The following is a 130,063-nucleotide window of genomic DNA, read 5'->3' as shown; positions in this document are numbered from 1 at the left end:
TGACTAGGTCCCGTCCTATGGGTGTGGGGCAGTCCGGGTGCCCACTCACTTGTGGGACATCTGTGTGGTTTCCGGTTGGGGGCTATCACATCCGTGCACCGGTCTTTGTACGGACACGCGCCTTCTTCTCTGTCGGGTAAACACCTGGGAGTAGAACGACCAGATCATAGGACTAGACGTGATGTGTGCTCACCTCTGAAAACGCTTGCTAAACTGTTTTCCAAAGTGGTCGTGTCACCCGCGTGGGGAGCTCTGTTCAGCGCACGCCTACGTTGATCTTGCGTCTCGGAAAGTGCGCTAATATTAGTTCTAGTGGCTTTTTTCTTGCAGATTACATAGAATTTTCTACATAGATGATCATGTCATTTACAAATCAAGGCCATTTTACTTATTTCTTTCCAATCCGTACTGGCTCGAACCTCCAGGTACAACGTAGAATAGAGGAGTGGAAAGAGCAAACCCACCGCCTTGCTCCGATTTTAGAGCGAGCTTTAGCGTTAGTCTTTAATAATTAAGTGTGAGGTCAACAGCAATGTTTCTTCAGACCGGAGAAGCCTTCTCCAGGGTTAGTTTGCTGAGAGTTTTTTTCCATCGGGAACAGGTATTAGATTCTGTCCATTGCTTTTTCCATATCTATCGGGATAATCTTGCGGCTTTTCTTTCAGTTCATATGGTAAATTACACTAACGGATTTTCAAATGTGAATTTGCATCCCTGGGCTCAACCCCACCTGATCACCATATGTTATCCCTTTTCATACTTGCTGCTTTCGTGGAATGAGTTGGGAGGTGTTTCCTTCTCTTCCCTTTTCTGGTAGCATTTTTGTAAAATGGGTTTTGTTTCCTCCCCAAATGTTTGTTTGTTTTTCTTTTTGTTTGTTTGTTTCTTTGTTTGTTTTTAGGAATCTCTACACCCAATGTGGGGCTCGAACTCACCACCCTGAGATCAGGAGTCACACGCTCCACTGACTGAGGCAGCAAGGCTCCCCCTTCCCTAAATGTTTTGTAGAATTTCTCAGTGAAGTCCTCTGGGTGTGATGTTTTCTTTGTGGGAAGGTTTTTAACTATAAGTTCAAATTATTTAATAGATATATTCAGGCTCCCTATCTCTTGTAGAATGAGCTCTGGCAGTTTTTAATATTCAGTGAGTTTTTCCATTTCATCTAATGTGTCGAATATGTTGGTGTGAAGTTATTAATAATATTTCCTGTTTTTATATTAACATGTGTTAGACCCATAGTGGTGTAGCCTCTCTCATTCCTGATATCAATTCCTGTTTCATTTCTCTTTAACTCCAGATCCATCTGTAAGAGAGTTATTGATTTTACTGATTTTCTTAAAAAAACAGCTTTTGGTTTCATTATTTTTCTCTTTTTTCTATTTCATTGATTTCTTTTTTTTTTTTAATTTTTTTTCAACATTTATTTATTTTTGGGACAGAGAGAGACAGAGCATGAACGGGGGAGGGGCAGAGAGAGAGGGAGACACAGAATCGGAAACAGGCTCCAGGCTCTGAGCCACCAGCCCAGAGCCCGACGCGGGGCTCGAACTCACGGACCGCGAGATCGTGACCTGGCTGAAGTCGGACGCTTAACCGACTGCGCCACCCAGGCGCCCCTATTTCATTGATTTCTAATGTGACCTTTATTATTTCTTCTTCTGTCTACTTTGGGTTTCATCTGTTCTCATGATGGACGCTAAGGTCAATGAATCATGTCTTCTCTAAAATACATGTGTAGTGGTATACATTTCCCTAAGTACTGCTTTAACTGCATTCCACAGGTTTTTTTTTACATGTTGTCTTTTCATTTCCATTTTGTTCAAAATAACTTTTTAAGTTGCATTTTCCTGTTCTCTTTTGTGGAAAAATAACTTTTTAAGTTTATTTACTTATTTTGAGAGAAAGGGAGCGAGCACAAGCTGGGTGAAGGGTCAGAGGAAAAGAGAATTCCATGCAGGATCCACGCTCCGCATGGAGCCCAATGTGGGGCTTGATCCCATGACCCTGGGATCATGACCTGAGCCAAAACCAAGAGTCGGTTGACCAACTGACTGAGCCACCCAGGTGCCCCATAGTTTGAAATAATTTTTAATTTTCATTTTGTTTTTTCTTCAATACATGGGAAATTAAGAAGCAGATTATTTGGTTTGCAAATATTTGAGAATTTTCCAGACAGCTTTCTGTTAGTGATTTCTAATATAATTGTAGTGTGGTCAGAGAGCATTCTTTTAATGACTTGAATTATTTTATATATGTTGAGACCTGGGCCCAGAAAATGAAAGACTCTCCTATAAATATTAATTAGGCCAAGTTAGGTGGCAGTGTTTTTCAAGTCTTCTATGTCCCTAATTATTTTGTGCCCACTTGTGGAATCTAATATTGGGAGAAGAGAGTGGAACTCTGTGTATAATTGTGGATTTGCCCATTTCCCCCATCAGTTTTTCCTTCATGGACTTTTATCATCTGTCATTAGGTTCATGCACATTTAGGGTTGTTATGTCCTTTTGATGATGTTATCAGTTTGTTATCGCAAAATGAACCTATTTATCCCCGGTGATACTCTCACTGTGGGTTTTCTTTCTTTTGATGAGCGTCAGCATAGGATAACTTTCCCCATGCTTTTACTTTCCCCGATTTGTGTCTGTGAAGTGTGTTTACATAGGTAGCACCGAGTTGAATCTTGCTATTTTACCCAATCTGGCAACCTCTGCTTTTTAATTGGGATATTTAGGCCATTTACATTTAGTGTGATTATTGATGTGGTTGGGTTTAATCTATCATCATGCTATTTATCTTTTATTTGTCTTGTATATTGTTTTCCCCACTTTTCCTACTTTCTGTCTTAAAAAAAAAAAACAACTCATTCTGGGGAGCCTGGGTAGCTCAGTCGGTTAAGTGTCTGACTTCAGCTCAGGTCACAATCTCTCTCTCAAAAGTAAACAAACAAACAAACAAACAAACAAACAAACAATAAAACCCTCATTCAATCTGTCTCCTTTGTTGCTTAAAAATTTTTTTTTAATGTTTATTTATTTTTGAGAGAAAGAGACAGAGCATGAGCGGCGAAGGGGCAGAGAGAGGGAGACACAGAATCCAAAGCAGGCTCCAGGCTCTGAGCTGTCAGCACAGAGCCCGATGCGAGGCCCAAACCCACGAACCGCAAGATCATGACCCAAGCCGAAGTCGCACGCTTAACCAACTGAGCCACCCAGGCACCCCTCCTTTGTTGCTTTATTAGGTGCAACTATTTTAGTGACTGCTTTGGGATTTATACCACATGTTTTTAACTTGGCAATGTCTCCTGTCAATGATATGATACCGTCTCTATGTAGTAAAAGAGCCCTGTTACACTGTATTTTCACTTTTTCCTCCCAGACTTTGTGCTTTTGTGGTCATATATTTTACTTTTTCATATGATACAAGCCCCACAATACACTGTTGTTTTTGCTTTAAACAGCTGATTCTCACGGTGTCTGGTTGGCTCAGTCAGTAGAGCACGTGACTGTTCATATCAGCGTCTTGAGTTCAAGCCCCACACTGGATGTGGAGCCTACAAAAACAATAAATAGCTAATTGTCTTTTAAAGAGATTTAAATAATAAGAAAAACATTTCTTATTATTACTCATGAAGCTACCATCTCGGGTGCTCTTTATTATTATTAATAGTGTGTGTGTGTGTGTGTGTGTGTGTGCGCGCACGCGCGCATGCACATGTGTGTCCGTGTGCATGTGCGTGCATGTGTGCGTGTGTGTGTTCAGGTTTCCATCCGGTGCCACCTTCCTGCTGCTCAGAGGATGTCCTTTAACAGTTCTTCTAGTATAGATTTGCTGGTAAGTAATTCTTCCAGCTCCTTATGTCTGAAAAAGTCCTCATTTCATCTTTGTTCCCAAATGACATTATCGACAGTAAAGAATGAAGGTTGGCAGGTTTTTTTTTTCGGTATTGTAAAGATCTTGCGCCACTGTCTTCCTGCACGCACTGTGTTCACCCAACAGGACATCAACAAAACATCCTTTTCTTTGCTCCTGTATATAAAAAATTTCCCCTGGATACCTTTTTTAAAATAAGATTTATTTATTTATTTATTTACATCCACGTTAGCATATAGTGTAACAATGCTTTCAAGAGTAGATTCCAGAAATTCATGCCCTATGTATAACACCCAGTGCTCATCCCAACAAGTGCCCTCCTTAATGCCCCTTACCCGTTTGGCCATCCCCCACCCACGACACCTCCAGTAACCCTCAGTTTGTTCTCCATATTTATGAGTCTCTTCTGTTTTGTCCCCCTCCCTGTTTTTATGTTATTTTTGCTCCCCTTCCCTTATGTTCATCTGTTTTGTCTCCTTAAGTCCTCATATGAGTGAAGTCATATGATTTTTGTCTTTCTCTGACTAATTTCACTAGCATAATACCCTCCAGTTCCATCCACGTAGTTGCAAACGGCAAGATTTCATTCTTTTTGATTGCTGAGTAATACTCCATTGTATATATATACACCACATTTTCTTTATCCATTCATCCATCGATCAACATTTGGGCTCTTTCCATACTTTGGCTATTGTCAATAGTGCTGCTATAAACATGGGGGTGCATGTGCCCCTTCGAAACGGCACACCTGTATCCCTTGGATAAATGCCTAGTAGTGCAATTGCTGGGTCGTCGGGTAGTTCTATTTTTAGTTTTTTGAGGACCCTCCATACTGTTTTCCAGAGTGGCTGCACCAGCTTGCATTCCCACCAACAATGCAATAGAGATCCTCTTTCTCCGCATCCTCGCCAACATCTGTTGTTGCCTGAGTTGTGAATGTTAGCCATTCTGACAGGTGTGAGGTGCTATCTCATTGTGGTTTCGATTTGTATTTCCCTGATGATGAGTGATGTTGAGCATCTTTTCATGTGTCTGTTGGCCATCTGGATGTCTTCTGGAGAAGTGTGTTCGTGTCTTCTGCCCATTTCTTCACTGGGTTATTTGTTTTTTGGGTGTTGAGTTTGATAAGTTCTTTGTAGATTTTGGATCCTAACCATTTATCTGATATGCTATTTGCAAATATCTTCTCCCATTCTGTCAGTTGCATTTTAGTTTTGCTGATTGTTTCCTTCGCTGTGCAGAAGCTTTTTATCTTGAGGAGGTCTCAATAGTTCATTTTTGCTTTTGTTTCCCTTGCCTCTGGAGATGTATTGAGTAAGAAGTTGCTGTGACTGAGGTCGAAGAGGTTGTTGCCTGCTTTCTCCTCGAGGATTTTGATGGCTTCCTGTCTTACGTTTAGGTCTTTCATCCATTTTGAGTTTCTTTTTGTGTCTGGTGTAAGAAAGTGGTCCAGGTTCATTCTTCTGCATGTCGCTGTCCAGTTTTCTCAGCACCACTTGCTGAAGAGACTGTCTTGATTCCATTGGATGTTCTTTCCTGCTTTGTCAAAGAGTAGTTGGCCGTACGTTTGTGGGTCCATTTCTGGGTTCTCTCTTCTGTTCCATTAATCTGTTTTTGTGCCAGTACCATCCTGTCTTGATGCTTACAACTTTGTAACACAGCTTGAAGTCCGGGATTGTGATGCCTCCAGCTTTGGTTTTCTTTTCCAAGATTGTTCTGGCTCCCCTGGATACTTTTACGCTATTCTCTTTTTAACTATTCTTTAGCATTTTGAGAATGATGTACCAGCTTTAATGTCGTTTTCTTCATGTTTCTTGTATTTAAGTTTTGTTGAGCTTTGGGAACTGTGGGCTTATGTTTTTCATTACATTTGTAAAAAAAAAAAAAACAAAAAAACAAACCTGGCCATTTTCTTAAAATGTATTTTCTTTTCTGTTTCCACCTCCTGTCTTCTGAGACTCCAACTCCACCGGTAGCTCACCTTTGTGGAGTTGCCCAGTGGCTCACTGACCATTAGTTCATTTTCCTTTTCAGTCACTTTTCTCTTGGTGTTTCATTTGGATGGTCTTTATTGCTATGACTTCAAGCTCCCAATTTTTTTCTTGTGCAAGATTCTATTAATCCCATTCAACGTATTCTTTATCTCAGACCTTGTAATTTTCACTTCCAGAAGTTCAATTTGAGGCTTTAAAAAAATCATCCATATCTGTCCTTAACATATTCAGGCTTCCCTCCAGCATCTCGAACATGTGGAATATGGTCACGGGGAGCGTAAAGGATGTTCTCGCCTAACAATTCTATCATCTCTGTCACATTCGAGTTAGTTTTGATTGATTTTCTCCCTCATTATGGGTTATAATTTCTTGCCTCTTTTCATGCCTAATTATTGTTGGTTGCATGTCAAATACTGTGTATTCTACCTTTTCGGGTGCTGGATAGTTTTATATTTCTGTAAGTGTCCTTATGTTTGTTTCTGGGATGCAGTTAGGTTACTTGGAGCTTGTGTGACCCTTTTGGGTTTTGTCTTTGAGCTCTGTTGGGCAGGACCAGAACTATATGTAGTCTAAGGTTGATTTTTCTCTGCTACCGAAGCAAAACCCTTCTTTCTACTTTAACTGATGCCCCTTAAATTAGGAGGTTCCCAACTCTGGCTGTCAGACACAGACACTATTCCCACCATCTATGGGCTTGCCTCCTTCTGGATGGTTCTTCCTCTAAGTTGGGTGGGTTTTTTCCTTCTAATTCTTGTACCAGCCTGCAGCCAGCTGAAGCCAGGAGGCTGACCCTCTGTGCATCTCTGGGGGATCTCTCCCTCTCTGCACAGCTGTTTCCTCTCCAGGACTCTGCCCTGTGAACTCTGGTCGTCTTGTCCTCCCGGGACTCCCCACTCCATGCCCTCAACTGAGGGAGACCTCGGGGCTCTGCCTGGGTCCCCACTGCCTACACTGAACCCTGGAAACTGTCTCCAAGCAGGGGAGCAGGGATGGTTGCAGTCTTTCTCACTTGTGTCCCATCTCTCAAGGATCATTATCCTTTGCTGTGTGATGCTCTGTGTTTTGGGTGCTATTTTTCACATATATTTATTTCTGTCTTTTTTTTTTTTTTTTTTTTTTTTTTGCTGTTTCGGGCAAGAGCATGTGAATCTGGCCCCTGTTACTTCATCTGGAGCAGAAGCAGAAGCCTGCACATCAGCTGGTTTCAATTCCCTGCCAAGCGCTTTCCACCATCTGACGCACTTCTCAGTCCTTACACCTGCTGTTACGATGCCGTGTGTGTGAGGGCTGAGGCCTCATCCTCCTGGCAAAACCCCACATCTCTAGTCCCCTGACGGAACCTGGCACAGGGCCAGGGCTCATTGTGTCATGCTTGAATGATACTATGAAGAACAACATATTTTGGGGGGTTCACCTGTGCCAGGCAGGTGAGAGACAGAAACTCCGCCACTCTGTGTGACCAGATGGTAGATGGGGGGACCGAGACAGAGAGGTTAGCCAGTTGCCCTAAGTCTCAGTCTTAAAGGGGGAGGATTTAAACAGGTTTGGTGTTTCAGGGCAGCTGTCAGGAAGGGGCAGTGGGAGCTTGGCGGCGGGAGGGCTTCCTGGAGGAAGTGGCCTGGGCTGGGCATTCAGGCAGCCCTGGCTCCTGCCTGGGGAGCCCCGAAAGGTGGGCCTGGGGGTGCGGAAGTGGCGAGGCTGGGAAGGAGACCTGGGCACTCTTTAGTGGGGGCCACCATGTTCTGTGCCCCCGCCAGGGGGCAGCGTTTCCCTGCACAGGGCCGCGGGATGAACCCCAGAGCAGCTCTCTGGGGCCCTACCAGTACCCACTGGGCGGCCACACCTCCTCGCCCACCTGCCTGGACTGCCGCCCCACCCGGGGCTGCTCATCGGCCTGTAACCCCTCCCGGCATCCACCTTGGCCCTCACACCCGCACTGACTGCGGCGCCTTCAGCCTACTTCCTTGTGTGTGACCTCCCCCGACGTCACAGCCACCTTTCCACACACCTGCCTTTGGTGGCCTACACGCCTGTCGGAGCTTTCACGCTCTGGTTGTGTCTCCTCACAGACCTGTTCCTGAAGTCCAGGGCAGCCTTTGCAGTAGCCGAGAACCCCTCCGCCCGCCTGCCCATCTTGTCCGGGAACGCCTGTCTGTACCCCCAGTGCCAGCCCCCCGCCCACTCCCTCCTTCTCAGGCGGGCTGGAACCAGCTCTCCGTGCTCCCTCCCCCACCTGCGGGGCCTGAGGCCAAGTGCCGGAAGCCTACTCAGGTCTGCCCTTGAGGCCTTCCCTCAGGGCGCACGTGGGACAGGGTTGGGCTGGGCTCACCTCCACCCACTCACGAAGTGCCTACCTGGTCTGGAGACAGGATTTGGGAACCTGCCTTCTCACTCGCTTGGGAAGGGTGGGCAGTGTGGGCCTTGATAGCTCCAAACCCTGGCTGCTGGCACTCCCTCACCCAGCTCTCCTCTGCTTTGGGGATGTTGGTTTCCAAGCCCTCTGCTGTTGCAATCTTTTCTGGAAGGCTTCCTGGAAGAGGGGACTCCTTCGAGGATAGAGGTTGCTTTAGTCAGGGTTCCTGATGCAACAGCATGGACGGAAGTCCAGAGGAGACCGAGAGGCTGCTGTGGAGCACCACCGTGACCGTGATTTTTCAGGACGCCTGGGTAGCTCAGTCGGCTGATCTCAGGCTGTGATCTCACTGCTCACGAGTTCGAGCCCTGTGTTGGGTGAGCTCAAGTCCACTCCGGGCTCGGCATTCTCTCTCCCTGTCTCTGTGCCCCTCACTCGCTCGTGCTCTCTCTCTCTCTCTCTCTCTCTCACTCAGAAATAAACGAATAAATTTTAAAAAATTTATAGAAAAATGGTGATTTCTCCATTCAAGCGAAGTGACAGTGGGGCAGAGGCTCAGTCACAGGCCAGAGACGGTGTGCAGAAGGGTCAGAGAGACGTGCTGGGTGCAGGCAGGGGAGGCGTGGCGGTCAGAGCGCGCAGGGTGCGGCGTAGGGCCAGGCAGGGGCGGGGGGACAGGGTGCAGAAAGAACCCCAGGGAAGCTGGACTCCACAGCACGTGGTTCCGGTCCTGGACGCGCCAACTGCTGGTTGGGAAATCTCGGATAAATTACCTGCCTTCTCTGTGCGGGCGTTTCTTCCTCTGCTTCAGGTGACAGCAGACCCCTGCCTGGTCTGGGGGTCGTGCGCTGTTCTCTATCGTTCTTGTTAATGTCCTTGTTGCCATCACAGTGGGTGACAGGCCTGAAGCCCCCGGGTGGGTGGCAGGAACATACCTGCCTTCGCTCACGGCCGCTGGGTAAGCTGAACCTCGAAGCTCCACATCCCCCAGACCTGTGCCCCCCCTCCCAGAGCCGCGTGGGGTCAGAGCCGGGTCTCGAATCTCTCAGAGAGCCCCGCGGCCGTCCGGTTCGCGCCTCCTGGGGTCAGGGTTGGCCGCGGGCCCCACCAGGGCACCGGCAGTGGGCGTCTGACGCAGGCACGGTTGGGTGCAGGTAAGGGGTGGGCGCCGCGGCGGGACAGGGCGGGGAGCTGCCGGCCGGGGCGGGGTGGCAGGGGCCAGGCCGGGGCGGTGGAGACGCGCGGGGCGTGGGGGGGCGTGGCGTGGCTGGGGCGGGGGCGGGACGATGGCGGGGTTGGGGGGGGCTGGGCGGAGTCGGGCCGGCAGGGGGCGGGCGGAGGGCTCGGGCTGGGGGCGGGGCCGCGCCCCGGGGAGCCCGCCCCGCCCGCAGGCCGCCCGCACCGCGAGGGTTAAGGTCGCGAGCCCGGCGGGCGGGGCGCGCGCGCGCGGATTGGGGGAAAGTTTGGGCGCGGGGCGGGCGCGGGGCGGGCGCGGGGCGAGCCGGGGCGCGCCGATTGGACGGAAGTTGTGTCGGGGCGGGGCGCGCGGCGGGCTCGGCGCTCGCTCCGGGAGAGTTGACAAAGCCCCGCAGGGAAGGACGCCTCGCGGCGCGGCGCCCCGGGCCCCTCGCCCCGCCGCCCCGGGACCCCGGCCCCGGCCTCCGGCCCCTGGACCCCACCCCCGCGCCCGCGCTGTCCCCGGCCCCCGGCCCCCGGCCCCGGCCCCGGCCCCGGCCCGAGCCGCCCCGCGCCCAGGTAGCGCCGCCCCGTCCCGAGGCCGGGCCCGGGGGGCGCGGGGCGCCGGGGGTGCGGCGCCCGGGGCGGCGATGACCGCGCAGCGCGTCCCGCGGGCCCGGCCCTGAGCCCCGCTGCCCGCCCGCCCCCGCCGAGGTGAGCCTCTGCGCGCGCCCGTGACCCCCGGGGGGCCGACTGGGAGGGCCGACTGGGGAGCACTGGGGTCCGGGGTCCCCGATCCGGCCCGGGGCTGGGGGGTGGGGGGAGTGCCGGACGCCCGGGTGCGAGGCCGCGGGGCACCGGCACGCGCCGCCGCCGCCCCTGCGGGGCCAGTGGTCCTGTCCGCGCCCCGCCCCCGCCCCTGCACCCCACGTGGGCCCCCCCCCCCCAGCGCAAATTTGTCCGCTAATGGCGCAGGCGATTATCTGCGCGGCCGCCGGTGTTGTGTGTCCCGCGGGCAGGGCCCGAGTTACAAGCGCCAGGAATCCAGACGGTGTTTGGAGACGGGGGGCGGCGGGGGAGGCCGGTAATTAGTGTAAACCCTTTGTCTGCCTTTGATACCCACGGAGCTCCCCGCCGCTGCTTCCTCCGCCCGGGGCGCTGGCAGGGAGGGCGGGGCGGCCCGCACCCCGAACCCGCGGCCCAGGACCGGGGTGCCGGCGGCCCCGGGGCCCTAGTCTAGAGGGGGGCGACCCCTACCCCGCCTGCCAGTGACTGACCCCCGACACCCCCAGGTCCGCACAGGCCAAGATGACGCCCAGCCCCACGTTGTTGCTCCTGCTGCCGCCGCTGCTGCTGGGGGCCCTCCCGCCGGCCGCCGCCGCCCGAGGTGAGTCCTGGCGCCCAGCCCGGCGCCCCGGCCTGCGCCAGCGCCGCCCCTTTCCCTCCCGGCCCTGAACCCTGCCACAGTGCCCGGCTGGCGCGCGTGCCTGCGCCCCGCCCCTACTGGCCCAGAGCTTGGCGGGTCTCCTGACCCACAGGGTCCCCCACCCAACACTGCCCATGGGGCGCCCCCAGCTCACCCACAGGGCATCCCCGGCTCACCATGCCCGCCCCCCCACCCCGCAGCTCATCTGTAGGGTCCCCCAGTTCCCCCTCAGATCCCCCCCCCCCCCCCCCCGCTCACCCTTGGGGCTGCATGCTAACCCACACGGCACCCCCAGCTCACCTGTGGGGCCCCACACCGATTGGCTGAGTAGGCTCTGGCCTCAGTCCCCCTCAGGGCACACACACACACCCATCTGTGTCCCTGAAGTTGAGGGCAGCTGGTTACTCTGGGGACTTTTGTGGAGCAGGCTCTTTGGCCACAGCGGAATCTGCAGAGACCCCCGTAGTGGCCAGGGTGCGGTTTGGGAGCAGAGGCGACCTTGTTGGTGTCTGGGACTTGTGACCCAGCCCTGTGCCCCGAGCTTGCCCACCCCAGGAAGGTGCGGGGTGTGGGCCGGCCGGGGGGGGGGGGGCGCTGAGTCTCTGGAGCTTGGAGGTGCGGCATGGTGTGGGGGGTGGGGGCCTGTCTCAAGGCAGGCCCGGAGGACCCGCTGCTTCAGGCCGCACACTGTCTTTCGGCGTGTGCCGTGCCAGGACTTAGATGCGCACTCACACACCTGACGCCCAAGAAGGCAGGCCTGGAATGTCTCCCGAGGGACCTTTGCCCCCGCACCCAACCGCTCAGCAAGGGACATCCTTGGCTGTTGGATGATGGGAGATACGTGTTCACGGACTCCTGCCCGCCATGTTCCGCACCGGCCTCCCCTCAGCTAGGCGGGACCTTGGGCCAGGCCAGCCCTTTGGGTGTGTTGACCACTCAGGATTGTCCCTGCCCTGTCCACCAGTCCTCTGAGGCTTCGCACCCCTCCCCCCGCCACCCAGCGGGTACACCGAGCCCAACCCGGCCTTATATGGGCACGTTTGGGTGTTGGGTGGCAGGCGGCAGCCCAGGTGGGCCTAATGCCACAGCACCCCCCCGCCTGCCCGGCCGGGGACTGGCCGGCTGGCTTGAGGGTGGGGGCTGCTCAGGCGTGGCTGGGCCCGCCAGCGTCCTGGCCACCGCGGGCACTCGGGTCATGCCCGGCAAGGCCCCCCCACCCCCCACGGTGGCCGGCGGCCTGGACTCTGATTCCTCTTTTATCTGCGTGGCCTCCCCTTGTTCCCACACCTGCCTGTCCTCTGGCTACAGAGCCGGGGAGCCCTGGAGCCCGCTGGCCTGGGCTGGCCATTGGCCGGAGCCCGAGGCGGAGTGGTGGATGGTGGGCAGCAGTGGGCAGCGGGGCCTGCCTCAGTGCCGAGGGGCCCTTGGAGGGGCCACACCCGGCTCTGTTCCCCTGAGCCTTGGCCTTGGGGCTGCGCCTGGGATCCAGCCCTGGCCCTAGCCCTGTCCGGGAGCGGCCGGGGCCCAGGCAGCAGCAGGGGCTGAGCGCCACTCTCCAAGGGCAGGGTCCTCTGTGGCATCGGGGGCAGGGTGCTGGGGAGAGCCCCTTTCCCTGAACCGTGCTGGCCTCTCCTCCAGACCTGGACTTGAGGGGCAAGGTCACCCCGGGCGCTTCCTCCTTTGCGGTTAAGCAGGCCGCGCGGCGGACCTTCAGGCCGGCCGAACAGCACAGAGGGAGCCCGGCCGCTCCTGAAAGCCGTTCTCCCCGTGCGTCACGCTTTCTGGAGTCACTGTGTCTCTAGACTCAGCTCGTGTTTTTAAAGTTTCCTTTTCTGAAAGTTTCACAATCCTGGTGGGTCTGTCTCAAACAGCTTTTTCCAAATTCAAGGAAAGATAGGATTTGGGTTTCTCACAGCGGGACCTTGAGAGGCTCAGAACCAAGTGCCTTTTCACAAACGGCGCTGGAAGAAACCGTTTAAGGGTGGCCGCGTTTGAGCTTTTCCAAGGATGAGGCAGCCAGCCCTCGAGGTCACTCCCCATCCTCTGGACCTTGCTGCTGTGCCCTGGGTGAGCTGAGTGCTGACCCCAGGGCCTGGGTGCCCGCCGGCCGGTGCAGCTCTCCGCGAGGACAGTGCCCTCTTATCCTCAGGGCTGTTTGGGGAAGGGTCCGCCAGTGTGTGGTTCAGCGGGATGGCGTGCGGGCCTCGGGATGGCTGTGGTGGCGTGCGTGTGCACCGGCTGACCTTGGCCTCCGGCCAGGCCGCAGGGGGCCTCCCCCCCCCCCCCCCCGCCCCTCCAGGCAGCGGCTGGCCAGTGTGCAGCCCCAGCTGAGGTAGATGTACGGGAGCGGGGCCCAGGCTCTGTGAGGGGGGATGTCGGCCAGCCGCCCCATTTATGTCTCGGGCCCCACTCCTGGAAGAGAAAATAAATCACTGTCCCCTCTGGGGGGAGGAGGGAGCTGCGAACAAAGTCGCCTTTAGCTGGGCCTGGAAACTCCTACCGCGGGCTCCTTCTTCATTGTGCGGGAATCAATGGGCCTTCAGCCCCCGCCCAGTGCCATGGGGAAATGTTGGTTTTTCCCGGCAGTGGCCTCAGCCTCTGGCTTGGGGTTCCGGCACTGCTTACGGTGCGGGGGGGGGGGGGGTGGCAGGCGGTGGCCCTGCAGGCCCGGACCCTTGCTGCTGACCTGCTAGCCTTCTGTGCCTTCCCAGTGACTACAGCCCTGGCAGGGCCAGCACGTGGAGAGCAGGGTGTGCCCAGACCCCAGAGATGCCCCATCCGGTGCTGCCGGCCCACCCTGCCTGCCATCTGCTTTTCCTCGTGGTGGTCACTGGGTGCTCCTGCACAAGCCCCACAGGTGTCCAGCAGGGCTCCTCCTGGGGCCCAAGAGAGCAGGGGCCACTGTCCTGGGCAGCCGGGAGTCCACAGTCCAGGAAGGCCGGGAGGAGGTTGGGGGAGGCGGATGGGGTGAGGCACAGGCACCACGGCCTGGAAGGAGAGGTGGGCACTGGCCGGGTGAGGAGGGGGAAGGCCTGCAGGGGTGTGGTGTGGGCAGAGGTGGGCAGGTCACGTGGGCTGGGGTGGACGTCTTGGGGCCGCGGGTGCGTTGGCGCAGCTGGGTTGGGGGCATCTGTCGGGATAGGCCAGGAACCGGGGGAGCAGCTGGGGGTGGCCTGGGGGCTCTCCCACCTGGGCAGGGCGCTGGCCTTCCTGCCCCCAGTGGGGAGTCCTGGGGTCTCCACACTCCGTGTCTCCACTGAGTGGCCGGGGGGCAGGCCTGGGGGCTGGCAGGCCTTTGCCCCACAAGGACCGGCCCCCTTGGGGAGAGCCCGCGTGGGGTAGGGGCTTCTGGGAGCTGTCCCCGCAATGTCAGAGGCAGCTGTGACGAGGAGGGCGCCTCATCCTCAGGCCTCTGACACCCAGGGCTTGCCATCTCGGCAGGAAACAATCGCTCTCTTCCTGCCCCAGTTTGTTAGAGATTCACACAAGCCCCGCACTGTGGGAAAAATAATGGTGCCTGGGGCAGACTGTGGCCTGGGACCCCACGGGGCAGTGATGCCCTCTGGCCCCCACAGGGCTGAGCCCCAGGAGAGGGGGCCACTGGCCAGGGACTCTGGGCCCCCCTCTGTGCTGCTGCAGTGGCCCGCCCACTCCCACAGGGACTTTGGGGTTCACTCTGGGACCCGGCGCCGGGTGCTGTGTGCTCCTTGAGAGGTGGGTGGCCCACCCTGCGGCCTGCAGGGACTCTAGGGGTCCCACCGTGCCCAAGCTTCATGCCCTCTGGCCTGTCCTCAAGAAGAGGGCTGCGGGCTGTGGGCAGGGGGAGGGGGCAGTGCGGGTGTGGAGGGCAGCGTGGGGCTCTCTGGCTGGGGCTGGCCCAGGCTGTTGGGTGGGTGGGGCTCTCTAATGCCTGAGCCCTCACAGTAGGTGGAGCGTTGCTTCTGCCCAGAGGCCAACCTCTGGCCCACGGGAGACATCCTGTCACTCTTCCGAGGCCGTGCGGGTCGGGGCCCACGGGGCAGGGCCCCTTGGGTGGTCTGGGCCTCTGGTCCTGTCACCCTGTCCTGTGGGTCCAGTGCCAGCATGTGAGGGAGGCGCGGCGGACAAGGTCCTTCTTGGTTCCTTGGCAGCTGGGAGTGGGGCCGGGCCCCTCTGGGGAGGTGGTGATGCCGTACGGGTTCTCGGTGAGTGATGTTTTTGTGAGAGGGGATGGGTGGTGGGTTCGGGCAGGGGTCGGCTTGGAGTCTGGGCGGCGGGCTTGGCGAGATCTGGACACAGCCACCGGGGTGTCCGGCTGGGCCCCCGCGGTGGGCTCTGTGGCAGCGGGTCTGGGCACTGGATCGGTCGCCGCCAGCTGTTGGCGGTTCACGCGGGTTTCCCCCGGGGGCAGCGGGACTGTCAGGGTGATGCTCTGTGGCCCTTGTGTGTGCCCCGGGCGTGGCAAAGAGGAGGAGCCCTGGAACCGGGGGTCTGCCGGAGGCCCCCCCGGGGGGATTCCAGGGAAGGGAACAGACCCGGTGGGCCCCATCCAGCCTGTCACCTTAGTTCGTGCTCCTGGTGGGGTGGACTGGACACCCCCGCCATCTTCCTTGCTCGGTGGGTCAGTCTGTCCCTTTGCTGCACCCAGAATGGCCTGGTTTCTGGGGCAACCACCTGTCCTTCGGGTCCTACCGGTTCCAGCACAGACCCTGTGGGTCCAGCCCCCAGGGGCCGCCCTGGGGCCTGTGTGTGCGTGTGCACGTGTGTGTGTGTGTGTGTGTGTGTGTGCCCGAGTGGCTCGGAGCCAGGGCAGAGGCTGGCCCCTGCCTCTCATCTCCACCGTGTGGTGGTCCTCACCTGTGGCCCCTCCTGTTGGTATCCTCCTTGGGGAGGGCACTGGCCCCAGGGCCACCGAGTCCGGGCCCTCCCAGCCACCCCCCTGCCGGTGCTTGCTCCCCATGGGAGAACGGCACAGGTGCCCCTGTCTCGCAGAGAGTGCCCACCTGGCCTGCCTGGTGTCGGGTGTCCAGACAGGCTGGGCAGGACCTGCCTCCCTTCCCTGCCCTCCCTCTGGGGCCGCCTGACCTCTCCAGGAGGGAGGCCTCCGGGGGCCGCTGGCAGCTGCCCGAAGTCACTTCGCAGCCAGTGCCAGTGTGGTCAGCCTGACGACCACCTACCCCCCAGCCAGAGAATTACCTGCCGGCTGGAAATTTCTGGGGCTTCTCAGGGGCTACCAGGAGTGGAGCTGGCCGTGGCGTGCCGGCCAAGTGGTTCTGGCACACCCTCACTGCCACTGCGTCCGTGGCCGCGGGGTTGGGGGCTGCGATGATGTGAGGCTCCCTGGCATGTGGGCCCTGGGAGGGGCGGCGTCTGGCCCGGCTCCTGACGGAGGGGGCTCGGGGTCAGCAGATCACAAGCACTGTGGGCAGCGGGGAGAGGCAGAGGCTCTAGAGGCCCCAAACGGACCTGAACAGAGGAGGGGGCTTGGGGGTGGTACAGGTGGAGTGGCCAGGGCGGGCCACCCCGAAAGGGGCATGGCAGGTCCCGCGGGAGGGCAGGGTGGGGGGGGTGTTGGGAAGGTGTATCGGCTCGTAGAATCTTCTGCACGCGTGTGCTTTTTCAAAACACTAACTGCACTACATCGGTATTTGACATTCCGGGGCTCGATTGGGAAGGTGTAACAGGAGGGCAGGCAGCGCACAGGCCGTGAGGGTTAGGGGGGTGTGCGTGCTGAGTTTCAGGCGGCCCCCGAGGGCCTGTGAAAACGGTCGGGGTCTGTCCCTGTCTCTCGGTTCCCCCCAGCGTCCCTACCCTTTGGCCCTGCCGGGGCCCACGGGATGGGAGAGGCGTCGTCTGGGTGATAGCGGGACCTCCTTGTGCTATAGCTGGGGGAGCGGTGCTCCTAGCCGGATGGGGTAAGGGGGTGTGGGCTTCGGGGTGTGTGCGCAGTGCTCCAAGGTGTGCTGCATCCTGGGGTGAGGGGTCTGCGTCCACTGTAGGAGTGTGTCTGGTTGTGTGTGTGTGTACTTGGGGGACTGTCTGCGGGGAGAGTGTGTGCATCTTGGGGGGCAGCACCTGAGGGATGTTGCTTCTGGGGGACGGCATGTGTGGGGGGACAGCGTCTGGGGGACAGCCTGTGTGTCTGGGGGACAGCACCTGGGAGGACAGCCTGTGTATCTGAGGGACAGTGTCTGGGGACAGCCTGTACGTCTGGGGACAGCCTGTACATCTGGGGACAGCCTGTGTGTCTGGGGGACAGTGTCCGGGGGACAGTCTGTGCATCTGGAGACAGTCTGTGCGTCTGGGGGACAGCCTGTGCATCTGGGGGACAGTGTCTGGGGGACAGCCTGTGTGTCTGGGGGACAGCACCTGGGGGGACGGCCTGTGTATCTGAGGGACAGTGTCTGGGGACAGCCTGTACATCTGGGGACAGCCTGTGTGTCTGGGGGACAGTGTCCGGGGACAGCCTGTACATCTGGGGACAGCCTGTGTGTCTAGGGGACAGTGTCCGGGGACAGCCTGTACATCTGGGGACAGCCTGTGTGTCTGGGGGACAGTGTCCGGGGACAGCCTGTACATCTGGGGACAGCCTGTGTGTCTAGGGGACAGTGTCCGGGGGACAGCCTGTGTGTCTGGGGGACAGTGTCCGGGGACAGCCTGTACATCTGGGGACAGCCTGTGTGTCTAGGGGACAGTGTCCGGGGGACAGCCTGTACATCTGGGGACAGCCTGTGTGTCTGGGGGACAGTGTCCGGGGACAGCCTGTACATCTGGGGACAGCCTGTGTGTCTAGGGGACAGTGTCCGGGGGACAGCCTGTGTGTCTGGGGGACAGTGTCCGGGGACAGCCTGTACATCTGGGGACAGCCTGTGTGTCTGGGGGACAGTGTCCGGGGACAGCCTGTGTGTCTAGGGGACAGTGTCCGGGGGACAGCCTGTGTGTCTGGGGGACAGTGTCCGGGGACAGCCTGTACATCTGGGGACAGCCTGTGTGTCTGAGGGACAGTGTCCGGGGACAGCCTGTACATCTGGGGACAGCCTGTGTGTCTAGGGGACAGTGTCCGGGGGACAGCCTGTGTGTCTGGGGGACAGTGTCCGGGGACAGCCTGTACATCTGGGGACAGCCTGTGTGTCTGAGGGACAGTGCCCGGGGGACAGCCTGTACATCTGGGGACAGCCTGTGTGTCTAGGGGACAGTGTCCGGGGGACAGCCTGTGTGTCTAGGGGACAGTGTCCGGGGGACAGCCTGTGCGTCTGGGGACAGCCTGTGTGTCTAGGGGACAGTGTCCGGGGGACAGCCTGTACATCTGGGGACAGCCTGTGTGTCTGAGGGACAGTGTCCGGGGGACAGCCTGTACATCTGGGGACAGCCTGTGTGTCTAGGGGACAGTGTCCGGGGACAGCCTGTACATCTGGGGACAGCCTGTGTGTCTGGGGGACAGTGTCCGGGGGACAGCCTGTACATCTGGGGACAGCCTGTGTGTCTGAGGGACAGTGTCCGGGGGACAGCCTGTACATCTGGGGACAGCCTGTGTGTCTAGGGGACAGTGTCCGGGGGACAGCCTGTACATCTGGGGACAGCCTGTGTGTCTAGGGGACAGTGTCCGGGGGACAGCCTGTACATCTGGGGACAGCCTGTGTGTCTAGGGGACAGTGTCCGGGGGACAGCCTGTACATCTGGGGACAGCCTGTGTGTCTGGGGGACAGTGTCCGGGGACAGCCTGTACATCTGGGGACAGCCTGTGTGTCTGAGGGACAGTGTCCGGGGACAGCCTGTACATCTGGGGACAGCCTGTGTGTCTGAGGGACAGTGTCCGGGGGACAGCCTGTACATCTGGGGACAGCCTGTGTGTCTGAGGGACAGTGTCCGGGGACAGCCTGTACATCTGGGGACAGCCTGTGTGTCTAGGGGACAGTGTCCGGGGGACAGCCTGTGCGTCTAGGGGACAGTGTCCGGGGACAGCCTGTACATCTGGGGACAGCCTGTGTGTCTAGGGGACAGTGTCCGGGGGACAGCCTGTACATCTGGGGACAGCCTGTGTGTCTGGGGGACAGTGTCCGGGGACAGCCTGTACATCTGGGGACAGCCTGTGTGTCTGAGGGACAGTGTCCGGGGGACAGCCTGTACATCTGGGGACAGCCTGTGTGTCTAGGGGACAGTGTCCGGGGGACAGCCTGTGCGTCTGGGGACAGCCTGTGTGTCTGGGGGACAGTGTCCGGGGACAGCCTGTACATCTGGGGACAGCCTGTGTGTCTGGGGGACAGTGTCCGGGGACAGCCTGTACATCTGGGGACAGCCTGTGTGTCTAGGGGACAGTGTCCGGGGGACAGCCTGTGTGTCTGGGGGACAGTGTCCGGGGACAGCCTGTACATCTGGGGACAGCCTGTGTGTCTAGGGGACAGTGTCCGGGGGACAGCCTGTACATCTGGGGACAGCCTGTGTGTCTGGGGGACAGTGTCCGGGGACAGCCTGTACATCTGGGGACAGCCTGTGTGTCTGAGGGACAGTGTCCGGGGGACAGCCTGTACATCTGGGGACAGCCTGTGCGTCTGGGGGACAGTGTCCGGGGGACAGCCTGTACATCTGGGGACAGCCTGTGTGTCTGGGGGACAGTGTCCGGGGACAGCCTGTACATCTGGGGACAGCCTGTGTGTCTAGGGGACAGTGTCCGGGGACAGCCTGTACATCTGGGGACAGCCTGTGTGTCTGGGGGACAGTGTCCGGGGACAGCCTGTACATCTGGGGACAGCCTGTGTGTCTGGGGGACAGTGTCCGGGGACAGCCTGTACATCTGGGGACAGCCTGTGTGTCTGAGGGACAGTGTCCGGGGGACAGCCTGTACATCTGGGGACAGCCTGTGTGTCTAGGGGACAGTGTCCGGGGGACAGCCTGTGCGTCTGGGGACAGCCTGTGTGTCTAGGGGACAGTGTCCGGGGACAGCCTGTGCATCCGGGGGACAGCCTGTGCATCTTGAGGGATGGCGTGTCGGGGAGATGGTGTGAAGGGATGTGCCCTTGACACCTGAGTTCTGGACGGCAGCTAGGAAGCCTGGATGTGTGGGGCCGTCCAGGTTGCCGCACCCTGGCCTCTCCGGGCACCCCTGTTCCTGCCATGTTTTCACGGCTGTGGTGGAGGAGGGCAGGGAGGATGGAGGGAGGAAGGGGGATGTGGTGACCCTGTCTACCGCCTTGATGTTCAGCCCCCTTGAGGGGTGAGACCCAGCCCCAGCCTCTTCTTACCCCCGCGTCCGCCCCCCCGTGTGACCGTCTACATCCTCCCCATGCTCCAGACTTCCCAGGGCTGTGGCTGGGGCCGTGTGCAGGGATGGGCCTTCTGGCGGTGGTGCTCATGGGAGGAGGGGCTGACGCTGGCTGGAAGGACCCCAGAGGAGACCAGGGCCTCGGTGCCAGGGCCCCCAGGCTGCCCTGGAGCTGTCAGGCTTTCCTCCTGGGAGGGGACGGGAAACCGGCTGCCTCCCCCACCCGCATGCCCTCCAGGCGCCCATCTCTCTCAGCTCTTGCCTCAGTTTCCCCCTGGCTGAGTGGGTTGGACACCCTGACCAGGTGGAACAATGGGGGCTTGTGTTTCCCAGGCTAAATATAGAGCTGTGGCCGTGGTGCTGGCGGCCAAAATTCCCAGGAATCTGGGGGGGGGGGGCGGGCCTCCCTCCTGTGAGCCTGCTGGGGTCTCCGCAAAGGCAGGGCTTGGAGGGGGCAGGGCAGGCCTGGCCTGGGGTCCAGTAGAGCTCAGGTGGGGGTGGGGCAGGGCTGGCCCGGGGGAGGGGAAGGGGGCTGTTTGCTTTAGGATAAGGCTGGCTCCAGCTGGGGCCTCTGGCTGCCGGCCTGCCTGTCCCCTGTCCTGCTTGCGGGCCGGCCCTCGGGGCCACACTTCCGGTCCGTCTGGCAGTTGGCTCTGTCCTCCTCCCTCTCCACGGTTTCCAAGGGGGCCCGTGGCCTCTGAGGCCCAGTGGATGCCTGGTCCCTCAACTCGTCAGACTCCTGCCTGGTGCAGAGGGGGCTGGGCTGGAGGTGGACCCCCCCCCCAACCCCCTCAACCGCTGTCAGATGGGTCCTTTCTCTGTCACTGAGGCAGGTTCCTCCCAGGGCGGGAGGTGTCGGGCCAGCCCCGTGTCGTGCGCCCAGGATGGGGTTGGACAGGCAGAGGTGGAGAGGGACACTGCCCCTCAGGCCAGGCAGTGTTCTGTCCCCCTGCACTTTCCAGGCAGTTCGTGCGTCTGTGTGTGCACACGTCTGTGTGCCCAGGTGTCAGCTTGGGAGGCCCAGGGCACGGGGGGGCTGGGGGGTGGGGGTGGGGGTGCCCTCTTTGTCCTGCGGCCTGGGAGGCCCCTTTGAATAGTGACAGGTGTCGGACAGGGCCTGCCTGGGAACGAGGCCGGGACCCTGGGCGGTTGGGGGGCCCCGCAGACGGTTGAGAAATCAGGGGGCGGCAGGTCTCCGCGGCCCTCCCTGTTCTTCCCGCCCTTTCCAGGGATACTGGGGTTCTGGTGAGGAGGGGGCTGGCTGGGAGTGCTGAGATGGCCTGGGGCCCACGGTGCACGGTTAGGGGCCCCACGGCAGGAGCAGGGGGACCCCAGTGGAGGCAGAATATGGGTGCAGGGAAGAAGTGTTGCTGCAAGTCTGGGTGTGGGCTTGGTGGGTGGGGTGTGGCAGCAGGCGTGGGCGAGATTGTGGGTGGGGGCTGGGTAGGCCGCTGCCCACAACCTCTAGCCCCCTTTCTGTTTGGAGTCGTAGAGGGAATGGCCCAGTGTTGCTGTGTCCCCCACTTCCCCCGTCCCCCCGGCAAAGCTGGAGTCGGAGCTCAGGACCCCTCCCCGCCCGGACCCTGGTCTGTCCACATGGGGACCAGCCCCCCCCGCCCCCCCGCACCTGCAGACCAGTGGTGAGGGGCTGTGCTCTGCAAGGGTCCCCTGGGGGTGGGAGGTGACAGACAGGAAGCCGCCGCTTGAGCCTCCAAAGAGCCCGCGGAAGCACTTTGGGTCCTGGACGCAAAGGCCGCTAAGGTAGCCAGCTGGTAATTGCGTGTTGAAGGAATACCAGCTGCTTATTAAAAACACATGCTGCCCTCGGGCCCCGTGGCGATAGCCTCTCGGAGCAGCGGCCGCCTCCTGGCACCTCCGTGAGGCCGGGATGGGATGCCGGCCCTCCCGGCCCGAGTGGCCACAGTGTGGGGTGAATGCCCCTTGCCCACAGCTGGAGGGTGGGGTCTCCGGAGCTGGGAAGGGCAGCCGGGTGCCCGTGGCTGCCTCTCCTGGTCTGGGGGGGGGGGCGGGTACAGTGGGTGGGGTGACTGTCGGAGCCCGGCACCCCTGCGGCTGCAGACTGGCCCAGGCTCGAGGCACAGGCATGGGACAGGGGACCTGAGGGTTGGCCAGGAGACGGCCCTGCTTCTTTCGGACACCCGCAGCGTCCTTCCCCCCGTCCTGGTCACCCCCACCATCCCTGCACTTGGGCACAGAGGTGCTGAAGCTGGCCCGAGACTCACAGGCGAGGGTGGCCTTCTCGTTGCTCGGGGGCCCCCGTGGCCTCAGCCCACAGCTCGGGCTTCTCCCGTTGGGGCGCAGTGGGCAGTGGCTGCCACCAGACGGGAACCTTGCACTTAGGCCTGGCACCTTGCTCCTCGCCCTCTGACCCCAGGGCCTTGGGGTCCTGCTTCCCCCCCCCCCCCCCGCCCCCGCCCAGGGATGAGCCACCCGGTGTGGTGTGACTGGGAACAGCAGAGCCTTCGGCCCTGCAGGCGGACCCGGGCGGATGGGGCCCACGCACACACGGGCGCAACGTGGGCCACCGGCCACGGCTGTTCGTGCCGCGTGGACTCGCTCACAGGCAGGCCGCACGCGCGGACACTCGCTGTGTATGGGAGGCGGTGAGGGGCCGCTCTGGCTCGCCTGCGGGCATGCACCCTGGGTGACCCGCCCCAGCCAACCTGTATCTTGACTACAACGTACGTGACGGGTGCTGGGGGGGGGCGTGAGCCAGAGCCTGGCTCGCCGTGGGAGCTCCGTGGGCGTGGGCTTGGCGTGCGGTGGGTCCAGGGTGAACGCCAGCTGCTGTGGCCTGGGAGCAGGGCCCCGGGCTTCGGGCCCCCCCACCCCCACCCCGCCGCCCCGGTCTGTTCCAGGCAGGTGTATCTGTGTGGAGTCCTGGGTGGGGACCCGACGGGGACGGCCCCCTTCCCCTGGCTCCCAGCAGCCCTGCCTGCCTGGACCCCTGACTGCCTGCCAGCCCCCTCCTCTCTGACTGAGCCCTCTGGCCCGCCCGCAGGCCCCCCGAGGATGGCGGACAAGGTGGTTTCGAGGCAGGTGGCCCGTCTGGGCCGCACCGTGCGGCTGCAGTGCCCCGTGGAGGGGGACCCGCCACCGCTCACCATGTGGACCAAGGATGGCCGCACAATCCACGGCGGCTGGAGCCGCTTCCGCGTGCTGCCCCAGGGCCTGAAGGTGAAGGAGGTCGAGCGAGACGATGCTGGCGCCTACGTGTGCAAGGCCACCAACGGCTTCGGCAGCCTCAGCGTCAACTATACCCTCATCGTGATGGGTCAGTGGTGGCCGTGCCGGGGCGCGTGGGGGCGGGCCGGGCCGGGGCTGCGCCCTGTGAGCCCTGAGTCAGCACCACCCCGGCTCCCCCCCCCCCCACCCCCGCCCCACCCTGCCCCATCCCTGCCTGAGCTCAGCCCCCTGCCTCCCAGGATGAGACCCGTCCCTGCCTGCCTCCTCCGGGCCCAGGACGGGGGCTTGATCTCTGTCGTCACCCCCGGCCCCGGGGCCCCTGCTCCTTCTCAGGCCTGTACCTCGGGGTCCCCCTCCTCCCAAAGGTTCTGCTGACCGGGAGACTGAGGCTGGCTAGGGGGCGGCAGGAGTGGGCGTGGGGGAGCCCCAGGGTGGTGGTCCCACTGAAGGGCGGGCTGGGCGGGCTGACGGCCCTGGGTGTCGGCTCTCACTTTGAGGCTCAGATTTCAGAGTTCAGAGGGGCCGCCGAGGGCCTTCTGTTCTCTTTTGCCTCTGGGGCCCTGGCTTGGGGACTGGCGGGGTCCCCGGCGACACACCCTCTGGTACACATGTACCAGGCGCGTGGCTGGCCCTCCCCCCACGGGCCCCGGGGGTGGGGCTCCCCGGGGCTGGGGCTCCCCGGGGCAGGCTCCCTCCGAGCCGTGGCGGCCGTCTCACAAAGGGGGAGCCTGACCTGTGCCACCCCCTCACTGGGTCCCGGGCTGGGTGGAGGCGGCTGTCACGGGAGGGGCATTCCTCAGCCTGCCCCACCCCCGCGGGGCCCCTGCTCCGGACTGTGGAATGGGAACCCTGTGCGTGTCCCCCCCCACTGTCCTCTGAACGGGGAGGACGACTAGGTGGTATGTGAGCCATGTCAGCTCACCAAGGCCTCGGCGCCTTGATGTGGGCTAGGGTTACTGCAGCTGCCGGCGGGGCTGGCCCCCTCCTCCCACTGGCCTTGCAGACCCCCCGGAGCCGGAGGGGGGGGGGCGGGCGGCCAGCTCTGTTGGGGTCACCTGCACCCAGGGGGTAGGCTGGGCGGGCCGCTCTTCCCAGCTGTCTCTGGGATTCTGAGATGTGGGTGTGCTCCCAAGGGCTCCCAGTTGTGTTTCTAGAACTTTCCCAGCCGGGCCCAAGGCCGGGGCCCTTCTCACGTGCCCTCGTCTCTGCAGATGACACTGGCCCGGCAAGGGAGCGTCTGGGGCACGACGGCCCTTCTGGGGGCCAGGAGGACCCGGCCGGCAAGCAGTGGGGTGAGATGGGGCCGGCGTCTCCCTTCCCCTCCGGCGCGGGCGGGGGGCTGGCCCGCCCGGTGCCTTGCTGACCTCGGTGCCGCCCCGTCCCGCAGCACGGCCCCGCTTCACACAGCCCTCCAAGATGAGGCGCCGGGTGATCGCGCGGCCGGTGGGCAGCTCCGTGCGGCTCAAGTGCGTGGCCAGTGGGCACCCACGGCCCGACATCATGTGGATGAAGGATGACCAGGCCTTGACGGGCTCGGAGGCCGGCGAGCACAGGAAGAAGTGGACGCTGAGCCTGAAAAACCTGCGTCCCGAGGACAGCGGCAAGTACACGTGTCGCGTGTCGAACCGGGCGGGCGCCATCAACGCAACCTACAAGGTGGACGTGATCCGTGAGTGCCAGGCCCGGGGGGGCGGGGAGCTGGCGGTGCCCGGGGCGAGTGCCGACGCGCTGCGTCCTCGCGCAGAGCGGACGCGCTCCAAGCCTGTCCTCACGGGCACGCACCCCGTGAACACGACGGTGGACTTCGGGGGCACCACGTCCTTCCAGTGCAAAGTGCGCAGCGACGTGAAGCCGGTGATCCAGTGGCTGAAGCGCGTGGAGTACGGCACCGAGGGCCGCTACAACTCCACCATCGATGTGGGCGGCCAGAAGTTCGTGGTGCTGCCCACGGGCGACGTGTGGTCGCGGCCCGACGGCTCCTACCTCAACAAGCTGCTCATCACCCGCGCCCGCCAGGACGACGCGGGCATGTACATCTGCCTGGGCGCCAACACCATGGGCTACAGCTTCCGCAGCGCCTTCCTCACCGTGCTGCCAGGTGCGTGCGCCTGCTCCCGGCCCCGGGGCCCCTCCGTGCCGCGGGCCGGCCTCTCGTCGCTGGGACCCGTGGCGCCGTTCCCCTCCCCACCCCGCTCCTCGGTCCCTCTTGCAGACCCCAAGCCACCAGGGCCGCCCGTGGCCCCCTCGTCCTCGACCGCTAGCTTGCCGTGGCCCGTGGTTATCGGCATCCCGGCCGGCGCCGTCTTCATCCTGGGCACCGTGCTCCTGTGGCTCTGCCAGGCCAAGAAGAAGCCGTGTGCGCCCGTGCCTGCCCCTCCTCTGCCCGCACACCGTCTGCCCGCGACTGCCCGCGACCGTGGTGGGGACAAGGACCTTCCTGTGCCCTCCGCCCTCGGCACCGCCCCCGGTGTGGGGCCGTGTGAGGAGCTGGGGCCTCCGGCGGGGCCCCAACACCTGCTGGGCCCCGGCCCGTCTGCCGGTCCCAGACTCTACCCCAAGCTCTACACGGACGTGCACACGCACACGCACACGCACACGCACTCTCACGTGGAGGGCAAGGTTCACCAGCACCAGCACATCCACTACCAGTGCTAGACGGCGACACCTCTGGGGCGCCGGCCCGCGGCGGCTCTCGGTGCCGTGGGGGTGGGCACGTGGAGGTCAAGGTGGGCAGGCTGGGGGAGAGGGCCACCGAGGGAGACGGACCACAGGCAGGAGGCGCGGCCAGCACCCCGGGTGCCCGGTGTGTAGGACACACACACACGTATGACCTGGCTCTGGACACACACACACACACACACACACACACACACCCTCAGACCGAGACGCTTTGGGGAAGGCCCGTGTTTGTAACTTTGCAGTGTGCATGTAGCAGCGTGCTCGTTGATGAAGGAATCCCTTGGCTCCTGTGAGGATTTCACAGGGACCACGGTCAAGCCACCCCTCCCCGCGCCTGGCAGGAGATCTGAGAGGCACCCTGGCTTCGCGAACCGAGACTTCCCGCCCCCTGCCCTGTGCCTGCCGCCTGCATCCCCAGGCCTCCGCGGGGGGCGGGGGGGGGGGCGGCTATTTCTGCCACCACGCGTCTGGGTGTCCGGGAGTCCCCCCTCCCCACCCCCCCACCCCGGGGACCCTGGGCCAGGAGGTCAGGCACAGCGGTCCCCGCCGCGTCCCGAGAGGCCGGAGCCCGGCCCCGGGGTGACCCTGCCCCCCCCGGCCTCACACTGCCAGAGATAAGGGCCCTCGATATTTATATTTAAGAAATTAAGATAATAATATTAATGCTGGAAGGAAGGTGGCGCCACAGACCCGGCCCGTCCCTGGGCCGGGATGCACCTGGCCTGATGGCCAACCCAATGGCCCGACCTCGGGGGGCCACACACCCATGTCCCACTGCCGGTGGCAGCCCCAGACCTCTGTAATTTTATATAGATTTTGAGCTGAAGCTTCGTATATTTAATTTATTTTGTTAAACAAGAAAAGGTGCATCCTTTCCCCTAAGCTGGCGTTTCTGTCCTTGGCATGTGTGTGTCTGCACGTCTGTGGGCCTGAGCACGTGTGCAGGTGTGTGTCTGAGTGTGTGCAGCTGTGTGTAGGTCTGCGTCTCTGTGCACGTGCGTCCGCGTTCACGCACGTGTGTCTGTGCACCAGGCTTGGGCCGCAGAAGCAGGAGCAAAGAAGGTTCTCGGGAGTCCCCGAGTTGGCCTGAGGCTCTGGGGCCGACACTGTGGGGTCCCTGGGGCCTCTCACCAGCTCCCCCGACAGGAACTCTGGCTGCGTGTCTGCAGCGTTGACTGCCTCACGCCTGCAGGTGCCTCCTTGGGGAGCTGGAGTCCTGCATTCCTGGCCCGGGGAGCATCCCCTCTGCCAGTGTGGCCCCTGTGGCCCTCTGGCTTATGCTCTGGGGGCTCAGCTGGTGGCCTTGGGGGGCCGGGGCCTCGTCACCTCCGTCTGGGTGCCCGCTGCCTATCGGGCACGGTCCCGCGTCCGCCAGCCACCGCCAGGTTGTGAACAATGGTCTCGTTCTCCAGATGGGGAAACTGAGGCTGGGACTCGCTGCCTCTGGCCCAGGGCTTCTGTACCTTCTCAGGAAAAGGCACCCGTGTCAGGTGCTTTGTGCTCCTCGGAAGGTGTGGCAGGAGGAACGAGGCCTCGCCGGTGTCCAAGGTGCTACAGAGAGCAAAGAGCAAACTCTGCCCTGCCCTGCGGGCCGGGCACCTGCCACCCCGCCCAGGTACCGCCGGCTCCCTGCGGCCGGACCCCCCCGAAGTCAGGGCCAAGCCTGCCCCATCTCCCCTCCCCCTTCCCCAGCCAAAGGCGGTTCTGGGGCCCCTCTTCTCTAGCATCCCAGGGCTAGGCCCCATCCTCTGGCCCTTCTCCACTAGGACCCCAACAGTGCAGGATGGGGCCTCCTGCCCTCGATGTCACCCAGTCCCTTGGCCTCCCGAGGATGGACCCCACTCCTTCTGTCCCCAAGGGGGCCTAGCCCTGAAGGAAGACCCACTGGGCTGATCCTGATTCACAGGCAGTGATGGAGGCTGGGGCAGGACTAGTGGCCTCTGGGTGACCGAGGAAAGCCAGCTGTGGGAGCCCAGCTGTAACAACCAGAGGGGAACCGTGGGGGCTTCGGACAACCACAGCTGGTGACAACAGATGTTCCCCTGATGGGGGGGGCAGTGGGGGCCGTCACCTGGGTGGGTTTCGGGGCGGGGGGGCAGGGGAGGCATGGAAAGAGTGGACCCTGGGCGGTGGGGAGAACTCAGGCTACGGGACACCCACAGGCCCTGGGGGTGAGTAGTCCCACCCTGGCACCAGTGAGGGTGCAACCCCCAGGACCGCCAAAAGTGTCCATGTGCTTCCCAGCCTGGGGCTCCCAGAGGAACTGCCCTTGTCATCTGCTCCAGGGAGTTCTGGGGGCTACCTACCTGCCTGACCCTGCTGTCCCCTCGCACGGGGACCAGCAGCCCCGGGCTCCCCAAGCCCAAGGGCCCTTTCGGGGCTTCCGAGGCCAGGCAGGCACTGATGGGCTGCTCGCTCTGTGACACGTGGGGAGGCTGGGCTGGGCAGGGGATCCCGCCCTGTCAACCCAAAGCCCGCCCGTGTCCACTTCTGTGCGCCGTGGCCTGGGGCCTTTCAGTTGCCTGCTCTTGAGGCAACCGTGTGGCTCCAGACCCCCCCTCCATGCCTTTCTCGGGGGCCACCTCGCCCACCCCCAGCCCCCGCCATGGGCGCCCCTCCCCTGCCCCGGGGCCGCCTCCAGCTCTATGTCGCACCACTCCTGGGAGGACATCAGTGCCCACCTGGATGCCCCTTGACCCCGGCTACTGTCCCCTCCATTTGGTGTCCTCTCCCATGCAGGGACAGCCGATGGGACAGCAGTGGGGATAGACCGGTAGGTCAAGGGTGGGGGGGGGGGGGCTGGGGACAGTAGGCACTGGTCCCGGGTGCGGGGGCTGTGGCTTGCAGAGCGTGTGAAAGACAGGGCGCAGCCTCACAAGCCCGGGGGTCCCAGGGCCGGGCCTCATCAAGCAGACGTTTGCTGACTGGCCAGCAGTGGGCTTCTCTGGGAGCCTGGCCGTTCCGCCCCCCTCCCCTTACAGCCGAGCCCACACCTGTGTCTCTGCAGGTGTCCTATGGCCCTCTGGGGACTCCCAAGCCTGATGCAGACGGAGGAGACTCGGTTGGTGCTAAGGATGGGGTCCCCCACCCAGGATGGGGCCCTGGGAACAGAGAGAAGGGGTGGGTGCGGAAGCGGGCTTCCCCCGCCCCTTCTGCCCACCCCTGCACGGCCAGAAAGGCAGTGGGCAACTGCCAAAGCCATGGGGACCACTACAAGAACACGATGCCTGGTGCCCCCAGCTCTGTGGGGCTCTCCGGGGCCCCGTCTGCAGGCAGGCGCACCCTCAGAGTGACCCCCGGCCGAGCCAGGCTGGATGAGGACTTCTGACGGGCCATTTCGGGAGGACGCTCCCGGCATCCTGGGTGGGGGTGCCGGTGTACTGGGTAGGCGGGGCCTGAGTACTGAGCCGGGCCAGCACCCTTCCCTCTGATCCGTTCCTGTGTGGTGATAAGCCGGTTCCCGTGAAGCCAGAGACCTTGAAAGGGCAGCTCGCGCTCTAACACTTTGGGTGTGACCCCCCCCCCCCCCCCCCGCCGCATGCTTCCCGCCATTCTGGCTTCAAAGGGGAGTCTCATCCCACAGCTGTCCAGAGTGGGGGCCTCAGGCTGACAAGGATGGGTCGGGAGGGCCTGGCAGGAGATCAGAGCCTTGTCCTGGGGTCAGGCCAGGGGACCGGGGACAGGAATGCAGGATCCGGGACGCAGGAGAGGCGTCGGGAACATGGGGATATACAGTCAGGACACAGGATGGGGACAGACCAGCCTTGGCCTGGGACTCAGGGCTCAGGGTTAGGGGCCCACAGGTGACGGCCAGGCTGCCGGCCTCTGAGGCTGAGCTGTGTAGGGCTTCTGAGGTCGCGGACCCGCTGCCGGGGCCGGCCTCACCAGGGGCTGCATGTCGGCCCAGGCCCAGGGCACAAGGCCAGGCCACCCAGGGACAGGCCGGCCTGTGGGGCAGGGGCGGCTGTGAGGTGAGGTACAGACAGGGCCAAGACTGTTCAGGGAGCTGGGTCCCCCAGCTGGGCTGGGGGGAGGGGAGCAGACCCTGCCCCACACCCGGCACCAGCACAGGGCGTGAGAACCTCCTGGGAGTCCTAGGAGACCAGGGCCGGGTGGGGGGGGGGGGGGGCAGGCTGCTCATCACGAGGGGGAGCTGGCCCTGGGGGCGGGACGGGGGTGGGACCTGTTGGGCAGGGGCGGGGCCTGGGGCGGGGGTGGGGCCTGTTGGGCAGGGGCACCCTCTGTGCCCTGTGCTGACCTCAGCATGTGCCCAGCTGGACACGGCCACCCAGGCCTGGGGGAACCCGGGGCCTAGAAACTCTCCTGGGGGGGCCTGGGTGATGTACGGTCCTCGGGTCCAAGGTTTATCTTTAGGCCTCATGAGGTGTCTCTGAGGAAATATTTGCTTCAGGGGTACTGGTCCTGCCCAGGGCGGTGGCTGGGGTGCTGATGGGGGGCCCTATCCCCACTGTCGCCGGTGGCCAGCCCTGGTGGGCAGGCAGGACCCAGGGAGGACCCCGCTCGCTGCCGGACCTCCAACCCCCACCCTGGGCTCCCGGTGGGCGTGGCCTCTGGAACAGGGGGCGGGTCCGAGTGCTCCCTGGGGTGGAGCAGGGCCGGTTTGCCGCAGAAGTGAAGGAGGGACAGACCTGGTCTGCAGGCGGCCGCACCCCCCCCCCCACCTGGTGGAGGCAGGGCCACCCCCTGGGGAAAGGCCCGTCCCCCTGGGCGTCTGGGGGCCTAGCAGGACTGCCGTGCATGTGCAAGGCCTCCGGGCCACAGGCTCCGCACCGAGCCCTCGTGCTGTCTGGCTCCCTCGCAGGTGGGTGTGGTCACCATGACACGGACGACGCTCACGAGGCCTGGTGGGGGCTTCTGGGCCAGCCCCTCACCGTGGCCCCTGGTGCAGTCCCTCAGGTGTCCGCTCCCCAGCCTGGGCCTGACCCATGGGCGGCCCCAGCCTCCCGCACTGATGGCCCAGCTCTGCCTGCTGGACCTTGTGAAGGTCTGTTCTGTCCTTCCTGAGGCCCCACCCAGGGCACACTCCGCCCCCCGGCCCATGTCTGCCCTGCTGAGCTCTCCACAGATCCGCTGCAGCCGCACAGCCCCACCTCTCTGACCCCCGAGCGCGGCTGCCTGCACATGAGACTCAGCACCCCCCCACCCTGCACAGGCCCATGTGCTTTGGGACCCTGGGGAGGAGCTGGTGCCCGCCCCCGGGCCCAAGGGGGTCTGGAGTACTGAACCTGCCTCCCACCTGGGCTCCTCCTGTGGAGACCGCCCAGGGCCAGCCCCCACGGAGCCACTCCTGACGGCTTGTCCCGGCCTCACAGACCCAGTCCTCTGCACTTCCCGGGGTCGGGGTCGGCCTGGGGTCCCGCCCGGTGGGCTCAGGAGCTCACCCCCAAAACTGCCTCTGCAGGGCAGCAGCCTGGCCCAGATGCTGTGGCCGCTGAGGCCTGGCCGGCTGCTCGTGTCCCAGCACCGCTGCTTTGCGGGCGGGAGCCGCTGAGCCAGGACGTGCACTAGCCCCCGCCCGTCTACCACGTGTCCCCTGCCAGCCAGGCTTCCTGTGCCCCCACCCTGGGAATCTCGGTCAGCTCAGGGCGTGGGTGGGTGGGGACTCAGCACAAATTCAGCATCAGCTTGGGGTCAGGGGCCCCTCCGCACACGTCTGCCCCTCAGGGTGCCGCCTGGTTCCTCTCGGGGGGATCTTGAGTCTGCCGTTCGTCTGGGAGGACAAGGCAGCGTGTTTGGGTCGGGCCCTGTGGCCCGCACAGGGGCCCGAGGCTTGCTGGGAGCCGGAACCCCGAAGCCGAGGTTCTGCGCCGGGCACACGCATCACCTCTCGCTCCCACTCGGGCTGGGTCCAGCTGGCCGTGCCTGCTGGCTGGAGACTTGCTCCCTCCTCTGGCCGGGGAGGGCTCACCCCCAGAGGCTGCAGTGACCCCTGCCCGCAGTGTACCTTTGGGGTTCCGGGAAAGGCCGAGGGGAGAGCCAAGCCCCGGGGAGGAGTGCACTGGCCTGGCGGGCATCTCAAAGGGGGATCAGTGTGCTGTGGAGGGATCTGGGCGGGGGTGGGGGGTGGGGGGTGACTCTAGGGAGGGGACCGGACCGGGCCAGATGTCTATCCCCCACAGTGGCTGAGCTGAAACGCACAATCCCAGGCGGGGCTCGGGGACCCCCGAAGGGTCTGCACTAACCCCAGGTAAGGGAGTGGTGGGGCCTGAGGCTCCCACACCCCCAGACAGCTGTGTGCCCACTCCCACTGCCTGCGACAGCCGGGAGCGGGGGGCATCTGGCCCTCGGCCGGCAGGTGGTGACAGCTGCCAACAGCTGGCCGGAGGGGCGGGCGCCGGCCTTTTCCTGAATCGCAGGGGCGGGGGTGGGGTGGGTGGTGGGTTTTGCTGGGCCCTCAGGGAGCCGGGCCGTGTCGCCGTGGAAGGGGGTTGCGCGGTCCTAGAGAAGGCCGAGCTGCTGTGCTCCCGCCTAGCCGGGCCCCGGGCTCCGGAAGGGGAGCCGGAAGGGGTGTCTCGGCCCGTGCGCATGGGCTGAGGACTCCAGGAGGTTCCATCTGCCTCTTGCGGGGGCGCAGGGTCTGGGGGCTTCCTGAAGGGAGGGGCAAGGGTGGCAGAGCAGGGGAGGTGAGGGAATGGAGGAGGCTGGGCAGTGGGCAGATGTCTTTGCTGGAAGGCAGTGTCCCCCCACCCACCCCACCCCCCCCCCCCCGGAGGGAGACAGAGAAGGTGAGCTACTGGGGGGAGGGGGAGGCCCTGGCAAGAGAGGAAGCCCGACTCCGGCTCTGGGCGCCCAGCTCCCCAAGCTTGAGATAAGGGGGTGGGGGCAGCGGGTCCTACCCAGATTCTCGACCTTCCTGGAAAACCATGAGCCTCTGCCGGTTCCTGGAGACCCGTGTGACTCTTCCCTGGGATGACTGTCCCTGTCCCCCCAGACCCTTCCCAGCATCAACCCAGCAGCCTCCCAGGAAGACCCCCAACTGGGGCGGCACCAGGGCTGCTGCGACTGCCTGGCCCGGACCGTCCTCTGGGCCATGCCCCGGGGCCCTGGTTTGGGGGGGGGGTCACCCCGGAACTTGGGGACCACCTAACTTTGGGCAGGCCCCCGGGGGCACGGGGCAACGGGCTCTGGGGGTCGCGAGCCCCTGCCCTCTCGGAGCCTCTCTGTGAGCCGGTGTCTGGCTCTGACCCTCTGACGTGTGGGCAGGAAGGTGGGAGTCCCGGGTCACAACCCCACCCCCGCGTGGCCCCGGGGAAGCACCGCCCACCACCCCGCGCCTGGCCGCTACCCCAGGGCTCTGACTCAGCCTTGGGCACGGAGGGGGGCGGGATGGGCAGGGCTCCGCAGAGGCGAATTCCTTATTCCTTCACAGCTTTTTCCTCTATTTTGTTTCCACTCTCTTCTAAAAGCCGTTCTCCACTGTTCGTTCCTGGAGCTCCTCCAAGACCATCGGCACCCGGCTCCGCGGGGCAGCCACAGAGCTCCTTTGACGGTGGTGGTGTGGTGGCGCTAAACCAACAGTGGGGCGGGGGCTGGTGGCAGGGCGCCCGAGGCCTCGCGGAGGCTGTGCGGCCCGGCGGGGTGGTGCTGTGCCCGGGGCCCCGGGCTCTGCCGGCCGAGCTGGCTGTGGCCAGGCTCCCCGCCTCCCCTCCCCTCCGGCTCCTCTGGTTGGGGCTCAGACACGGTCAGCGCTGGCCCCGGGTGTTCTGGGGGAGGCCTTGGAGCACGTCCCCTGGCCCCGCCAGTGTCCCGAGCGCGGGTGTCTGGCCAGCAGGGCCGGACTGCCTGTCGAGGCAGCGCGCAGCCCCAGGACCCTGGGACCGCCTGGGAGAAGGGGTGCTGGCTGCCTTAGGTTGTCTGTCCCCTGCCAGATGTCCCCCAACCTCGGGCTCAGGAAGGCTGTGGTTCTGGTGCCCACAACTGCACACAGTGGCACTCATTAAATGCTGGTGGGAGAAGCAGCGATCGGGCCCAGAATGTGGTGGGGTGTGGCACCAGACAGAGTGTGTCTGCCTCCCTCCTCTCCTCCAGTGACCCAGGAGACCTGGCCGTAGACAGACAACAGGGGCTTTCCTCCTGGCCCAGCAGCCGTCACAGGCCACGGGGAACCCAGGCTGGGGGCGGGGGGGGGGGGGGAGGCGAGGCTGGACAGCCATGAGCCACGGCCTGGCGACCGGAAGGGTCTGCATAGGGAAAGGCGTGCGGAGGGCACGGCCGAGAACATCCCGGCTGATGTCCCCGGATGTGCGGTGGTCGTGCGGTGGCCACTGGAGAGGACGGCCCGGGACAGACTCCCAGGCTCCCGGGCCTGTAGCTGGTGCCCACGGCCCTCTGCTCACTGGGCCCTCGCAGGCTGGAGGAGCCGTAGCTACAGACATGAGCACTGCCTACGGGGCCCGGCAAGGGCAGTGGCCCGGCCAGGGAGCGGGCCCAGAACGAGGCACAATCCACCCTTTGTTCCTGCGGCTGCTGGAGCCTGCGGGCCAAGAGGAAATGAGGGAGAGCCAGCCAGCAGCCCTCACCCGCCCGGCAGGCCCGGCGGCCAGAGGCTGGCGGACGCCAGGGCAGGGCCCAGCGGAGGGTTGGAGGGGCTGCTCCAGGCAGGGGCCGGCTGCCCGCCTCGCCACCCTCCGGCCCGGCACAGAGGGGCGTCTGCGAGGGGCCTGGGAGTCCCGGGCCGCGGCCTCCTGTGCCCCGACTGGGCAGCCGGCTCTGTGCACCCCAGCCCTCTCCCCTGCCCGCCCCCTCCGCTCCCAGGCACCGGCGGCCGGGCTGGCTGAGGGTGGCGGAGGCCGCGCGCCCTCGGACGCGAGCGAAGGGGTCCGCCGTCCGTCCCGTGGCAGGCTGGGTTTGCTGCCTTGCCCGTGGGGAGGGGGCGCCCGGGAGGGCCAGCGCCCTGCCCCGTCTCACCCAGGGACGGTACGAGGCCTCGGATGGGAGTGTGTGCACACGTGGGCATGTGTACTAGTGGGGGGGGCGGGTGTGTGGGGCTCGAGACCCCTTGCATCCCTTCCCCTCCTCAAACTGCATGCACCCCTGCTGGGGCCTCGTTCAGGAGGCTGCTGGTGGGGTCTCCCTTGGGGTCTCAGGGGAGCCGTGAGGAGGCCCGAGGCCGCCCGATCTGTCTCGGGGTGCGTGGCAGCCTTTGCCTGAACCTGTGTAGAGGCTGAAAGTGACCCCCACGCCCCTTTGTGGCGCCATGATCCTTCTCTCCCCTGGGAAGAGCTGACTCTGCCCAGCCGGGCCCGGCTTTGATCTTCACGGGCCGCAGTCCCCATCAGGGCTGGGCAGCCCAGCAAGCTGGCCCCGAGGGGGCCTTATCAGGTGCCACCGGGAACCCGAGCCCTGGCCTGCGGCCCCTCACCGGGGGCACGGCAGCGATCGGGTCACCAGGGAGCGGGTCCCGGGGGCAAACCCCACGGCCACCGTGCCCACCCTCAGGGTCTGGGTGCGGGCCCTCTGGGAGGCCTGGGGTCTGAAGGCCGCCCAGAAGTGGCAAAGGCTCTGGGGGGCGAGAGGGCCTGTCCCAGGGCAGAGCAGGGGTGATCGCCGTATCCCCAAGGTCCAGGCTCAGCCAGGGGGTCCCGGACGAGCTGGCTCCCTAACTGGGTGGCACCGCCGTCAGGGGTGCCTGGACGCCCACCTCGGGGAGGGCGGGTGGCAGCTGGCCTACAGTTCTCACCCAATAACAGACCTGAGCCCACTCCTGTGGGCCACGTGTCGACGTGCGTGGACACGCGTGTGTGTAAGGACCCTGCCAACTGCCACGCACCAGGGTCTGCGCACACCCGCCCAAACAGCCCCGTGGCCTTGGGCTGAGGTGGCGACCGCTGCTTGGAAGGCTGGGGCCTCAAACAACGCGGCCTGCCTACCCCACGCCTGAGAAGGGGCCCCGCCTCTGGTTTCAGGGCGGCCGGGCCAGTCTGGCCTCACCCTGGCTCTCCCAACTGCTGGGTCCCCCAGACTTTCCCCCAGCCTCCTGCTGGCCACAGGGAGCTCGCCCAGATGGGGGGGGGGGGGGTCCCAGGGCTGGGGTCCTGGCCCACGGCAGATGCTTCCGTCTTGAGGCCGGGGGGGGGGGGGGCGGGCAGCCCGAGCTGTGACATGGCAGCTGGAGCTCTGGCACCAAGTGCTCCCGAGGCGAGGCTGACCTACTGTGGCCTTCAGGCCCCGTCGAGCCCCTGGTGCCCAGTGCTTATCCAGGAGTCTGTCAGAGCTGAGTCGAATGCCAGCCCGACCCCCTAACCCGATGAGGTCTCCCCTGGCAATGTCCCCTTCCGCTGCTGGGCCCGGAAGGTCAGGCGGACTGCAGACTCAGGACCCAGGAGCACGTCCTCCAATTCAGGGGACCCTCCCCCCCCCGCTGCCGATCATCCCACAGCAGGTCTGGCTCTGTTCTCTCCCCACGGACTCGGTGAGGCAGGGGAGTGGCACATGTCCCTCTGGTGGGGCCACACTGTGTACAGGACTACACTTTCATGTGACAGGTGAACAATTTTGCCAAGGGTGGCCTTGGCGTTGGTGAAGCATGCGACTCTTGATCTTGGGGTCGAACCCCACGTTGAGTGTAGAGGTTACTTAAAAAAAATAATAAAATCCGTAAAAAAATATTGCCAAGAAGGCGTGTACCAAGGAAGCCGGGATGGTGAGCAGGTGACAGGCTGCCTCTGCAGAGACGCTGTCCCCGGGGGTCACCTGGAGTCAGGTGTGCTGGCGTGTAGCCCCGGGACCCTCTGGGCCCGGAGGGGGGCCGCCGCTGGGTCTGGCAAGGAGTCCTCAGCGCAGGTCGGGTGTCCAAAGGTCACACGCCTCCCCCAGTGCTCACCTCCAGAGGCCAACCGACCGTGGTTTGTTCGTGTCCTTCTGGGAGGTGGGCGGGGCAGCAGCCTGGGGATGCGGTCCGTGCGGCAGGGACCCACCTCTGCACCCCTGCAGCCGCAGCACCAGGGGCCCCGGCGGCCTGCACGCATGCTCAGGGGTGCTCCGTCCACAGCTAGTAGGGGGGCTCTGTCTTCTAGACACGTTTGCACCGGGGCCTGGGGCTGCGCGTCCAGGTGGGTGGGAACAGACGCCCCCCAGCGGGGTGTCGGGGCAGCGGGCCGGGGCTCTCAGTCCTCCCTTGGGACCGAGGTTCCTAAAGGGAACGTTGGTGAGGACAGCCCTGCCGGGGATCAGGAAGGGTGGGGGCAGGGCGACCCCGCTGGCGAGTCTCGGGGAAGCTTCTCCTTCCAGAGGCTGCAGGGCTGCAACTGAGGTTCCAAAGGGCCACCACTTATCTGCTTGATCCACCGACATGGACAAAACACCGCGGGCCCCTGCCTCCCGGAAGGTCTCCGGGCCGCAAAGCCGGTAACTGTTGAACTGTTGTCTGTCACCTGCAGCTTCTTCCGGGGAGGACGAGGCTGCCAGGGAGCCCAGCCTGGCAGCCTCAGGGCCCTCGGCCCCTGGGGAGCCGGACCCCCCCCCCCCCCGCCAGGCTCACGGCTCAGACGCCCACTACCCGGTGGTCTGGGGTCACGGCCTCGAGGGTGTCCTTGGAGGAACAGGCATCTATCTGTCAGGAGCTGCCTGAAGCCAGAGCCCCTGTGGTGGGTTCCTCTTCTCGCGTCCCCCGCCGGCCGGCCGGGGCGCTGAGGGACCAGCCTGGCCTGGCAGAGGGCTGGGGGCGCACGAGGGGGGCTCACCCGGGCAGGGAGCAGAGACTCTGCCGGGGCGTCTTCGGAGTCTTCCCCGCCCTCACCCTCCACCCCCCCGCCTGGCCTGGCGCGTCCGTGGGCAGGAGGGGGGTCTGGGCGTGTGCAGGGCCGGGCGGGTGCCGCCGCGGGGGCCACCCTTGGCGGGGTGCGGGAGCTGGCCGGGCACGGTGGCAGAGCCGGGCGCCAGTCTCGCGTGCAGGGGCGTCGGGGCGTCTGTGTGCGGCGAGCGGGCGGGAGCGGTTCTGGGCTCACATTACAGTTTCCACTGGAAAACAGCCCCATTCTGAACATTGGCTCCGAGCTTTTAAAAAATTGCAAATATATCCAGTTTCCAGACGAGCGCTCACCAAGTGAACTTGGCTGTTTCTGCCGGGCCCACCGAGGGGGGGCGCCTGGCCCAGTCGCAGCCACAGGCTGGGGCCAGGTGGGCGGGGCCGGCCCGCAGCTCCGGGGGGCGCCTCGGCTGGCCTGGCCCGGGGCTACCGGGCCCCTGGCACCCAGAGGGACACAGGGCGCAGGCCGAGGTTCGGGGAGTGGCCACCTCCCCACCACGCAGGGCTGTGTCAGGCCGCACCCTGGGGCCAAGGTGTGTGGCCACCGACTGCCACGTGCTACTGAGCCCTGTGCGTGCCACATGCTCAGGTGCGGCTGGAGACGGAGCAAACCCAGGCTTCTGGGGTGTCGGGGCCACGAGGTGGCGGCTGACTCCGGGGCCCTCCCTAGCTGTCACCTGCAGTTGCGTGTGTGGAGGGGGCTCGGTGTGCACACGTGAGTGTGCGGTATGCGTGTGTGTGTGGGGGTGGGTGTCCCGCGCCTCCCTCACGCTCAGGAATCAGGGGCAGGGCAGGGCTCAGGCCCCCAGCACCCCTAGGACATCGGGGAGACCAGGTCCCCAGGGAGGTCCCGGCCCTGGGGGCAGGCGGGCCATGCTGGGCCCTGGGGGGCAGGCCCTTTGTTGACCTTGGCACCCCTGGGGAGTGGACCGTGGGGGGCAGAAGTCTGCTGGCCTGGTCCCTGTGTGTCCCCACGCCAGGCACCCCAGGTCAGGAGTGAAAGCCCCATGCCTCCCTCTGGATGGCCTGTTTTCCTTGGAAGGTGGGGAACATTCTCCCGTGCAGTGTGGCTGAGACACCAGAGGGCAACAGTGCCCACCCGGTGAACCCGGACCCCCACCCCAGCTGCGTCCCCAGCTTCAGAGAAGGCTCTTTCTGATGCCAGAAACACGTGGAGACTCTTCCAAGGACCAGATTCGAGCTCTTTGCGGGTGGGAGTCGGGCAGCCCAGAGTAGGAAGGGGGGTGCAGGCAGCTTGGAGCCCGGGCCCTGCCCCTGCCGCCTGCACTGCCCACGCGAGACATCTCAGCTCCTGGGGGAGGCGGCCGGGGCTGGACACGGTTCAGGAAGGTGCTGACCCGTCTCACAGATGGGACAGCGGCCCCGCTCATTAGTCCTGAGGGGAGCTGATGTTTCTTCCTTTCAAACCTAGGTTCTGTCAAATGTCTCCTCTGAAGGTGGGGATCCCTTGGAGGGTTCTAGAAGCGCTGGTGACCCCAGTTCCTCCCCAAGGGTGGGGGCCACCAGCAGGGCCTTGTGGTGACCCTGGCCCTGGGGTTGTGTGCCCAGAGACTTCCGTGCTTTTCCTCATGGGGGACACACCCCTTGTTGCTTTATGCCCAGGAAGCGCACACGGCAGGAAGAAAACAAGTCTCAGCGGCTAAGAACCCCCCTCCCCCTGCCTCCGCGCCCTGTCTGTGCTCCCAACCGCCCGCCCCTCCTCCCCACCACCTCCGCGCTCCGACCGTGCTCCCAAACCACCCGCCCCGGGTCCTGGCTCTGAAAAGTCCTGAGGCAAATCGTTTTTCTGCCAAATTTCAGTGTGAGATGTAGAAAGGCAGAAACCAGAAGCAGTAAAAGTGAAAACAGAAAGAAAGGAGGCTTTCCTCAGAGGAGAAAGGTCTGGAAGGGGCGCGGGAGCTGGCCGCCTGCCTGGGGGACACAAAGTGGGGTCAGGAGGGCCTTGCCTGGCACATCCTGCTCACGCCCACCAGGGCCGAGGCCCCACATTAGGGCCAGTCACCCAGGGCCGGGGACACAGCCAGCAGCCCACGAAGGCCATGGCCCTCCGGGCCCGGCCCCAGGGCGGTGTCCCGTGTCCAGGAGCGGGAAGGGGTTTGCCGAGAGGGTCCTGAGGGTGCCAGCCGTACGTGTGGTGTGGCCGGCCCGTGTCCTGGAGGCCTGTGCCACGTCCGCACACGACGGCAATGGACAGCCTCACCCGGGAGGGCAGGCCAGGCAGGGAGCAGGGGCTCCGCCCTCACTGAACACGTGGTGACGCTCGGAGCGGCTTTGTGCCTCAGTTTCCCCAGTTCTGCAGCCACGAGATTGCACTCACAATCCCCGCACTCTGCGGACTCTGATGCCCTTGGTCGTGTCTGGACCCTTCAAGGACACTGGCGTCCACGACGTCATATCACTCCTCACCCCTGGGTCAGCCCCTAGCCCCCAGCAGGGGCTCCGGTCACCCCCACGATGCAATACCTGTTTGGGCCACGCCCTGCCCGGTGCCTGCCGGGGAGAGCAGGGGGGGCGCTGGACGGGGGCCCTGTGTCCACTCCCTCCCAGCCTGGCTCTGCGCTGTCCCCTGGCTCCCGCCCTGTGTTCTGAGCCCCCCCCCCCGCCACCGCCCCTACACGTGGCCCCAGCCCGAAGGGCAGGGGGCTTGCTGTCTGCAGGGTCCAGGCTGCATCTCAGTGTCTCTACAACGGTGAACTAACATTTCCTGAAGATGAATTTATGAGGTTCCTGAAGGTCTGTAACTCTAGTTACCGAATTCTTTCCTCCCTCCCGCGCTTCTGCAGCTGGCGATTTCCCTTCCTCGGGGAAAACGCTCCTCCTCCCCGCCCCCCCCACCCCCCAGCTGTGCACGTGAGGCCCCACACCTGCCGCCAGAGGACACAGTCCGGCCGCAGTGGCCACAGTGACAAGTGAGGGGTCCGGGGTCAGGTGCAGAGCTCCCCCCGCAGTCCCGGGAGGCAGGAGGCCCTGCTTTCCAGCCGCACGTGAGGCCATGAAGCCTGAGGAGGGGCATCTGAGACCCCCAGCCGCTGGGTCCCAGGTCCTCCGCTCAGGATGTGGCCACCGTCCTGCGCTGTGAGCCCTGGTGTGGCTACCGGGCACACCCACCGCACAGACCACAGTGTCACTGAGTGTGTTCGGTGTCCCTGGGGTCAGGCTGGCTCTTCTAGAAGCAATTTTCCAAGTAACGTGGGTGCTGACTGTGACACACAATTACTTGCTGGAAAGATGTGGAAGCCCCCACCCCAGCGTCCTCCCGCTCTTGCAGGAATCTCCTACCGCACCTGGGATCTGCCAGTCCTGTCCAGAAGCTTCCGCCCACTCTGTGCGCACCCTGAGCACGCCGGACCTGCAGCCACCCTCCCGCCAGGCTCCAGGAGGTGGCTGTGCCCGTCTCAGCCCGTCAACATCGGCTTCCTGGGCTGCGCCCAGCAGGCAGCGCGGTGAGTGCGAGACACAGGCCCTGCAGCCCCCTCCCCAGATCGCCTCCAAGGACACAGGCAGCTTCGCCCAGACTTCTAATCGCTCCGTGACAGGTTGGAAGTTTGAGAGTGAAAGTCCTCTGCCACAGCGATCCCAGGGCGTCCTTGGCCGGGGCTCACGGCGGCCCCGGTGTCTCCGCAGCCGGCAGGACAACAGGCCCTTGGGCGCCTCAGTCACACGGGCTCCCTCCACCCTTCGCCGGGCCCGGATGCGAGTTGGTCACTCGGACTTTCTGAAGCAAGTATCTACACGGCAGTGCCCGGACAGCCACCCGAGTGTAGGTTTTCATCTGGAGCGCCTGCTTTGGCCACGAGGAAACGTCGGCTGAAGCCGGATGAGAATCCTTCCGCTTGCGGGATTGGCCCATGTGCTTAGAACATGCCCGTGGTCGTGGCTCAGGGAGGCACGTGTCGGTGTGAGCATGCCGCGTGTGCGAGTGCCAGCCTGCGTGGCACCAGCAAGGAAGGGCGGCTGTGTGACTTTTCTGTGTGTATGGAAGTTGAGGTGCAGGGCTCAGCTCGGCCAGGGGAGCCCGAGGAGGCCCCCCGGGGGGGCGGTGGCCTGACATCGGAGCACCAAGCACCTGCCCCGGGGTGTGGTACCAACCTTCTCACCAGGCAGCGGGGTGCCTCCCGTGACACAGAGTTCAAGGCTGTGTGGACATCTGCCGGTGTGGCCGTCCCTCCCGGGGCCTCTCCCTGCCCTGATAGGGGGAGGATCGAGGGTCCAAGATGGGGCGCAAACAGGGCGTCAGGGACGCCCGCCCCTCCTCCTGCCGTGTGAGTCCCGGGTCCACGGGTCCCTTAAGCACGACGCAAAATCGGTGCAGACTTGGATTTACCACCGAAGAATTTTAGGAATTTCCTCCCGTCTGAGAAGAAAACTCCCTCCATGTCACTGCTGCGGGGGCGTGGAAGGCCTCTGTGCCCCTGGGGGTGCGCTTTGAGCCTCTGGCTGCACAGTTTAAGGTCCAGAGCACCAGGGCGTCCGGGCTGGGCCGGGGGCCTGGTGGCGGCAGAGCCCACACCCACTCCCTCCACGCTCGCCCTCCCCGGGCTCAGGTCCTCCTGCCTTCCTGGCAGTCCCAGTTCTGCATCACTGTCCCCAGAAAACTCACTGCTGGCCACGGGCGGGGGTCCACGGCGGCCCGGTCTCCGCTGTCCCGGTGGCTGTAGCTGGGAAATAGTGCCGGTCGGACACCCTTTCTTTCACTTTGTAAACTAATATCCAATTTGACGCTTCATCCATGGACACTTTACAGCTAAAACCAAAGTTTCTGACAGACGGCGTCAGCTCGGTCTTAGAGGCCGGCGCCTGGAAGAGGACGGGGGCGCAACCTTCTGCAGGCTGCTGGCCTCCGAGGGGGGCGGGGGGGCGGGGGAGGACGGTGAGCGCTTAGTGACCTGTCCTCCGCAAGGCAAGGTCGCGCCGGGTGCATGGGGCCACCGTGTCTGTGAGCTTGTGAGCACTGGTCCCAGATGCAGGACGTGAGAACGCAAGCCTTTTCTTATCTAGGGAAAAGGGACCAGAATATGTCCTTGCTTACATGAAAAAAGGAACCACAGGACTAGGGCTGTCCAGGGGAGCGGGGAGCCAGGGGCCAGGCGGTCCTCTTTAAAGGCCCTCCTTTTGGGTATGTTGGACTTCAGAACCAGGTAAACGTGTGCTGCAATGATAGAGAATTCGATGGAAAACAATCCCTAAAAATGAGGGGTCTGGAGAAACTGCACCAGCTGCAGGCGGGGATCCCCGGATGGTCCCTGTCACCTGAGTCCCCACGCAGCCCAGGGGCTCCAGAGCTGGCCTCAAGGCGCAGGTGAGGGAGCTTCTGCAACACCCAGCCAGGGATTCCCACCCCTGCCCCCTGCCCTCCCCTCCCCTCCCCTCCCCTCCAAGCTCCAACAGGCACCCTAGCCCTTCACCAGGCTTTCCCGGGCCAGGGGCTCTGGGGGCTTTGGGGTGCCCGTGACTCACAACCTGCTGTCCCTCCCCACCGGGCCTCCCTCCTGTCCCTTCCCAGCACCCAAGAGGAGCAAGGCTTCCAGGCCTACGTGGGAGGGGGAGGGCGAGCAGGGTGGGGTGAGTGCACTCCCCTCAACGTGCCTGTTACAGAAGCTGCTCCGGGGCCCAGTTTGGCTAAAACCAAAACAAATGGTCCCACAAGTCCAGCGTCCTCTGAAAGATGACAGTCTGGAAGGTCCTTTCTGGCCAAATGGCAGCCTGAGCCCTTGGGGAGGGGGCAGGCAAGGAGGGAGGGGGATTGGGGGCCGGGGGGTGTGGGGAGGAGGGTGCAGGAGGGGGGCAGGGATTGGGGGTGGAACTGGGGGACGGAGAGGGAAGGGGATTGGGGCCAGGGTGGACGGGGGACTCTGCCCCAAAGCTAGGCTATTTCCAGGCATAAGTGTCACCTTGTAATTAAGACAAGATGAGGAGCAAACTGAACACATGGCAGATAAGCTGTCAAATATCTACTCCGCACGTATTGGGCGCACCGGGTCAAGGGGGTTGGGTACAACACGCAACCCTACTGGGCGCACCGGGTCGAGGGGGTTGGGTACAACACGCAACCCTACTGGGCGCACCGGGTCGAGGGGGTTGGGTACAACACGCAACCCTACTGGGCGCACCGGGTCGAGGGGGTTGGGTACAACACGCAACCCTACTGGGCGCACCGGGTCGAGGGGGTTGGGTACAACACGCAACCCTACTGGGCGCACCGGGTCGAGGGGGTTGGGTACAACACGCAACCCTACTGGGCGCACCGGGTCGAGGGGGTTGGGTACAACACGCAACCCTACTGGGCGCACCGGGTCGAGGGGGTTGGGAACAACACGCAACCCTACTGGGCGCACCGGGTCGAGGGGGTTGGGAACAACACGCAACCCTACTGGGCGCACCGGGTCGAGGGGGTTGGGAACAACACGCAACCCTACTGGGCGCACCGGGTCGAGGGGGTTGGGAACAACACGCAACCCTACTGGGCGCACCGGGTCGAGGGGGTTGGGAACAACACGCAACCCTACTGGGCGCACCGGGTCGAGGGGGTTGGGTACAACACGCAACCCTACTGGGCGCACCGGGTCGAGGGGGTTGGGAACAACACGCAACCCTACTGGGCGCACCGGGTCGAGGGGGTTGGGAATAACATGCAAATAGCCTTCACAGGCACATTTGAACAGAATACATTATAAAAGCGGGGCCGGTGCTGCCACCTGAGAGGCCTGCTCTCACGGTTTCACACCCACCCCTGCACGGAAGCCCTGAAGTGCATTGAAGAGGTCTGTCCCACCTGTAGAGGTAAGAGCTCAGTCCAGAGATGGGCCCGAGGCCCGCTCTGCACTTGCAAATACGCGGGTCTCTGGGCACCTTACTACCACTGGTGCTCAAGGACCTTCCCTGGGGGCCGAGTGCCAGCCCCCCCTCGCCCCCTCCCCACAGCACATCCTGAGTGGTGTCCCCTCAGACAGGTGACCAGGCCTCCGGTGGCCGTGAGGGGGCCGCTTCGCACTGCCGTCCCGCGTGACAGAGCCCCGTGGGGCAGATGGCCGCACGCTGGAGGCGCCCGGCGCTGCCCCCCAGGCCGCGTGTGCGGGGCACGGCTGCCGTCTTTGTTCGCGGCAGGGATGGCACTATTATTCAGATATCTCATTTAGTTTTGCCTTTCCAGTGAAAATTATTAAACAATTTTTTTTATTATTAAGGTTTATTTATTTTTGAGAGAGAGAGAGACAGAGCGTGAGCAGGGGAGGGGCAGAGAGAGAGGGAGACACAGAATGCGAAGCAGGCTCCAGGCTCCGAGCGGTCAGCACAGAACCCGACGCGGGGCCCAAACCCGGACGGTGAGATCACGACCCGAGCCGAGGCCGGACGCTCAACCGACCGAGCCACCGATGTGCCCCGGAAGTTCTAAACACATCACACGACGCCATCCCAGGTCATCAGAAAAATGCTTTATTCAACGGCGTTACTTCATTCCACGCAGACGCACGCACGAGCACGTTTACTGCCTAACGCACACACGCCAGCGCCGAGGGGGCCCGGAGGGCCAGGCCGGGGACGGGAGCTCGTTCACCTTCCGTGCGGGACTCCCTCGAGGCCAGCAGACCCTGCGGGAGCATGGACAGCCGTGACCCAAGGTGGACACGCCCGGGACCGCCACTCACGTCTCAGCCACTCACCAAAGCGCCGCGGCACGACCGTCAGGAACGCGCAACGCGTCGCGTCTGCTTCTGCCACACGCGCGCGCGTGCGGGAGAAGCAGCTGCCCTCAGAGCAGGGCACACTTGCCTGCGTGCTGTCTCTGCAGCAGTGCGGAGATGCTGATGGGCTGCCTGGGGGCCGCTGCCTGGGAGCCCCCCAGGCTGGGCGAGCCCCCTCTTCCTGCTCGGCCTGGGGCCTGGGGCGCGGGCACCTGGGACAGCCCCTTGCCGGGGACAGGCAGCGGTGGGACCCTAGGAGTAAACCCGACAGACACAGAATCCTCAGCGACAGGGCCTCCCCGGCCCCCCCGCCCCCCCTCCCCCCCACCCCACCGCATCGACCACGCCCCCTCGGAGCTTCCCAGTTCTTCGGTTTTAAAAAGCAAAGCATGAAGGGGTCTACACGACATAACCCTGCTCGGAACACACGCAGAGGGGTTTAAGAAGCAGTACACAAAGGTCAGCGGCATGAACTGCAGTGAGTCAGGTGGTGGACACCTGGGGCGGGGACACTACCTGAGGGCCTGGGGCAGCTCCCTGTGACTTGGCGTCGGGCCGAGGGGCTGAGGGCCGCGGCGGGCGACGCTGCCTGCGGTGGACAGGAGCAAAAGGTGAAGACAAACACAGAGGCCCGTCCCTCTGCCCTCGGCCGCCCCCTGCCACGTCCCCGACATCCCGCACCCACACCCTTCCCGACCGGGCGGACGCACCCACAGGACTGGAACGGAACTCCTGGGATCCAGTGCTGTGCCCCCCGTGCCTGGCAGCTGCCCAGGGCACAACCGGACCGGACCGCCAGCCCCGCAGAGCCTCCGCCCGACACCCAGCTCTGGGCCCAGGCTGGGCTGGGGAGGGCACCCGGGATGCAGACGGCTCAAGACATGTGCGGAGACCTGCTCTCGGTCCTACTCTGTCCCTGCTCCTGTCACTCAGAACCACTGGCAGGGAAAGGCACTTTCACCAGCTTCTGGCTCTGAGTCCCTTAGCCCCAGGACCGGCTCTGGTCTCCGCCCACACCGCCAGGCTCCCGAATTTCTGCTGACATCCTCCGTGCTAATAAGAAGCTTCTTTGAAAGACGCAAACAGCCCCTGGCACGCATTAGTCACAGCAGAGAGCAAATCTGAAGACTACTGGTGTTTAACACCCGAATTCCTTTGCATCCAAATCTTGGAGAATTTGAACAGAAGAATGGCAGGGAGCGCAGGGAAGACAGCATTTAGGCTCCCCGTGTTTCCTTTCACATTGAAGAACCCGGATCAGAGAGGGGCAGCGCCTTTCCCAGGGCCGCACGGCACCCGGTGGCCAACAGGGACCTCGTGTCTCTGCCCACCGGCCGTGCCGCAGCACAATGGCTGAGACCAGAGACGCAAAATGACTCGTTACTTATCTCCTGTGTTTTATGATGGTTTGACACCACGGGGCCTTGCTTATTCTGGGAAGACCACCCCTCCCGGGGCTAGCTGACTCCCAAAGAGTAACGATTCGTCTGTGAGCTGGCCTGTGACATGAAATCTGAGTGCCCAGAGGTGCTCCCCATCACCTCCCCGCTCTGCCCTACCCCCACCCCCAAAACTGCTGAAATGATCCCAAGTAGCCAATCCCAAGGCGTCCTCACCGCCCACCACTCCTTCCCGTGAAGACCAGCCTCCCTGCTCCCTCTGCCCGAGGGCCCCTGTGGGGCGTGCCCGCCTCCGGCTGCCGGGGCTGTGAGGAAAACCTTGTCTCCTGGTGGGCTGGCCACACATCTCATCAGACAAGTCCCGGGACATTTTAACCCCGGCGCAACACAAACGGTAATGGCAGGTTACGTGCTCAACGCGCTACAGCCCACGGAGACGGAGTCTTAGTTACTCTTTGCGGGACTCGTGGCGATGACGGTTATCAACAGAGATGAGGGAACCGAGGCCCCCGGAGGTGAACTCACAGGGGTTTGGGGTTGACGCCCCGCACGCGGCAGGTGGGAACCTCGTGACACACGGGGTCTGAGCGGGAACCCCGGCCACGCGGGAACTCCAGAGCAGGGCACGACCGAGCACTCGGGCGCTGGGGCGTATCCCCTGCTTCAGCCCCGCTGGGACCGGGTGCTCAGACCGAGGCTCCCCGACCCACAAGACGGGCAGCAAGTCAAGGCCCGTAGCTCCTGTTCCAGAAAGCCATGCCGTTCAATGAGGTTAGAAAGATTTCCGTTGGCAAACGAGAAATTGGCCGTTTAGAGAGGACAAGTTCCCTTATTCAGAATACGGAAAACCTCATCGGCCTGTGGTGGCAGACGGACGAGCCCGCGCTGTTTCCTGAACGAGGCACCAACGTGCCACCGAGGCAGGTGCTGGCGGGCGGTCGCTGGGGGGGAGGGGTCCCGGGCGGCGGGGAGCAGGGCGGCTGTGCCCGGGGCAGGGGGGAGCTCCCCGCTCCGTCAAGCGCGCTCGTGGGGAAGGGGCCCAGGCCGCACAGGAGCCGGGACCAACTGGACACAGACGTGAACCCCGGCACGGCCAGCCCACGGGGGCAGCCGGCAGCCACACGTGGACCGGGTGGTGGCACAGCGAGGTGGGGACAGCCAGGGGCGGGCGGTGCCGAGCTGGCTCCCGCACGAGAGACGAGATCGTCTTAAGACGACAAGGCCGGAGGGCTCCCCGCTCGAGGAGGAAACCAGGGCGGCCCAGGGCAGCATGACTCAGGGCCGACTTCTCACCGGGCGGCAGCAGGAACCTCCACGGGCTGGAAGCAGTGGCCCACGGAGCCACGTCCAAGGAAGTGACCCTCCGAGATGCACACGAAGCGAAGCCACTCAGACGTGGACAGAGACCGGGAGAACCCACCGCCAGCTGCCCTGCCCTACGACGACAGCGCGCTTCAGGCCGAAGGGAAAGGAGAGCCGCCGGTAACGAAGCCCCGGAGGTGGTCAAGTAAAGGGTGTGTCTGTGTGCCTTTGTCTCAAGACCTTCAAGAAATGGGAGGTTTTTTTTCGTTTTTTTTTTTTGTTTGTTTTTTGTTTTTTTTTTTTATTTTTGGGACAGAGAGAGACAGAGCATGAACAGGGGAGGGGCAGAGAGAGAGGGAGACACAGAATCGGAAACAGGCTCCAGGCTCCGAGCCATCAGCCCAGAGCCTGACGCGGGGCTCGAACTCACGGACCGCGAGATCGTGACCTGGCTGAAGTCGGACGCTTAACCGACTGCGCCACCCAGGCACCCCCAAGAAACGGGAGTTTAAAATCATTCGCGTGCCGTGTTCCTGGGTAACACCTGTGGATGCCGTATGCGTCCCCACAGCACACGTGGTTATACGTCAACGAGACGGCACGCAGCGGGGGAGGGGTGTGGGGGACAGCGCTGCTGAATCTCACCACAGGTAAGTCAGCTTTCACGTCAAGTACGTAGCGATGGGTGCGCGGCCTAATTCTTAGGCAATCACGGAAAATAACAACACGTTGCCGGGATATCAGCCGCAGAATCGAACGTGTGTCGATTCGGTGGGCTCGGCCACCCTGACACAGCACCCCAGGCCGGGGCCGGGCTTTACCAGCGGACACGGTCCTGGAGGCTGGCTGGCGTCCAGGAGGGCCTGTCCCCGGTTCCCCGCTGGCACCTTCTCTGTGTGCCCTCGCCGACCTCTGGGGCGGGGAGCCAGTGAGCTCCCCGGTGTCTCCTTTCTTTGTTGCTGTTTTACGGTTTTGTTGACATAAATACAACGTGCTTTTCCCCCCTTCTTCTGGTGTCTCTTCTTATAAAGACACCAACCATATCGGACTGGGGTCCCACCCAAGGACCTCATTTACCTCTTAGAGGCTCAGTCTCCAAATAGAGTCACGTGGCAGGGGGTCAGGGCTTTAACGTGAATTTTGAGGGGAAACGATCCGGCCCGTAGCAAAATCATACACTAAAAATACTTAATGCGAAAAAGGCAGTTAAGGAGACACAGACAACAAATCCCAAGACATACGTAAAATAATAGCAAAATGGCAGACATATATCCAAACATACTAATAACGGTGTTAACTATCAGTGGACCAAGCAGTCCAGTCAAGAGGCAGGGATTTTAAGAATGAAACCAGGCAGGAAGGAAAACATCTCATACTGTCTGCAACAGGCACACTTTGCATTCAGACACAAATAGGCTGAACATTTTAAAATGGGAAAAGATACGCTATGCAAACCGTCACCAACCTAAAAATTAAATGAAGAAAATCCCACCATCAAACATAATTACTGAGGCGGGAACGTATCAGTAGAAATGAGACCTGTACGCCGAAAACCGCAAAAGATCCCTTGGGTAACTCAGAGATGCGAGAAGCGAGGAGACGTCACCAACGGATCCCGAGACTCAAAACTCTTAAGATACCAGTTCTCCCCCAAACTGATTTGCAGATGCAATGTAACTGCTATCAAAATTTTAGCAGGATTTTTTGGTAGAATTTGACAAATGGATCTTACGATTAATGTAAAAACGCAAAGGACCTAGAACAGCCAAGATTATTTGGGTAAATTAAGAACAAAGTCAGACGGCTCCCACTGATTTCAAAATTTACGGTAAAGCAAGACTAAGAAGATGGTATTTTGGGGGCGCCTGGGTGGCTGAGTCGGTTGAGCATCCGACTTTGGCTCGGGTCATGATCTTGCGGTCCGTGAGTTCGAGCCCCGCGTCGGGCTCTGTGCTGACAGCTGGGAGACTGGAGCCTGTTGCAGATCCTGTGTCTCCCTCTCTCTGCCCTCCTCCGTTCACGCTCTGTCTCTCTCAAAAATAAACATTAAAAAAAACTTAAAAAAGATGGCATTTTTGAAATTTTTATTTATTTTTAAGTAATCTCTATACCCAACGTGGGGTCAAACTCATGACCGTGAGATCATGAGTCACATGCTCCACCAACTAAGCCAGCCAGGCATCTCCAGGAACACAGTATTTTGATTAGCGGAAGAGAATACAAAGTGCAGAAGAATACTTTGACAGGACTGACCAATTAACTTCAATTTTGGACTTTTTATATGCAGAATGACAACTGACTCTTACGTATGGCTCTTGTATCCTACAATCTTACCAACCTTGTTTATGATTCCTAGTATTCTTAAAGATCCCTCATGATTTTCTGCACACAAGGGCACACCGTCTACAATAAAGACACTCTACTCATTCTCACCCAATCGATGTGCCTTTCACTTCCTTCTCTGGCTTCCCTGCACCGGCTGGAGCCCTCAGTGGATGTCGGACAGGAGAGGGGCTGTGGGCTGGAGGCATCTCACCATGTCCCCGGTCTCAGAGTACAGCATGATCCCTCTCAACAGTACCTGGTCAGCTCTGGGCTTTCTGCAGACGCCCTTTACCTGGCGAAGAGGTTGCCTTTTATTACATGTTTCTTGAGAGTTTCTACAGTGAATGATTGTAGAATTTTGTCAAATTATCTGTTGAAAAGCTCTAATGGTTTTTTGGGTCCTTTATTTCTACTAGTATACTAATTAGTCGATCTTCAGATGTCAAATAACCTTGAATTCATAGGATAAATCCCACTTGGTGATGGCATACAATCCTTTTCCTAGGTTGCTAGATTTGATTGCCTCATACGTTTTTGAAGAATTTTGTATCCATATTCATAAGGAATACCGCTCAATTATTTTTCTTGTGCTGTCATTGGCTTTAAGATATTGCTGACCTTATGAAAACTGGAAAAGTGTTCAGTCCCCTCCTACTTTCTAAAAGAACTCATATAGGACATTAGCTCATTAAACGTCACATAAAATTCACCCATAAAGCTATTGGGAAAAGGGCTTTTCTTTATGGAAAGATATTAAAATTACTAATTCAACTTCTTGATGGAGGTCTATCCAGATTTACTATTTCTTCTTGAGGTAGTTTTGATAATGTCTTGATAGGAATTTATTCATTTCACGTAAGTCATCTACTTTGGTAATACACAAGTATTCACAATATTCTTATAACCCTTTTAATATCTGTAGGGCGTATAGTGGTACTCCTGATACTGGTAATTTGTGCTTTCTTGGTCACTGTAGGTAAAAAGTTTACCAATTTTGCTCATCTTTTCAAAGGACAAGCTTTAAGCTCCACTGACTTTTCTCTGAGAGTTTTCTATTTTATACATTTCAAATTTATTTCGTTGTAGTTAACTCCCTAAGGTGGAAGCTCACTGGTTTTAGGTCTCCTTCCTTTCTCATGCATTTTTTTAATGTTTTTTTTTTTTTAACTTATTTTTGAGAGAGACAGAGCAAGTGGGAGAGGGGCAGAGAGAGAGAGGGAGACACAGAATCTGAAACAGGCTCCAGGCTCTGAGCTGTCAGCACAGAGCCCGACACGGGGCTCAAACTCACGAACTGTGAGATCATGACCCAAGCCGAAGTCAGATGCTCAACTGACTGAGCCACCCAGGCTCTCACACAAGCATTTAAAGCTATACATTTCCCTCTAAGCACTGCTTCACCTGCATCTTGTATATTTTGATATGTTGTATTTTCTTTCATTCATTTTCTGGTGTTACTAGAGATTTTTTCTCCTTGATCCATTAAAAGCTATAATTGTGTTAATACTTGTTTTATTATCAGATTTTCCTTCTGCTGACTTCCAATTTAATTCCACTGTAGTCTGAAAATACACTTTATGTGATCATGATCCCTTTAAAGGTGTTGGGACTTGTTTTGTATCCTGGTATGTGGCCTACCCTGCAGAGTCCCCCTTTGCCCTGGCAAGGAACGCACGCCGTGCTGTTGTCAGGTGGGGGACAGTGCCGTTCACGTTACTGGAGCGGGGAACTGAAATACCCAAATCTCAACTGTTGAATTAACCATCTCCACTTTTGTCAGTTTTGACCTCATGTACTTTCCATTTTGGTGTGTCTACACTAACAATTATTACGTCTTCCTGGTGTGTTGACCCTTTAATCATCATGAAATGCCCTTCCTGGTCTCTGGTAATATTTATCTTAAAAAACCTGCTTTGTCTGATGTGAAAATAGCCTCCCTAGCTCTGCACTTGCTATGCCTTTTCCCATAATTTTTCTATTTGTCTCCTTGAATCTACAAGTGTGCCTTCTGTCAGGGTAGCTCTTGTGCCGTCTGACAATCTCCGCTCTTCCACTGGGGTGTTCAGCGCGTTCACATTTAATGTCGGCCCCGATGGATCACATCTGTGTGTGGCCACGATGCTATTTGTTTCCTTTTACCTTCCTGGTCTAGCTGCCCCGTCAACCTCTGAGAAGAGAGCACTGAGATCTCTAAGAGCGAGTCTATTCCTTTCCCTCTCGTCTGCTTTTGCTTCGTTAATCGCCTCTGTTTTTGCATGCGTACCGCTGAGGCGTCGCTCGTCTCCAGAAACGTCCTTTGTCCAAAACCACTTTGTTCGTTATTCACACCGCAGCTCCAGCTCATCTGCTTACTGTCCACACAGTGCGGTTTCCACCCTGTCCTCCGCTTCCTTGTGCTGCTGGATTACAGGCCTCCGGCGGACAGCGCGTGGCTGCAGCTTCTCCACCCGGTCTAACGAGCTCTGCCTTTTCATCGGTCTTTAGTGTTCGCGATGAAGGGAAGCATTGATAGGATCTGGTTTGTACCTATTCTGCTATTTATCGTCTACGGTCTCATGTGTCTTTTCCCTTCTAGTCTGCCTCGCCTTCTTTTGTGGCAAACAAATGCCTTTTAATGCAATATTTGAATTCCTCTCGACTTAACTGTATCTTTGAAGTCATGTTTGTTTGTGTTTACTTGAAACAAATCGACTTCCAGGTAAGGCTGACTTCATTCTGCTGGGCCGTGTCACCTCTGCTCCGACGCGGCCCTGTCCCCCGCTCTGTGCGTACCGCCCCAGGTGCTGGTTTGTTGTGTTACACTTGCCACTTCCACCAACTCAGGTCTGCAAAGTACCAGAGAACGAGACCCTGTTCCCTCCAGTCCCGTCAGTGTGTATCCTTCGCTCAGTGCCTCCCATTGGATTTCCTGTAGGGCAGGTCTGCTAGCGACCCTTGTTTGAGTTACTCTGTAATGTGTTTATTTTGTCTCAACTCGATTTCTTTAATATTTATTTGAGAGAGAGTGAGCATGGGGGAGGGGCACAGAGAGAGAGAGAGAATCCCAAGCAGGCTTCAAGCTGTCAGTGCAGAGCCCGATGTGGGCCTCAATCTCAGGAACCGTGAGATCACGACCTGAGCCGAAATCAACAGTCAGAAGTTTCACCAACTGGGCCACCAGGCACCCCTGTTTTGTGTAAACTTTTAAAGGAGAACTCTATTAGATACAGAATTCTTGGCTGACCCAGGCCTGGGGGGTCTCTCAGCCTCTGTTAGAATTGAAGGTCTATAACTCTTAAAACTGCTGAAGACAGAAAAGACAAGGAAAGTGACTGAGACACAGCGGCTGTATGAGACGCGGGGTATCCTCACAGGGGACTCTGAGCCCGAGAGCAAACAAGGCTTCTCAACGGTCAAGGGCAGAACCATGCTGACGCTGAGCTGCCTGCAGGCTGGGCTGGTGCTGTGAGTACCCCTGTCCTTTGTGGGGGGGCTGGGGCGCCATGCCTGCAACATGCTCTCAGTGGTTCAAAGAAACACGGACTATAAAGGGTAGGCAGCAAATGTGGCAAAATCTTAACAGTTGGGGAATCTGGGTAAGGGGAACAGGGAGTTTCTCATACTTTTCTTACCATTTTTCTGTGTTATTTCGGAAATATTTTCAAAACAAATTATAAAAATACCAGGTTGGGACACTCATATTACAATATATCTCAAAATACACTGTAAAGGTTTTGGAGAAAGATAAATATTAAGAACTAGAATAAAATGATATAGGTATGGAAAAAATCTGTCCAAACAGAAATCTGGAAACAAACAAAAATTAACAGATTTGAGAACATAAAAATGTTAAGCATTTATGGCACAAAAACAGACACTCGGATCAATGGAACAGAACAGAGAACCCAGAAATGGACCCACAAACGTATGGAAAGCTAATCTTGGACAAAGCAGGAAAGAATATCCAATGGAATAAAGACAGTGTCTTCAGCAAGTGGTGCTGGGAAAACTGGACAGCAACATGCAGAAGAATGAACCTGGACCACTTTCTTACACCAGACACAAAAAGAAACTCAAAATGGATGAAAGACCTAAATGTAAGACAGGAAGCCATCAAAACCCTCGAGGAGAAAGCAGGAAAAAGCCTCTTTGATCTTGGCTGCATCAACTTCTTACTCAACACGTCTCCAGAGGCAAGGGAAACAAAAGCAAAAATGAACTACTGGGACCTCATCAAAATAAAAAGCTTCTGCACAGCGAAGGAAACAATCAGCAAAACTAAAAGGCAACTGACAGAATGGGAGAAGATATTTGCAAACAACATATGAGATAAATGGTTAGGATCCAAAATCTGCAAAGAACTTATCAAACTCAACACCCCAAAACCAAATAATCCAGTGAAGAAATGGGCAAAAGACATGAACAGGCACTTCTCCAAAGAAGACATCCAGATGGCCAACAGATGCACGAAAAGATGCTCAACATCACTCATCATCAGGGAAATACAAATTGAAACCACAATGAGATACCACCTCACACCCGTCAGAATGGCTAACATTAACAACTCAGGCAACAACAGATATTGTGAGGATGCGGAGAGAGAGGATCTCTTTTGCACTGTTGGTGGGAATGCAAACCGGTGCAGCCACTCTGGAAAACGGTATAGAGGTTCCTTAGAAAATTAAAAATACAACTACCCTACGACCCAGAAATTGCACTACTAGGCACTTATCCAAGGGATACAGGTGTGTGTTTCGAAGGGACACATGCACCCCCATGTTTATAGCAGCACTATCGACAACAGCCAAAGTATGGAAAGAGCCCAAATGTCCGTTGATGGATGAATGAATAAAGAAAATGTGGTATATATATACACACACACACACACACACACACACACACACACACACAATGGAGTATTACTCAACAATCAAAAAGAAGGAAATCTTGCCATTTGCAACTACGTGGATGGAACTGGAGGGTATTATGCTAAGTGAAATTAGCCAGAGAAAGACAAATATCCTAGGACTTCACTCATGTGAGGAATTAAAGATACAGAACAGATGAACATAAGGGAAGGGAAGCAAAAATAATATAAAAACAGGGAGGGGACAAAACATAAGAGACTTAAATATAGAGAACAGAGTTGCTAGAGGGGTTGTGGGAGGGGAGATGGGCTCACTGGGCAAGGGGCATTAAGAGGACACCTGCTGGGATGAGCACTGGGTGTCATATGTAGGGGATGAATCAGTGGAATCTACTGAACTCATTATTGCACTGTATGCTAACTTGGATGTAAATTTAAAAAAATAATAAAAAATGTTAACCATCTAAAATTTAAAAAAATCAAATATAAAATTAAACAGCAAATTGGATAAAAGATGGATATCCTTCATCTTGAGGATTTCATACACGTGAAGGACAAAAGGGAAAAAGAGATAATTCACAGTCAAAAACAAGAAATGACTAAAATGAGGACACTCAGGATCACAGTCACAGCATGAGGACCTGTCCCTTCCAGGCGCATGGGGCAGGACACGCACGAGGCAGGCCCCCCTCCCCCGTGTCACTTCTCGATTCTGATCGATACATCTGGAAGCATTTAGGATGTTCACTGTGTTCCCTTTGGAAACACGCGCCAGGGAGAGGACCCAGTGAGGTCCAGGGTCCCACAAGCCCCCGCCCGGACAGTGAGGGGCAAGAGGAGGGAAGGGCGCGGCCAGGCTGGGCAGGCAGACCCCAGGCTTCTGTACGGAAGGGAAGCGGGGCAGGAAGCTCCCATTCGTGCGGCCTCCACGCCTGAGTCCTGTGAAGGCAGATGTGACCCCCACAAGCACGTGGGAACAGCGCACATGCCGGGGCCTGCAGGCCCTGCCCTGCTCCCCACAAAGGTGAGTGGCGAGGCAAGAGCCGGCACCTAAGGGGACCGCGACCTCGGACACCACGGAAACACGGCATCAACGTGTGTCACGAGTTCTCACTGGGGTGTGACAAGGAGCTCCATCCGGGGGAACTGGCTCAACTGGGACACTCCATCCATGGCGGTGGGGGGTGGGGGGAGGGGGCGGGCAGCCGCATCGCGAGCCGGATTCTCTAGAAGCTGGCACAACAGCCCTGAGGGGGGCTAAGGGCAGGGAAGGGGGACAAGAGGCTGTGAGCAGGGTGGATGCCCAGGATGGGGTGCCGCTCAGGCGTGAAAGTGCCGCGGGGAGGCCCCCGGAGCAGGTGCTGGGGGCCCCAAGCCCACTCGGCTGCGTGGGTGGCGGCAAGAGGCTCCAGATGCGACCACGTAGCCTGCATGCGGGCCCTCCTCCGAGGCAGTTGCTAGAATATTCCCTCCAGCAAGAAGCAAAGGTGAGGCGAGAGCAGAGAAGCAAACGGGGTCACACATCACGAATGTGAGGGTCTCCCTCACGGGCCTAAGCTCGGGGGCTTGCTGAGGGCATGAAGGCGACAGCAGAGGGGCCGGGCGGGGGGGGGGGGGCTCACCCTGCTCCCGCCGGGAAGGGGCCTGAGCCTGCGGTGGGCACGGGCACTTGCTCTGGAAACCCACTCGTGACTCCCACACCCGCCAGGAAGGGACCATCTTGCTGGGACAAGAGTACTCGTCAAGGGTCTCCAACGGGCCCAGCAGCCACACCGTTTTGGGGAACAGGTCACTGCCCACGCTGACTTCGTGGCAGGACAGCGCTGCCCTGGGTGGGTTCCACTGGGTTCCCTTCTGTGGCAGGCAGTTCCGTGGCATGTCCGTTGGGGCAGGGGACAGGGACCCCCGTCCATTTGGGGCAGGGGACAGGGACCCCCGCTTACCCATGCGTCCATCATGAGGCGGGCTGATCAGAGAGATTCTTGCCGGGCCAGCCGTGACCTCAGGCTAAGCGTGTAGAAAGAAAACAAGTCAGTTCCTGGAGCTGCCCGTTCCGAGGGCCAGACCCACCCCACTTACCGCGAACCACCGGCTCCAGGCCCACAAGGGCAGGGCGCCCCCCTCCGCTCCCCGGCCCCAGGGGGCTCGCAGCAGCGGGGCGGGGGGGGGGGGGTGTGTTGCTGCACCAAGCGCTTCCAAGAATCTCAGAAGAGAGGAAACGTCAAGTCCTTGGCTGAGGTCAGGAATGTTGAAATCCCACACAGATCCTCATTTTGGGCTCATGATCTCGTCACCCTGCGCTCCGGTGTTGACGGGGTGTTCTCACTCACAGGGAGCCAGCTCTGGCCGCCCCGGTTGTGTTCCCCAGGGGCGGCCCCCCCCCGATCCCCTGAGGATGGCATGCTGGCACTGTCACTAATGATGGGGGGCCTCCTCCGACCACAGAGGCCATGCCGGGCGTGCAGGCCAAGCGCTCCCTTCGCTGCCATGGCCGTCCTGGTCTCACTCCCGTGGCCCCTGACAAGCCCGGCTCCCACCGGTCTGTCTCCAGACCCGGCCACCATCCCCTGTGCCCATCTTCCCAGTTCCCACCCCGGCACACCCACCCCTGTGGCCCCCTGCAGGGTCGCCTCTGCGACCCCAGCCCCTGGCTCACGCCCACCAGCAAGCCTCAACCAGGAAGGACCAGCGCGCTTAGGTGGAGACACTTCAGACAGCGCTGCCCCACCTGGAGGGCGTGTCCATCAACTGCCTGCTCATGCCCCCCGACAGCTTCCGGGTGAAGCGTCCCTCCCGGCCACGCGTCACGTGACAGTGGTGGGCTCGGCAGCTGTCCTCCCACGGGCTAGAGCTCTGGTCCCACCACATTTGGTCCTTCCCATCGGCCCGTCCCCTCCCCCCCACCCCAGGGTGCCCCCTCCACAGCCACGGGCTGAGTCGGGGTGCGCAGATGTCCTGTGCGCTCCTGCCGCCGGCCCTTTGCACCTGCTCCTCTCGCGGTCCCGACCCGCACCTCCGTCCGGCCTGCTCTGCACATCGTTGCCACATGTGCCCCCTGCACGCCAGCTCTCAACAGCGGGCAGAGTGTTTGCAACTCCAACAGGAGAACCCGGCACGGCGCGACGGCGAAAGTCACTCCGCTGAGTTAGAATCGGGTAACTGGTCTCTTCTCACCTTGGCTTCTACCAGCAAGGGTTTCTATTTGCTGGGTCAGCTCTCGAGGCTCCTGTGTCAGGGAGGATCCAGTAACAGGTGAAGAAAAAGGACCTGGAGACCCGGCCGGACGGCCGGGCTGTGCAGGCACAGGGCTGAGCACGGGCTGCGGCGGGCGCCCTGGGTCCCGGTGAGGACCCGTGCTCGGGAGCACGACCGGGAGCCGCGGCCTAGGACGGGTGCTCGCGAGGGCCCCACTGAGCAGAGCAGGGCAGACCCACCCCAGGCGGCACAAGGAAGCCGAGACGCCCCACGGAGGCGGACCACGCCAGGCTGCACTTCGCGGTGTGGACCACAGAGACCGCAAGCGGCAGATGTCTGCGAGGAGGGGTGTGTTCCACGTGCTGCAGGTGCTCCTACAGGGGCTCCCACGGGCACTTCCATAAGCGCTCCCACAGGGGCTCCCACGGGGGTTCCCGTAGGTGCAGCTTCGAGGCTCTCCCTCTATTTACAACTTGCTCACAGAGAGTTCTTCCTGCCAGAGAGCAAATACTCTAGAAAGATCTAGCACTTCCCAGGTGTCAGGAGAGTATGGAAAACTCTGAGTCCAAACCTCCCCTCCAGGGTGTCTGCGGTCCATGTCCTGAGGCTGCCCCCCCGTAGAGCAGCCCCGCGTCCTGCTGGTGGTTTCGGCGCATCCCGGGATGCCGCGTGGAGGCTGCCGGTTCCGCGTCTGTCAGCACAGTGTTTCTGCGTTCCCGATGGCTGACGCGTTTCTCTTTGGGCTCTCCCTCAAGTCGGTTCTCTCACTTTACCGGCCCCCCTCGTTAGCACGTGCCGTAGAGCAGGCCTTCACTGGGTACCTGTGAGTTGTCATTTCCCTGTTCACACCGGCTGACCGTCCTGGGTAGGAAGCTGCAGGCCGGTGTCCGCGTCTGACACGCCATCGGCGCCCTGTGCACTTGCAGGCTGTGTGTCTCTCACCTGCTCTCCCAGGACCCCGGGGTTGGCCAGGGCAGCAGGTGGGAGGGGGACAAGGCCCTCTACGCCCCAGGCGGCTGACCCCAGGCTGCTTGCGCCAGGGGTCCTGTGGTGGGCGTGGCACCTTCTCGACCAGCCGGCCGCAGTGCCCTCACCCTGCTTCCCCTGCAGCCGTGGCCGCTCACCCTGGATGAGCCCGCAGGGGCGGGGACCTCTCCTAAACCACCAGACAATACCCCTCAGGGCAGCCCCACACCGGGGCCGGGGTCCCGTGCTCCCCTCCGCGCCCTGCCCCGGGCCGGCCGTGCCGCCCAGGGTCTCTGGGCCCGGGGTGGGGTTCCCAGGACGCAGCCGCCACCCTGCCCCCACTCCGGGGCTGATGGCGTCCGGGCCCGGGCGCGGGGGTGGACAAGTTTCGGGGGCACTTGCGTCCTGCTCTGGTCCAAGGCGGGCAAACCATGGCCCGGAGCCCAGTCCTGTTGATAAAGCCTTACTGCCGGGCAGCCGTGCCCGTTCGCCTCCATCCTGGAAGCCTCACCTCCCGGAGGCCTGGGGGCAGAGCCTCAACTACTCCCAACCTGCCCTGGACAGCAGCAGGCGCTACCCCCGGTCCGGCACCTCACTGCAGCTTCGAGACTGTGGGCTGTGTTCCGGTCCCTCAACTGTAACAGCCGGGACATGGGGGATCAACTCAGGATGTCAGTCTCTAATCTCCAAAACAAGGCCACACGTGGGTGAGGCTGAGTCCAGCCTCCGGGGCGCCAAGGCCAGCAGGTGGTGCGTGGGGGCCGGGATCCACAGGGCAGCGAGGAGGCGCACCCGCAGGCTCCGTCTCAGATGTGACGGGGGATGGTGAGACAGGAGGGTGGGGCGGAGAACCGGGCGCGGAGGGGAGGCGCACGCTGGCACAGCCACCAGGGACTAGGGCGTCCCTTCCACCCCAGCTCCGAACGGCTTTGCGTTCCTACCTGCTCATCCTGGAATCCAGATTCCTCCTTAATCTGCTTGCAGGACGGCCCCCGTGGAAATGAGCACTACTCCTCACTAACCAACCTGAACACCGGCGTGCATGTCCCGGGGCGACCGGGAGACCGAGCTCCCACGTACCGGGTGTTCGCGGACAGGTAGCACCAGGCGGTGTATGAGTCACCAACACCGAGTCCGTGTGCACCAGGTCGCTCCCTCTGGGGACCCGCTTCCCCATCCTCTATCCTGAGCCTCCTGGCATCTGGCCTTGGGTGGGGGGTGGGGGAGTCCCAGGCCGCGCTCCACCCGGGCCAGGCACCGATGGCCGTAACTTCCGGCCGTGTCTCCTCTGGCCTTGCCCCTCTCTCCAAGGGGGAGCCCTGCCTCTATTCGGGGGCCTCGGGGTCTCCAAGCCTCTGCCTTTCTTGGCCGGACCGGGTGTATCCTGACTTCACTCAGCCTCCCTTCCTTCTTCCCCACCTGCCGCTCACAGAAGGGAGTGTGCTCGAAACCGTCACCCAGGACCTGCTTCGCGAACCACGTCCCCGCCCAGCACAGGATGAAGAGACCCCGCTGTGATCCGTCCCTGGGGCCTTAAACACTTGTGCTTCCTGGAGCTGCGAAAACCACAGACACCGTATGCGGGACGAGGTGGAACCCAGGGAGTAGGCGTACTTACTTTTCTCGCTGGGGAAGGAGTGAGGTCGACCTGCATGGACTCCACCCTGTTAAATGACAAGGGGACAGGGGCCAGGGGCTCGTCCGCGATGCAACAACACCAACCGAGACTCGCGCCGCGGGACCTACGCTCACCTCCAGGCCCTGCGCTGTCGGCCCGCCTGCCTCGCTGGCCAGCGCCCACGCCCACGGAAGCTTTGTCGCCTGGGCGCCGGCCCGCCCACCCCATAGCCCCCTCCCGGCCCTCGTCCTCGCTCCTCTAATCGGGCCTGAGCTCCTGCAAGGCGGCGACAGGAGTAAACATCCTTTTTCCTTTCCTTAACGCTTACTGCCCGACCCACACGCTTCACACAATGAACACTCAACAAGTGTTCGTTCTGACCGAGCCCGAGTCTGACAGGGACGCACCACTCGGGAAGCCTCGTAGGAGAAAGAGCAGAAGAGAGAGGACAAGAAAGGGCGGGAAAGTGAGCTACTGAGCTCCTGCAGGGCGGGCCTGCCGGACAAAGCCAAGGTGAGGGGCGCAGCTCCCCTCAGCCAGGGTGGGTCGGGGTCCGGGGGGAGCCACCCGCCCAGCTGCGGTCTCTCGTCCTGGTTTTGTCTGTGCTGGATTAGTCTCCGAGCCGCCTCCCCTGGCCTGGCCATCCCGGTCACGGGTCAGTCCCAGGGTTGACACCCGTTGGCGCGGTGTGGTCGCAGGATGCCCCCCAACCAATCGCTAGGACTGTGGGGACAGAGTTGTGACCGGCCAGCCAGGACCACACAGCTGATTGTGAGGCTGCGTCCCGCGGGGCAGGCAGGAGCCAGAGGGAGGGGCGAGGTGCCACGTCCTGCACTCGACTCCGGGTCCCTGCCTGTCCACTGCTGACTGGCGGGGTTGGGGTGGCGGTGAGGAGACGTGCAGGGTGGAGGGAGGAGGGGAGGGCCGGAGGCGCGTCAGAGGACGGGCTGTGCGACCCGCCGGAGCCGGCCAGTGACGGTCAGGGACACTGGGGCCGCCCCGCCGCACACGCACCTGTTGGAGGCTGACGAGTCAGGGGGCCGGAGGTGTCCGCCTGGCCGTGCCGAAGGAGCTGCAGCAGGGGTCTGAGCGTCAGGCCGCGTTCGCCGGCCCGGCTGCCTCTTCACATCCCTCCCAGCTCAGGCCCCGTGTCACTTACTCGAAACTGGAGTTTTTATTGTGCTGAAAGCTGGCTGCTGTGACAATCTCACACTACACAGATAGAGAGGGGGTGCTAATCAGCCGCAAACGTTTACTTCAACGTAACCCATCCCGGTTACAATCGTAAGCCGACAGACACAGCCAGATGCCCCACAGGTGCCCTGGCCCCCAACCCTCGCCAGCTTCCCCCCCCCCCACACACAGCCCTGAGGAGCCCCCCGAGGACAGGCAAGTGGCCTGTGGCTTGCTCTATTGGCTGCGCCCGGTGCTGCGAACAAGCAGGTGCTTAACTACGGGTCGGGGGCAGGCAGCCATCCGCCTCTGCGGTGTGGGGACCTCGAACCTCTGAGGCCCTCGCTCCTGCCCGCGGCCTCCGTGAAACCAGTGTGCTGTGTGCCGCCCCCCCCGCCCCAGGACATGAAGGTAACAGAGAGCCACCGGTACCAGCGCCCCCCCCGGCCCCCCGCGGGTGAGTGTGCACCATGCTGCCCCACCTGGGCTCCTCCTGCTCTGGCGGGGGGCGGGGGGACTGGCAGATGCCGTCTGGGAGGGGCGCCCTCCCCGGGGAACGTGTGCGGAGCCAGCCCGCGGGACGGGACGAACCCCCCTGGCCCAGGCCGGGCAGAAGAGGCAGATCTGGACTCCGAGGAGTCAGGTGCGGGAGAAACACCACCTGGGACGCGCCTAAACAGAAGGTGGCGACAGAGATAAGCTAACACCACGGTGGTAAAGATGACCAGGAACGTTCTAGAAACGGAAAGCTGAACAGCCGAAACGGACCCGAGATGGGAAAGGTGTGCCGCAGGCAGCTGGCAGAGCACCGGGACTGGGGGCCCAGGAAAGCACAGGGAGGCTGCCGGGACAGAAGCCACCTGGGAGCAGCTCTGTGCACAGGCCTGCCAGGCTCAGAACAACGGGGCACGAGGACGCGGGAAAAGAGCAGGATGTGGAAAGGTGGCGGCTGTGAGTGGCCAGAACTCACGGAAGACACGATTCCCCAGAAAGAAAGCAAACTACTCACCCAGAGGGATGGATCGGAGGCCCCGCGCAGGCGCCTGGCACCCTCCGCCGTGCCGCTCCCCTCCCGTCCCCTCCCCTCCCCGAACTGAGCAGGGCCGCGCACCCCCACGTCCCTCAGGCTCTCCGAGTCTCCTGCTGTGATCTCTTGGGAATGGGGCAGGACCCCTGAGCACACCCTCACACTGGTGTCGGCTTGGGGGCCCCTTCACCCCACACGGGGCCCCAAGGTGGCGGGAAAGACTTCCAGAGGCCCAACGCGACAGGGCAGCAAGTGCCCACTTACAGCGCGTGGGTCATCCCTGCACACGTGACCAGCCGGATGGACGCCAGTCCCCAGGGCCGCTGGCTCTGCAACCTTTACCCTGACGTTCGGCCTACCAAGCTGGGAAGAGCCACCACATTAGCACAGCTCACGAGACCTCGCCCCGTCTCAGAACAGAAGGCACTGTGGACAGCGGGAGCCCCCCGTGGCCACTGCCCCAGGGCACGCCACGGCCTCCGCACGTGGGGCACACACGCTGCGCGTGGTCACCTGTCACGGACCCCACGGTTCCTGGCAGATGCGCACGGGGCCCCGACCGGGCCTGGCCGTGGGGCGCCTCTGCCTCAGGGATCTCGGGGAGCCCCTGGGGGGTTTTCACATTTTCCCTTCCGTCTCCCTTGGCCTCCCTTCACCTCCTACCGAACTGCTGCTCTGACAGAAGCTTGTAGTAAAGGCAAGTGCTCTTTCTCCGGCCCCCTTCGTTACAACAAGGTCTCAGACAGATGGCCAAGGGCACAGCACGGTCGGCTGCCCTGTTCGCACTCTGGAGAGAACTCACCCCTGCAGCTGTTCCAACCGCAGCACTGACTTCCGAAGGGACTCTTCCAGCTTTGAGATCTAAACACAACCAGAGTTCTGGTCACCAGGCGGTGTAGGCCAACCTACAGTGTTGAGAGCACGTGCTGACCCTCTGAATGTCTTAAACCACAAATCAGAATGTGGGAGGCATGGGAGCTGTCCTCTTGCTGCTTGAGTGAATGTGCACTGACAGCAGGCCACCAGGGGCCCCGGGGACCAGCACTGGGACGCCAGCACGAGGCAGCCTCACCCAGGTGCTCCCGGACCCTCTGTCTACACTCGAGAAGGCACTGCTCTGAGTCAGAAGCTCGATTAACACTGCTCTCACTAAAGCTTTGCTTTCCTTTCATTAAAGGCGAGTACTTACAAGGCTACAGAAGAGTGCTCACAGGGCTAGAGGGGAGTGCTCACAGGGCAAGACGGGAGTGCTCACAGGGCTAGATGGGAGTGCTCACAGGGCTAGAGGGGAGTGCTCACAGGGCTAGACGGGAGTGCTCACAGGGCTAGAGGGGAGTGCTCATAGGGCTAGACATTAGTGTTCACAGGGCTAGACGGGAGTGCTCACAGGGCTAGATATTAGTGCTCACAGGGCTAGAGGAGTTGCTTGCAGGGCAAACGAACAGGCCCCTCGAATGTCCTTTACAAGGACTGGCCAGTACAACTTCACAGTTGCTGTGGACGGAGAGGTGCCTCACGAGTTTGGGGATGTCAGCGGGTCAGTGTTGGCATTCCAAGGTGAAACTGTCCTGGCCACCACGGCTGGGGCCCCCAGGCAGCCACATGCTGTCCACAGGCGGGATCCCCGCACCAGGTTGAGGGTGGGCAGGACAGGCGCCAGCCCAGCGGCCCGCCGCCTTGAGACGCAGCCTCGGAACGAGGCGGCATGTCACCGGACTTACCTTTTCTCTATAGAAGGCCAACAGTCTCCTTCTGTGCTTTTCTTGAAATTCTGAAACCTGAGAAGACGGTACGCGTCAGCTGCTGGCGCCGGCACAGGGCCGCCACCGCGCACGCTGTCCCGGCGGCCAGAGGTTGGGAGGAAGCGTCAGTGCGAGCACCGGCGTGCCCGTCTCCCTGCGCCCCGTCCCCCCGCCTGCCCGCTGGCCCAGGCGTGGGCTCCGCTGGTGCCACCCTGCGCCCGAAGCAGAGCTCAGGACCGCCGCGCAGGACGCGCGAGCAGTGGCGTGTGCCCGGCGCAAACGCGAGCCCAGGCCACGTGCTCCGTGGGAAGCTCGGGCTGCCTCCCTCGCTAGCGGCTTCAGCGGTGTTGAGGGCCTGGCCGCGGGACGGGACACGACCAGCGGGCCAATCACAGTGTTCCGCCCCTTTGGGAGCAGCAGCCGGGTCACAGGATGGCCTCCTGACCCAACAGCACCAACAGGGTTGGGGTGACCCCGGAAGTGCTAGGTGGCCGCGGCCGGCCTGGGAGGGAGGAGCCGACGCAGGCAATGGTGCCCAGCGGAGCGGAGAGAGCGTGAGAGCCCGCGGACCCTGTCTGGTCCCCCAGGGCCCACCGCACCTGGTCCGGCACCATCTCTGGTCTTCCATTTGCGGGAGCCCCGACGTCCACGTCTGTAGCGGGCTCCCGAGGGCACCAGCGTAAATCAGAAACCGTGACCTGTGATTTACTCAGGGGAGAAAAGAGCCAGCCCAGGAGAGAGGTCTCCAGACGTGATGCCTTCCCTCTTGAAACACTAGGCCGTGACTGCTAAAACCCAATTCTGCTGCCCCGGGGCAAGGCCTCCGCGTGGCTCGTGCAGGGCTGGGCGCAGGGCCAGGTGGGACGCAAGGTCAGCATCCCGTAGGTCCTTCCCCGGGACTCTGCCAAGTGCTCGGACAGGAAGGGACGGCCAGCCCACAGCTGGTCCAAAGACCTCGTCTGCGGGCCAGGCCACCTCCAGAAGACGGGACCGCAGTCAGGAGTGACAGACACCCTCCTATTCTTCTGCCAAGCCCCCGCATCTTCCGAAGGGTTCCACGCCCTCGGGGTCCAGAGAACACACTGCCGGGGCCGTCGCTCCACAGGACGAGGGCTGACAGACACGGGCTCTGCCGGAAGCACTAGTCTGCGGTGGGGGCGCCACCAGGGGCCCGTCCCAGAAACCTCCTTGATGACAGCTCTCAGGCCTCATGGCTCCTCAGGTCTGGCTTCCAGGAGGCGGGCCTCACCTCCGGGCAAGGTAGCATGGGCGGCGAAGCAGGGCCGGCCCGGGTCTAGATGTGAGGTGGGGGCCCGTGCACAGCGGGGAGTGGTTTTGGCGGATCTGAAGCCACCCTCCACAGTCGTCTTCAGCAAGACAAGACTCCCCGTCTGTTTGCTTGGTCTCATTCCTCAACGGGTTCTACGCGTGTGGCAGGAAGAGAACGTCACACCCTGACCCCTAGACCTCATGTCTTGGTGTAGACCCTGAGAAACAGAGAGCAGGAGCGCCTGAGCACGACCACAGGACGGCCACGTGGTGTGTTGGGGAGCAGGACTGCGGGCACGCTGGCACGTGGGGCCTTCACCCCGGAGGTACCGGGCTTGGCAGGGCCTGTGGGCGGGCCCACGCCATCTTCACTCCGGCAGGCTATTCTCAAACCAGAACGGGCAGGGCACACGCGCACAGGCCTCTGTGGCAGCACACGGCAAGGACGGGGCCACAGGCAGGGCTGAGCCTGGGAGACGGGCTTGTGGACAGAACGCCGAGCCCCGAGGGGCCTGGTGCGAGTCCACGGCCACGCAGACCCCCGTCTGTGTGCCGCCCACGTGTACCAGGCAGGGGGCCAGCCTCCAGGTCCCCAGGGCGTCGGCCCGAGTGACCGCGTGCGGGGCCCCTCAGGCTGAGCCGCTGTGGACTTGATGGGGGTAGGCGACACCAACAAGGCAAGATCTAAAAGGCCGTGAGCCCTCATCCAGTAGAGAACGCCCTCCTGGACGGAGAGGGCACGGCCTCTTCAGTTTGTGACGCGCCAGGCTGAGGAAGGCCAGGCCGGGAGCTGACCGCGCACGCCTCTCCTTTGCTGTTCCGTGACTGGCAGGAGGTGTGGGATGGCCCATTTGGGGGGCGGTCCCCTCGGGTAGAGCCCCAGCCTCTGCGCAGGGGGATCAGGTCTGCTGGCTCATTTCTGTCCCCCTCCCGGAGGAGCAGCCGGTGTCCACACTCCGGCCAGCACGGACCAGCCCTGGCTCAGGGGAGAGGAGGGGAGATGAGAAGGGGTCCCGGGGAGGGGACAGGAAAAGGAAGATTTTTCTATGTCTTCCCAACTGGATCAGGAAGGGTGACCTCCCGATGGCTTCAGTGGAAGGACCTGCCGTGACTCTGACAGTCTCACACGTGCCAGGGCCCGAGGGCTGGCTTTACGTTCTTCAACTTACTGGAGACCCTGAGGGTTCCGTTTACGTGGGTTTTATCTGTCAGTGCTGACCCTACTAGAAACTGATATTGAGAGAAACGGATGACACATAGCAATTCATTTCAGAACAATAAACCCAGTTTGTTAACATGGGTAACAACGCGACATCCTGTCGTGTGGCCTCTGGAAACTCCACTCTGCGCCATGACAGATGGGCTCGTGACCGTGGGAGAGAAGACCCAGAGGCGAAAAGGATGTCACTTGGCAGCTGCCTCCGCAGCCTCTGTCCCCACCCCTGTGCGGGCGCATGGTCTGGGACAGCGTGTCTGCAGAGCTGTCTGGGAACACAACGTCAGGGCACAGGACTGCCAGTGGTTCTGAACGTCATGGGTGGAAGGGTCGCCAAGCTTGAGAACGTGGACAGTTTCCGGGCCTCAGGGGACCTGGCCCATGAAAGCTCCCACTGTGGACGTGGCGATGGAGACATCCGGGCCCCCGCTTGGCCCCTGCCTTGTGCCGCTGTTGTGTCCTGGGGCGCCACCCGGGCCTTCAGCGCTAAATGTAGATGGGACGGCCATGATACCGTGGTGGCTTCAGGCCGTGTCATAGCTAGAAAGGGCCTTGCAGAGAAGAGGAGGTCTCGGTGGGGCTGCTGGACCACAGCCTCCAGACGTGCAACGGGCCCAGAAGGTCAGGGTGGGACCGCTCTCCCTTGGCCCGCTGCCCCACGGGAAAGGTCTTGGCTAGAGGCGGCTCCTGGCTGCTGTCCCACTTGGCCCCTTTCCCTAGAGGGTAGGTGGGAGGTGGCCCACAGCAGGGGCTACACACTGACAGAAGGGGGAGAAGCAGGATGGCTGGGGGCCGGGGGGCTCCCTTCTCTCAGGCAGCTTCCCGGACAGAACGGTGGCCCGCACATGGTCCAGTGATGTCTGGGAAGTCAGACCTCTGGGGTGGGACGTGGGGTGAGCAGGGGTTCACAACCCTGGAGGGAGATGTGAGGCACACGTGGTGGGGGGGTGGGGGGGGCGGGAGGAGGACAGCACAGCGTGGCCGAGTGCGCTGTGACCCTCAGAAAGGAGGCAGCCGCAGCCTGCCGGGGGTTATGCTGAGCAAGAAGTACCCCGTGCAGGACTCACCTGGAAGGTCTCCTTTGAGTACTTCCTACACAGGTCGTCTATACCCACGAACAGCGCCCGGATATCCGCGTCCGTCTGAAAGAGAAGGAAAGCAGGGTCCCCGTTACCGCCTCTAACACGGGCGTGCGGCACTGGTGAGAAAACCGCACCTCCGGGTCTGGAGTCAGCCACACGTGACACAATCGATCGACACCTCACAAGCCATCTCCAGGGGCCCCGGGAGGGACACCCACGTCCCAGCTGCCGGTGGCTGTGGCAGACGAGGGGCAGCGCCACGCCTCCAGCGCTAAGGGGCTCCGGGCACCCACCGAGGGGCAGAGCGGCCAGCGGCCGGCTGAGCCCCCGGGCCGCGTGTCCTCCTCTGTGAGGCGTGAGACACCCCTACTTGGACGGGTTCCCCCAAAGGTTGAAGGAGGCGGGGGTGAAAGCCAAGCAGAGGAAACGCGTGGAGCTCGGGGGAAGGGAAAGCCGACGATCGCGGCCAAGTCGGCACAAGTACGTGCTGAGTTACGGAGAAAGCAAGCTCGAGAGACTCAGGAGAGCGAGGGCTGAAGAAACCGTCTCTGCCGACTTACGACGCTAGTGCAGACGTGCCCTGTCCCCCACCCCCCATCCCCCCCACGTCAGCAACGGCCGTCCTGCGACAGGAGTCAGAGAGCGGCCGCCGCTAAACGGACAGGACAGCACGAAGCGTGCAGGGGCACCCGGATAAGGACACACACGCACCAGAGCGAAGAGGTGCAGGAGGGGCCTCGTGCGTCCTCCCCGTCTGGTCTTTGGTCTGGGCTGTGGGCAAGTCACGAGCTTCGGGATGTGCCCCCGAGCCCCAGCGAGACGACAGTGAAGCTGAACTCAGATGAGCAGCAGAAACGGGGAAATGCTCCCCAAAGGGCCAGGGCCTTCTGGGGGAGCCAGCAGCGGGGTGGGAGCAGGTCTGGCTCTGGAAGGTCAGGGGGCCGGTGTGGTGAAGCAGCCCCGGGATCCACTCCTGGGCGTCAGGGCGACAGCGGGGGGGGGCCCCCGCACAGTGCTGCCTGGACGGACCACCGCAAGGCGGGGCAGCACGGCCCACGTAGCGGGGCCGGGGCCTTCAGGTACGTGCAAACCCTGCTCTGCACCAGCTGGACCCGCCGCCCTGGCACACGGCCCAACGTGTCCGAGCTTCCGTCCCCCGAGCGAGGTAAGCAGAAACGGTGCCCTCCCGAAGGTCACGTGGAGCGCGGGCAAACAAAAGGGGAGCGGCGCCCCCAACAGAGCGTGGCCGGGCCTGGTGCTCGGCAGGTGGGGACCACGCCTGTTATGTAAAGACACATACAGAGACGGCCCAGAACAAGATGGACGGCTCCGTGGGCCAGAAGCGAAAGCACCTGGAAAGGCTGTCACTCATCCGTCGGGGCCTACTACCTTCTGTGACGGGAGTCAATCATTCTACACGTGACAGAGGCCCCGAGGGGCAGGGGAGGGTGTGGAGACAGAGCAGCCGAGGGCTCTCCAGGCTAAGGATCGACCTCACGGCACGGGCTGTGGAACCTCTGCGAAGACAGGCAGGACAACTACGCAGACAGCCGCATCACACGCAGGAGAGCCGGGTGCGGAAAAAGACAAAAATGGAGGAGTACGGCCAAAGCGCCAAAAAACATGAATTTCCATTAAAGAATTCTAAGCCCAGTGAAAATATGCTTCCAAATGGAGACAAAAACAGAGGTCCTTTTCAGACAAACAAAAAACAGAGAATTTGTCACCAACAGAAGCCACGGCCTTCAGGTAGGAAAGGGGTCCTCGGTGGGAACAAGTGGGTTCAGGAACAAGTGAGGAGCACGAGGGAAGGGGACTGTGGGGTGACCCAAGATCAGAATGGTGACCGCACACCCGTCATCCCATGGGGCTCTGTGCAGACAGAACTGAACCACACACCAACAGCATGAGGGGAAGGTGGGACAAAGGTGACAGAAGTGTCTGAGACCCTTGCATTGGCAGGAAGACTACTTCACGTTAGACTGCAGAAGGTCAAGGGCATACCGTAGTCTCTGGGGTCAGGGAAACAAATGCTGTCTTGGTCTGATGCTCAGGTCACAAACAATTCCCACAGCCACGTACCCATACGTGTGCATTCTTCTGTATTAAACTTGAATAAAAGTAAAAATAACAACTAAAAATCCCCAAATATTTCTAAACTAATCAATACAGTTTCAGAAAACACACAGGTCACAGGAGTAATCAGAAAAAATTTCAAAGTATTCTGAAGTGAAAGATAACAAAAACGTAACACAGCCAATTGCAGAAACGCAGGCAAGGATGAACGGAAGGGTGCCACAACCCTGCAATGTAGATATCAGAAGGGAGAGGCTAGAGGTTCCTGTAAGCAATTATCTTAAAGAACAAATTTAATCCAAAGAGAAAAGAAAAAGGAAACGATAAAGAAAACTTTAAAAGTTGAGAAATGCAAAGTGACGACAAACAGAGTCAAAACACCTGAGAACACTAACTTACTAACAATAAAACCAGGTAAGACTGTTGAAGAAAAAAAAGAGACAAGGCAACAAAAAAAGGACATCACTACAGATCTCACAGACGCTGAAAATACAGATGGCTACAGACATGTGGATGATGAGAAATTTCAAAATTCAGAGGAAGTGCACAAATTCCTAGAAGAAGACTTACTTAAGCTGACCCAAGAATGAGGAACTCTGAAAAGTTCCATGTCTAATTAAAAAATTAAACCCTAGTGGGGCACCTGGGTAGCTCAATTAGCTGAGTGTCCAACTTTGGCTCAGGTCATGATCTCATGGTTCATGAGTTTGAGCCCCACGTAGGGCTTACTGCTGTCAGCGAGAAGCCTGCTTTGGATTCTCTGTCTCCCTCTGTCTCTCTCTACCCCTTCCCCGCACGTGCTCTGTGTCTAAAAAATAAACAAGCACTAAAAAAAAAAAAAAAAAAAAAATTAAACCCTAGTTAAAAACCTCCTCAGCCTTCTAGGATCAGAGAGTGTCACACATGAATTTTACCATTCTCTGAATAACCCCAATCTTGAAAAAAAATCTTCCAGAAAAGAGGAAATGAAAGACTATCCAACTCCTTTTATGAAGCCAGCAAAACTCCGATTCACCAAAACTTGAAAAGGGCATGTAAGAAAGGAAAATCACAGGTCAGTTCTCACATGAACGCAGGTGCACAAAACCCAAATTCATCTACACATACAAGCTATACCGCATCACAACCAAGTTGCAGTATTTGAAATTCTACTGTGAGTTTAAAATTCTAAAAATAAATGCAATTCACCACATCACCAAAATAAAGAAGAAAAATAAAATGATAACCCCTTAGTAAGAAACCCAGAGCTCACATGAATACTCCATGGTGACCCACTGGAAGCTTGACCCTGAAATCAGAAAGAGACAAAGGACGCCTGCCATCACCACTGTGTCCCCTTGTTGCTTACACAGTGAGAAGAAGGCACAAGGAAAGAAAGGGGGGAATGACACAGAAATTAAACATTTGGAGATGACACGATTGTGCACAGAGACAGTCTAGACGGATCTTCACATCGGCCAACAGCATTATCAAGTGAATTTAGCACGGTCACCAGATAAAGGTTAATAAACAAAACCAACCCATTTTTACACACCAACGAGAAGCACTTAGGAGATGAAATTATCCCAAATCATCAATACGCGAGGGTGACGCTAACGGCGGCACCAGCCTCTGTACAGAAAACCGCCACTGAAGCCGGAGCGCATCTAAACAAATGGAGGCGTGCCACACTTGTGGCCTAGAGGCCCCACTGTAGGGATGTCAGTTTACCTGTGTCATCAGTGAAGTGCAAACCCAACAGGGCTTTGTGTGGAAATTAACAAGCTGGTTCCAAAATTACATGAAGGCGCTAACTTAAGAGGGACACCTATCTCTTGCCTGCGCATTAGTGGAGGCCTGTGCTCAGTGGACGGCCTTCCGCTCGGAAACCAGCAGCCCTCCTCTGCTGGGTCACCAGCATCCACTTGGCAGAGTGTGTGTGTGTGTGGGGGGGTGCTGTCCAAGAGACTGCTTTGGGGGCCAGGCCTGGGGAGGCATTGTTCACGGGAAGCAGGCGGGGAGACTGAGTCTAGCTGGGGGCCCCGCAAGGAGAGCAGGGCCAGAGACAGCCCCCAGCCAGGCCAGCGTGCTGCTCCAGTGGCTGCTGTCCACTTCTCTCTTCCGCCATACAGGAAGGTCATCCCCCGAAACCCTGTGGGACACCCCCAAATGTCCTAAACCCAGGTCCTTGCCGGCACGTGGTCATGTCCTCCAAGTCCCGATTTGGGCTGCGGCCCAGGAACCAGGCTCATCCTCACCACGAGCAGCCTCCGACCTGGGGCCTGGGGCAGGACGGCTGAATCCACCCCTCAGAGGTCAGGGGAAGGCAAGAGGGCACAGCCATCACGGAGACCCTGTGGGTGGGTGTCCTGGGGTTCCTGCCCTGGGGCCACACATGCATCTTCCTTAGCCAGGCCTCTGCTGTCTAGGGGAGCCTCTGGTCTAGCCACCTCCAGCCCCCGACTCTGCCCACTTCTCCCCAGCGCCTTAAGTGGGCATGTGGAAGAGTGCCCTGCACACTCATGGCCCCAGGTCCCACGTCCTCACACTTGGAGTCCAGACGCCGCTGGCTTCTCCAGGGCTCGGGGCCTCCCCATCTCCACTGGAGAACCAGCCAATTCCAGCCCAAGTGCAACCCCTTCCGGCCCATATATCCTTCTGCTGTGCGTTCATCACAGGCTCTGTCCTGCGGGCCCGGCTGCCTCTCCCAGGTCCCCGCGGGCTCCCCAGCTTCAGTCTCCCCGCCACCTGACAGATAAGGCCCTTTCCGGTGACAAACAAGTCAACAAATACAAAGCAGGTGGTGTCCTGTGTGTGAAGCCAAAGGAGCAGGTGCGGGCAGAGTAAGAGGCGTGGGCAGCTTTCACATAGCAGGTCGCAGAAGATCAGCTTGGCCTGGTCCATGCACTGTGTCTGGCTCTGACAAAAGAAAGCCAGTCAGAGCAGAAACCACCAGGGGCACTGCGTTTACCAGGGTTCGTGTTGTCCTGTGAAACGTCGCTCACGTACGTGCACACACATGGATTCACGCGCACCCAAATGCACACACACTGTGCCATGATTCTAAGTGTCCTTCCTGCCACAGGTCAAAGAAACCACAGTCACACAGAACCGTAGGCAGAGACCTAAAGGCAGTGGGGGAAGGAGGAGGTGGAAGCAGCCTGGCCCCAGGAGCAGTGGCAGGTTGGAGTCACCGGCCAGGGGACCAGGTGTCCACCAGAGGTCAGGTCCCAGGGAGCCGCGGGCATGAGGGGACTTGGGTTTCACTCCGAGAAGGCCGGGACACATGACCCATGTGCGCAGACCCCTCTGGCTGTGGGGGGAGAAAAGATTCCAGGAAGCAGGAGGGAGGGCAGGAAGAATGGCTCTTAGGCGTCATGGTGGCAGAGGAGAAAGGAGGGCCCCCGAGAGACTGCTGGAAGCGGCCCCAGAATGCAACGCGGGCGTGTGGGAGAGAGTGGCCAGGAGCAGCACCGGTGCCGCGAACAACTTCACTCACGCGTGTGCACAGAGAATAAACAAATACGTACATCTTCAAGCATCTGTAGAACATTAACAATTGCCACGTACGAAGACACAGTGAAAATCTTGACAATTAAAAAAAGAAACCACATGGCCATATTCTCTGATCACAAAGGCATAAAATTAAAAGTTTTCTACAAAAACGGTAGAGGAAATAAGACCTAATCTCTCAGAAATTAAGGAATATTCTCCCAAGTAATTCTTGAGTTGATAAAGAAGTTAAGAGAAATAAGACTATTTAGAAATGATAAAACCAATGCTCAAAGTGATGCAGAACAGCAGTCAACAGAAGCAAATGGACAGCCTGAAATACATTTGTTAGAAAACAAGACAGAGCACACATAAACTGAGCGTGCAAACCAAGAAGGCAGAGGAAGGCGGGGGCGTCCCTCCCTCGGCCGCAGGCCCGACCAGCTGCACCAGTCAGCAGAGCCTGGAAGCACAGCTGGGGCCTAAAGCCGTACATTTCTTTCCCCCTCCCCCCATGTTTTACTTTAAAAACATTTTTTTAAATGTTTGTTTATTTTTGAGAGAGACAGAATGAGCGGGGGAGGGGCAGAGAGAGGGAGACACAGAATCCGAAGCAGGCTCCAGGCGTCGAGCTGCCGGCACAGAACCCGTCGCGGGGCTCGAACTGAAGGACCGCCAGATGGTGACCCGAGCTGAAGTCGGACATTTAACCGACTGAGCCACCAGGCTCCCCTTCGTGTTCTTACTTTTAATTGTTCATTTTAATAATCATTTGTTTATATCCTTATCTCCTTTACAAAGTTCCTTGAAAGCCTCTTTTGTCTCTTTTTTTCCTTTTTTTAAAAGATGTAACTTATTGTCACGTTAGCTAACATACAGTGTATACAGTGTGCTCTTGGCTTCAGGAGCGGATTCCTGTGATTCATCGCTTCCATACAACACATAGTGCTCAACCCAACAGGTGCCCTCCTCAATGCCCATCATCATTTTCCCCTCTCCTCCGCCCCTCATCAACCTTCAGTTTGTTCTCTGTATTTAAGAGTCTGTTACAGTTTGCTTCCCTCTCTGTCTGTAGCTATTTTTTTCCCTTCCCTTCCCCCATGGTCCCCTGTTAAGTTACTCAAATTCCACATATGAAGGAAAACGTATGATGTGTCTTTCTCTGACTTACTCCACTTAGCATAATACTCTCTAGTTCCATCCACGTTGTTGCAAATGGCAAGAGTTCATTTCATTCTTTCTCATTGCCAGGTAGTATTCTGTTGTATATATATACGTATATATACATATGTATACATGTATATGTATATGTATATGTATATGTGTATATACATATATGCATTATATGTAATATATTTTTTCTTTTTTACTTGTTTTTTTATTTTACATCCAAGTTAGTTAGCATATGGTGCAACAATGATTTCAGACACATCTTCTTTATCTATTCATCCGTCGAGGGACATTTGGGCTCTTTCCAAAATTTGGCTATTGTTGAAAGGGTTGCTATAAACATTGGGGTACATATGCCCCTATGAACCAGCACTCCTGCATCCTCTGGATAAATTCCTAGTAGTGCAAGTGCTGGGTCGTAGGGTAGTTCTATTTTTAAATTTTTGAGGAACCTCCAGACTGTTTTCCAGAGCGGCTGCACCGGTTTGCATTCCCACCAGCAGCGCAAAAGAGATCCTCTTTCGCCACATCTTCACCAACATCTGTTGTTGCCTGAGTTGTTAGTTTTAGCCACTCTGACCGATATTAAAAAAACCAGAACTGGACCCACAAATGTGTGGCCAACTTATCTTTGACAGAGCAGAAAAAATTATCCAATGGAAAAAAAGACAGTGTCTTCGGCAAATGGTACTGGTAGAACTGGACAGCGACATGCAGAGCAATGAACCTGGACCACTTTCTTACACCGGACACAAAAAGAAACTCAAAATGGATGAGAGGCCTAAATGTAAGACAGGAGGCCATCAAAATCCTCGAGGAGAAAGCAGGCAACAACCTCTTTGACCTCGGCTGCAGCAACTTCTCACTCAACACATCTCCGGAGGCAAGGGAAACAGAAGCAAAAATGAACTACTGGGACCTCATCAAGATAAAAAGCTTCTGCACAGCGAAGGAAACAATCAGCAAAACTAAAAGGCAACCGACAGAATGGGAGAAGATATTTGCAAACAACATATCAGATAAAGGGTTAGGATCCAAAATCTATAAAGAACTTATCAAGCTCAACACCCGAAAAACAAATAATCCACTGAAGAAATGGGCCAAAGACATGAACAGACACTTCTCCAAAGAAGACATCCAGATGGCCAACAGACACATGAAAAGATGTTCAACATCACTTGGCATCAGGGAAACACATATCAAAACCACGTTGAGGCAACATTTCTTAAAGGAAATAAGGCACTTTCTACCAAACACTTAAATCTTTGACCTTATTTTTCCACTTCTAGGAATTTATGCTACAGAAATATTCCTACAGATATGCAGAGACATGGTAAAAAATGTTGGCTGTAAGACTGCAACAGTGAAAAACTAAAACCCCCCACTAGGAAACTGCTGAAATAGTTTTGCCAATAGGAAAATACTGAAACAGTATGCAGTGTTTTTGGAGAGGGTGGGCGTGCCAGAAGTGTGAAGTCAACTGAGCAGACACCATTATGTAAGAAGATAAATCCCAGTAACACACAGCAGGAACTATGTTCCCACTTGTTGACATCTGTGGGAAACAGGATTTGGGGGACTTGTACTTCTCCATTATGATTTACTGTATCATTTCAGTTTTTTGTGACATCGTATTATATTTATAATCAGAAAAAAACCAATTTTGTTATAGATTAAAACATCCGATCACACACATATCTTAGAACCTAAGTATAAAGAAAATAATTATTTACAACTAAGTTCAAACCAAACAAGTTAAACTGATGTATTTTCAAGAGAAAACAAAAGTCATTGTTTCAAGCCTACGGTGACAGTCATCAACTCTGAACTGACGTTCCTCCAACCCTCTTCATTAGGTATGAGCCCCAGGGAAAGCCAGACTCTGTCGCCTTCTTCAGGGGTCTGTACTGTACCGGAGACCCTATTCACCTCATCTTCACCTCCCAGAACACAGCACGGCAAGCTACAAACAGGGCCAGTCTACAAAAGAAGGTTATCCGAGGCATTCAAAACCAAACCCTGATTGTACTTTACTCAGAAATCCTGGAAGATCTTCTAATTAACCTAGCAAAATGAAAAAATTTTTCAGACACCCCAAATGACTAAATATTGAATCTCAATATTAAAAAAAAAAATGCTGATCGGGGCGCCTGGGTGGCTCCGTCGGTTAAGCGGCCAACTTCAGCTCAGGTCATGATCTCGCGGTCCGTGAGTTCGAGCCCCGCATCGGGCTCTGTGCTGACAGTCAGAGCCTGGAGCCTGTTTCAGATTCTGTGCCTCCCTCTCTCTGACCCTCCCCCGTTCATGCTCTGTCTCTGTCTCAAAAGTAAATAAACGTTAAAAAAAAACAATAGCATAATACTCTAAAAAAAAAAAATACTGATCAACATTCAGATAATACATATTTGAACTTACGTGTTCTGAAAGTAAAAGTGTGCGACAAGGCACTTTACAAATCAAGCACTCGCCCTTTCTACCTGTAAAAGAAAAGCAAACTTTACTATATCATAGTGAGTATTGCTTCTGAACGCGTGGAGATGCAGATTCAAATTACAGTTTTCTTCACAACGTAGCATCCACACTTCCACACTCCATCATGACACTGCACGTGGCCAGAGTTGGGACACCGTTTATGCCGCGAACGATCCACCTCTTCCTGCCTTGTAGAACTGCCCCAAATTAGTGACTGTGAAGGTCAACAATACTGAAACTAAATGTGTCTCAGAACTCTCTTACAGTTAGGTTTTGCAGCGATATCTTAATTAACAATGGTCAGTACTCAAAATGAAAGTAGCTCCTTGCACCCCACCCAACACATGAAGTCCAAGTTTTGCTCTGCTCCCGCAGCCTCACCTCTGCGACACCAGGGACCGCTCACCGGGAAAGGACTCTGCGTTTGCCGAGCTCCTGCCACCTGCACGGCGGCGCCTGGACGGAGGCCTCGTACCTCCCACCTGCTGGCGTCGGCTGACTCACCTGCTCCTGTCCGGGGGCCCCAGTGACCCGCACCTGCCACAGCATGCTGGTTTCCGCCACGCTCGTCCTCACTGGGAAGCCCGCGCTAAGTCCAGCACTTTCTGGCCTGCCCCCACAGGGGCCCCTTCTCCCGTGATTACGCCCTGGGCCCCCGGAGCGGCCGCTGTCGTGGGCAAACTCAGACTCCTTCCTACGCCCGTACCCGCGTCACTGGCGGCAGCAGGGCCCCTCGTCCCGGGCTTGGCCCCGACCCCACATGTCAGAGTCTCACTTTCCCAGAGCGGCCTGGAGCCCGGAGCCGGCCAGTCAGTACCGCGCTCCTCACCCTTCCAAGCAGCACACGCAGCCCAAACCCGGGCTCTCTTTCTCCCCCGCTTCTGGTCCAGCGTAGCTAAGAACCGGGCAAAAAATCACTTAACTGGGAAGTGGATTCAGAGACGTGGGTTCCAACCTGGATGAACCTGCAACACTGCCGGCGCCCATCCATTCTTCTTGAGTGTCCCCCCAACTCCCTGTGGGGGGGTGTTCGGACCAGCCCCAGACCGCGTGCTGACCTCCCTCAATCCCCTGCCTCCCCTCCAGTTACCCACCACAGAACAACCCAGCTCACTCTGCCTTCTTCCTCTGTCCCGTCCCACCCCCAGCACGTGGGACGACGGTCCTGGTACAGAAAGAGCGGGCTCCCTTCCGGTGGCCTCCAGAGCCACCCCCTTCCTCTATCCCTACAAACACGTTCAAGTCGCCCTCTCCTGAAAACATCCACGCCTGGCGGTACGTTCCCGCCCCCCCCCCCCCACGTCTCTACTGCGGATTCCGGAGCACAGAACTTCCCCTTGAGCATCGCTGCAGCCTGAAGCCGTGGAGTCAAAGATTAACAGAGCTGACTCCGAAAGCTCTGCGAGTTGTGTTGAGGGCGGGGGCAGTAACAGACCGGACACAGAGAGGAACTTGTCTGCAGCTAATGGACAGGAAAACTGACATTCATACTTAATATGCAAACAGAGCTCACTAACCCATTAAGCACTCCAGCAAAAGGTGTGAGGGCCGCTGGCCAAAGCACAGACCACCAGTAATGTATGAAAAGAAAATCCAGGCCATCGGTGCTGGGGACGTGGCACAGCCACGCCTTCTGGGCGGGTTGGTCCTAGGTGTCGGCTGTGACGGGCACGGCCCAGTGAGGCACTTCCACGCTTACACACACGCAAAGGAGAAAACCACACAAGTGAACAAGTGCTGTTTACCAGCAAAACATTAGAAAAAACACACGTCGGGGCGCCTGGGTGGCTCAGTCGGTTGAGCGTCCGACTTCAGCCAGGTCACGATCTCGCGGTCCGTGAGTTCGAGCCCCGCATCGGGCTCTGGGCTGATGGCTCAGAGCCTGGAGCCTGCTTCCAATTCTGTGTCTCCCTCTCTCTCTGCCCCTCCCCCGTTCATGCTTTGTCTCTCTCTGTCTCAAAAATAAATAAACGTTAAAAAAAAAAATTAAAAAAAAAAAAGAAAGAAAAAACACACGTCTTTTACCAGGGAATCAGTTAAATAGGTCTTGGTATGGCAACTAAAAGATATACTAAGCAACCTTAAAAAGGATGATACAGACTTAGTTGAACATGAAAAAATATCCATGTCCTGTTCATAAATGCAGGTAACTAAACGGTATACACGCAATACCATTAAATTTTTTTTAATATTTATTTTTGAGAGGTGGGGGGACAGAGAAGAGAATCTGCAGCGGGCTCCAGGATGACAGCAGAGAGCCCGATGTGGGGCTCAAATTCGCAAGCCGCGAGATCATGACCTAAGCCGAAGTCTGACGCTTAACCCGCTGAACCACTCAGGCACCTCCCATTTTGGTGTTAAAAACCCGTATCCATAGGAAAGAGTCTGGGAGGATATACACCAAAGCTTAAGGAGGGCTTATCTCTGAGTAACGGTCACCAAACAGCTGGGAAGCTATGGTCAGTGCTCCACCCAGAGCCCTCAAGCCTTTCTGCTGTCTTTTTTGTTTTGTTCTGTGTCCCAGCACCTGTGGCTTTTTGGAGGAATGACCGAGGGCTACTGGAATGTGCTTTGGCCTTAGGCTTCAAGAGCTAGAGGTCCGCTGGGAATCGCCCTGCCCGAGGCCCCGAACCAGTCCCCCAAGGCTGAGAGCATGCACTGGTCTCCACTGTTTTCACCCAAGTTCACCCACGCCACTAAATCCAGGGGGAGGTTCCACTCTGCCCTGGGGCGCCAGGTCCCAAATACTCTGCTTTCTTTTCTTCCACAGCCTCCTCCTACCTTCACCCATCTTCTTCAAGAAATGCTCCTCCCAGGTGATACCATGCCCTGGTTCCCTCTGCCCTCCACACTCTCACTCTCCTCACTCCAGTATCTTCGATGACTATATACATGCTAATTCCCCGACGTGTTCCTGGCTGTCCTGACCCCGAGCCCCAAATACTCAATCTCTCCCAGTCTCCCCGCCTCGGATGGCTCTCACCGGAATCTCAGCGTACAACGTGAGCCCCTGAACCTCACCCTGGGAGCTGCTGTTTTCTCTCTGTGCTCGGTGCTGCTAACCCAACCCCCAATCCTCCAGTCAGAGGCCAGGCCACTCCCCAGACTCCACTGTGCTACATCTCTCTATGCCCACGGCCCCATCATCGCTCAACCGCACAGCCTCTTGCCCAGTTCCTGTCTCCCACCAAACTACCTTTTCACCCAGCTGCCAGAGACTTTTCAAACACACACGTGAGACTCAGCAACCCCACTGCAGATATACACCCAAGGCGGTCCACAAGATAGACATCGGGTTAGTGGTTCTCTCTGATGTGGCTTCTGAGAGGGTGGTGATGTTCTCTCAATCTGGGAGCTGGTTTCACAGGTAAATTCACCCTGTAAAAATTCTTGTGCTTTGCATTCGTGACTTTTTCTTTGTACTTCAATTTAAATATTTTTAATGTTTATTTATTTTTGAGAGACAGAGAGAAAACACGCGAGTGGAGGAGGAACAGAGAACGAGGGAGACGCAGAATCGGAAGCGGGCTCCAGGCTCTGAGCTGTCAGCACAGAGCCTGACGCGGGGCTTGAACCCACAAACCGGGAGATCATGACCTGAGCCGAAGTCGGACGGTCAACCGACTGAGCCACCCAGGTGCCCCTATTTGTCTTTCTCTCCTGTGAATTATCAGTTTATATTCCTGGCTAACTTTTTTATTGGGACGATATTTTTCTTAATCATTTATACTGAGCTCTTTACATAGGGAGACAATTAACTTGGTCATTAATAAGATAGTTATTTTCATGAGTGTGCAATTTGCCCTTTAACTTTGTGTATTTTTTGGCATGTAGGGCATACAGAGGTTTCACATTTTTTTTTTCTTTTAGGTCAAATCTATCTTTTCCTTTGTGATTTCTTCTCTTTTTTTTAATGTTTATTTAAATTTTAATTTTTAAAATTTTTTAATTTATTTTTGAGAGAGAGACAGAGCGAGTGGGGGAGGGGCAGAGAACGAGGGAGACACTGAATCCGAAGTGGGCTCCAGGCTCCGAGCTGTCAGCACAGAGCCCGACGCAAGGCTCGAACCCACAGACTGCGAGATCATGACCTGAGCCAAAGTCGGACGCTTAACCGACTGAACCACCCAGGCGCCACTCTTTGTCTTCAACTTAAAATTTTCATAGAAAGAGACAGAGACACCTGGGTGGTTCAGTCGGTTGAGCGTCGGACCCTTCAAGTCGGCTCAGGTCACGATCTCTTGGCTCTGTGCAGACAGCACGGAGCCTGCTTGGGATTCTCTCTCTCCCTCTCTCCCTGTCCCCTCTACCCCTGCCCCGCTTGCTTTCTATCTCAAAATAGATAAACTTAAAAAAATCTCATGGAAAGAAAGATACCTCTGATCACATCACCACCCTGCTTAAAACCAGTGGTTTCCTACTGCCCGGAGAACAGGGGGGGATCCCCTGCGGCATGCTTCAGCCGACTTCACCAGCACCCTCAGCTCCTCCAGCCCGTCCACACTTCCTTCTACCCTAGGATCTCTGCACTCGGCGTCACCTCTGCCTGGGAGCGCCCAAGCTTCCGGGCTGACTCTCACCTTCCCGCCCCCTGCCCCGCAGGCTCTGGCTCCACCCTCGCTTGATGCCAGGTGAGGACGCGCCTTCTGGGCCCGTGCGCTGGTGTTTAAAGGCATCCTGGACACAGGGCCTAGTTTAACCCGCCTTCCGAAAGGGCAGGGAGAGCCATACTCCCGGGGCTGACACCTGCGATCTCGGCCAGCACGTTTTCCACCATCCCTCCGGCCGCCCACCCAGCAGGACGTCCTGCTGCCTCTGCACCCGAGGTTCGGGAAGGAACCCGGCGCCCTCGGCCCCGCCCCGCCGCCCGGGTACTGCCCGACCCCAGGGCCCGCCCGCCTCACCTTTGTCCAGGCAGACGTCGCAGTACACGTGGCCGCAGTTGGTCAGGCTGAAGCATGACGTCCGGTGCGGCGGCTGGAAGCAGCGATTACAGAACACCCAGCTGGCCATGTCGAACCGGGCGTCCGCGCCGCCGCCGCGCAGAAGCCCAGGCCCGCAAGAGGCCCACACGCCGCGTCCCGCCGCGGGCAGAGGGTGGCGACTCTGCACCTGCGCAAACGCGAACTTGTAACCCGGCGCCTGCGCACCAGAGAGCGGTGTGGCTCCCGCCAAAACCCGTGCTGGAACATACCAACCCGGGGAAGGGAGGGAGGTGGGGTTAGATAGATTCTTCTCCTCGCAGGCTGTCTTGGCTGGACGTGGAGAGGAGGAACGTGCACACCGGGGCCTGGCCTCCCTCATCCCATCACTGCACTCCTTGCCAAGTCTTCTGTGGAGCCGTGTGTCCTAGTCCAGGCCCGGAGACGGTGCCGGTGTCCCCGGTTGGCGCCCACATGGGCGTGCCGGGAAGGCGCAGGCGCAGAGCTTGGGCAGGGGAGGCCAAGGCGGGGAGGGGAGTGGGACCGGCGGGAACGGCAGTGATGGCTGGGAGACCGTGTGCGCACGCGGCACCCTGCCTGGTGCGGGGAGGGGGCCGGGGGCGGAGGGTGGGCGGGTTAGGGACGCCGGGCTGACCAGAGGGACCAGGGGTCCTGGGCAGACGGAGGTGCGGGGCCACAGGCGGGCCGAGTGAACCAGGACGGGGTGTGACTGCGGCCGGGGCCCAGGTTGGCACCATTTGGTGGGGTTGGCGTCGCGGCCGCTGCTGCCCTCCTGGGGCAGGTTATTGCTTTTGAAAGAGCATAGATGGTGGAGCTGGGGGAAGGGGCTCCTTGTACTATTTTTGCAGCTTCCGGTGAGCTTATGATTATTTCAGAGTTAAAAGCTAAAGAAAATAGTTCTGTATCACGGTTGAACTCCCCGGATGATGCCGCATCTCCTCCACGGCTCGGAAGAGCAGAGCTTACATCCACGTGTGGAGGTGGACCGACTGGGGACCAGGGACGAGAACTCGGTTCAGAGAACTCTGGGCCATTTGCTTGTGTGGAGGGAAGTTGCCATCTTTCAGGGAACTAGAAAAAAGCAGAGGTTCAGGGCGGCTTTCGGAGTGGAATGCAGTAATCGGGGAAGGATGGACTCCCCTGTCCAGCGCTGTAGCTATGAATGTCATGTGACCATTGAGCCCCTGAAAGTGAGTGGTCCAGACTGAGACGTGCTTGGAGTGTAAAATACACTTGGGTCGCCAAGAGTTCATTTCAAAAAAGGAACATGGGGCGCCAGTGGTTGAGCGTCCAGCTTCAGTTCAGGTCGTGATCTCGTGGTCGGTGAGTTCAAGCCCCCCATCGGGTTCTGTGCTGACAGCTCAGAGCCTGGAACCTGCTTCAGATTCTGTGTCTCCTCTTTCTGTCCCTCCCCTGCTCACACTCTGTCTCTGCCTCCCTTAAAAGAAATAAATGTTAAAAAAATTAAAATAAATTAAAAAATAAATTTAAAAAAAGAAACGTGAACTACCTCAATAATTTTGTACTGTTTACATATTAAAATGGTAATATTTTTGATGTTTTGGGTTAAATATGTGTCACGGGTTAATTTTACCTTTCAAAAAAACCCCATTTTTTTTTTAATGTGGGAACCAGAAGACTTAAAATTTACATATGTAGCTCACATTTTCTTTCTATTGGACAGTGCTGATCTGTACCAAGTTAAAATAACTGGGTGGTGTGCTTATTCTATCAAACTCAGAAGCTACATTGTTCAAGTAATATTTTATCATTGCTACAATGCTGTAACATGAATTTCAATCTCTGATAATCTTTGAAATCATAAAGGCAATACTCGGTTATGAATGCATACTGATTTATTAACCAAACATTATGCAAATTAGCAAGTAGTTTTCTTTGTTAACATCTTAAACAAGTTTCTTAGCTATAAAGAAGTCTTTAAGGTGTTTCATTTGGAAAATTCCAATTGCGATAAAGATTAATGTTTGTGCAAAAGCCCACCATAACACATTGCTATTTGTATCTTCGCTGGTCATTCGAAAATTTTCTTCACGGTCCTATGTAGAAGAGAAATAGGCAGGTTTAGTTTCTTAAAGTATTTAATGTATGAATTTGAGGGGAAGGTGCTATATGCTTTGAAGACGTTTAATATTTCCCCGGTTAGTATCTCATACCAGAGTGCAGTATCTGATTAAGCTGGGGCATGTTGTTAGCTTAACACAAGGACTAAGAATCAACCTTATAAAGCATGTTTTTGTATTTTGATGTAGAGTGTCTGCTATTTGATCCATTATCTTTTACATTTATTTCCCAGCATTGAGCAAAGTGACAGATTTTCATCATCCGCGTCCTTGCTTCACGTTAAGCTGGGCACTCTGTCAAGCATGCCTGTCCTCCTCTTATTTTCCAGGCAAGGAAACTGGTGTCTGGAGACGACACAAGGTGAGCAGGGGGCAGATCTGGCCCCACGTGTGAGCAGAGTCCACTGAGCACAGTGACCCGGAAACACACAGTGTCACAAGAACAGAACTGTCATTTGCAGAGCAGGCACACCGCGCCTCTCCATGTACGTGAGGGATGTTGGGGAGCATTTATTTATTCGCTCTGTCGGCTCACACCCCAAGAGCGGATGGGCCGCAGTCCCCCTTCCTAGAGGAGCTCACCGTCCAGCAGACAGCGAAAAGGTAGTGACAGCTCACTCTTGCCCTTCACCCTGAGTGTCCCCACCGTGCTAGCTCGGAGAGAGAGAGACGGGGAGCAGGCAGTCTGTTCTCTCTGCAGTTTGGGGGCTTTGTCTTCCTGGCAGGAAGAGAGAGAGTAAGTCGAATGGGCAGACTGACCCTTTGATAGTTTTGTTCTTTGACTATTTGCTCAATTTGCTCAATTAGACGTTCCAGCTTGAAGCTAACTTCATTAACTTTGTCCTTCGCTTGAGCAGCGGCTGCATCAAGGTCGTGTTGTCCAACTCGGATCTCTAAGTGAATCCGCTGTACAAACAGTGACAAGGAAGAAACGTGCTTAAAACGGCTCCCCTCCACGTCTGCCTTGCGTCCCCCCGACTCCTCTCCTAGCTCTCTCCACCCCCACCCCCCTGCCCCTTCTAGAGCAGGCCCCGCTTCTTTCTAGTCTCTCACTGGCTCTCAATCCCCTGCCGTACTTAGTAGTCTTTCTTGGTGATATTAACGGATTAGATGGTGACCCACGACCCAGAGAGAGTACTCACACCCTCCTGAACGTCAGATTTACCATTAGGCAAACGCCTTTGGTGCCGAGGGAATTTGATGACTTTCAGGAAATTTTTCTTTACGTGAAGCTTAATTTCTGATGCTAACATACAGATTCTCTTCATCTGCACTCAGCACCTTTAGAAAATAACCAGTCACCATCTGCCATGCAAGAGTTGTATTTATTGCAATTGCGTTGTTAATTTACCGTCCAGCCTTCGCTTGTTTTCAGGCCTGAATGATCACAGTTCTTTTAACCGTCCCTCACAGTTCTTGTTTTTCAAGCCCTTTAATCAACACCGTGCCTCTCCTTTGAACCCCTTCCAAGCTGTGCAGCCCCTTCTGTGGTTGCTGCACTGAGATGTGGTCCCAGGACTTTCATAAGGCTCTAGCCAGTCGGGAGTGATGGTTCTGCATACCAGCGTCACGCCTGAGTAGCACTGACGCCCTGTTCATCAGCACGGACACGGGAGGCATGTACTCACCAGCTTACTCCCTCCAAATGACACAAGCCTTGTAGAGTTAGATTCCAAGCAAATGATGTGTTCGCCAGGTGAATGTGAAGTAAAATAGAATGTTCCTTGTGGGCCATATAACTTGGACAATAACACCTAGGATTGAGGATATCCATAGTTTAAGTTTATTATTCTCTACTTTCCCTTCTTAAAAATAAATCTCCCCTCTATCGTGTAGCAAAAATTGTGCTATTCCTAAAGAAGAAATGAAGTGGTTGATGAATGTGAAAATTATTTAGCCTTGTTGGGAAAAACAACACACACAAACACACAGTAAGATATCTCTTATTCGCTATCCGATTGTCCAAGATTTAAATAAAAGTATCCGGGGATAGTATTGAGAAATACTGTCTCTAAACACTGATTTGGGAATGTAAGTTGAACAGCCATTTTGTAGAGCAGGTCAGCAATATGTATTAAAACTTAAAATGTATATAACCATCAACTCAGTGGTTTTACCTATGGAAACTTATTCTATGGAAATGAACAAGTGGAAAAAATTATATGTAAAAGGATATTCAGTGTTGTGTTATTTGCAATGGTAACCTTGCTTTCTTAAAATTACTTTAATACTTTTTAGTAGGGGATTGATTAAATTCAGACAAAGCCAAATAAAGGCATATTTCATGGCCAAAAAAGAGAGTACTATACCCGTACCTGTACTAAAGGTGTCCATGATATCCTGTGGTAGAGCAGTTTGTATAGGATCCTATTTTTTATTTAAAAAATCATTTGTGGGGGCCCCTGGGTGGCTCAGTCAGTTAAGTGTCCAAATCTTGATTTTGGCTCAGGTTATGATCTCACGGTTCGTTGGTTAAAGCCCCGCATCAGGCTCTGTGCTGACAGCACGGAGCCTGCCTGAGATTCCCTGTCTCCCTCTCTCTCTGCCCCTCCCCGACTCGCACTCTATCTCACTCTTTCTCTGTCAAAATCAGTAAATTAATTAAAAAAGCATTTGTAAGCTGTAATCATCAAGACAGTATGGTATTGGCACAAAGACACACAGACCAACGGAATAGAATATGAGAACCCAGCAATGGACCCACAAATGTATGGCCAACTAATCTTTGACAAAACAGGCAAGAGTATCCAATGGAGAAAAGTCTCTTTAGCAAATGGTACTGGGAGAACTGGACAGCAACATGTAGGAGAATGAAACTTGACCACTTTCTTACAACGTACACAGAAATAAACTCAAAATGGATGAAAGACCTGAATGTGAGACAGGAAACCATCAAAACCCCAGAGAAGAAAACAGGCAACAACCTCTCTGACCTCAGCCACAGCAATTTCTTATTTGACACATCTCCAAAGGCAAGGAAATTAAAAGCAAAAGTGAACTATTGGGACCTCATGAAGATAAAAACTTCTGCACTGCAAAGGAAACAATCAACAAACCTAAAAGGCAACCGATGGAATGGGAAAAGATATTTGCAAATGACATATCGGACTAGTATCCAAAATCCATAAAGAACTCACCAAACTCCACACCGAAAAACAAATAATCCAGTGAAGAAATGGGCAGAAGACATGAATAGACACCTTTCCAGAGAAGACATCCAGATGGCCAACAGACACATGAAACAATGCTCAACATCACTCATCATCAGGGAAATACAAGTCAAAGCCACACTGAGATACCACCTCACACTGGTCAGAGTGACTAAAATGAATGAATCAGGAGACTATAGATGTGAGTGAGGACATGGAGAAATGGGAACCTTCTTGTACTGTTGGTAGGAATGCAAACTGGTGCAGCCACTCTGGAAAACAGTGTGGAGGTTCCTCAAAAAATTAAAAATAGAACTACCCTATGACCCAGCAATAGTACTGCTAGGAATTTACCCAAGGATATAGGAGTGCTGATGCATAGGGGCACTTGTACCCCAATGTTTATAGCAGCACTTTCAACAATAGCCAAATTATGGAAGGAGCATAAATGTACATAAACTGACAAATGGATAAAGAAGATGCGGTTTATATACACAATGGAATACTACTTGGCAATGAGAAAGAATGGAATCCTGCCATTTGCGGCAACGTGGATGGAACTGGAGGATATTATGCTCAGTGAAATAAGTCAGAGAAAGACATACCATATGTTTTCACTCATATGTGGATCCTGAGAAACTTAACAGAAGACCATGGGGGAAGGGAAGGGGAAAAAATAGTTACAAACAGAGAGGGAGGGAAGCAAACCATAAGAGACTCTTAACTACAGAGAACAAACTGAGGGTTGATGGTGGGTGAGGGAAGGGGAAGGGGGAAAGTGGGTGATCGGCACGGAGGAGGGCACTTGATGGGATGAGCACTGGGTGCTGTATGTAAGCCAATTTGACAATATATTTTTTAAAAAGAGCATTTGCAAAACGCATGTATGTATGTTTCCAGAAGCTTAGAAGAAGACTGTATTCTTAGAAGAATACACACCGACCTGTTAGTTGGTTATTTTTGTTGGGCAAATTTGACTTACTGTTTAGCTAATTTCTATATTGTTTGCCATTTTATAAGAACAGGTGTAGGAGTTCTAGTCTGTCATCAAGGAGCTTGGAAGTTGCCACTCTGTCCTAACAAGTAAAAAGATGAACAAAAAGAAAAGCAGTTCTTTTTAGATCTGTCAGAGAATTGAGGTCACAGGGTAAACCACTGCCCCCAACACTGGAGAGACCAGTAAATACAAAGAATCACAACTTACCAGAGCAGAAACCGTGGGCACCAGTACTGGGTTCCTTTTACCTGGTACGTGATGTCCAGTTTTCATCAACCACAAATTTCAAGGACTACTACTAGATGGCAAAAAACATAGTTTGAAGAGACAGAGCAGGCATCTGAACCAGACTCAGACATTTCAGGGATACTGGAATGAGTAGACACCAGGCATTTGGAAAAACTGTGGTTAATATGCAAAGGGCTCTCACAGAGGGAGCAGGCAGTATGCCAAGAACAAAAGGGTAATGTAAGCAGAGAGGTGGAAGTTCTAAGAAACTTTTTAGATGCTGTAACAGAAAGTAAGGATGCTTTTGATGGCCTTATTAGACTGGACACAGCTGAGGAAAGAATCTCCCAGCATAAGGATATGTCCATGGGAATTTCTAAAACTGAAAAAGCAAAGAGAAAAAAGACTGAAAAAAAAATGGAACATAATATCCCAGAACTGTGGGACGATTGTTAAAGGTGTAACATTCACGTAATGGCCATACTGGAAGGAGAAGAAAGAGGAGGAAATGGAAGAAATCCCTAAAACAATAATGACAGAATTTCCCCCTGGTTAGTGTCGGACACCAAGCCACAGAGCCAGAAAGCTCGGAGAACACCAAACAGGATCAATGCCAAACAAACCAAACCAGAGAAAGACCCTACACCCAGGCATATCATAAAACTGCCGATATCAATGACAAAAATATCTTGAAGCCAGAGGAGAAAAACACCTTCACTGTAAAGGAGCAAAGGTAAGAGTTACATCCGACGTCTCCAGAAACCACACAAGCAAGAAAAGCATGGAATGAAATGTTTAACGTATTGAGCGAAGAAACCCACCAGCCTAGAATTCTGTATCCTGCACAATTCCCTTTCAACAGTGAAGTAGAAATAAAGATTTCCTCAAAGAAAATCTGAGGGAGTTTGTCATTGCTAGACCTACCTTGCAAGAATTGGTAAGTTCTCAAAGGAGAAGGAAAATGATATGGTTCAGAAACTCAGATCTCCATAAAGGAAGACATCAGAGAAGGGCTAAGTTAAGGTAAAGTAAAAACTTATTTTCCTTAACTGATCTAATAGATACTAGTTTGTTCAAATAATGACAACAATGCATTTGGTTATAGTTCACGTGTAAGTGAAATGGAGGACGGCATGACGGAAAGGGACAGGAGGGAGGAATCCGGAATGCTTGATTACTCTAAGGCATGTGCACCCCCCGTGAAGAGGTATGGTGGTACTTGAAAGTGGACTTGTGTTGGCTGCAAATATATATTGCAAATTCTAGGGCAACCATTTAAAAAAAAAAGTTCAAAAAGTATAATTGATATGCTAAGAAAAGAGACAAAATGGAATCACATAAAATACTCAAAGTCGTGAAAGATGGGAGCTCCTGGGTAGTTCAGTCACTTGAGCATCTGACTCTTGATTTCCGCTCAGGTCATGATCCCAGGACCTGGGATAGAGCCCCATGGAGGTCTCTATGCTGAGCGAGGAGCCTGCTTGAGATTCTCTCTCTCCCCCTCTGTCCCTCTGCCCTGTGTTCTCTCTCTCTTTCTCTCAAATAAAACCCACAAAAGATAGAAAAAGTGGGAGACAAAAATAGGAACAAAGAACAGGGCAGTGAATAGGAAATGGGAACAAACATGGTGGACGTTCGTCCAGTGATACCAGTAATCACTTTGAATGTCAGTGGTCTACATGTACCAGTTCCAAGACAGGGATTGTCAGAGTGGATCAAAACCAAAACTGTATGTTGTGTATGAGAAACCTGCTTTAAATATAAAGACACAGGTAGATTAAGTTACAGGATGGAGGGGGCACCTGGGTGGCTCAGTCAGTTAAGTGTCCGACTCTTGGTTTCAGCTCAGGTCTTGATCTCATGGTTTGTGAGTCTGAGTCCCATATCCGGCTGTGTGGCGATGGTGTGGAGCCTGCTTGGGATTCTCTCTCCATCTCTCTCCGCCCCTTCCCCCACTTGTTCTCTCTGTCTCTCTCTCTCAAAATAAATAACGTTTTAAAAAAGTTAAGGGATGGAGAAAGATGTATATGCTAACTTTAAGCTAACCTTACAAAAAAGCTGGAGTACTCATATTTGGATACAGCAGACTTCAGATCAAGGAAGGTTATCGGGGATAATTACATAACAGAGCTTTACATAATGACAAAGAGGTCAATTATCCAAGAAGACAAAACAATCCTTAAAGGGTGAGCACCTAACAACACAGCGCCCAGCTACGCAAGACAAAAACCGACAGGACGGCAGGAGGAAGAGGAGAACCCGCCCGTAGTCGGGAGGCTCTGACACCCACCCCTCTGTCAGGAGCGGGCAGATCCAGCAGCAGGTCAGGAAGGACATCGTTGAACTCAACAGCACCATCAGTCAACGGCACCTAACGGATGTCTGTAGCCGACTTCATCCACCAACTGCAGAATATGCAAATTCTCAAGGCCACACTCACCAAGACAGCCCACATTCTGGGCCACAAAACACACCTGAATCCATTTAAAATAGTAGAGATCATCAACTACGTTTCAATAAATAATAATGATAATAGAAACCATACAAAGTCTACCCTCAAAACACAATGGAGTTAAAGTAGAAATCAGTGACAAAGACAGTTGGAAGATGCTAAAATATTCAGAAATTAAACACACATTTAGAGATTAAGCACATTTTAAATTAACACGTGGGGCAAGGAAGAAATCCTAAAAGAAATTTCAAAATACTTTGAACCAGAAGAGGATTGTGGGAAGATGGTGGAGTAGGCAGCACCAGGAGTCTGTCTTGCCATCTAGACAACAATCACACTGTTGGAATCTGCCTGATGTAACTATTTTGGAACTATGGAGTCTATGGAAAGCTTGCAGCTTCCAGGGGAAGCCTTGGGTGGTGGACTGTGGTTAATTTTGGTCAGTGTCAGCTCTTAGCACAGTAGTAGCTACCCATCCCATCCCCGTGCGCGCCCTCATCCGCATCTGCAGCCCAGCCACATGGCAGGCAGCTGTGCGTGTGTTGCTAGAACAGCTTGCACGTAGCGTGTGGAAGGAAGCCAGCGTGGCCGAATGACCTTGTCCCCCCAAGATCAGGGATCTGCATAATGGTCATTGAAGGGATCTTCAAGAAGATTATCAGCAGACTTAAAAAAAAAAAAAAAAAAAAAAGATTATCAGCAGACTTCTCATCAGAAACTTTGGAGACCAGAAGGCAGTGGATTGATAAACTCAAAGTGCTAAAAGAAAAAAAGTCCAAAAAGCGCATGAAAAGATGCTCAACATCACCGACTGTTAGGGAAATAATGGACAATGGGATACAAAATGCATGTGTTTGTATGGGACACAGATGTTGTTACTGCCTACCCTACCAGCCGTGTTATTCCCTTGGGCTGTCAATCACACGCCGTAGGAACAGGGAGATGACCAAGGGGGGCAACTTAGAGTGCCCTGTGCTCCTAGACACACTGATCAGGTAACAATGGTCAGAAGCTTTGTGAAGGTGCTGATAAGGACCTTAAAAGGGGGTCTTGTAAGAAATGTTGAAACTAGGGCTGTTTCTTCTTCCTTCAAATAGAGTTTTCTTGAAAATCAGGCCTATGGGGTGAGAACTTGGTCTCTTTTAGGCCAAGAAGAGGGCGGGGTATGTATTAGGACCATGATAAATATTTGTCAAATGCAGAATGAATGAAAATATTTTTCATCCCTTCTAGAAGGATGTATTGTTTCAGGGGGTGCTTGGGTGGCTCAGTCAGTTAAGTCACTGACTCTCAGTTTCTGCTCAGGTCATGACCTTGTGGTTTGTGGGTTCAAGCCCCAAGTTGGGCTCTGTGCTGACAGTGTGGAGCCTGCTTGGGATTCTCTCTCTCCCTCTATCTGCCCCTCCCCACTCACACTGTCTCTCTCAAAATAAATAAAATTTAAAAATTTTAGAAGGGGGTATTGTTTCAGGCAACTATGCTTTTGAAGAATGAATCTTCTCGGTCTTAGAAACAGTAATTGGGATTTCTGTGACAGTTTTTAGCTCAACTAAAATTTCACTTCCGCATTTAATAAGCCATAGAGACATTTCCAGATAGTTCATAAAAGGACAAAGAAGAATTGGGTCTCAGCATAAGGGTAGGGAGGGGAGGTAGCTATGCAGACAGGAGTCAGGAAAGTGACCCCGGCAGAACCACCATTAGGCCGGTGCCAGGCGCACCAGGAGAAGGTGCTGTACCAGGCCAGGTTCAAGTGTGCCAACAGTCCAGCTGGAGTGGAGTCTCCACAGGAGCAGGGATGTCAAAATATCTCCTGCGCTGGGACCAGGCAACCATCCAGTGTAATGAGAACAGGAACTTTCTGTCCTCTCCCCCCCAGAGGAAATGCCTGTTCTGCTCTGTGAGGCTTTGCTCCACCACGAGCACATCCCAGGGCAGCTCCACGTCCAAAGGGAAGTAGTTCTTGCAACTGCGTTTGAATTCGTGGACCGAGCAAGTCAGAGTGTCTTGAGCTGGTGTGGTGGGGACTGGAGGTCTCCGTTACATCCAACGTACAGACGACAAGACAGGATTGGAGCAGTCAACCTGCTGAAGATTCAGCTTGACGGTCTATACTTGAACTTGGCTCTGACTCCAAAATTCGCATCCTTCCCACTCGACCATGGTGCCTTTTCTACTCCCCTTAACCCCAAGGGGACCAAACAGACCAGAGGCTGCCACGTAACTAGAGAAAGTGCCTGCCAGGGAGGAGGCCGGAGGCGCCTCTGTGGCCCTCCTGCGTGGGTGAGGCTGTGGTCCTGACAAAACCGCAGGGACGCCTCGGCCCTGGGGGTCCCATCTTCCCAGCACGACCGGCAGACCTCAAGATGATGCGCACGAGGCCTAGCATTTCTATTATTTTTAAATGTTTTGCGTTAAGGTCTCTGCCCTTCAGCCAGACTACAGGCTCCCCGGAGGCGGCACTCGCCACGTCTTTGTGCATCGCCTCTCTTCGGGGCTGTACACGTGAAAAACTGTAAACTCTGGTTGATGGGTGCCTACGCGGACGCGTTCCAAGTTTGCGGGGATACATGGCATGAGAGTTTCTCGCAAATGGAAACTTTTAGTGACAAGACACCAAAGAATGCTTTACCTCATCATTGTAGGTTGTAACAGTCACAAACATTCCCAGACCCGGAGCCGACTCCAGGAAGTCGTGTCTGCGTGTGTCCCATTGCTGGATCCTGAAAGTCCCTGTTTCACAAACGCGAGATGGTCATTGCAAGATAGGGGTGAGAGATATTTACGTGACGTTAACTGATAAATGAATTTTCTTTTCAGTTGATCTGAATAGAAAACACCGTTAGCGTAAAGAGCTGAGGTCCTGGTGATTAGGTCCCGTGGCCGAGCGGGAAGGCCCCGGAGGAGAGAGGAAGGCGTGGGCTCGTGTTCACACGTGACTTCACCGCTCTGCACTCAGCTCCCTCGGAAAAAGGGGATAAGCTAAGTCCCTCCTAAGTCTCAGAGCCGCGAGGGCTGTTGAAAAAATAAAGAGCCGTGACAAATTTCTGCCTCGAGTCCCAGTAGCTGTGTCTGTCACCCAGCACAATTCCTTTGCTGAGGCCTAGGCGTGTCCTGTCGAGTCCTTCCTTCCCCTGCTGTCAAGGCTCCCGCTCGGGTCTGCGTCCCTGAGAGAGCCTCCCACTTTCTCCTTTGGGGCACGAAAGCGTCGTATGGCTTACCTTTCCCCTTCAGCCCTTGCCAGGTACAATGCCAATGAAAGGAGTTCACGTTTATTGAAAAACATTGAAAAATAGCTAATAGTCCTTGTGTGTGCCAGGCACTGTGCTGAGCACTTAATGTGCCGCCCCATCGATTCTTGAAATGTGCTTCGAGGAGGCATTTCTATTCCTTCACCAAGTCAACTGATAACTATACAATGAGCCCCTTCCCCAGTGACAGCACCGTTCCGGGAGTGAGGACAGACGTGAACAAAATAGACACTATCTTTGTTTCCACGGAGCTCTCGTACAGAGAGAAACAGACAACAGGGAAATAAGTATACAATATACAAGGACGCTGTAAGAAAAAGCAGGTGACAGGGATAGGGGACTTGGAGAATTCGACAGGGCAGTTGGGGTGCCCCCTGAAGTTTGAGTGAAGAACCAAAAGATTAGGGGAGTAAACGATGTATATAATTTCGTACTGAGTATCCTTATAAACATGTTTCTGTCTCTACATCACATTCAGTTCTAAGTATTTGCCAAGCATTCTAGAGAATTTACACATGTAGTCTGAATTTTCATGACAACAGGCGATACTATTTTTATGACAAGTTTACATATGATGAAACCAAAACAAAAAGTAATTTGCCTAAGGCCACACACCTAGCAAGTGGCAGAGTCAGGACTGAAACCCAGGCCATGCAGTGTCTCTCCCCTACTGCCACACGATGCTGCCTCCATCTGGGGGAAAGACTGTTCCTTGCAGGAGTGTATGCAGAGGTCCTGGGGTGGGAGCATGCCTGGGGTACCAAGGAACAGCAGGGCTGCTGGGGTGAGGACGGCAGGCAGAGAACGCTAGGAGATGAGGTTGAGAGTATGGCAGGGGCAGGATCACAGAGAGCCTGCACATCCGTTGTTGGGATCGGGGAAGTAGTTATCTGGAGGCGTGAAATCAAGTGGCTTTCACTTTAAACTATTTGTCGCGTGGGGGCGCCTGGGTGGCTCAGTCGGTTAAGCGTCCGACTTCGGCTCAGGTCATGATCTCCCGATTCGTGGGTCCGAGTCCCGCGTCGGGCTGTGTGCTGACAGCTCGGAGCCTGGAGCCTGCTTCAGACTCTGTGCCTGCCTCTCTCTCTGCCCCTCCCCTGCTCACACTCTGTCTCTCTCAAAAATAAACATTAAAAAAAATTAAAATATTTGTCATGTGGAGAAAAGACTGAAGGATCCCGAGTGGAAGCAGGGAATCGGGGTGACTTGGACCAGGTGTGAGTGGTGGATTCTGCATACTGTCCCCTAGCCTACAAGTTGGAAACTGAATCTCCAAGACAGAAAGTCGTACAGCTAGTGAGTTGTAGAGGCAGAATTAGAGTCAAGGTAGTGTGATTCCAAAGCCCAGAACTACAGGCGCAGGGCCACATGGCCTCCCTGGATGGCGAGGAGACAGGTCCCCGACGGGCACGTCGCCTGACGGGAACGCCGACCGTAGGGAGCAGCCCCTGCAAAGTGGGGCACTCTGGGGGGAACACCGGAAGAGACCACCTCCTGGCACGGGAAGGTCCACAGCAAAGTCTCAAGCCCTGCCTGCACTTGGTCCTAGGCGCCTTTTAACCGTACTGGTCCTTTGTCCCTCCAGACATTTAAAAAACTGTACCAAATGCACATTGTATGCTGATTCAAGGGCCCATCTCCAGGAGATCTTTTTAAAAGTATCATTGATGGGGACGCCTGGGTGGCTCAGTCAGCTAAGCAGCTGACTTCAGCTCAGGTCATGATCTCATGGTCCATGGGTTCGAGCCCTGCATCAGGCTCTGTGCGGACAGCTCAGAGCCTGGAGCCTGCTTCGGAATCTGTCTCCCTCTCTCTCTGCCCCTCCCTGCTCATGCTTTGTCTCTCTTTCTCTCTCTCTCAAAAATAAATCAACATTGGGGCGCCTGGGTGGCGCAGTCGGTTAAGCGTCCGACTTCAGCCAGGTCACGATCTCGCGGTCCGGGAGTTCGAGCCCCGCGTCGGGCTCTGGGCTGATGGCTCGGAGCCTGGAGCCTGTTTCCGATTCTGTGTCTCCCTCTCTCTCTGCCCCTCCCCCGTTCATGCTCTGTCTCTCTCTGTCCCAAAAATAAATAAACGTTGAAAAAAAAATTAAAAAAAAATAAATCAACATTAAAAAAAAGTTGTTAAGGATCACTGATGATTCTAGAAAAGATGGAGTAAGCCCATTCCACCCTATTCCTTCTGCTAATGACAACCAAAAACGTTGGGCAAAATGTGTAAAACAACAATCAGAAGACTCCGAAAGGTAGGAGAAAGGTGCCTGGTTGAGAGCCTCAAGACTCAAAGCGCAACTCAGCAGCGAGTGTCCTCCAGCTGGCCTGCCCTGGCCTGGGTGCTATAGCAATCTGCAACTGCAGACCAAACTCAAAGGGAGGGAAAGAGAGAGAGGGGAAAGAGAAAGCTTGCTCAAGAAAAACCTGGTTTCTTTAGCCAGAGGATCTGGACGGGCCTGCAGGATGGAGCCCCTTTGGGTACACCTGCCCTGCCCCAGATGAGTCCCATGAAGGAAGCTGCACCCCTCCTCGCTGGATGCCTCACGCGAGGGCTGGGGTGGGGTCCTGGGGAGATGCCCACCCTGTCTGAGGGCTGCAGGGAGGCGTGAGATGCACAGACGGATCTTTTCATCTGCCTATGAGGTTCCGCGGGGCGCATGACAGAATCAACGCGGCAAAAGGCGCAGTGGGAGAACAAAGCAGAGGACGCTCTCTCCTAGAGGAAAGGGGGTAGGAGGGCTGTTGTAAACAGAAAGTCCATTGGAGGAAAATGGGAGCTGGCAGTGTAGTGCTTTTCATTGGCTGACCCCTGGCAGTCTCTCATTGGTTGGGCTGCGGAGTCTCTCATTGGCTGGAACTGTTGCTGGGGGAGGAGGAAACCTTCCTTCCTCCTGATGGGCTGGGCGAGTAGTAGCTACAGTGAAATCCACCCGCAAGGTGCGTCGGTTCCTGTTGGGTCTGCAATTGACCAGGAGTGGTAGGGCTGAGAGCTGCCCTGGGGCCACCCGACTCCATTCTAAATGAGGCTTCCTTTTACTCATTTTCACAAGACAAAAATATATATGGAAAATAGAAACCATGCATGACTGATAACGGAACAACAGTTTGAATGACAGTATACTTCACATCAGAAACATGGAGGCCGGAAGGAAGTAGCACATTTTCAAGCGTTGAAAGAAAACAATTGTCAAACCACACTCTATATCCAGCGGAAATACCCTTCAGAATGAAGGCGAAATATTCTTAGGTCAAGGAAAACTAAGAGAATTTTTCACCAGAAAACCTGCCTTAAAATAATTTCTAGGGGCGCCTGGGTGGTTCAGTCGGTTAAGCGTCCAACTTCGGCTCAGGTCATGATCTCACAGTTCGTGGGTTTGAGCCCCGCATTGGGCTCTGTGCTGACAGCTCAGAGCCCGGAGCCTGCTTCAGATTCTGGGTCTCCCTCTCTCTCTGCCTTTCCTCTGTTTGCTCTCTGTCTCTTTCTCTCTCTCAAAATAAATATACATTAAAAAGTTAAAAAAAAAAAACTCGCTAAAGGAAGTTCTTCAAACAGAAAGAGAATAATAAGGAAATTTGGAACACCAGGAGGGAAGAGAGAATGACAGAGTAGGGAAATGATGACAGAGCATTCTCTATTTTTAAAATTGTTTGACAGTTGAAAGCAAACAGTATACATAATATTGTCTGATGTGATTCTCAAAGTATGTAGAGGTTACATTTAAGACAACTATATTATAAAGGGTGGGGAGGGCAAAGGCACTTCCATGGTCATAAGGTTTGTACGTTCCTCTTGAAAAAATGCAAAATATCGATCCTCATGGACTGTGATAAGTATGTGCATTGCAATCCCTAGAGCAAACACTACTAAAACTGTACAAAGAGGTATAGTGAAAAATACTATAGATAAAGCAAAAACGGGTTATTATAAAACACTGAAGTGACCCGCAGAAAGGTAGCAAATGGAAAACAGGAACAAAAAGCAAAGGGAGCAAACAGAAAACAGTAAAATAGCAGACCGGAATCCAGACAGTATACATTGCATGTAATAATTACGTTAGAGATAGATGGTCTAAACAGATTAGACCAAGATTGGCAGAATAGGTTTTCTCTAATGACCCAACTAGTACGCAGCGTAGGAGGAAATCACTTTGATGTAACGCTGTATGTAGGTTAAAGGTAAACGGATAAAAAGGGTAAATCATTCTGATGTTAATAAAAGAGCGTGGGTGGCTCTGTAAGTATCCAGTAAAGTGGACTTCAGAGCAATGAAAATTACCACGGGCAAAGAGGGACATTACATAATGAGAAGGGGTCAAGTCACTAAGAAGACGTCACCCTTAAGGCATAAGCGGAGTGTGAGAGCCCACGAAGGAAAACAGCCGAAAGGAGACCACACAGGCACTGCTGGAGTTGGACCACGCTGGTCAGTAATGGAGAGAAACCTGCAAGGAGGTGGAAGCTGGAAGGACCCGCCGGACACCCAGTGCACGCCCCCCGGCAAGGGCACGGTAGGCCCTTCTCTTCAAGAACTTACGGAACTTTCACCAACTGGAGCAAGAAAGCCCAGAGCCCGATCAGGCAGGCACCTCTGCGGAAGCAGCTGAGTGTTCTTGGGGGGGCGGGGGCGGGGGGGGGCACACGGCCAGGCAGACGGATCACTTTCCAAATGTGTGACCACCTGGAAATCTGTTTCACGAGCTTCCCATTCTGTGAGATGAGCCTCATCTTCCGCCCGGCCCGCCTCCGGCACGCCCGCCCCCGCCTCCTCGATGGGAATAGTCAGCGTCTCCGTCTGGCCGCCACCAAGTGTCTTAACCCCTCCGGAACTCACCCTTGCTGCCTGTGTCTTGGAGCGGTTGGGGTGTCCCCGCTTAGTCAAGCCCCCCCCCCCACTTTCTCTGGGAGTTTGCTCCTGTTGCCATTCCTACCCTTGCCCATACTGGGCCATTCCGGTCAGCCTGCCAACTGGTCTAGCGGTCAGGCGTACGTTCTGTAAGGTGCTAGAACTCGGGGAACATGCTGTGTTCGTCTTGCGTGGGCCTCTTGGGCCCGGCCATTAGCCGAGAGCAGTGTTCGGCTCTATGGTAGAGGCTCCATGAGGTTCTGTGACACGTTCAATGAAGATTTTGAACGAATGAGTACCAGTGGGGCTCAGCGTCACGACGCCAGTGATCCTGGCGGCCGCCTGAGTTGTCCGAATGAGTGGGAGTGGTTTTCGTCGCTTCGCCTCTATCTGCGGCCCCCAAGGTGGGAGGAAGGCAGGCGGGAGGTGTCATGCCCCTGGGATGCCACCAGATGGCAGTGGAGAAGCATTGTTCAGGGGCCGGCGGAGGTGGAGGGAGGTCACCACCGCGAGATGGAACATGGGACAAAGGCACAAGTGTGGACGGGGACAGGCTGCCCCGTCACGCTTCTCACCGCACGTCGATTGAGCGGCGGGGAGTCCTGGCTAGGAGCTGGGACACGGGCAGGGCACTGCCCCGCTCTATGCCTCAGTCTACCCTTGAGCGAAACCGCATAATAACGGGTGTATCCCGAAGGGGGTGAGGAGTTGAGTTGGCATTTGCAAGTTGCTCGGTGCAGAATTTAGCCCGCGTGAGCGCTGTGTAAGCACTTGATGACTTATTTCTGCCGTTGTTATTGGGCTTCGTGGGCACTGACTTCTCTCGCCTCCCGCTGAACCCTCCGACCCTGCAGTGTTGGTAATGACACGCACTTGCACAGGTACGGAGCCTGAGGCTGAAGAGGCGAATGGCTCATCTGAAACCATCCAGATGATAACAGGCCAAGCCAGGATGAAAACTCAGCTTGAGTTCCAAATCGAGGGCCTTGGCCCCCTCGCTTCAAACCACACCACTCACTCCGCGGCCTTGGTCTCTGTGTGCGCGCGTGTGGTGTGTGTGCACGTGTGTGCGTGGCAAGTGTGGCGTGTGTACGTGCGTGTGCATGTGCGTGCGTGTTAAAGCTCAGGTGTGGTTCACACAGAGCTCCCGGCCGACCTCGCTTCCTAGGCGCCCTTCCAGGGTGTTCCCTCCAGGGAGCCCTGGTTGGGAGCCGCTGGGTGCCCGGCAGGCAGAGTCCCTTCCCGGGCCGTGTACACGCAGCTCTCCAGTCCCCCGGGGACCCGTGCACACCCTGTCCAGGCACTCGGCCCCGCCCTGTGACCCCTGATGTGGCTGTGCCTTCCACCCCAGACCGTGAGTCTTCCTCGGCTGCGACCGAGGGCCATTGGATTGGTACGAGACTAGTCAGGTGCATTCACTGTAGGAAGTTTAAAAAGCAAAAGTCCCCTCGAGAAGGTTTTGGTGATCAGTATTGCCCTTCTGGTCTCTCTGCTGTAAATGTGTGTTGCATATTTTGTAAGAAGTGAAGGCAACCTGTAGATACTACCTGTGACCTGATTTTCCCACCCAGTTATGTGACCGTCTTCCGGTAGACCTAACTATTCTGCTGTTACCTAAAGTGAAGTCTACACAGAGAGCTGAAGAAAGGCCCAGTGTTGTTTGTCAGTGCTGAGCATGAGCGGAAGAATGGAAGCACGGGAGGCCCCGCGGCGCGGTGGTCAGAGGCCCGGTCGTCTGGTCGACCCCTGGTGCGACCTGGCACAGAGAGCCAGCGCCCTCAGGAGTAGCTTTGAACACGGAGCGATGTCTTCCAGAACGTTCCGGGTTCCCCGAGGACTGTTTCCCTACACACCGGTCAGCCGCATGCAGACTCCATGTAGGGGGAGCGCGGTGAGGTGGGTGCGGCCGACGGAGGTCCTCGTGACACGCACACCGTCAGCGGGCAGCTCACACCTGCATCACCCTGGTCAGAAACCGTCCGCTTCCCAAACGCCCCCGCTCACTACCTAACTCCTAAGGGCGGCCGCATTCTGACTGGTACAGACGCACGGGCTGCGGACGCGCTCTGGTGTCCACACGCGTCAGCGGGTCCGTCTGCGCCGTCGTGGGCAGGACGGACCGTCCGGCGTTGCTGCCCCGCGAAGCGGCCACGTGGCACCTGTCTGTCGGCGGGCACGTGAGCAGGGTCCGGCTTGGGGCCCTCACGAGCGGCGCCGCGTAAGTTTGGCGGCACGTGGACACGGGTGTGCAGCCCTGTGGGGAGCGTCCCGTGGCCTCGGCGGTGGCGAAGCTCGTGCCCCGTGTGTGAGGCCCTGCGCCTGCCGGACACGTGAACACTCGGCCGCTTGCTGGGGGTGGTGGCATCTCGCTGGGCTTTGCTCTGTGTTTCCCACCGACGAGCTGGGCGAGCGCCTGTCCGCCACTTGCCGGCTCTTTGGGTCTCCCCTGTCACGAAGTGTCTGCTGGGCTCTCGCTCGCTTCTCTGTCCCGCCAACGTGAGCCCGTCGTCCACGGCGGTTTGCCAGGTGGTGGACACCTCCTCCTCCACGTTTATCCTCGGGAATCGGCGTGTTTTCACTACGGAGAAGTGACTGGAAGCACAGACGTTTCTCCCAAACCGGCGGCGGGCTCGCAAAGGGCTTGCGGCACGGTCTCAGGTGGCATTAGTGACATCTGGGGCCGGAAGCGCGGGTCCTCGCCGGTGGGGGGGAGGGGGGACAGCTGCCCTGACTCGCAGGCGCCACGTACGTGGACCACATGTTGGGGCCCCTCCGGCCCCCTCACCCCCCTCTCCCGGCTCGGGTCAGCTTCGGGGGGGGGGGGACCTGACCTGACCCAGCCCTGCGGTGGGCGCGGCCTCCACGAAAATGCGAACGCAGCTGCCCCAGGGGAGGGCGAACAAAAGCACTCGCGGAACTTGGTCGCTTGTCCTGTGTCCCACCTCTAACGCCCCGAAGAAAATGCAAAAACCCTGGGTATTTGGGCAAACTGAATCCTATCCAGGGACCTTTTTTTTAGAGAGAGAATACGAGTGTGCCCAAGCAGGGGAGGGGCAGAGAGAGAGGAGAATCGCAAGCGGGCCCTGCACGGTCAGTGCAAGCCCGCAGGGGGGCTCCGTCTCACAAACTATGAGACCAGGACCTCAGCCAGCCAGATGCCCCATCTAGGGACCTTTTGAACGGGAGCGACCAGGAGCAAAATTTCTATTGGTTCTGAATTCTAATTGTTTTCTTTTTAGGGAACAGTCTCTGGGGCGCCTGGCTGGCTCTGTCGGTTGAGTGTCTGACTCTTAATTTCAGCCCAGGTCATGATCTCACGGTTTGTGGATTCGAGCCCCATGTCACGCTCTGTGCTGACGGTGTGGAGCCTGGAGCCTGCTTCAGATTTTCTCTCTCCCTCTCTCAGCCCATCCCCGTCTCTCTTAAAAAAAGAAAAGAAAAAAGAACGGTCTCCCACACTATGATCACTGTGCTCCAAGGCGCATCTCTCTCCCTCTCAGGGCCTGCTTTTCACGAGGGACTAACAGCCTTGTTTGAAAAATGTCTCCAAGGACCAGCAAGTAAAACTCATCAGGTCAGCAGCGGTGACACACAGCTTCCCCTCCCCCCCCAGCCCCTGCCTCTGCCAGAGCTCCCTCCCTCTCCTCTGCTTCTCAGGCAGTGTCCTTCCTTTCGGGGGCGGGGGGCCGGGCGGGGGGATGTGGACCCAGAGTCAGGGCCGCATCTGTTCTGGTAGTTTAGGACAGAGCCCGGGAGGCCAAGTTGATAAGGTCGGAGCCAGAGCCCGGAAGGGTGGGGCTAACACTGGTGAACACCTGCGTCTGGTCACGGGCCACGCCAGGTGCTTCGCTGCTCCGGGGCAGGTGTGAGCTCTGGTTTACAGATAAGGACACAGAGCTCCAAGTCACCAAGCTATTGGGCCACGAAGGTGGTTGCAAAGCATACCTCTTTGACACCAGAGGCCGGGCTCTGCCTTAAGAGGCGCCCCGAGCTGCCTCCACCCGGGGAAGGTCGATTCCTCAGACCCACCGCAGGCTATTTATTTGTAGTCCCGACAAGCAAAAACACTCCTTCGGGTGGATTTGGATGACCGGCCCCGAGGTCGTCTCTCTCAGGCTTTCTAGATGGGCGTGTTTCGTTGGATCCCATCGTACCTCAGAGGTGAAGACAGAAGGAGACGTCACTGGTGTGTGCTCTCCTGGACCGGGGATCTCAGACGTGGCCTCAGAGCCCCACAGACCCTGGAAAGCCTTAACATGTTTGTTTTCATTTTAATGGTCGCCTAAAAATGAATATAAGCACATTCTGGGTTGGCACCTCTTAACCAAGCAGCGTTTGGCACGTGCACTCACAACCATGGACGCCCTGAGTGAGCGTCAGGGACTCACTTCGCGGACACTGGAGACTAGGTAGCAGTTCAGTGAGGCAGGCAGTGGAAACAGAGTCGTTTTGTGGCTCAGGCAGCACAGGCACCCGGAACCCAGAGAACCCGGCCCACAGCGGTCAGCGAGGGATTCACGCTGTAAGCAGGTGACCTGAGCCAAGGTCCTGGCTGTACATATAGGGGCTGCAACACACAAGGAACAAGGAAACACAGAGGGTGCGATGAGATTTCCTCATAAAAGGGATTTTTGGAAGTTTATTTCTTTATTTTGAGAGAGAGAGAGCGCACGCACGAGCAGGGAAGAGGGGCAGAGAGAGAGGGAGAGACCCAAGCAGGCTCTGCACTGACAGCATGAGCCCAATGCAGGGCTCGATCTCACAAACCGAGATCCTGACCTGAGCCAAAATCAAGAGTCATATGCTTAACTGACTGAGCCACCCGGGTGCCCCATAAAAAGGAATTAAAAATTTTTTTTAATGTTTATTTATTTTGGGGAGACAGAGAGGCAGAGTGGGGGAGGGGCAGAGAGAGAGGGAGACACAGAATCCGAAGCAGGCTCCAGGCTCTGAGCTGTCAGCATAGAGCCCGATGCGGGGCTCGAACCCATGAAGCACAGGATCGTGACCTGGGCAGAAGTCAGATGCTCCACTGACTGAGCCACCCAGGTGCTCCCCAAAAAAAGGAATTTTTAATGAAATGTTTAGGAATTGTATTTCGGGATATGCTATTACATTATTTGGCACATCAAAGTAATGGGCTGATGATTACACATACAATCATAGTTAAAGGAAATTTTTTTTTAAATAAAGGAAAAACAATGACAAGAATAGAGACTTAACTGATGGCTCATCATGCTCAAAATTCTTTTAGAAGAAACTCAGAACAGTCAAGTAGGAAACCTGCAAAATATCTTTCTGTTATCAAACCCAATATTGTTGATTTGTATGTCTCTTTGATTCCAGTAATACTTGGTTTCTTAAAGTCTACTTTGCACTTTCTTTTGGTTCATACTTACATATATGTCTTTTTTCCATTCTTTTACTTTCAAGCTCTCCTTATACTTAAAGTATTTCATTTTGGGGGAGCCTGCGTGGCTCAGTCGGTTGAGCGTCTGACTCTTGATTTCAGCTTAGGTCATGATCTCACAGTTTGTGAGTTAGAGCCCCGTATCGGGCTTACCCTGACAGTGTGGAGCCTGCTTGGGATTCTCTCTCTCTCCCTCTCTCTCTGCCCTTTTCATGCTGGCTCTCTCTCTCTGTCTCAAAATAAATACATAAACTTTAAAAAAAAAAGAAAAAAATTAAAGTGTTTCATTTGGGAACAGTATATAGTTGTTTTGTTTTTAAATCCAGCCTGATGACCTTTGTCTTTTAGGTGGAGAGTTTTGTCCATTTGCACTTAATGTAATGTAAAATGTAGTTGGGTTTATGCCTACTATGTTGCTAATTGTTTTCCATTTATCCTATTTGTTCCTTGTTCCTCATCCTTTCCTTCTTGCCTTTTTTTAGGTGGGGGATTAATCAAGTATTTTTTTCTCCATTAGCATATTATGGGACTTAAGGACTACATTCTCTCTCTCTCTCTCTTTTAATGTTTTATTTATTTTTTGAGAGCGAGACACAGAGTGTGAGTGGAGGAGGGGCAGAGAGAGAGGGAGACACAGAATCCAAAGCAGGCTCCAGGCTCTGAGCTGTCAGCACAGAGCCCGACGCGGGGCTCGAACCCACAAACTGTGAGATCGTGACCTGAGCCGAAGTCTGACGCTTAACCGACGAGCCACCCAGGCGCCCCTCTCTCTTTTTTAATAATGGTGTTTTATAATTGGTGGCATTTAACATTTTTTTAATTTTTTGATTTATTTAAGTAATCTACACCCCCCACGTGGGGCATGAACTCACGACCCCAAGATCAAGATTCGCACACTCTACCAACTGAGCCAGCCAGGCTCCTCAAGGCCATATCCTCTTTTTAAAAATATTTAAAAACATGTGTCCCGACGCATTTCCACAGTTTCCCTGTAGTTAGACTGTAGGTGGCTGAGCTCTGGCCCTAAATAACTGCACGGGGGCGATGGCTAGGAAGACCACAGAGGAGGCAGAACACAGATGGAGGCTTGGGGAGGCAGGGCGAGGGGCAGTCAGAATTGGAAAGGACCAGAGCAGGACAGTTTGGACGGGGAGCCAAAGAGGCTCCTGACTCAGGCCTCCGGGGGGCCGGCACGAGACCTCCACGTATACACCACCCTCTGGCTGCATTCGCCTTCCCGCCTCGGACCCCTCCGGCGGGTCAGGTGATTCTCCGGCTCCCGCCACGGGTGTGCCCGGGACACGTCCATCCAGCTGGTGGGCCGCAAGGTAGCAGGCAGGGTGGGCGGGCTGCTCCCGTCCCTCTTACTCCTCCTCTGCCCCCTTCATTGCAGGTTGAAATTCACAGATTACTAGGAAAATGGCCGCCGGCCACGGAGCTCGGCACCCGAGTCACGTGTCCCCTGGGAGGCGAGCCGGGGTCGGGGGCCTGCGCAGGCACCGTGTGTTCTGTGTGCCTGGCTGCATTCTAAGAGCGCTACAAATATTAATTCAGTCGCCATCACAGGAAGAAACAGGTGACATTATTATTTTTATCCCCTTTGACAGAGGGAGCAGACAGCTTCCGTAGCTTGGCCAAGGGCACACGGCCTTGGATCTGGGCGGCCCTGCTCACGCCGCACGGTCCCAAACGCCACTCCTCGGAGTTGCCACAGCAGCGGGGGCTCCCCCATCAGGGGGTGAGTGGAGAGGAGCATTTGACACTATTCAGCGTGAGACGGGAATCGTGATCTGCACTTACGGAGATTCTGCTGTGTTCTCCCTTTTGGCGTGAAAATCAGGGAACCTGATGCCAATCTTACCTGAACGTTGGAGGTACTGTATTTACCATGCGATTCTGCGGCCCTGGGCACCTGTTTCTTTCTCAGCAGGCCAGGGCAGCTCAGCTGAACGGAGACAGCTTGGAGGCGGTGCGGGGAACGTGCAGAAATCTCCGTGCCCGTGGCCGGCTTTATGGACGCTTTGCTTGGAAAGCGTCTCAGATCTGCGTACCCCTGCCCCCCCTCCAGCACCACTCCCCGCGGGACACCGTGAGCCTCCGGGGCCTGAGGCTCAGAGACATATTAACGTGTGCTGTTTCCTGCTATTTCGCTGCACCAAGCCGGAGACATCGCTTACCTTTGAGAATTCGGCCACGATTAGCATGATTAATGGGACCAGAAATTCTTTTCCTTCACGAAACCCGACGACCGGAAAGACCAATCAGGCTTGGATTCTGTGGTGCTATGTCTTTGTTTCCCGGTCTATGGATTATGCGGTTCACTCCCAAGGCTACTTTCGGGTCAGGTTCGTCAACCTCGATACACTCTCTCGAGAGGAAACCACACAGCGGGCTACTCCCCGCCAGACAGCTCAGCACCAAGAAACCAGCACGGTCCCGTAAGGCGACACGCTGAGTGGAACTACCCACCTGTCAGCAGGGTGTCACTGGGAATGTCTTCTATTATGCACTTCTCCTCTCGTTCCCCCGCGTGGAAATAAAAAGCCGCCGAGAGTGAAAAGCACAAACCGAAAATAAACGTTAACGTCGGCATCTCTGGGTAGCGCTCTCCTTGAAACGGCTCGATCACAAGTGCGCTGCTCAGTGGGCGCTCGTCTTCCATTGGACAGTCCTGTCAATTGATTTCCGTGAGAAGTAACATGTGGCGGCTGCCCTGGGGCGGGTGACGGCAGCAATTCCCAGGGAACAAGATAAAATGATGTCTGAACCTGGGGCCTTTCCAGGCACGGTGGCCTCACAACTCCTTCTGATCTCTTTTTAAGGACTTTGAAATGTGACGAGGGGACGAAAGACAACGCAGGGCCAAGGGACCAGCACGGTCGAAACCCTGAAGCACCACCGGCAACAGCCCCGCCCTCGCGGTCCTGTCCCTGGTCCCTGGTTGTCCCGCGGGGGAGGGGGATGTGAGCTTTGTGCCAGGGGGTGAGAACCGAGGGCAGGGGTGCAGGGGAGGGGCGGTGCGTGTGGACGAGGAGGAGGTGAGAGCCCGGTTTAACTGAGGCCTGGCTGTGAGTCTGAGCTGCGATCACCCCATGTGGCCCCTCAGGTCCTTCCAGCTCTGGTAAACAAGGATTTCTTCTTAAACCTTTTATTTTGAAATAAAATCTGTCCCCGTCACCCAGCTCCCCCCAGTGGTGACACTCTGCGGAGCTCAGAGAGCTCGGAGCCGCTATGGACACCGGCAATTTGACACCGTGGGGGGACAGGTAACTGGCCCACAGAGCTGACGGGGGTTTCACGGGTTTTGTACACCCTCTTTGAAAAAAAACAGGGGTACCTCGGTGGCTCGGTCGGTTAGACGTCTGACTTCGGCTCAGGTCACGACCTCGCGGTTCGTGGGTTCGAGCCCCGCATCGGGCTCTGTGCCGACAGCTCGGAGCCTGGAGCCTTCTTCGGATTCTGTGTCTCCCTCTCTCTCTGCCCCTCCCCTGCTCGCACTCTGTCTGTCTGTCTTAAAAATAAGTAAATATTAAAAGAAAAAAAGTTGGGTGCCTGGGTGGCTCAGTCGGTTAAGCAGCCGACTTCGGCTCAGGTCGTGATCTCACGGTTCATGAGTTCAAGCCCCGCGTCGGGGGCTGTGCTGACAGTTCAGATGCTGGAGCCTGCTTCCATTTCTGTGTCTCCCTCTCTCTCCGCCCCTGCCCTGCTCACGCTCTGTCTCTCTCTCTCTCTCTTTCAAAAATAAATAAACATTTAAAAAATTTTTTTAAAGAAAAGAAGTTAAAAAAATAACAATAACGAGTGTGTGCGGGGGAGGGGCAGAGAGAGGGAGACACAGAACCCGAAGCAGGCTCCAGGCTCCGAGCTGTCGGCACAGAGCCCGATGCGGGCCTGAACTCACAAACCGCGAGATCGTGACCTGAGCCGAAGTCAGACACCTAACCGACTGAGCCACCCAGTCGTCCCTGAACTTTTTCTTTTTAAGCTTATCTATTTATTTTGACAGAGAGACAGCACAAGTGGGGGAGGAACAGAGAGAGAGGGAGACTCCCAGGCAGGCTCCACATGGCATCGCAGGGGCGCAGAGCCCGATGCGGGGCTCAAGCCCACGCACTGTGAGATCATGACCCGAGCCAAAGTCGAGAGTTGGATGCTTAACCGACTGAGCCACCTGGGTGCCCCATTTCCTGGACTATTTTAAAGCACATTCCTGACCAGACGTCATTTTTACCCATCAGGACTTCGATGCACCTCTGACCTGTAAAGACTGAAAAACAAGCCATAAAGCACCACGCTGTTGTGAGCACAGTTGTGATGACCTAACAAAATACGAGTCCTTCCTGCCATCCAACACCCAGATCATAGTCCGTTCCCCCGATTGGGAGGGTCTCTTTGCCGTTGATCTCTCTGAACAGGATCCACACATCGTACTTGATCACGTCTCTTAAATCTTTTGTTCTCTTGGGTCCCCCTTCCTCTCAGCCAGCCATTTTTCTCCCAATAATTCACTAGAAACAAGGTTGCATGGCTCAGAGCGACCTGCATGCCAGGTGTAGGATTGACTCGGCACAGCACACACCCCACACGCACATGAATCTCCCAGGGCCGCTGGGACGGGCGCCTCTGGGTTCTGGATTCTGGGCCCCACACTGCCGCTGTGGGGCCTCGTCTGCATGGTGAGGCTTTTTTTTTTTTTAATGTTTATTCATCTTTGAGAGACAGAGCATGAGCAGGGAAGGGGCAGAGAGAGGGAGACACAGAACCCGAAGCAGGCTCCAGGCTCCGAGCTGTCAGCACAGAGCCCGACACTGGGCTTGAACTCACGAACCGTGAGATCATGACCTGAGCCGAAGTCGGACGCTCGACCGACTGAGCCACCCAGGCGCCCCCTCACTTGTCTTCTTGAATCCTCTCGCCGCACCCTTCGTAGCCTTCACCGTGTGAGTGCTTCACTGCCGGGGCTGAGGTAATTCCCAGGCACGTTCTTCCCTTTGATGCTACTGTAAATGAAACTGCTTCTGTGATTTCCTTTCAGATCGTCCATTGTTCACGTGCAGAAACGCAGCTGATTTTTGCGTGTTGACTCTGCGTCCCGCCCGTTTGCTGCAGTCATACTTAGTCCTGAACGTTGTGCGCGTGTGTCATCTTTGGGACTCACACATAGAAAATTATACGACAGATGACTTCACTTCTGCCTTCCCAGTGTGGATGACGGCTTTTTTCTTGCCTAACTGCTCTGACCGGAGCTCCCGGGACCGTGTTGAACGGAAGCGGTAAAAGCAGGCATCCCTACCTTATTCCTGATCTTAGAGGAAAAGCTTTAACTCTCACCATGAGCAGGATGCTTCCTGTGGGTTTTGATATATGGCTCCAATGATGTGGGACAGTTTACTTCTATTCCTAGTTTTCTGAGTGTTTTTATCAAGGACTCTCGTCAAATGCCTTGTCTACATCAGCTGAGATGATCACGTGGTTACCCCCTCCACTCTGTTGAGGTGACGTATCACACTGATCAATTTTCACATGTTGACCCTCCTCCCGTCCCAGGAATAAATCCCACTTGGTCCTGGTGTGAAGTCCTTTCCATATATTGCTGAATTCTGTTTGCTTGTATTTTGTTGAGGATTTTGCATCAATGTTCGTAAGGGATGTTGGTCTGTAGTTTTCTCACAGTGTTCCTGTCTGGCTTTGGTAACAGGGTAATTCTGGCCTCGTAGGATGAGTTGGAAAGTGTTCCAAATTTTTTTGGAAAAGTTCGGGAAGGACTGGTGTTAATTCTTCTTTAAATATTTGACAGAATTCACCTGCGAAGCCGACAGGTCCTGGGCTTTCCTCTGCTGGGAGATTTTTGATTAGTGATTCAGTCTCCATACCAGCCGTAGGTCTATTCAGACTTCCTGTGTCCCTGTGACTTAGTCTCAGCAGGTTCTGTGTTTCCAGGAATTTGTCCGTTTCATCTAAAGGGATCTGATTTGTTGGTGGACGACTGTCCACAATACTTTCTTACCATCCTTCTTATTTCTGTAGAATCGGTAATAATGTTCCTGCTTCGTTTCTGGTTTTGGCAATCTGAGACTTCTCTCTTTGTCTCTCAGTCCATGTATAGCTAGAGGTTTGTCAACTTTGTTGGTCTTGTCAAAGAGGCAGCTTTTGGTTTCATGGATTTTCCCTGTTGTTTTTCCATTGTCTGTTTTGTTTATGTACGCTCTCACCTTTATTATTTCCTTCCTTCTGATGGCTTTGGGTGTAGTCTGCTCTTCTCCTCCTAGTCCATTAGGTAGTAAACTTCGGTTCCTGATTTGAAATCTTCTCTGTTTTAAGTGTGTTTGTAGCTGTACATCTCCCCTAACTTCAGCATCACCTCCACTGTCTTCCCTAAGTTTTGTTTTGTTGTGTTTTCATCTTCACTTGTTCCTAAGTATTTTCTAATTTTCTTGTGATTTCTTCTTTGATCAATTGATTTAAGAGTGTTATTACTTAATTTCCACAAATTTGTGAATGTTCCCGTTTTCCTTCTTATGGACTCCTAACTCCATCCTGTTGCGGTCACAGAAGACACATCTTTTAAAACCTACTGAGATTCACCACGCGCTCTGACACACGGTCTGTCCTGGAAGACGGCCGTGTGCGCGTGAGGAGAACATGTGCGCTCGTGGCTGGGCGGGCTCTGTGTGTCTGTTGCGTCTGGCTGGCGGCTTGGGTTGCGTCCTCTTTCCCGGACTCCTCTTCGGTCTGTTGTTTATCCACCAGTGAGAGTGGGGGGTTCAGGTCACCACCACTGCCGTACTGTCTATTTCTCCCTCCATTCCGTCAGTTTTCGCTCCATATATTTTGATGGTCTGTCGTTAGGTGTGTACGTGTTTGTAATTGTTATGTTTTCTTATGTCGGGATTTCATCAACATGCACCGTCCTTTGTCTCTTGTAACCATTTTGAATTTAAGTCTGTTTTGTCTGGTATTTCCCTGCTCTCCTTCGGTGACCATTTGCCTGGACTGTGTTTTCCTTTCTTTTACTTTCAACCTGTTTGTGCCGTTGGATCTCAAGTGAGTCTCCTGTAGACAACCTGTGTTTGGATCTTGTGTTTTTATCCATTCTTCCAGTCTCTGTCTTTTAACCGGAGATTTTAACCCACTTACATTTAAGTAATTACGGATAAGGAGGAGGTCCTACCTAGTTCTCTGAGCAACTTTAAAGTCGTTTTTTTAAAGTCTGTGTCTACCGTATCTGCTGTCACACCTTTATCAAGAGGCAGTTCTCGCTGATTTACTTTTTTCCTTTGAATGGGCCATGCTTTCCTGCATCTTTGTATGCCTTGGGATTTTTAGTTGAACACTGGACATTTGCATCTGATAATGTGGTAACTCTGAAATCAGATCTCCCCCTTCGCCAAGATTTACGTTTTTACTTGGATTGCTGTAGGCCGTCTCTGTGCTGAGGACCAGCCTGAGGGTAACTTGAGGTCTTCCTGGGTCTTTTTGAGACTTTCCCTGGACATGCAGGGTAACTTCCTAATTTCCCTTATACGTGCATTTGCTTTTGAATGTACATACCTTTAATATTTAGCTCCCCAAACAGGAAAAAGTGAAAAATAAAAGGGGACTTGGGAGACATGGGTGCTCACCTTTTACATCCCCTGAAAGTTCCTCGGCTGGACGGGAGGGTCTTGCGACACGGGGGGGTAGGGGGCGGGGGCGTCAACAGTGGTCCCCGCCTCTGTGTCTGCCTCTCTGTTATTAGAAGCAGCTGTCAGCCATCAGAGAACAAGTCCCCAGTATTTCAAGGACACGGTCTGTTTCCCCGTCTCGGTTGGGGGTGGGTATAGGTAGCTGCTACTGTGCTAAGAGCTGAAAATGGCCACAATTAGCCACAGTTTCCCATCCCAGCCTCTCCCCTGCAGCCTGTGCCACACTGCCATCCTCCCTTGTCTCGTGGTGCCTGTGCCCCGGGCAGGACAACACTAGTCCTTTGACGCGAGGGCACGAGGTCCAGGGCGCGTGTCCTCCGGACGGCACCGCGCCCACGCGGCCTCAGAGGGGCGGGAGATACTTCTGTGGGGAAGCATCGGGGAGGCCCCTTCAGCGCTGTTCCCTTGGGATCCCACGTCTTGTTAATTTGAGGACGCACAAAAGCCTTCATCCTTCAAGGGGGTGTTGAGCTCCCAACTCTGGGGTTCCTCTTTCGTGTTTCTCTCAACAGGCTGAAAGTATTATTTGACTGCCTTCTGACTCCCTTTGCTGCTGTTCAGAAGTTTCTGTCATTTCTACCAGATGCTTCTTTCCAGGTGCACCGTCCTCTCGTGCTGGGCCTGCGTCTGGGGCTCAGCGGTTTCGTGTGACACGAACTTGGGCTGCTTTCGTTTGTCCCTTTGGGGATATATTGTGCTTTCTGGCTCTGAAGACACTTTTTTAGTGACTTCTGAAACTTTTGCCTGACTTTCTCTTTGACCACGATCTCTTCTCCAGAATCCCTGTTACATCCTTCAGAGCGTCTCATGTAAAACATTTAGAGCCTCTCGTTGTATCTTCCGTATCTTTTTATAATTTTCCGTCTCTGACTGTGTGCTGCACGCTGGGTGACGTCTGGGGCCGCACCCCCAGCTCGCGAGATCTTTCGTGCCTGGAGTAGCCCTTGCACCTGTGTCCCGCGCTGGGCTTTTTTCCAGATGGATGTTTGTGCCTAATCATCCCTCGCTGGTGGGTCATTTCTCTTGGCCGTCTCTGGCACTTTCATGATCTAGGACCTTGGGCGAATGAGCCCCTCGGGGCCTTTTTTCTGTTTTCAATAGTGAAAAGTGTTGCCCTCACGGCTTGATTTGATTTGTGGGAGGCCTGAGACCCTCCGGGGAGCTGGGAAGCTTCCTGCAGAGAGATCTGCTTCTGTGCTCCCTTATGCGGAGGGAGGAGGGACGCGCTGACCTTGAGGGCCCGCTCTGCACTTCCGTTCTGCGTTCTGCACTTCCGGGGCGGCCGGCTGTCTCCTGACTCTGCCCCGGGCCCTGCCTTTCCCAGCTCTTCACGCCCTCCCTTGGCCAGCTCCTCTTGGTCCCAGGACCAGTTCGATTGTTTCGATTGTTTGATTGTTTTGTTTGCTTCTTTGTGGCAGCGGGAGGAGGGAGGGGGAGCCCTGTGCAGTAGTATGTGTGGGAGGACAACCCCCCCCCCCCCCCCCCCCGCCCCAGAGTGCCTGGGCAGACACGGAGCTGAGTTGGACTTCAGTTCTCAGCCCACCCTCTCTGCGGGAAGACCCCTCCTGGCCCTTCTCAGGGCCTTACCCTCTTGAGCGCTCAGCCCCAGCCCCATCGCCGGCCTGTGGTCGCCGAGCACAGTGGACCGTTCTCGTGGTCCTCCCCTCTCCTGGACGTGCGGGCTCTGCGCCCTGACTCCCCGGGGCCCCGCGCCAGCCGTCCCCCGGGAGCCCAGAGTGCACGCTTCCGGCCACCTCATCTTCCGGCACGAGACAGCAGTGCGGACGCCACAGGAGCCTCAGCAGAGGACCCTCCCTCCCCGGCCCCTCCCCTCCCCGGGCTGACCCAGCAGGACCACGGGCCACGAAGGCGTCCACGTGGACAGTCCCGGGAGCACCATTAGGTGCTGTCTGCTGAGCATCTGCTGCCTTTACATCAAAATGAACCTGGACTTCATCCCCCTCTTACCACTTTGACCACGTCCCTGCGGCCCCGGCTCGCTCTCCTCAGGGTTAGTGCGGCGGTCTCTCGCTCTTCCTTATCCTGCCCCTGCCCCTACGCGCTGCTCTCGGAACAACCGGACGACCCCACGCAACGTACGCCGATGAGCTATTTTCTGCTCAGAGCCCTCCCGCGATGGATGCTCCCTCCTCTCTTCACCTCACGGGGAGCAGAAGTCACCCGCTGCCCGGCCGACCGGGCCCTCCTGCGGGACTGCCACTCCCCGTGCGGGCCACACATGCCTCCCGGCTGCCTCCCCGACACAGCAGGGCCTGCTCGGGACACCGCGAGCCTTCCTCCTGCGTCAGGGCTCTGCTCAGAGGGGGGCTCGTGAGTGAGGGTGCCTCTGAACACCTTCCTGGAAGGGCACCCCACCACCAGCAGCAGTGTTCTTTCTGGGCCACGGCCTCCTTGCACAGAGCACCTTCTAACGTAGGATTTATTTACCGGCTTATTTTCCGTCATCTGCCCGCTTCGAGTCCCCGGGGTGGCTGTCCGCGGTGTGTCGGCAGGGGGCTTGTGCAGAGGCTTCTCCATGCTGACTTGTGCGCTAGAATCTGGAGCATCTCGGGGCAGCAGATGTTCGGACCCCAAAGAACGACACGCATCACCCGAGGGGCCCCGGCCGGCCCCCCGCCCCAGGGCGCCACAGGGAACTCTAGCAGCGTCTGCCCCCCTTTAGTGTCCCGGCGGGGCCTTCCGCCTCCTGCAAATGGCACGTGGCTTTGTCATTTAGCTGGAGCGTTCAGTCCACCGTTGCAGGTTTAAGTCTGTAATCGTGCGAGGTGCTTGGGTCTACGGTATACTTTTGAGTTTTGAGTGCGGGTCCGGAGAACACGGTCAGCATGCTTAATCACGTCCCGTTCATGATAATCCCATCAATGGCTTTGTGGTTCTGATTTTGTAGTTTGCGGTTTCCTCTGATTTAGGGGTCATGCTGGTTTTTCTCAGGTGATTGGTGAGGTTTGATTGTGAGTTCATGTTACTGTGGGGATTCTTTGAGTCCTGAGTCCACAGTGAGGCGTCCAGGGAAGATTTATGCTGCCGCCTTCCGAGTGCCCCAGGGTGTCCCCAAGGCCAGGACTCTTGAAGCAAAACTTGTGATTGTGGGTTTTTCAGATTTCCACTGAAATCTCAGACCTCATGCCGGTGTGAGTTTGGGCTTATATTTAGGAATTGTCAGAGGTAACTTTTTTCTTCTCCGTCAGCAGTCAAGTGCAAAGGAGGCTGTGCCCTCGTGAGGTTGCCCGTTTGCTCATGCCTGCTCTGGGCAGGTGACCGGGAGAGCCTCCGACGCCCCGGCCTAAAGGGGCAGAGGGCCAGCCGCGTTGTCCCAGGTGCGGCCTGGCTCCTGCCACTCCTTACCTCAGCCTCCGAGAGACCCCCTGCTTTCCACCACCTCGTCAGCCCGTTATGCACACGTGTCGCCTACATCTAAGAGGTGTCCCATTTGCTCTAGTATTTTTAGGTGCTCGGTATCGGGACTCTTGTCAAACAGACAAAGTGAATTGAGTTCTTCGTTCATCCAGCAGGTATTGGCCATCTGTGCTGTGTGCCCGAGCTGTGCGGGCTGCCACCGTGGGCCTGCCCTCTACCGCAGCCTATTTCAGGGAGCCCTAGTGCCAGCTCCTGCCCAAGGGCAGACGCTCGGCTGAGACGCAGGGAGCCGAGCACGTGAGCGGCTCCGGCGCAGCCCCCAGAAGGTCGGACCTCCTTGCGCGGTCCAGGTCCTTCCCGGGCTCTCGGTGGGGCGCGCAGGCTGGTACCCCACCCCTGGAAAGCGCTGGATCATGAAGTATCTCGGTTGTGCCCCAAGATCACGTGTCCAGAGGTCCACGGAGAACGTCTGCTGAGAACATTTCACAGGCAAGTCTCCCCTCTTAGCGGATGCCCCCAGTCTATTCAGCAGGGCACTGAGGCATCAGCAAGCGTCTGAGGTATTGGCTGAGAATCTACACCCCGCTGGGGGAGAAATGGGTCACGGGCAACTGCTTTCACTGCTTCCTCCCCTAGGTCAAGGGTCAAGGTGACCGTTTGGATCTGAATCTGTTCTGGAGAGAAGGATGGGTCCAAGGAGGGAAGCAACAGTAGAGGGTGGAGGGGTCTGGGGTCAAGCTCACAGACAGGGGTGTCAGGGAGTAGAGGACAGCCATCAGAGAGAAGGGGACGGGGCATTGCCGGCCGGGGGGGGGAGGGGCTGGGGGGGCCATCAGACCTCCTGTCAGTTAAAGGGCAAGGACAGAGAGCATGGAGCACGGACCCTGGGTGCCACAGCACGGTAGACATGGAGCCCACGCCAGCAGTGGAGGGGGTCTCCCATGCGGAAGGAACGCTGGGAACAGGAAACGGGGAAAATCCTTTCTAGGCATGTGGCTACACAGGGCACACAGGAGCAGGAGGTCTCAGTGAGGAAGGGGAGGCCACGAGAAACACCCTCGGGATGGGAGAGAGACCTCGGCTGCCAAGCGTGACCGAGTAGGGGACAAGAGGAGAGTGTTTACAGGGTTGGCACCGAGTGAGTGCAAGGCTGGGTGTGGTGTCCCACACTAGGTACTTCTATGGGGTGTGGGTGGCTCGTCAGCGGGAGGTCTGGGCATGTGGGGGTCCAAGACTGCCACTGAGACAGAGTGGACAGGGGAGGTGGCCGACAGCCGGAAGGTGTGATCTTGATAAAATGGAGAGACAGAGGTGAGAAGGGTTTCTACATGGAAGTGTAGTGACCAAGAACTGGCAGGAGCATTGAGGGGGCAGTGGACAAGAGTGGGGAGGTGGGAGGAGGGGAGGGAGGTGGACGGGAGGGGGGAGGGGGGAGGAGGGGGGAGGGCGATGGACAGACAGGATGGTGGGAAGGGAGGGGGAGGAGGGGGGTGTGGGCAGGAGGTAGGAGGAAGGGAGGGAGAGTGATGGATAGACAGGAGGGGGGAAGAGGAGAGGAGGTGGGTGGTTATTGGATCCGATTCCGCCTGTGTCCAAGCAAGAGGAAAAATGTTCTGGTCCCAAGGAATGGAGAGCCGGCCTTCCCCATCTCCTGGCTGTTCCTTGAGGGACTAGCCCAGCCCCAGGGCTCAGGGACCCACCGAGGATCCATACCAGTAGGATGAGGTTGGGACGTGCGACCTCAGTCAAGGGTTCAGGAGGGTGCCCAGTGAGCCCTGAGGGCATCTCCGGGAGGCCATGGGCCTTGGTGGTGAGTGTCCGGGGCAGGGACAAGCTGCCGGCAGGGGCACACAGTGCTGCCCTTGTGGAGTCTCGGGGAGTGGGGGGGGCCCTACTCTGGGGGCGTACCTGCTCACGGTGCCCTTCCCAGGGCCCTTCCCGGAAATGTGAGACGAGGGCCCCTGCGGTCATGAAACAGTCTTTATTCAAGTGCAGGGAGATCGGTCATACGACAACGCCAAGGTGAGGGGTCAGCGCCTGCTCTCCTTTATGCACCTGACCTGCGTGGCCTGCCGAGGCAGCCTGGCTGAGAGGGGCAGGCAGGGGTGTGGGCGCCTGGGAGGGCAGGTCCGAGGTATGTCATGCACGTGTGGCTTGGGGCTCTGGGCCTGGGGTGCGTGGCTCTCCTGCAGGTGGCCCAGCGGGCACCATGTACAAGTCGTCTGCGAGCAAGATGGCCTTGAACTATGGTGAACAGGGCAGGACACGGTTTACAGCAGAGACTCACCCACGAGAGGGGACCTCAGGACCGGGCGCCCGAGAGGAAAGCTTGCGGAAAGGAGGCGCCTCTCCCGCAGTCCTGCTCCAGCAGCCCGAGGCACGTGTGTCAGCGGTGGAGCTCAGAGGGGTGGTGGACGAAGCCCCGCCTGGCCCGCTGCACAACCAGGCTGGGCCACCACGTGGGGTCGAGGGGCCCGGGGCTCTGGTCTCAGACGCAGTTGTCGGGGACACACTCCGCCTCCTCCTCCAGCTCGGGGCAGGGCGTCCCGTGGTTGGCGGGCTGCACGCGGACGTAGCGAGTCCTGCTCTTGGCCCCCAGCTTCCCGCAGGGACCCCCACACAGCCCCCAGGACGACCACAAGGAGACTTCGCAGTCCAGCGGCGTTTCTGGACCTGGACCGAGCACAGGAGAGGCCGTGAGCATGCGTGCGAGGTGCCTTGTGGCAGAAGGGGACCCCTGGGCGTGTGTTCGGTGCACAAGACCAGCTCCCACCTTCAGAGTCGTGAGGGGTGCTCGATTTTATCGGCGTGGTTTAGAGCAGGTTACAAACCCACCGATCGCACCACCCAGGGAAAACCACTAAGATGCCTCGAGGGAGCATTTCTGCGTCCACTGTCCGGGACTCTGGGAGGCCAACTCTGGCCCCTGGGGGCAGGGGGGACCCCGTGTTGAGAGATGTTCTGAAGGCAGCACAGGCTGGCCGGGGTCTCCGCTGCCCGCGGTGCTGGCTTTCAGAAGGCGACCGCGGTGGGGGCTCCCCTTCACCACCCACACCATCCCCTTCGCCAGGGAGGGCGCAGAGAGATCCATTTAGTGGAATGTCCTGCCCTGTCAGCTGTGACATGGGCCACACACAGGCACACCACTGACAGGGGCCTCGGTCACGGGTGTCCAAGGCTTTCCCTTGCAAATGTTGTGCAAGTGTTAAATCTTCAGTCTGGAGTTTGAATCAACTAAGTCCCAAATCTCTCAGAACCCCCACTGTCCTGCACCAAATGCGCAGAACCCCCAGAACCCCATCTGTCATCTTGTACTGAGTGCTCTGACCCCCTGTAATCTCGTACTGGACACTCTGAGCCCCCAGAACCACGTCATCTTGTGCTCGATGCACGGAACCCCTGGGACCCACGTCGTCCTACACTGAGTGCTCAAACCCTGGTGTTTGAGTTTGCTCACAGACAGTGGCTCATATGACTCAGAATGGGGCACCCTAAGCCCATCCGAGCAGTGACCTGGTCTGACTCCACCCCCTGCACCCCTGTGCACCCCATGGGTGGCCTGGCCCCACCTGGCTAAGGGCACATCACCCCCAGGAGCCCGGCTTCCAATTCAGCACCTTTCTCCATCCTGCCGCCTCATCTCAAGTTGGGACTTCCGGGGTGTGTCCTGTGCGCTGGGCACACAGCGGGGCCTAGTCCCTGGATTACCGGCCCTCGAGGGGTTGCGTGCGGGTGACCGGCGTGGCCTTGGGAAGTAGCTCGTGTTGAGGTGTTGTCGCTGCCGAGTCACAGATGGTGACTCTTGGGCAGTTTCTAGCCCCTTAGGACCCTTTGCTGTTTGTACCCGGTGGCCACTCGCCATTAAGGGTTATTCTGCGGCTGAGACCTAAGGGCCTCACGCATGGGGCTCCATATTGGCGGCTGCCTGGTCACGGTCCCTGCGTGACCCGCACACCTGAATGGTGCTTCCGCCCTGTGCAGCCAGTGGGACGTCAGGGCCCCCCCGGAGTCGGAGCACTCGCACCCGGGATCACGGGCGTGCCGGCCGGGCACCTGCAGGCTCACCTGAGAGGCTGTCCGTGATCTCATTGCCCCCGCCCAGCGGGCCTGGGGGGGGCAGCACGAAGGTCCTGGGGTTCTGCCGGAGTCGCACCAGGGTCACTCTGGCGATGGGGGGCAGGGACTTCAGCCGGGGGTAGTAGAAGGAGTTTGCCGGGTGGCTGGGAGAGGAGGAGGTTATCTGTGGGGAGAGCAGGGGTCTCAGCACAGGAGAACCCGCAGCACACGCTTGCAGTGGGCGGGCCCAGGCTCTGGAGCGCCGGGTGGGGCGGGGTCAGGAAACCCCGCCCCCTCCGAAGGCCGCTAGCTCCTGGGGGCGGGGCGCGTGGCCTCAGGCTGCGTAGGCTCCGAGGGGTGGCGCAGGCTGCGTGGACCCGGGGCGGGGCACAGGCTCTGGGGGTGCGAGGCCGCAGGCTGTGTGGAGGGGGGGAGGGAGGTGGGAGGCCGTAGGCTGGGAATCAACCAGGAAGGGTTGGGCCCTCCTCCCCGACCTGCGGGCCCCCTGCAGACGGGCCGTCTTCTAGTGGGGGGGGGGTGGGGGGGTGTCCAGGGCCAGCAGGGCTCTCGTCCCGTCCCTCACCTCCTCACCTCCGTCACCGTGTCCTGCGGGATGGTGGCGAAGTTGGGGGAGGAGAAGGTGAAGCCGCTGTCCGTGCCAGCGTCGTAGGGGTACAGGTCGACCTCGACCTGCTCCCTCCAGCGGTCCCCGTCACACAGGTCCAGACTGTCCACGCCCACGAACCAGTCGGGGCTGGGCACGATTCGGACCACGAAGGAAACCTGCAGGGGCGGGGTGGGGGGGGCGGGGCGGGCGCTCAGCGAGCCCCCACCGCCACGAAGGACACCCTGGGGGGCGGGGCGGGCGCTCAGCGAGCCCCCCCCCCCCTCCCCGCGGCCGCCGGCTCACCAGCGAGTGCCTGGCGTGGGCCTCCAGCTCGGCGGACGTGTGCCCGGTGCCGCTGGGCACGGCGGGCGCCGAGAACACCTCGTGCACGCTCTGCAGCTTCTCTCCCGCCGCCTCCAGCTCCCGCATCAGCGCCCAGGCCTCGCCCCGCTCGGCGAAGTCCCTCAGCCCGTCGCTCACGTACTGGTTCTTTCTCCACATGCTGTAGTCCGAGCTGTGCGCCGCCCCTGCGCGTGCGGCCGGCGGGGTGAGCCGACGCCGGGCCACCGGGGCACCGCGCAGGGGCCACTCCGGCCGCCCCCCCTGCCGCCCCCCCTGGGCCCCGCCGTCCAGCAGTCGGCCCGGCGCTGAAGGCAATGGGATGGGAGCGCCCCCCCCCCAGCTGCGAAGTGTGCTGTAGCTGTCGTGTGACCGGCCCCTCCAGGAGGGGGGCCGCTGCTGGACAGGCAGGAACGGGCGGCGGGGGCTGCGCTTACCCAGCAGGGACGACCACTGTGCGGGGGGCCGGAACAGGGGGTACTGCTTGGGGAAGGCCGTCTGGCTCCACTTGCCCGTGAAGGTGAGGCTGTACTTGGCCAGCGGTCGGGCTGTGCAGACAGACTCCGCCCCCAGCGGCTGGCTCGCCGCGGACCCCAGTGTGGCCAGGAGGAGAGCCCAGAGGGCCCTGCCCCAGGTGGTGGCCTGACTTGGGGCTCCCATGACCTAGGAGCGGAGGGAGAACCCGGCACGCCGGTCCCGCTGGTCCCGGGAGCAGGGACCTCCGGAGTGCAGCGCCCCCCCCCCCCCCCGTATCCCTGCCCGCTGCCCCACCCCGGGCTCGGGCTCAGGCTCAGACCCCATCCCCGAAAGCAGCTGTGTCCGGTTACAGGCGGATTCCGGGCGCCCCTACGGGAGGCCGGGCGCCTGGCAGGTTTGGAGCCCGGGCTGGGTTGCGCCAGCAGCCCGCTCTGCAGCCGCGGGGATCCCCGAGCGCCACTCCTCAGGGCTGCCGTCAGAGGGAGTCCCGGGAGCCGGGAGGGGAAACTTTGGGCTCGCTGCGCCCAGAACCGTACAGCAAACTCACGCCTCCGTCTTGGGGTGCTGCTAGCTGCTGCACCCGGGGAGGAGCCCGGAGGCCCGGCGTCTCCGGATGGGGACAGAGGCGCACGCACACGCAGTACTCACCCAGCAGGCGCGGCCGGAGGGCGGGTGGCGGGGGTGCGGGCGGCGGATGGTCGCGGCAGGAGCCCCGAGCTGCAGTTGACACGCAGGACAGCGCCCGGCTGGCCAGTGAGGCCCGGGCCCTGCACCGCAGCCGCGGAGCCGCGGAGAGATCTGCCGCGGAGAGGGGAGAGGGGAGAGGGGGCGCCTCGACCTCGGCCCGCCCTCGCTCTGAGGCTGAGCAGATGCTTCTCTGGCGCTGAGGTCACTCTCCTCCCGCGGGCGCCTGCCACTTGCCGCACCCCTTTCTTTGTCTTTCCCTCCCGCCTCCCCGCCCTCCTCTCCTCTCCCTCCCGCTCCCCCTTCCCAACAAACCCTTCTTAGTGTCTCCCTGGAGGTGGAGGTGGGGGGCGGGGGTGGCCAGCGTGTTACACCCTCAGGGCAGGGTGGGGACCTGAGGGGCCGCATTCCTGGCCCCACATTAGTCCACGTGCCTGCGGAGAGGGGCTGGAGAAGTGGGGGCTCCCAGCTCGGGGATCCCTGGCCTTGGGGCCCTGCGTTTTGGTGAACACAGGCCATCAGAGTACACGGCCGCTGTCCACACCGCTGGCGGGGGGCCTCCTGATGCCCTCCCTCCAGAGGGGAGTCAACCCCGTGGGAAGGGTGGTCCCACTTCCAGAAAGGCTGCCTGGGGCAGGGAGGCGGCCCACGGGGGTGCCTGGCTAACAGACTCTGAAGGTGGTCACTGCCCACTGTCAGGAAAGTAGAGCCCTCGTCAGGTGCCTGGGAGCAGAAGGGGAGCCAGCATTGTGGGGACGCCCAGGGGGCGTCTGAGCTCCAACAGAAAGCTTTTTGGAACCTTGTTAATATTTCACACATGTGGGGAGGGATGGAATAAATAGTATCAACCAGAATAGAATGCAAACAAAAACGAATGACCTAACCTGTATTTCAAGTAAACAACACAGCCACAGAGAGGCAGCCCGATGCCCACGGAAAATGGAGGTCCTCAGGCCAAAGACAGATTCTAATTCTGGTTTTCAAACTGTTTGGTCTCGGGACCCCCTCCGCCCTTAAAAATGCTGAGAACCCAGAGAGCTGCCCTCTGCGTGGGTTGTATCTGTCCGTGCTGTCCGTGCTTACCACATTTGAACTCATCCAAAAGGCTCACAATCTGCATTAATTCGAGTACAGGTGAAATACATTAACGTAAACGGCATGATGTTTCCTGGAAGACAACTCTACTTTCCAGAAGGAGAACCTGCTTGAGAACAGCAGCCCGGTTCTCCGTTGGCACAGACCCTCCTGCGCCTGGCTCTCCTGCAGAACAGCTGGCCTGCTGCCCGTGTCCCCGCTCCGCCGACCGGACGCGCGGTGTTGGGTGGCTCTGTGCAGAGCCCGGCTGGGCGAGGACAGGCCCTGCAGCCTCGGGAGGGTCCTGCACCTGTGGGACGGAACCGAACCCCAGGTCGGGTTGAGAAGCGGCGGCCTGTTCCAGGAGAGGAAGCCACAGACAGCGCAGGGTCGCGTCTCTCCTGCTGTGGTTTGCTCACGCGCTGTCCAGCGGTGGCGGTGGCCTCGGGCTTGCCCTCCTGTCCCAGCACCCCTGCGCCACGTGGAAGGCCTCTGCAACCCAGGGATCCCCCCGCCCCACCCCGGGGATGTGCAGCGGGGAGACCCGACCCGAGGGCTCCGGGGCCCCGGCTGGCTTGCCGGGAGGGCCTCCCTCCCTCTGCAGTGGCCTGCCTCCCAAGAGCACGATGGGACACGTGGGAAGGGGCATAGAAGAAGGCTGAGGATAGATGACCTGCGGCCCCTTGGCCTCCGTGGGGCCTGGGGGGGAGCCCGGCCTGTAGGGAGTCAGCTGCAGGGCCCTCTGCTGCCAGACTCTTCCTCTGAAAACCGGGCACCCTGTGTCCCTCTTCTCCGGAGACGGATACGCCCCTACAGACCCCTCGACGGATACCCCTGCTGAGGCAGCCCCACCCCACCCTTACCAAGGAAGAGTCATCTATTCACGAGCGCTGGCAGGGCACCTCCACCGTCACAGTGCTGGGGGCACAGAAATGACTCTGATGACAAAGCCCAACTCGCCAAGGATGCGGGGGCGGGGCAGACAGGAGGTCTCTGTAGATCCGATTCTGTTACTAGGTGAGGGACTGGTTAATTGGTTGACACTAATGCAGGGTCCTTCCCGGTCAGTCGCTCCTTAGCTGGTTCAGGGCAGTGGGGCTCAGGACTATGGCTATTGGTCAGGTCTCCACACTCTGACCCTCCCTGTCTGCACTCCCCCCCTTCTTGTCTGCACCCCTCCCCTCCCTGTCTGCACCCCTCCCCTCCTTGCCTGCACCTCCCACCCTCCTTGTCTGCACCCCTCTCCCTCCGTGTCTGCACCCCTCCCTCCCTGTCTGCACCCCTCACCCTCCTTGTCTGCACCTCCCACCCTCCTTGTCTGCACCCCTACCCTCCTTGTCTGCACCCCTCCCCTCCTTGTCTGCACCCTTCCCCTCCCTGTCGGCACCCCTCTCCTCCTTGTCTGCACCCCCATCCTCCCTGTCTCCACCCCTCCCCTCCCTGTCTCCACCCCTCCCCTCCCTGTCTGCACACCTCCCCCTCCTTGTTTGCAACCCCCCTCCTTGTTTGCATCTCCCACCCTCCTTGTCTGCACCCCTCCCCTCTGTGTCTACACCCCCCTCCCCTCCCTGTCTACACCTTCCCTTCTCTGTCTGCACCCCTCCCCTCCTTGTCTGCACCCCTCCCCCTCCCTGTCTACACCTTCCCTTCTCTGTCTGCACCCCTCCCCTCCTTGTCTGCACCCCTCCCCTCCCTGTCTGCACCTTCCCTTCCCCGTCTTCACCCCCCACCCTCCTTGTCTGTACCCCTCCTCCTCCTTGTCTGCACCCCTCCCCCTCTTTGTCTGCACACCCAATCCTCCTTGTCTGCACTCCCTCCTTATCTGCACCCCTCCCCTCCCTGTTTGCACCCCTCCCCTCCCTGTCTGCACCCCTCCCCTCCTTGTCTGCACCACCCTTCCCCTCCTTGTCTGCAACCCCACCCTCCTTGTCTGCACCGCTCCCCTCCCTGTCTGCACCCCTCCCCTCCATGTCTGCACCCCTCCCCTCCGTGTCTGCACCCCTCCCTTCTGTATCTGCACCCTTCCCCTCCCTGTCTGCACCCCTCCCCTCCTTGTCTGCACCTCCCACCCTCCTTGTCTGCACCCCTCTCCCTCCTTGTCTGCACCCCTCCCCTCCCTGTCTGCACCCCCACCCTCCTTGTCTGCACCCTTCCCCTCCCTGTCTGCACCCCTCCCCTCCTTGTGTGCACCCCTCCCCCTCCTTGTCTGCACCCCCACCCTCCCTGTCTCCACCCCTCCCCTCCCTGTCTGCACACCTCCTCCTCCTTGTTTGCACCCCCCCTCCTTGTGTGCATCTCCCACCATCCTTGTCTGCACCCCTCTCCCTCCTTGTCTGCACCGCTCCCCTCCCTGTCTGCACCCCTCCCCTCCATGTCTGCACCCCTCCCCTCCTTGTCTGCACCCCTCCCCTCCCTGTCTGCACCCCTCCCCTCCATGTCTGCACCGCTCCCCTCCCTGTCTGCACCCCTCCCCTCCATGTCTGCACCCCTCCCCTCCTTGTCTGCAACCCTCCCCTCCATGTCTGCAACCCTCCCCTCCCTGTCTGCACCCCTCCCCTCCATGTCTGCACCCCTCCCCTCCCTGTCTGCACCCCTCCCCTCCCTGTCTGCACCCCTCCCCCCGTCTGCACCCCTCCCCTCCATGTCTGCACCGCTCCCCTCCCTGTCTGCACCCCTCCCCCTCCTTGTCTGCACCGCTCCCCTCCCTGTCTGCACCCCTCCCCTCCCTGTCTGCACCCCTCCCCTCCCTGTCTGCACCCCTCCCCCCGTCTGCACCCCTCCCCCTCCTTGTCTGCACCTCCCACCCTCCTTGTCTGCACCCCTCCCCCTCCTTGTCTGCACCGCTCCCCTCCCTGTCTGCACCCCTCCCCTCCATGTCTGCACCCCTCCCCTCCTTGTCTGCACCCCTCCCCACCATGTCTGCACCCCTCCCCTCCTTGTCTGCACCACCCTTCCCCTCCTTGTCTGCACCCCCCACCCTCCTTGTCTGCACCGCTCCCCTCCCTGTCTGCACCCCTCCCCTCCATGTCTGCACCCCTCCCCTCCGTGTCTGCACCCCTCCCTTCTGTATCTGCACCCTTCCCCTCCCTGTCTGCACCCCTCCCCTCCTTGTCTGCACCTCCCACCCTCCTTGTCTGCACCCCTCTCCCTCCTTGTCTGCACCCCTCCCCTCCCTGTCTGCACCCCCCACCCTCCTTGTCTGCACCCCTCCCCTCCCTGTCTGCACCCCTCCCCTCCATGTCTGCACCGCTCCCCTCCCTGTCTGCACCCCTCCCCTCCATGTCTGCACCCCTCCCCTCCTTGTCTGCAACCCTCCCCTCCCTGTCTGCACCCCTCCCCTCCATGTCTGCAACCCTCCCCTCCCTGTCTGCACCGCTCCCCTCCCTGTCTGCACCCCTCCCCTCCCTGTCTGCACCCCTCCCCTCCATGTCTGCACCCCTCCCCCCGTCTGCACCCCTCCCCCTCCTTGTCTGCACCGCTCCCCTCCCTGTCTGCACCCCTCCCCTCCATGTCTGCACCCCTCCCCTCCCTGTCTGCACCCCTCCCCCCCCCCCCCCCGTCTGCACCCCTCCCCCTCCTTGTCTGCACCGCTCAACCCCTCCCGGTCCTTGTGTGCACCTCCTGTGCTCTCTGTGGCCGCCCTCACTTGCCCCAGGGGCAGGGTGGTCTTCTGTGCACCTGACTCCCCAGGCCTGTCTGTCCTCCACTCTAAATGGCTGCAGCAGGCTCACCTTTTCCCCTGACCCCCACCTCAGGTGCCTGTTGTAGCTCAAGCTGGCCTGAAGCACGGGACGGACAGTCCAGGGGGACCTCCCTGCTGAGGGTTGACTTGGGGCAGATGTGAAGCCCTTTGCAGCCGGGGTGGGGGCCGTGGTTTGCGCAGCTCACACTGGCCCTCGAGGGATGTGAGGGGCTCTCAGAGGTCTGTGTTTGCGCGAGGACGGGCCTGGCTGGCAGCGGAGGGCTGGGCAAGCTCGGTGTCCTCGTCATCCTCTGTCCCCCCGCCCCCAAGCTGTGGCCCTGCCACAGGGTCCCAGAGCCCGGGATGCCCCCGCGGGCTTCGTCACCTTTCCATTTGGATTCTGGCTGAGGAGCTCTCGACGCCTGATGCAACAAGGACTCTTTCAGGGCCTTTGCCGGGTGTGGCGCAGGCCCGCCTGGAACCCCACCCGGGGACGGGCTGTCTCCACCCGAGCACACAGACCAGGCGCTGGTGTCTGGCTCCCCAGGGGGATCCCGCCAGTCACACAGGCACACATTTGTTTGCTCGTTTGCCCACTCACCAGACAGTTACCAAGGGCCTCGTTCCGGCCAGACACCACAGACTCTGAACACACATCCTTTCCGATGGCTGCCTCAGTCCTGGATGGCCGAATATTCCGGCAACAGCCCGGTAGTCCAGGGGTTCTCCCCACCGTGCTGGACGCTCCCAGCTTGTTCCGCCTCAGGGCCTTTGCACTGGCAGCTCCCACTGCCTGAAAGACTCCTCCCTGTGTGTAAGTCCCAGGGAACACCTCCTGGCTTCCCGGCCCAGTGGAGCTCTGTCTCGCCCCATCACATCCCGGCTTTGTGTTTAATCAGGGCCCTTGCAGGGCAAGTCTGACTAATGCAAGCAGGCGGGGATGCACCACAGGGCCCGGCTTCCACAGCAGCGAGGAAGGCAGTCGCTGAGCTTCGAGGAGTGACTTCCAGGGCCGCGTGCTGGGGCGCCGCCCACCCGTGGCCCGTCCCACGCCCCGCCCGCCTGGGGACCTGAGCCCACCTGCCTCCCTCCTCCCGCTGAGCTCCGTTCTGGATCCGGATTTCTCCAAGCACTTCCTGTACGCGCAGCCTGAATCTCTCTGGGAATCCTGGGTCCTGGGTTGAGCTTTGCAGAAGGCCCCGGAAGGGGTAGGTGCTCGGCAGCTGAGCCCCACACCCACAGCCCCCGGGCCTGCCCTTCCCTCTCACGGAGCCAGAGGGGGCCTTGTCTGGCGGGGGCCCTGCAAACCAGACCCTGGTGACCAAGCCTGACTTGCGGGAGGCCGGCGTGCCCAGGGGTCCCTGGGGACTTCACGGTGACACCTGCAGGCCCGCTTTCTTGAGGGGCCGGGGCCGTGGCTGCTGACCCGACCGTGGGGTGCAGACACCTCTTCGAGACCCTGCTCTCGGTTCTGTTGGGTGCGGTGTGCCCGGAAACGGAATCGCTGGGTCATACGGCGATTCTGTGTTTAATATTTTGAGGAGCCTCGTGCTGTTTTCCACGGCGGCTGCACCGGTTTCCATCCCCACCGACGGTGCACAGGCTCCCAGTTTCCTGGGTCTTCACCAGCCTGAGGTGTTTTAACTCGCCCGCCCCCCACTTCAGCTCGAGTAGCCTGAAAATGAACAGTCCACGCTCGTGGTGAAACCCAGCCCCCCGGGTGGAGCCCTTTCAAGGCAGCGTTCCTAGAAAAGTGTCATCGCACCTGCCTGTTGGTTTCCGGGGAGACCCCACAGGGCTGTCTGCATCTGACTAGACTCAGAGCTGACCCAGTAAGAAAAGTCTTTTCCCCAGAGGTGAAGGTTGAAGACAAGTCCAGGCAATTAAAGAACTTTGCATGTGCCTGGGGGCGGTGGATAACAGGACACTAAGCAAAACGCGGAAGAGGAACATCTGAGAGATGGGATGTCCCCAGGGAGCTACGGAAACGCCAGTGCATTCCCGGGGATCTAGAAGGCCACACAGATTCCTAGGGTGGGACATGATCAGGAAGGGCCTGAGAAGGCCCCAGACCTGTGAGCAGCCTCGAGGGTCCGCACAAGCAGTCACCCGTCGCACTGAGGGCCACCACGGCCAGCACCGCACAGAACAGGATGCAACACGACAGCACGGTCCCGGACAGTTAACGGAGTCTCTGTCCAGTTATTACCTGGCCGCTAAGCTAACGAAGCAGCGGCTTAGCGGCCACGTGTGGCAAAAATACAGATTTTACAGAATTAATTCAGAAAAGTCACTAAACAGGCAACAAAAGCAACAAACTCTGAGGAGCGGCTAGAGTTCGACTTCACGATCGCCACATTATATTATTTGAAATGTTCAGCTTTCATCAAAAATTTATGAGACATGGGAAGACACGTGAAACCATGGCCCGTACGCTGGGGGGGAAGGCGGTTAATGGGAAGCGTCCCTGACGAATCCCAGGGCTGGACTTGCCAGACGCGAGTGTAGACAGCCTTCGGTGCGTTCAAAGAACTGAATGATGCCCGGAGAAGTCGAGTTTGAGAACGCTGTCTCACCAAACGGAGATTCCCGGGAACGAACAGAACTTAGAACCGAATCCACGTTCTGGAGCCGAGCAGGGCACGGACCGAACCGAGAATTTGCCGGAGCTGGTCCACGGCGGGTGAGCAGGTGGCATAAAGAATCAGCAAGAAGAGGGGCGCCTGGGTGGCGCAGTCGGTTGAGCGTCCGACTTCGGCTCAGGTCACGATCTCACGGTCCGCGAGTTCGAGCCCCACGTCGGGCTCTGGGCTGATGGCTCAGAGCCTGGAGCCTGCTTCCGATTCTGTGTCTCCCTCTCTCTCTGCCCCTCCCCCGTTCATGCTCTGTCTCTCTCTGTCTCAAAAATAAATAAACGTTAAAGAAAAAAAAAAAAAAGAATCAGCAAGAAGAAATAGGTCGACCGGGATTG

General features: G+C 57.8%; 4 protein-coding genes across 4 annotated transcripts; 1 reads left to right on the top strand and 3 right to left on the bottom strand.

Moving 5' to 3' along the window:
• Positions 1 to 23,079: 23,079 nt before the first annotated feature.
• FGFRL1 (fibroblast growth factor receptor like 1) lies at positions 23,080 to 26,814 on the top strand. Its single transcript, XM_047094233.1, has 5 exons — positions 23,080 to 23,352; positions 24,476 to 24,556; positions 24,652 to 24,933; positions 25,009 to 25,362; positions 25,477 to 26,814. The coding sequence occupies exons 1-5, from the start codon at positions 23,091 to 23,093 to the stop codon at positions 25,917 to 25,919; spliced, it is 1,422 nt and encodes a 473-aa protein (XP_046950189.1). The 5' UTR covers positions 23,080 to 23,090; the 3' UTR covers positions 25,920 to 26,814.
• Positions 26,815 to 45,481: 18,667 nt separating this feature from the next.
• On the bottom strand, positions 45,482 to 82,776 carry RNF212 (ring finger protein 212). The gene is made up of 11 exons (XM_047094159.1): positions 82,668 to 82,776; positions 77,707 to 77,768; positions 68,560 to 68,634; positions 64,987 to 65,043; positions 64,068 to 64,126; positions 62,225 to 62,277; positions 62,080 to 62,137; positions 61,066 to 61,111; positions 57,230 to 57,293; positions 45,930 to 46,002; positions 45,482 to 45,665 (listed from the first exon to the last, which is right to left on the bottom strand). Exons 1-11 carry the CDS (start codon positions 82,774 to 82,776, stop codon positions 45,482 to 45,484), a joined length of 840 nt encoding a protein of 279 aa, XP_046950115.1.
• Positions 82,777 to 84,613: 1,837 nt separating this feature from the next.
• Positions 84,614 to 107,772, bottom strand: LOC124522616 (transmembrane emp24 domain-containing protein 11). Its single transcript, XM_047094158.1, has 5 exons — positions 107,580 to 107,772; positions 94,246 to 94,346; positions 86,416 to 86,541; positions 85,547 to 85,693; positions 84,614 to 84,763 (listed from the first exon to the last, which is right to left on the bottom strand). The coding sequence occupies exons 1-5, from the start codon at positions 107,770 to 107,772 to the stop codon at positions 84,614 to 84,616; spliced, it is 717 nt and encodes a 238-aa protein (XP_046950114.1).
• Positions 107,773 to 118,661: 10,889 nt separating this feature from the next.
• Positions 118,662 to 128,605, bottom strand: LOC124522615 (spondin-2-like). Its single transcript, XM_047094157.1, has 9 exons — positions 128,475 to 128,605; positions 127,694 to 127,772; positions 123,522 to 123,720; positions 122,200 to 122,450; positions 121,613 to 121,838; positions 121,140 to 121,363; positions 120,821 to 121,012; positions 120,239 to 120,413; positions 118,662 to 118,846 (listed from the first exon to the last, which is right to left on the bottom strand). Exons 1-9 carry the CDS (start codon positions 128,603 to 128,605, stop codon positions 118,662 to 118,664), a joined length of 1,662 nt encoding a protein of 553 aa, XP_046950113.1.
• Between the last annotated feature and the right edge of the window lie 1,458 nt (positions 128,606 to 130,063).

Source organism: Lynx rufus, unplaced genomic scaffold (assembly GCF_022079265.1).
Source record: "Lynx rufus isolate CCGP_SWC_20201006 ecotype Redwood Valley unplaced genomic scaffold, mLynRuf1.p SCAF_38, whole genome shotgun sequence".
NCBI classification, from domain to species: domain Eukaryota; kingdom Metazoa; phylum Chordata; class Mammalia; order Carnivora; family Felidae; genus Lynx; species Lynx rufus.
Note: the sequence above shows the minus strand (reverse complement) of the source record. Positions and strands in the feature narration are given on the sequence as shown.

Coding starts and splice junctions, on each gene's coding strand:
- FGFRL1 (XM_047094233.1), top strand. CDS start 23,091: ATGGCGGACAAGGTGGTTTCGAGGCAGGTGGCCCGTCTGGGCCGCACC. Junction 23,353..24,475: donor CTATACCCTCATCGTGATGG/GTCAGTGGTGGC, acceptor TCGTCTCTGCAG/ATGACACTGGCCCGGCAAGG. Junction 25,363..25,476: donor CTTCCTCACCGTGCTGCCAG/GTGCGTGCGCCT, acceptor TCCCTCTTGCAG/ACCCCAAGCCACCAGGGCCG.
- RNF212 (XM_047094159.1), bottom strand. CDS start 82,776: ATGGCCAGCTGGGTGTTCTGTAATCGCTGCTTCCAGCCGCCGCACCGG. Junction 64,127..64,986: donor TGGCCTTCTATAGAGAAAAG/GTAAGTCCGGTG, acceptor GGTTGTGTTTAG/ATCTCAAAGCTGGAAGAGTC. Junction 46,003..57,229: donor GCCTCATGATGGACGCATGG/GTAAGCGGGGGT, acceptor TGTCCACCGCAG/GCAGCGTCGCCCGCCGCGGC.
- LOC124522616 (XM_047094158.1), bottom strand. CDS start 107,772: ATGGAAGACGAGCGCCCACTGAGCAGCGCACTTGTGATCGAGCCGTTT. Junction 94,347..107,579: donor CAGTGACACCCTGCTGACAG/GTGGGTAGTTCC, acceptor TTTGTGAAACAG/GGACTTTCAGGATCCAGCAA. Junction 85,694..86,415: donor CATTTGGAGGGAGTAAGCTG/GTGAGTACATGC, acceptor CTGTTTGTACAG/CGGATTCACTTAGAGATCCG.
- LOC124522615 (XM_047094157.1), bottom strand. CDS start 128,605: ATGACCCAGCGATTCCGTTTCCGGGCACACCGCACCCAACAGAACCGA. Junction 121,364..121,612: donor ACAGTGGTCGTCCCTGCTGG/GTAAGCGCAGCC, acceptor CCGCACGCGCAG/GGGCGGCGCACAGCTCGGAC. Junction 118,847..120,238: donor GATCACGGACAGCCTCTCAG/GTGAGCCTGCAG, acceptor TGCTCGGTCCAG/GTCCAGAAACGCCGCTGGAC.